The 143,603-nt window shown below is 48.5% G+C and overlaps 1 protein-coding gene across 1 annotated transcript; it reads left to right on the top strand.

The window, feature by feature from the left end:
• Positions 1-50,371: 50,371 nt before the first annotated feature.
• Positions 50,372-130,781, top strand: TPRG1 (tumor protein p63 regulated 1). Its single transcript, XM_030575289.1, has 6 exons — positions 50,372-50,590; positions 65,607-65,816; positions 68,266-68,357; positions 81,928-82,104; positions 126,939-127,092; positions 129,199-130,781. The coding sequence occupies exons 2-6, from the start codon at positions 65,616-65,618 to the stop codon at positions 129,391-129,393; spliced, it is 819 nt and encodes a 272-aa protein (XP_030431149.1). The 5' UTR covers positions 50,372-50,590; positions 65,607-65,615; the 3' UTR covers positions 129,394-130,781.
• The last annotated feature ends 12,822 nt before the right edge of the window (positions 130,782-143,603 follow it).

Genomic DNA, 143,603 nt, shown 5'->3' with positions numbered 1-143,603 from the left:
CTCAGCTCTGCAGGCTGCTGTTCTCTGGAGCAGCCCACATACAAGGGGAGCAGGAGCAGGGACCAGCCAAGGACCAAGGGGGCAGGAGCACAGGCGCCTGAGGCCGAGCTGTGGGGAAGCACTTGCTTACCTTGCCCAGCAGATGAGCATCGGGGTCCTCTTTCTTCCTCCGCTCCACCAGCCCACCGCTGAGGCTCTTTTCTTCTCCTGCCCCTCGCTGGGGCTGATGTGGAGGCTGAGCCAGGGGGCAGCCCCCGCTTTCCTCCAGAAGCCCTGGTGTTGCGCCATCGCAGGGCTCCTACCACATGAGCTAAGCAGAGCTGCGCAGCTCTGCCCAGGCTCCCCCCCCCATGAGAAAAATTGCATAGGCTGGAGCCCCTGCTCTGGGAGGGAGAGGGATTCTGATTTCTGAGCCTCTGCTAGCAGCCCAGGGATTCCCCTGGGTCAGCGCGCCGCCGGCAGCCTGAACCTCTGGGCAGCTGCAGCGGCACCCTGACCCAGGGGACTCCCTGGACTGCCAGCTGCCACGGCAGCACCCTGACCAGGGGGACCCCCTGGACTGCCAGATGCCAAGGCGGCACCCTGACCAGGGGGACCCGCTGGACTGCCAGCTGCCATGGCGGCGCCCTGACCCGGGGGACCCCCTGGGATGCCAGCTGCCGCGGCAGCGCCCTGACCCAGGGATCCCCTGGGCTGCCGGCTGCGCGGCGGTGCGCGCTGACCCGGGGGAGACCCCTTGGCTGTGGGCTGCCACAGCGGTGCGCTGACCCGGGGGACACCCTGGGCTGCTGGCTGCCGCTGGCAGCAGTGGCCAGTCAACCATTTAAAAAAAAATTGGGGGGCGCTTTTTGGCGCCCCCAAATCTCAGCGCCCTAGGCAGCCGCCTAGTTCGCCTAAATGGTTGCACTGGCCCTGGGAGAGGGATGGGCCTGGCTGCTAGGAGCTAAGCAGGGTACTGAGACTGGAGCAGGGCTGGGGGAAGGCCAGAGGAGCTTGGGAGCTCCAGCCTAGAAACCCTGCAGGCTGCAGGCCTTGTTACAAGCCAGAAAAAGTACTGGGGTTGCAGAGGGCAGCCCAAGGGTAGGCAGAGGCGGCAGGTTCAAACCCCCCTTGCTGGTGATGAGTGGCACTTACACTGCAGTCTGCCCTAGGGAATGGGAGGTAAGTGATGACTGGCAGTGGCCATAGTCTGAGGCAAGGTGGGGATAGGAGGTGGGGGTTCCCCGGGGAGGGGAGACCCAGATCTGTAAGGGTACTGCCAGGGGGCAGCACCCCAGCCTGAAAGGGGCACCGGGGTTCAGAAGGGACTCAGGCCCAGCGGCAAGTGGGACACTGACCTGCAGAGGGCACTCTGGAGCTGGAAATGCTAATTTCCTGCATGACCTGCAGGAGGTGCCGTACGTGACAGACCCAAATCCATGTATTTTGTAAACATGGAAGAAAGGAAAGATCCCAATCAATGGGAGAAGACTGTTCCAAACCGAGATGAAAGGAAGAGCAGAACTGAGGAGAGACCTTGGAGTTCAGGACACAGTCTCTCTTGTACCCTGCTTACAAAAGAAGGTTTTGGAGGCATGCACTGGGGCAAAAGTGTGGGTGCTGCTGTCATGTTCATGGCCTACACACAGAGAAGTAAATTAAAACCAAAAATACTCATGCTGGATGGTTGCAATGTAACATGATTTTATTTCTTAGAACTGAGAACGATAACATACAAGAATCCCAAAACAGAGAGAGACCAAACAGGCTGCTCCCTAAAAAAAGAAAGGCATAATTCCCTCCACTTTGCTATAAGCTGGTTCTTCGCAGACTGACTGTGACATCGCACTTCTCTGTTGAGCCCGTTAGCCTGCAAGCAGGCCTAGAAAACCCCTTACAAATTAAAGCGACAGCCTCCGGTTCCAACAGAGATTTCAAATATACCCTAGCTGCCAGCCTGGACTATAGAACAGAAGCTAACCGCTGGATGGCCATCCACAAAGTAAGCAGCAGAAATCATGGGTCTGCTCTGTCAGCCATGATGTGTGGAGCCAAACCTGGGAGGAGCCGTGCTTGTTGCTTACGGAAAAGCATAGGGAGAAATATTCCTGGCATTGCTCTGAGAGACAAGCACCCTTCACCAGAAAGGGAGGCACTTTTTAGCAAATAGAAGGATGCAAAGTAACGCCATGTTAGTTTCACAGCCATAGAAGTGGCCGGCCCTGCCATCTTTGGGTGTCAGCTCAGTCCTTTGCTGAGTGTTACATTTGTTCCAGACATCACTGGACTTCTGGGAAGGGCGGGTGGAGCTGAGAGAAGATCCCATGGAAGTAAGTGTTTGTGGGGTGGTGCGCGCGTGTGCAAGGGCTTCCATTGTACTGCTTGAGGATGTTAGTGTTTGCAAAGGAGCAGAAAATAAACCAGGCACAATGCTTGTCATGGAACATTCCATGTGAGGCAACAGTCAATGAATATGAATAACCTCTTATAATGCAATTAGCGCTGAGCAGCTTTTCTGTTGTCATCCATTGTGGCAAAGACAATGGAACTGCAAGAGGGTTTTCAGAATGCTGCCTGATCATTAATGGGTTAATGGTTTTTGCAGAAGAAACTGAAATATTAGGCTTGAGCACATGACTTACGAGGAGAGGCTGAGGGAACTGGGCTTGTTTAGTCTGCAGAAGAGAAGAGCGAGGGGGGATTTGATAGCAACCTTCAACTATCTGAAGGGGGGTTCCAAAGAGGATGGATCTAGACTGTTCTCAGTGATAGCAGATGACAGAACAAGGAGTAATGGTCTCAAGTTGCAGTGGGGGAGGTTTAGTTGGATATTAGGAAACACTATTTCACTAGGATGGTGGTGAAGCACTGGAATGGGTTACCTAGGGAGGTGGTGGAATCTCCATCCTTAGAGGTTTTTAACGACTGGCTTGACAAAGCCCTGGCTGGGATGATTTAGTTGAGAATTGGTCCTGCTTTGAGCAGGGGGTTGGACTAGATACCTCCTGAGGTCCCGTCCAACCCTGATATTCTACAATTCTATGCTTCCAGGTGAAAAGAGGGGGGAAAAGACCCTGCATAAAATGATTTAGGAAAGAGAACAACTACAACGTTGGGGAAGTGGTTTCATTTTAGTCAGTTATCTCGTGCTGGGAGAGTAAAAGGTATTTTCAGACCTGGATGCCAGTTCAGATTCAGGGATCAGGGCCCTGTTGTGCTGGGTACTGTAGGTGGATGTAATAAAAAGGCAGACTCTGCTACGAAGGGTTAGCTCGCTAAGTACAAGGTGAGAGGAAAAGGTGGGGGCAGGAGGCAGCACACAAATGGACGGAAGCACAAATTAACAGAAAGCCCGTGATAAGTGGCTGCGTATGGTAAAGATGTCTGATGAGGAAGAGTTTGATAAGCAACAGACACAGCACACCAGCTGCCCAGCCGTTGTAAGGTCTGGTACGTGATCAGTTACCTGTGATTGCATCGCCCTGGCCAAAATGAGCCTGGATCCTGCTCGTCTACTTCTGTGTAACTAATTGTTCTCCACCGTGCCAGGTTAGTCAGAAAGAATCATTTTTCTTTGACATCAGCGAGTTGGAAAATCTCCCGGGATGGTGTTTTTGGAAGGAGCGTGTGTGGCAGCCTCCGAGATTTAAACATAGAAACAAGAGGGATTTGATCTCCTTCACAGTGTAGCACATTCCTCAGTGCGCTCGCCTGCCCAGAGACTGTAGCATACTTTTCTCTTACTGTTTACACATCACAGCGCTTTGCAAGGTCAACCTGACATGGAATTGAGGGAAGAAACCACCACCTCTTCCTGTCTAAGTGAGCTGGGGAAACAACCACTCCCTGAGGAGCCAAACCATTCTAAACTAAGGCAAACACCACCTATGTTAATCATCCTGGAAAACAGCTGTCTGCTGGGAAGATTTGGGCAGCTATGTAATGCCCCTAAGCAGCAATCAGAAATAATAGGCAGAGTGGCGTTTCTGGGATGCCATACAGAGACAGGAAGACCCTAGAAAGGGAACGGCCTCTTCTGGATTAGTGGGTAATTTCCCAAATGTGTTTATTTCGTGACTCATTTTTAGGATGAGTGAAAAATGCTGGATTGACAGTCCTGGAGTCTGATATCCTCTATTCAAAGAGGCCGGACAGCAGCACTGCAAATGTCCCCTATCATTCCTTACCAAAGGGCCCTACCTTTCAGCTTGCAGCAGTGGCTTCTGAGGGAGACCAGACTCTATCCATGGTCCGCACTTGCTACCTGCGAAGAATGGCTGGTGATAACTCTGTTACAGGTTTCTTTTAATATGGCACCTTGACAGTAACTGGGTTGGGACAACCTTTCTGTTTCACTGAGCAGTCAATCTGATGGCAATGAGTTCTGTTTGCTACCATACGGAAGCAGATCCTAACCTTGACAAGGAAGTGTTTATATCCCACTGCTGTTCCCCAGAGCCATTCAATCTTGCCGGGCTTACAATTTCACAACCTTTGTAACAGTGTATCCTGTCCTCCTTTAGTGTCTGATCCATGGAATAGATAAGAGCCTTCTGATGCTACTGGTGGATGCAGTTACTCCTTTAGCCTGAAGTGAGAAAGGTCTTAAGGTTTTGGCGCTGGGTTAAATCCCAGCTGGTGACTCCTGCTGAGGGTCGTTACAAGGAAAATGCAGTGCTAGCCAACCATCCATGAATGAGGTCATTCTGTTCTTCTTATGTGCAGGACTTTCTCATGAATGTCAACGGTGGGAGTTTCCAGTATCTAGGGCAAGAAGTTTCTGCCAGCTAATTGCTGCAAGACTGAGAAAAACCCAACAGGTTAGGGATGAAAACAGGTATTCCCCACGTGAGCTGCCTGTTTTCCTCCAATGGGCCTCGCCACCTGCACTGCATTGTTTGGCTCCAAAGGTTGCAAACAGTTTGGAGTACACTTAAGGGGGGAAAACATTGTCTGAGCTGCCCTGTTTATGTTCCTTTTGCTACCTGGAGGCCTGGCTGGCCATGCAGAAGAGGCCAGCTGCATGTTCCTTGTTTGCTACTGCCAACTTGGGCAGCCGGTTTGCATGGCTCACCCATGCTGAGGACATGATGGGCTCCATTTTTCAGATGTACAGCGATCAGGCTGCACCCAATAACACGTGCCCATCTCAACTCCATTTCAGACCATGAGGAGTCTTGACCCGATGTCTAGGGTTGCCACCCATCCGGTTTTCACCCAGAGAGTCTGGATTTCAGCTTTTGTGTCCGGGTGTCATTTGACAAGCCCTGATGTCTGTTTTTTTTATCTGTGGCGATCCTAAACAGAAGGAAGAAGGCAGTGCAGCAACAGCAGCTGCCTCTGGGGCCAGGCTGCTCGTGTGGCTCGTGGTGGGCATAGCATGCAGGGAAAGAGGCAGAGAAGGGGGCAGAGCCTTGGGGGAAGAGGCAGAGCAGGGGAAGAGCTTTGGGGGAATGAGGTGGAGCAGGGCTGGGGTCTTGGGGGAAAAGACCGGGCAGGGAGTGGGGCTTTGAGGGAAGAGGTGGAGCAGGAGCCACCTGGCAGGTAGGGGTGGGGCCTTGGGGAAGAGGTGGAGCAGGGGGTGGGGCCTCGGGGGTCTAGTTACCAGCCATTAGAAAGACGGCAATGCTACGGGAGCTGAGAAATTCATGCCGGAGGATTGGCTGGCCCACTTATAAAGTGAGGTGCAGCGGGTTGTTCTTTCCCATGCAACAAATCCCAGGGGAGAAGGGGTCTGGAGCTGCCCTCTCGGAAGAGGGGTTTGCTGCCTGGTGGAGGGGCTAGGGATCAAATTCTGGACAATGATGGGGAAAGTGCATGCCAGCCCTGCCTATCCTGGGGCAGTGGGGGCGTCTCAGGGCTCGTTCCTCCCTGTTGCTGCACGCCCCTGGAAGCACAAGCTGAGGTTGCCAGTACTGACACCTCTACACTCACATGCCCAGAGGAGCTGGTGAATTGGCAGCATTCCTTCCCAACGGCTTTTCAGCTGTAGCTTGCAGGGAGCATGCTCCATAGAGGGTGTCTTCCCCTAACACCGCCCTCCTACCTTGACATGCCCCCACAACACACACAGCCAGAGCCTTTCTGGAACAGAGAGGCAGCTGCTGCCCTGGGCGTGCCCACCCAGGCAGCCACCTGCACGCTGTTTTTGCTCTGAGGAGGGGCAGGCAGGCAGCCTAGCCAGTGCCATCCTCCTTTCTCTGGGCTCAGGGCTCTTTGCACTTCCTTCCCCTGAGCTCTGTCTGCTGTAGGGATAAACATTTGGCTCGTCACCAAACATCATGATTGGTCAAAGCCTCCACTGAAAATTCCCCTGGTCCTTCTGCTGGGAGCTGATCCAGCTTCGATCTCTCCCCTTGAAGATAAAGACCCAATCAAGGGTGACCTAGTTCTGCTCTCATACCAGTCTCAGACTGGTTATCTGAGGAACTGTGGTACAGGGACCCTAAGGGCCAGAGCTTCAGAACCTTTAGGCACCTAACTCCCTTGGGTGAAGAGTTCTGCCCAGCTTTTCCAAGGTATTTATATGCTGAAGTCACACAGGAAGCCTGTGGTGGCTTAGTTCCATGGTCTCCTGAGTCTCAGACTAGCCTCGTAATCACAGGAGCATCCTGCTTCTCTTGCCAGGGGTCAGATTATCACTGTCCATTATAGAGTTTCTTGCCCTTTCCTCTGCTGCAACTGGTGCTGGACACTGGCAGAGATGCAATACTGGATATGATGGGCCAGCGGTCTGATCTGCTCTATGCTGGTGCACTTCATCCACTCCATTGTGTTTCCACCTTGGAAAAACACAAGGTTCTTTCATGTGTAATCTCCTCCTCCTCCTTCTTTCTCAGATGCGCCACCAGGCAGGTCATACGCCGGCCTCACCTTGCCTGACCCTCGCAAGCAGCTATGAATTTTTTAAAAGGCCCCTATTTCATTCTGCCAGCGTGGCTCCCCCCTTTCCCGGGAGCCATGCTGAAGCTGCGCTTTGCTGTTCTCTGGGAAATAAAGTAGGTCATGGTGTCACATAAGGCAGTATTAACACACAGCCAGGCAAGTGGAACAAAAGAAACCCCCAACCCTGCCAGATTGGAGATGATAAATAAGCAGCTGTGTGGGATAAACATATAAGGAGAGAATTAATTGCGGAGCAAACTGGAAGACATAACAGCCAGGAGCATGGAAGTGTCAGGGGAAAGTGCTCAGTGTTGGCTTGATAGTGGAGTTCTGGTTCTCCATTTATCTGTGTGAGACTAGGTGGAGCATGAGCCAGGCCTGTCCGAAGGAGCTAACCTGGTCAGAACACCCTCTGCTGGCACACGTGGGGGTCGCTCCCTCCAAATTTCCTTTCTGGTCTCTTTTGCAGACAGTATTTTTCTTCCCTCATGGGACCCAAGTAGGCAGTTGCAGAAAGCATCTGGAGTTCATGGAAAATCAAAGGTCTGTGATCCAAGATCTTTGGTTGCAAATCATATATTTTTCCCCTGAATTTTATAGATTTATTAATCTCCAACTTCTGCAAAATTTACATATGGAAAAATCAGCATCTTTCTGTCTCAGCAGCCTCTGTCCATTGTAATTCCTCACCCAGTTTTAGTCACTCAGATTTGAATCAGTCTCCTTTAAGATGGGCTCAGGTTACAAAACTTCTCTCCGAATCAGGATTTCAAACGCTCTGATGGTAAAGGAGGGTATTCAGATCTGGGGATTTTTTGGTTCAGCCAAGTATGAGCATGGAGGCCACTTGCAAAATGTGGTTCTAGAGTAGGGTTTCTAGCACCTGCCAACCTTTAGAGGTGCCTGGGGTTTTATTTAAACCCTATCGCAAAAGGCAAAAGCATTTGACCTCTGTGCCTGTGGAGAGAATTGGGGGTATTGATATTCTTGCTGTACTGCAGTATCTGTAGCGATCACGCATGTCCATTTCACCAGCTGCTTTGCTATGGTGATGCTGCTGACAGGGATTTCCTCTGAATGTGGCCAGGCTCAAATTACAGGGCTCCCAGTCCTGGGGAGCAGTAGGACTAGGACAGGGGTGCAAGTTTGCTTGAGTGCTTTACCAGGTTAACAGAGTCCCCTCTCCAGAAGTTGAGTGGGGTGCTGGATGAAGCTGAAGACCCAATTGCTAGAAATGTGGGGGCTGGAGGATCAAATTCTCCCTGCCTAGAAATTTCAGACCAGAGGCCTAGATCATCCCAGATGCCCCGTTCCCAGAAAACCAAGCTCCTCTCAGGAGAACGGAGTCTGCGTTCTGCTCAAAGCTTCCATTCCCCAACACTTGGAAGCCTCGGAGGGGATTAGCTTCCAGTTCAAACCAGAGGCCCCGCTCCCAGGAGTTTGGGGAACCTCCACCGTTCAGTTATTATTAGGCGCGGCTAGCTAAAAACCTGTCAGTGTTTCCTTCTTTGCATGCTGCAGGTCTGGCCAACGACTCTGAGGGCAGTGCCATCAATGAATAACAATGCCTGGCAGGTTTCACCGAGCCAGGAGGGTATGCGAAGTTGGCAAAGAGTGTGCCATCATCATCAGCCTTCACTCTTGAGCCACATGGGGACGTGCTTGCTAAGTCCTCGGTTGGGGGGCAGCTGTGCCTAAAAAGGCCTTGACACTGATGTCATCGGTGTATCTCCGTGCTTAGCTGCCCTGACTGTCCTGCTCAGTTCTGTTTAGTTTTTCAATATTTTGGGAAGCTGGAGAACAAGGCAGGAAAGAGCAGTCTAACCTGGAGTCCTCCTGCCTAGGCAGGGTTTGTACAGATGGATTTAAAATGGTACCGCCTGGAAAGAGCAGGAGAACAAATGGGGTAAGTCTAAAGTCGGGAGCAGGCTTAGCCCCTGCTAATATTCACAGACATTAAGGCCAGAAGGGACTGTTCCAATCAACGTGTATAACACAGGCCAGAGGGCTTTGCCCAGTGAGTCTGGCAGCAAGAGCTGTGATTGAGCAGGAGAGCATCTTTCAGAATGACGTCCAATATTGAGTTAGCCACCATATGATGGAGACCCTACCACAAGCTGTGCCAGTGGTTAAAAATGAGCTGCTTATTTCCAGTTTGAACCTGCTGCCTTCCCCTTTCAGGGATATGCCGCACTTCTAAAAGGTTTCTTAGCCCAGGCTCCAAAGCACTTTGCAGACCTTGGCAGTTCTTCACGACGCGCCTCAGAGAATAGCCAGTGAGCATGAATATCCTCATTGTACAGCTGAGGAGCCAGAGCGGGTGAGGTGACCAAGGTCACGTAGCAGATCAGCACCAGAGCTGGAATTCCTGGCTCCTAGTCCGGTGCTCTAAGCACTTGCCAACTTTCCCCGCAGTCGGAATGGCACAGTCTGTCCTGGAGACACTGGCCTGATTTATGAGAGGAAACAAAGTGCCGGTACACAGTGCTCACCTAGGGGAACACGAGCACTTGCTACTTCTCTCATCCATTCAGCCTGAGCTCAGAAAACAATTTGTTGCAACACTGAGGAATAGACGCACTTAGCATTGAAATGCACTGGCTTGGTGCTGCTGGAGTCCTTGGGAATGGCACTGAGAGCGCTGAGACTCTGCCACCCTCTCCCTCAAGTTTTAGAGCAGTCAGAATATATTAATCCTCCCGCAGATCTCACTGCTTGGAGGCACAGAACAGCAGCAGCAGAGTTCCTATTTCCCTTGAAAACGGGGCGGGGGAGGAGAGGGAAGGAGGGGAGCGGCAGAGATGCCCTTCAGAATGAGCAGCTGGACTGATATCAAAGCACATTCCATGGTCAGATTGCCAACCAAAAGATTCTTTTCGTCCTAAATTCACACTGTCCCTGATGATTCCAAGGCTATAAATCAGCTCGTGGCGTTTAAAAGGACTCACTCGGGATAATCATATATGTAGAAGAGTTTCTCCCTTGTGTTACTAACACCTTGTCGGGTTATTAAAACCAAAGGATGTTAAAAATCTGGCCAATGGCACCTTTACTATCTAGTGCAGTAGTATGATGATTGGGTTTCCAGTGTCACCCAGGGCTGTAATTCCAACTCAGCTGTCTTCACCAAATGGGTTGTTAAAAAATATCCCCAATTAATATTGTTTGGTGACAACCACCCTACCCATCCGTGGCCTGCATTCAAAATATTTACTCACCTCCGAATTTTGCAGATTTATAATGGGTTGAACTAGCACTCTGGATCCAAATACATCCTCATTTTGGGGCACTCAGATTGTAGATCTGATTGTTGTGAGTTATGCCCCAAACCATGATGGTTACTTACCCTATTCTCTTAAGGGAGGTCTGTACGTCAAACTGGACAGAGTCATTCTCAGCTCAAGGAGACATAGCCGTGCAAGCTCTGAGGGAGCTAGAGCACTACAGAGTGTAGTTAGAATGGCCACCCCGGTTATGTACCTCTGCTTGAAGTGGCAAAGCAAGCTAGCGTTGTCTCAAGAAGAAGGATGGCACATGAGCTCTGTTTTGGGAATGGAGAACCTCTTCAAGATTGGTGCAGCAAGATCCATGAAAGGTGGAGCTAGATATACATCCAGTCCACGTGAGAATTGCAAACAATTGTTATGTTTTGCCCAGTACAGTGGGTGTCATTGATTCTAAGGCCCAAAGGGATCATGATAGTTGACAGATGATAGTTGATGGAGAATTGCATTTGAGCCACAGCACGAGGCGGTCCTGGTATTCCAGGTCCTGACTTACACAAGAATATGTACTAAGAGCTGACATGCATGTAGTGTCCTTCCCTCAAAGATCCCAAGCTATACACAGGCCAACGACTGTTTCAAAGTCATTCGTAGATTTTTTTAAGTCCAAAACCCAAATGGACCCTCTGCCTTCACTTATTGTACAATTCAGTTACCACGAGGTGACAGCCACACAAACCCGTCAGGATAGCAAGTGAGAGTTCTAAAGATACTCGGCGGTAACTATGGAGGGGCTCAGTAATTACCCAGTTGCAATCGACACTGGGGATAACACTCCTACTTGTGCCAAAAAGTGTCTTGGGCTTTTTAATGCCCACAGGTCGTTAGGGCTTCCGTTTTACGTCACACCAAAAAGACGGCTGCCCTCCCACCAACCCCAACTGTTGTATAAAGTTTAAGTCTGCAGTGTGCTTTTAACTTACCAGGGTCTCTCCATGCCCTCCACCTTGAGTTGGCAGCATACATGAACTATGAGGTAGTCAGGGTGTTTCAGGTTATCTGTTGCTGTATTTCAAATCACAGCCTCGTGGTGAGATTGCTGAATGACATGTTTGTATTTAGGAAGGCTTCATGAAAGAACCCAAGAGGAAACAGCCAGGAACACACACAGCGTAATAACCCCTCCAGAGGAAAGCTCATGTTTCTTTTCCTCTTCCTATGGTACCGCTCGTTCTTGGTGTGTTTAAAGACATACCTGGCACAGAAAACACGAATTAATGAAGGGAGACTTTTTTTTTTTGGAAGCAAGGGAAGACGATGCTGAATTCTAATACAAACTTTATCTTTCTGTCTACCTTGGGGTTTTCTTTAGCATCTGTTGCTATAGTGTTTAGGGGTTTAGCTTGCTTAATTAGGCCAGCATTTCAAGTGGAACAGGGATTGATAGCTGGAGTTCTTGCGTAGCCACACGAGTTCTGCGCTGCAGCATACCATCTTCAGCTTAGCATGTGGAAGCCACCAGAGTTTCCAGGGAAGAATACTTTACAGAGTCTCTTTCTTGCCAAGACCCATTGTAAGTTTCAGTTCTGAAGGACAAGTTGGTTAAGTGAAAGCTGAACCCAAATGATCTAGCTCCTTACCTAGTTTCCCAGACCCAGGCTGAGATGGACACTTCCAAGTCACTCACATGGAAGTTGCTTTATTACTTTGTCCAGTTTAATTCTCATGGACTTTCTAGTCTCCATTTGCCTAAGGAAAACATAGGCTGGATTTCCCAACAGTGATGTCTATTACGCCATGAGATAATTTCCGTAAGGGAGCCTGATTGTGAGTCATTTAAAACTGGATTGGACAAGGTGCTGGCAAATATACAGCACTGTACACACTGGAGACAGCACCTTCCAGACAGTGGACTAATAGGAACCCGGGGCTCTAGTCCCAACTCCGCCACTGCTTGGCTGTGATCTTGGGTAAATCATGTGGTTTCTCTGTGACTCAATTTCCCCATCTGTACAATAGGGGTAGCAGTGTTCACCCACTTTTGTAAAGTGCTTTGAGATCTCCTGTTGCACTAGGAGCGCTAAGACCAGTACTTCCAAACCTGGGTGTCCAAAATAAGGCAGGTACATCTTATTGATGCACCAGCCTAAAAATGACCTGACTTCCAGAGATGCTGGGCACATGCTGTTTAGCACCTCTGAATATTAGGCAATTTATTTAGGTGTCTAATTATGGATTTAGGCACCTAACTCTAAGGACTCGAGTTTGAAAATTAACCATTGGAGTTTGGAATTGGGGGCAGGGGTCAGCCATTATTAGCAAGCGCCCACGTCTGAGAGGACTCTCTGTGATTTCATCTTGCTTCTAGGATTTCCATGTTCAGAAGATGTTGGTTGGCATGGCACTTTGGAATGAGCTGTTCAGTTTCATTACACTTCATTGTTGACACTACAATGCAATAGAAATGGTGACTGCTCTGATAGATTCATTTAAAATACTGCTGTCACCTCCACCGCCCCCAGCATAGAAAGATATTTACATCCTGGGTCTTGGGGTTCCTATACCTTTGCAAGAACCTAGCCACATCTCTTCTTGAATGGGCTGAAATCACAATGGCTCCTAACTCAGCAGTGCCAGATGCCAAGTTCTCCTGCAATGTGAGGCCAGCATCATTACTGTCCCCACTAAAAGAGGAGATTTTTTCTAAAAGATCTGCTCCAGAAATTATTTTGGGGAAGTTCTCTGGCCTGTGTTCTACAGGAGATCAGACTAGATGATCACAATGGTCCCATCTGACCTTGGAGTCGTTGAATCTATGAATAGCTGGCACTGCTCAGAATAAGGTACAAGCTTTGTTTTTCATCTCCACTGCATTGTGGAATGCACTGTGCTGATGGTTAGTTTTATGGGCTAACAAAAGAGCACTTCTGCATTCCTGCTATCTACACCTCCTTACCAGGATGCAATCTGGCAGCCGTCCTTTGACCTCTGCATCTGTCATAACCTATTCCCAGATTTGGACCTTAGCGTCCAAAATATGGGGGTTAGCATGAAAACCTCCAAGCTTAGTTACCAGCTTGGACCTGGTAAAGCTGCCACCACCCAAAAATTAGAGTGTTTTGGGGCACTCTGGTCCCCCCAAAAACCTTCCCTGGGGACCCCAAGACCCAAATTCCTTGAGTCTCGCAACAAAGGGGAATAAACCATTTCCCTTCCCTCTCCTCCTTCCCAGGTGTTCCCTCCCTGGGTTCCTGGAGAGATTCACAGAAGCAAGCTCCGTGAATCTAAACAGAGGGACTCCACCCTCTCTATTTCCAGTCCTGGAAAACACAAGCACTGAGAGAGAGCCAAGCTCACCCCCCCACCTCCTCCTTCACCCAGAGGGAATGCAAAGTCAGGCTAGTAAATCTAACACACACAGACCTCCCCCTGACTTCTTCCTCCCACCAATTCCCTGGTGAGCTACGGACTCAATTCCCTGGAGTTCCCCACTAAAGAAAAACTCCAACAGGTCTTAAAAAGAAAGCTTTATGTAAAAAGAAAGAAAAATACATAAAAATGGTCTCTCTGTATTAAGGTGACAAATACAGGGTCAATTGCTTAAAAGAAATATGAATAAACAGCCTTATTCAAAAGAACACAATTCAAAACACTCCAGCAACTACACACATATAAATACAAAATAAAAACAATATAAATCACTATCTGATCTTTTGTACTCACAACTGGAAAACAGATGATTAGAAAAGCAGGAGACAGAAAAATCCTTCTCATAGCCGAGAGGGACAGACACAAGACAAAGAACTCACACACAAACTTCCCTCCACCCAGATTTGAAAAAGTCTTGTTTCCTGATTGGTCCTCTGGTCAGGTGTTTCAGGTTACTCCTTTCCAGGTAAAAGAATATTAACCCTTAGCTATCTGTTTATGACAGCATCAGAATCAAAACAGCCTTCAATGCTGAGAATTGGTTCAAATCCAACCCTAGATCTGGATTTGAATTGTGCGGCTGGCCTTTATAATGGATGGCAGATAAGTGGCCATCTCATGGCACCCCCTGGTGGCCTCAGGGAACAACACATGCAGTGCTGCACCTGAGTTTCCCTTCTTGGCTCCCCAGACAAACACCTCATAGAGTTTTTTCAGTCCTACCACAACAGCCCTCCTTGGGGTCTGATCTATTAACTTAATGTTCAACAAAAGTCTCCCCCGCAGCAGTCAGCCGGGGACAGCCCAAATTCCCCTGGCCTGGTCAGACCCCTCCCTGCCTTAGCTGCCTACTGAGTCCTAGCCCTTCCTAGTGGGAACAATTCCCCTGGTCTCGGGATCTTCCTCGCAGGATCCTCGCTCACTCTTTGCAGTCTCTCTACAACCACCTGAACTTCCCAACCTCTGCTCTTTATAGAGAATGGCTGATTCTCCTCAGGTGGGGTCATTCTGTCCTCAGGGATGCCTTTGTCCCAAACTCTCCAGCCCAAGGGCAAGCCAGCCTGTTCTGTGGACCAAACCTTCTTGAATTGGGGGGTGGGAGGGAAATGAAACCTATGTCGGGATGTAGAGTCAGAGGTTGGAACCCATCTTGGGGCTCTCTGTGCATCCAGATGTGAGAACATGCCTTGAGAGTGATTTATTCTGCTGTCTCCATCTGGGATTGGCAGAGCTGCAGGTCACGTGAGGGAGCCTTGTCTCTTGAGCTTCTCCAGGTTCTAGATGTTCGGATCGTTCAAGGGGCCATGTGTCTGCTTCACTTTACACCAGACTGCACACATTTTTTGCTCAGATGCTGGGTCAGACCCAACCTATTAGCATAATCCTCCCCAACCTCCTGGCGGGGCTTGCAAGATGGGGAGGGTAACTCAATGAAAACGGGTCTGGTTTCAGGAGGGGATGTATCTCGGTATGACACCAAGCTGGGGCCAAGCTGCTACCACACAAACACTAGAACCTCAGTATGTAACACTGACCTCTCCGCATGCTGAATATAGATCTCTTTCCTACCACTCTGCTTGCCTGCCACATCATTTATTGCTACTGAAACAAGTACTGCATTTGGCAACCGGATGAGGATTGTTGGCCTTCCTAGGCAGCAACAGCCGAAAAGGAAGATGGTGGAATCTGACAGAGTCCAGCTAGACTTCTCCTGGTTGGAAGTCACTGTGTGACTCTAACTTATATGTTGTGGGACTTGGAAAAATCTTAACCGAGGTTTAAGGTAACATTTCAATAAAAAATCCTCGGTTGGTGCTAATAGACAAACTCCAGAGGGAAGGAGCTCTCTGTCCCCCTCTGCTGATGAATGCGGGAAATTTGTCTACAAAGAGAGCTTCATTACATGCGCTTTCTATCTGGAATTCCTCCAGTGACACTTTGTGAGTCACTCTAACTTTACACAAACTCAGAATTGGTTGGATAATGGAAGTGCCCTAACTGAAGAAAAGAAAAAGGCTACTGATACGCAATAAGCAGTGCAATAGCTGTTTGTGGAAATGTTTGCTACTATATGCTACTTTTCCACTGACTAAAGTTGAAATCACTTCCTCTAGTTTATGTGGTGGAGCCTCCAGACAGGATCAGGCAGTGCTTCCGGAAGGACTGGAAATCAACCTGTCTGGGTGACCTTAGGACTAGGCTGCCCCTGATATCAAACTGTGAGTGGGGTTTAATGGAAGGGGAAGTGATGTGATAAAGAGATTTTTGTCTGTTGAATATTTGCATTGGTGGGAGGGGAGCTCAGTTAATAGACTCCTGCCAGAGTTCCTGTAGGGGAGTGTTTTATTCATCATTTGTATTGATAGACTGTCGCTGGGTTTTTCCAAGCTGATGCTGTGCTCTTCCCCAGGAACTTCTCCTTGTTCCAGACTCAATGCTCACTGCCTCTTAAATTTTCCAGGGAAGGTATTTAGTGGGGCCTGGCTGGGTTCTCCAACTGGGGCATATGACATTATCGGGGTTCAAATCCAGGCCGGGGAGGGGCTGTGTCACTGCTGCCCTGGGTGCCTTACAGTGCTTTGCTGCTGGAGCTTCCTCCTGAGACGCTCACAACCAGTCTACACAAGCGTGCAGGTCACACCCTGAGTGTCTGTGAGTTAGACAGCCCTGGTTCAGCCGCCTAGACCCCAGCGACCCCTCTATGATTTCCACCAGTCTGGGTTACAACCAGCAGGGTGACCCCAGAATACTTCCAGTCCTGAATTTCCCCAGACTGTGTGCCCTGAAGTATCGAGCCCTCTCTTGGACAACTCAGAGAAATCATAAGGTTCATTGCTCCTGTAAAGAGACAAAACCACATCACCACTCATTAACTGAACTGGGGTAGATACGCTCTTCCCTTAAACACAGCACAGAGTTGGTTTATAGTAAAATAAAATACATTTAATAACAATGAGGCAGAGAGGGAAAGTGATGCCAAGTAAAAGAAATAAGGTTAGGAAGGTTTATGAGTAAATAAAAGTGCCTCTAAAGGTCTAAAACTTAATCTAGCAAGACACAGGCCCTGTTCAAGATGGTTTCTCTCATCAAACTTTCTTCTTCCCAGTCATGGCTAACTTTCCTTCAGTCAGGACCTTCCACAGACACACAAGTGGCTGGTTTCCCTCAACTTCTTAAGTGAAAGATCTTTGCCTAAGCAGGTTTCTTAGCCACATTCAGCTCCAGAGACTTCAAAGCCCCTGCCCCCTTGGCTGAAGGACCCATCTTTCTCAGCTTGCAACAGCTCAGTTCCCTTGTGTCTGTCTAGTGAGGGATGCCAAAGATGGCTTCTGTCTTTGCTTATATGTCCCAAAGGCTCTCTTGTGTGCTTAGGTTGCTGTGTCCACCAGGAAGCTGACCTGATGCTGGTTTTCCTGCCTGTGGGTTTCCTACCCCTCTCTGTGTAAATGGGGCTTCGGTTGTTTTGATTCTACCATGCTTAATTTACAGAAGAGGCCAGTAAATAGCTGCTCCTCTCCTGTCCAGGGCCGCCCAGAGGATTCAGGGAGCCTGGGGCAAAGCAATTTCGGGGTCCCCTTCCATAAAAAAAAAAGTTGCAATACTATAGAATACTATATTCTCGTGGGGGCCCCTGCAGGGCCTGGGGTCTGGAGCAAATTGCCCCACTTGCCCTCCCCCCCGAGCGGCCCTGCTCCTGTCTGGGTGGGAGCTGTTCCTTCCTTTGAGCGGCCACGCACTTTAAAACATAATATCAATGAGTATCCAGAATTCCTCCTAGAGTGTTAGTACAGACATGTCACAGTGCTCTTAATCACCAGCCTGCTACAGGTGTTCATAAAAGACCTTACCTGATGCACTCCTGTTGTATTTAATCAGTTGATTCAACTGCTTATTATTTGAAGTTTAGACCCCACTCTTGTTTTTATGGCCATGGCTACACTAGAGAGTTGCAGCGCTGGTGAGGGGGTTACAGCGCTACAACTTAGGATGTGGCCACACTTGCAAAGCACAGCCAGCGCTGCAACTCCCTGGTTGCAGCGCTGGCTGTACACCCGGTCGAGCCTCGGGTGTAGCGATTCCAGTGCTGGTGATCCAGCGCTGGTCAGCAAGTGTGGACCCCACCAGCACTTTTATTGCCCTCCGGGGTATAAGGAGGTATCCCAGAATTCCTGTCCACAACAAACCGGAAGAAAGGGAGAGCTCGGAGTTCAGCCAAACTGCTTATTTAAAAAACAAACACAGCTCCTGTTTGCTGAGCGAGCGGAGGCAGGCAGGGGAATTACTTTGGAATGTTCACAGCTGTTTGCTTGAAGAGAGAAACAGCACGCTCACACGGCAGAGGGGGAGGGGAAGTCCATGTTGAGCAGTTGCTTATCTGGTCTGACGGGTATTTAGGAGTGCATAATTTGCATTTAGTGAATGAGAGAGGAGTGGGGGAAGGGAGTTAGAACTTTTAAAATGATTGAAGGTAGGCACTGTGTGTCTTCCAGTCCTTAGAACTTGCAAGGCAGGGAGCTGAGAACAGTGTCAACTCCAAAAATCCATTCTCTCTGTCTCCTCCACGCTCCCTGTCACACTCCACCCCACCCTCCTCTTTTGAAAAGCATGTTGCAGCCACTTGAAAGCTGGGATAGCTGCCCACAATGCACCACTCCCAACAGCGCTGCAAATGCTACGAATGTGGCCACACTGCAGCACTGGTAGCTGTCAGTGTGGCCACACTGCAGCGCTGGCCCTACACAGCTGTACGAACACAGCTGTAACTCCCAGCGCTGCAGAACTGTAAGTGTAGCCATGGCCTTAAGCTCTGATTAAGTTTCTGTTCCCTGTTGGGGTGTAGCCAAACTGTCTCTTCCTCTCCCTTATTAGCTTGATCACTTTGATTATCTGATATGTAAATGCATTCTCATTGTCTTTCAAAGCACTTTGGAAGTAAGTGCCTGGTGGAGAAACCCTATTCCTTTGTTTAGGGAGTGGGTAACTTCTGTTTGAATGACAAACACATTGTAAGGATTATAATTTCAGCGTATGTCCATAACTCTGAATCAGTTGCTCGCACCTACATGATACAATGCTATCCATAACCAGTGTGCTGTGGACTTACTATGTGGCACCACTTAGGTAGAGATTTAACACTAAGTTGGGGGCTGCTGGTCTGGTCTGGTCTGTCCAGCAGCTGAAACTTACTGCTAGAAATCAGGATGCCCCTGGTCTTTAGGCTGTTTGTATTGTCACTGGGCATTTGTTAGTTTTAAGAGGGATCCGGAGCTATTTGAACTGAGCTCTTGCTGCTGCTGCTAACACCTGGCAGAAGGGTCACGTAGCAAAGTGCTCATCCTGCGCCGTCTGGTAGCTGTGCGGGTGTCTGCAGGTTTACTTTTGATTAATGTTCTCCCTGATCTGGTGGGCATCTCCCCCGGCACCCCACACCCTCACCTGAGGGCTGATTATGTCTTTCCAGGCTCTAAATTTTGGCTCTGCAAGGTGACCTTGTTTAGTAATGAATTGAAAATGAGCTCCCTGGAAGGTGCCCTGTTCTAACATGGAAGGGTCTGGATCAGCCCTGTTGCTGTGGAGAGGAGGTGGGGACGCTGCCTCCTCCCCTGTGCTCCCACTGGCGGCTCTGGTGTAAGCTGGGTCTGCTCTGAGCAACTGCAGGCTGTCTGGCTGCCTGCTGCATCGCTGTAGCTGTGCCTGCCCCCGTTGCCTGAGGTCCTGCCAGGCATGGGACCGCCAGCAGAGCCTAGGAGAGGCCCTCAAAAAAGTACCTCCACAATCAGCCCCAGGTGAGAGGGAAAATAGCAGAGGATGAGAAGAAACTACTAGTCCTGGCTCCCTGATTCTCCTTCCCAGCTCAGGCTAGGGCAGCCAGAAGGCTGCTCTAATCTGCAACAGCTGGCAACAGTCCCCTAGGGCAGCACCATTCCTACCACTCTTTCTCTCCACCCTTGACTCCCCATCTGTGCAGGGGCTGTGGGGAGGGAGCTGCAGGACCCAGCTGGGGATCTCCAGCAGGGGAATTTGTGATGCTTGAGTTGTACAAAGGGAAGTGACTAGAGCAGAGAATCACCCCAAAACCTGATTGTGGGTTTTTGACCATAGGCTGAAATGGCTGGACTCCACTGTCCTTGCATCCTTCTTTGGGCCAAGAGAAGTGACTACAGCCCCTCAGGAACCTGTCAGCCTCACAGCAAGCAGCAGCCAGGAGGTGGCAGGTCACTTGAGAACAACCTCCCCTTTCCAGAGATCATATGTGTCACTTAGAATTTGAACTTGGATCCGCCAGGTGAGGACGTATCCACTGGCTGCTGCCGTACCAGCCCTTCTCCCGAAGTCATTTTCTTCTGGTTTGGAGGTACAGTGGAATTTGTCTGTCATGTCGAGAAGGGAAACCTCTCTGAGACAGAATTTGCTGGGATGAGAAAAACACAGCGTGATAGTTAGAGGCTGTTTGCCTTGTCGCTGCTGATCAGGGCAACATCTGTCTCTGTGTTTACGAGGGTGCAGTTGTGAGCTCTTCAGAAAGGCTGCATTTCTTTGGCTGCTGCTTGCAATACCCATTCAGATGTATCCCTGCGCCAGCTACAAGAGGCTCATAAAACAGACAGGAAACTTCTAGGCCATAGGGGGGACTGTCTCACGATAGTAAATGAGGTGGGGATGGTTCAGAGCAGTGGGATGAAAAGTGGAAGGCAGCCAGGTGCCATCGAAGGCCTTACATTTGAGCTGACTACAGCCGCCCTCATCTTTTCTATGCAGATGTTTGAATTGCGCAAAGGCTGCAGATCCCAGCATGCAATGCTCCACTATGCCTGGCTGTCTGGATCAAGACAGAGGCTAGGCTATGCAGTTCCCATGGGCTGCACCTCCATATTAAAGATTATGGGGGCAGCACTGCAGTGCTGCCTATAGTTTCTAGCAATACCTTGGCTGCTCCTGGCCTATAGTTTAAGCACATCCTGGTTCAGGAAAGCACTGAAGCACCTGCTTATGGGATGGCCGGAATCTGGGCCTTTCAACCTGTGCGAAGTGGGGATGAGTTGAGAATGGTTTGCAGAGTGGTGGGCTTGTGCTGTGGATAGATGACGAGCTTCATTCTCCAGGGCTGTCACACCAAGCTGGCCATCTGCCCGTCCAGGAGGAGGCGGAGGCTGGAAGGGCACATCTTCTGTGACCATGGGGCCTATCTTCTGGCACTTTCATGTTCATCCATCCAGGCAGAGCCCCTGTGGGCAGCATCCACTGAGTCCCTGGACCCTCTGCAGCGATGGATGCTGTGTGGTCCTGCTTCTCCTTCCCGTTCCCTCCATTGGTTCCTGTGACCGTCACCCTGATTCTGGCTTCCCCTGGGCTATTCTGCACACTCAGCTGACTTCTGAGCTCTGTGGCCCCGCCCTTGTCTGAGGGGGCGGGCCTCTCCTTCTGGTTGGCTTATGCCCACTTTTCCCAGGAATTCAATAAGCCACGGTAGCTGTCCGTCAGGGCAGCTGGGTGGGACAGGGAGTGTTTCTCTGCAGCTGTGGGGTTTTTTTGACAGTCCCTCGTCCATTCACCAATCCGGGCAGTGTTTAACTGGGTGGGGTCCAGTGACTGCACAGATTCCTTCTCGGAGCTGTGGGCACTGTCCAGGATCTTGGCTTGCTTTCTCCCTCTCAATCCCTTGTTTTGATCTGGTGACCTGCACCCTGTCCCTGTTTTTTCCATCCTCCCCCGCCCCCACACACACTATAATCTGTTGGGTTAGAGGCACTGGGGGACTGGAATGAAAAGGGGAGACTTTGTTGAAGCGGGAGAGGGTGTTCCCGGAGCAAGAAGAGGGATGGGGGAGAATGGGAGAAGGAGAGGGGGTGAGATTGGTGAGTTGGGGTGTCTATTGAGCGAGGACACTGGGCCAGATCCTGGTGTAGATCAGAACAGCATTTTTGGCTTCAGTGCAGCCATGCCAATTTGCACCAGTTGAGGATCTGGCTCCGTGATTTCATCAGTGTGGAGTCTGTTCCTCAGACAGCAGGAACAATTGTCACCTGCTCAAAGCCCCAATCCTTTGTGCTCGTGCCTCTACCACTTGAGCTACAGGAGTGGTAGGAGTAGTGGATCACTTACCTTTTCCATTGGCCAACTGCTAGAGCCCCCCCGTACAGTACAGCTAAGGAAAATACATCTCCCTGGAGTCTTCTCTGTCCTACAAGGATGGGGCAGCTACAAAGGGGTTTGTAAGGTGGGTGGCTGTTGCAGCTGCCATTCAGTGGCCGCGCTGGACTGAATAAGCTCACTCTGTGTGTGTGACCTGCTTACTACATCGCAGACCTGAACAGAACCCTCAAGCTCCGTAATCCTATTGCTCTTCTAGATGAGCCAACAGGGATCCTTCTCCTTCTCCCCCTAGCCAACTACAAAAGCAGTTTCTCCTCCCTTGGTGTTCACACCTCAACTGCTAGAAGAGGGCCTCATCCTCCTTGATTGAACTAACCTCGTTATTTCTAGAAACTAACAAATTTATTTGAGCATAAGCTTTCTTGGGCTACAGCCCACTTCATCAGATGCATAGACTGGAACATATAACAAGAGTGTATATATATATATATACACAAAGAAGATGCCACATCAGCTCTAAGAGGCTAATTAATTAAGATGATTGCTGGCACATGCCCCTCTGCCATATACATTGGCCAAACCGGACAGTCTGTACGCAAAAGAAGAAACGGACACAAATCTGACATCAGGAATCATAACACTCAAAAACCAGCAGGAGAACACTTCAACCTCTCTAACCACCCAGTGACAGACTTGAAGGTGGCAATTTTGCAACAGAAAGACTTCAAAAGCAGACTCCAAGGAGAAACTGCTGAGCTTGAATTGATTTGCAAATTAGATACCATTAACTCTGGCTTGAATAGAGACTGGGAATGGCTGAGTCATTACACTGCTTGAATCTATTTCCTTATAATAACTAACCTTACACCTCTCGTCAACTGTCTGTAATTAACCATCTTGATTATCACTACAAAATTTTTTTTCCTGCTGATAACAGGTCATCTTAATTAATTAGCCTCTTAGAGCTGGTATGGCATCTTCTCTGTATGTATATATAGAATCTTCCTATGTTCCATTCTATGCATCCGATGAAGTGGGCTGTAGCCCATGAAAGCTTATACTCAAATAAATTTGTTAGTCGCTAGGGTGCCACAAGTACTCTTGTTCTTTTTCCAGATACAAGCTAACACGGCTGATACTCTGAAACCTGTTATCTCTAGACTGATTCTTGCCTGCATATTTATACCTGCCTCTGGAAATTTCCACTACATGTGTCTGATGAAGTGGGTATTCACCCACGAAAGCTCATGCTCCAATATGTCTGTTAGTCTATAAGGTGCCACAGGACTCTGTCTCTTTTTACAGATCTAGACTAACACAGCCACCCCTCTGATAGCTTTAGCTGTTGTTAGTTGTGAAGCAGCCGGCACATGGGAGCTATTTCCTTTAAACAGATCTTTAAATACTTCTGGTGTCCTGGCCTCATGCTGGAGTGAGGGGCTGAGTGCTGGCCTCTGCCCAGCCAAAAACAGGAGGGGCAACTGTTCCAACCGATAGAGGCGTGTCCTGGAAGGCATGGACTGAAGAGTTGGAGGAGGCGGCAGGAATGTGGAATACTGTATATGTGGGTCGTGGGGAGAAATATTCCTCCCTGGCTCATGCAGTGATCAGTGGCTGTCTCTATCCAGTGGTTTCCTTGATGTCTCTTTGAAATATACTCACTGGTTTGATAGCTGTGAGGCTTATTTCTCAGCGGGCCAAGTGGAATTTGCAGCACCAGCAGGGTCCTGCTGGGTTTTTGACAGAGCCATCAGTAATGCCGAGGCATAGAAAGGTGTGACAAAATAAGGAGACTTCTTCCCCTGTTTTTTTCCGTCTATGAAACTGTTGGAAATCATCATTCCATTGCAATTTAACATTTTTTTATTCCTCCAAACAGTACAGGATGTTCTTCCTGTATTGATTTATTTGTGGGTTACACAGTGTTCTAGGCAAAACATCAATACGGGCCACAAAAAATGTAACACCGGAGTTCAGCAATAGCAAAACCACAGTGACCATCTATCCTGCTAAATAATGATCAAGTGAAATAGGTACAGCTGTGTGGTCTAGTGGTTAGTGCAGAGGCGTGGCAGTCAAGATTCATGTGGTGTATTTCCAGCTCTTCTCTTCCTTGCTGGGTGAGCTTAGCCATGGCTGTTTACTTCTCTGTGCCTTGGTGTGCCCTCTGCACATTGGACATGATGTCTGGCTAGCTGACTTATTGTGAAGCGTAATTAATTGTTGCTAAAGTGCTTTGAGATCTGCAGATAACAAGTGCTAAATAAAGGGGAAATATGATATAGCTTTTAAAGACAACACACTGAGATCCCAGTTTTGTGATACTGCCAGAAAAAAAATCATCTTTTTTCCTTGTGAGCAAAGCATAGTTGATTGGGAGTTGGTGCAAAATGACAGTTTTGCAGAACCCCACTGCATTTTACACCTCGGGGGGGGGAGGGGAGAGGGGAGAGGGTTAAAAAAAAAGAAAGACGGAAAAAGGGGAGACTTGAATTTCATATTCAGTAGCTGATTTTGGATTCAAACACACCCTCATGGTGCTGTGGACTAAAACACTACAGCGCTCTGCTGGGGCAGCAGAACCAGAAAGTGAACTTGAATGTAACCTGGGAATGAAACAGACTAGTCTAGCCTTTCTGTCTAAGCCGAGTGAAATGCCAAAAGGTAACAAGTGGTAAAAGGAGTGGGCAAAGGAAAAGGAGATGGTGGGACATTTCAGTTTTAACAATCGAATCTGTTATAGGTTGGGACAAAGGAGATGGGGTGGAGGGGGAAGAAGGTGCTAGACTGGGGACTGCAAACATGGATTCAGTTCCCTGCTTTGCCACACACCCTGGGCAAAACATGTGGAACTAGATTCACAAACAGACTTTGGTGCCTAACTGCCACTTCAGGTGCCTAAATCCCAGTGGGGTTCACAAAGCCCCCTTGTTACTTTTAGCTCAGTGGTGTGCATGCTCCCCTGGAATGTGGGCAACCCTGGCTTCAAGTCCCGCCTTGGCTTTGTGAATCCCAGTGATTTTCTAGGCCCCTAAAAGTTAGGTGTGGTGATGCTGATCGTCACCACACCTAACCTTCTCTGTGAATCTAGCTCTTAGTCACCTGGTGCCTCAGTTTCCCCTCTGGACAATGGAATAATGGCCTTGCCCTGCCTCCCAGACTGTGAGGTGCTCAGATACTGTGGTGCTGGGGGCCAGATAAGGAGCTTAGATAGAAAAGAAAAATGAAACGTGGCCTTGATTCCAGGCAGGTGGAAAGTCCCCTTGCCAAGTTAACTTGGTGGAGTGAGGAATCCAGCCCTCTGTCTTTAGTGTTTCCCTTTAGCAGGGAGAAATGCTTTATGGACATGGAGCAAGCTGTTCAAAGAGCTCAGGGCCAGGCTTCCAAGTGCTCAGAACCCAAGCTGCTCAACGGGTCTGAAAATCTGGCTACTTATTTTGGAGCCTCGGTGGGAACTGAGGTCTTTTGAAAAATCTGGTCCTTTGAGTCTTGTCCCGCACTATAATTGTCAGTGGGAGTTTTGCCACTTAATTTCAGTGGAGCAGGATCGGACCCTTCCTTTGAACCTACCCACAACCAAGTCACTTGCAAACTGTGTCCCTGGTTAGGACTGGAACAAATCACAATTCTCTCCTCCAACTCCTCTCTCATCCCTCCCCACCCACGTACACACTGGGATAGAATTCCTGTTGGGTAAATGGTGCCCTTGTGTCGGGCCAGCAATTTATCCTGGCTTGTACTATGTGGTGCACAGTGTGTTCTGGCTTCCCATGCCCGGGACATCTGGAGATGATGTTTTGTATTTGCAGCCAATTTGTAAATGTTTGTGACTCGGGGGCACCCTATGGTTTGTGATCTCACCCTATGGTACAGACAAGAGGGCAGAAGCAATAGCTGCTATCTAGGTGCCTGAGCCTGAAGGCGCTAAGATATTTTGGTGCCTAAAGCCTCTAGTGGAAGAATTTGGTGCATTTCTCTACTTTTGGCACCTAAATACTTGTAAAAATCTGACCCTAAATGTTCTCAGGTCTCCTACTGAGCTCAGAACTTCCTGGGATTGGGCCCACAGCGTAGGCCAGATAAGCATATTGGCTGTCCCAGAACGATAAAAGACCCTGGGACATGGAGCACTGGAACACCAGCTAAAGGGAACACCCTAGGGCAACAGGAATCTGTTTATTGCCAGGGTCTCTTCCCTGTAGTATAGCAGCATTTAGCTATATGGGGCCTGATTCTCAATTCTATTGAGGCCACTTCATGCCGCTTGGGCATTGGCACCCACTTCGAGGTCCCTTTGCACTGCTGGACAGGAGTAAAGGAGACTCAGGCCTGTAACAGGGAAACCAGGTGTGTTGGCTTCTGGGAGATGAGGCCCCAGATTCTCAGCCTCTATTCTGGCCGCGTGCCCCTCCACAAGTCATGCAGGGTGGCCATTCTGGGCCCTAGCTGGCCATCTGGCATTGGTGTAGGGGAGCCGTCTCGGTGCATGGCAGAGCGTGCGCTAAGGAGCAGTGTAAATCAACTGGATTGGATTTCTTTTCAGGTAAGCCTGGGCTCTGGGGCTGCAGGCCGCACTTCACAGAGCAAGCCGCAGGGGAGCCTTCCCCGGCTCTGCCTGCTATGTGCTCACCAAGGCCTTGGACTGTCTATTGCAGCTGCCAGCAAGTGCCCACGGTGGTGGAGGTGGCCTTGGGGATGTGACGTCCAAACCAGGAATCGGACAGGTCTCCACTCATCTTCCCCCATCTTATGCAGGCTACAGAGCCATCAGGCCATCCCTTCCCGCTCCCGCGGCCTTCCCTGGCTCACTGAACTGCTAAGTGAAGATATTTCCTTCTGTCCTCTTGGGTTTTGTAACCCATTTGTCCTGATATATAGCAGACAAAGGGCAATTACTCCTGCTGAGGACCTAGCAGGGCCTGCTCCCTCCGCTAACTCCAGATTGTAATAACCCTGCAGAGCACTGATCCTCTCCTTTTCTGTGGCATGGTTCGTAGTCAGCAGGGGAGAGTATTTAGTCTTAAGGGGGAAGCACCTACCTGCACTGCCATGTACATTATCTAAACCAGGCACAGAGCCATGCTTTACCTCTTGAGGTTGCTTTATATGCACCACTCAGCCCTCACAATGCTCCGGCCAGGTGCGGGCAATGTCTTTGGGCATCCTCTCCAAATCAACCTAGGAAAGGACTTCGCCTCCCCCTCCTCTCCCCAAAACTTCATCCCAGGTTGTACAGTGCCCACAGGAGGCAGTTTAGGGTTTGGGCATTAGTCAGCACTTTGTGGACCCTCATGCAGTGCAGACAGGATCAGCCCAGTTCACCATGTTGTATTTCACCGTGAGTCTCAGAGCTTTAAATTTCATCCAGGAGCCTGGGGCTCTGTAGGAGTCCGATCAATGTTTTCCCTCTTTTGCAAATGCAGAAGTGAGTTAGATAACTTCCTCATGTTGTCCAAAGCCATAGCGGGGCTGTCATAGTATCTTTCCCCAATCTGAACCTTAGAGTCCAAATGTTGGGGTACTAGCATGAATTCCTCTAAGCTTAATTACCTGCTTAGATCTGATAAGCTGCCACCAATCAGGAATTTCAGTGCCTGTTACACTCTGGTCCCCCCAAAACCTTCCCTGGGGACCCCAAGACCCAAATTCCTTGAGTCTTACAACACATGGGAATAAACCATTTCCCTCCCCTTCTCCTCCCCTCCAGGTGTTCCCTCCCTGGGCTCCTGGAGAGATATACAGATTCAAGCTCTGTGAATCTAAAACAAAGGGATTCCACCCTTCTCCCTCCCTATTAAATACAGACTCAATTCCCTTGAGCCTCAACAATGGGAAAAATCAGACAGGTCTTAAAAGCAAAATTTTTAATAAAAGAAAAAAGAATAAAGAAAATCACTGTAAATTCAAGATGGAATATTACAGGGTCTGTCAGCTTCTAGAAACTGGAGAAAAAGCCTCCTCCAGCAGAAATACAATTTAAAATACTTCCAGCCAAATACACATTAGACCTCTACCAGCCAGATACACATTTGCAAATAAAGAAAACCAATTAAAAAGACTAAACCGCCTTTCTACTTGCACTTACTACTTGAATAGAAAATTAGAGCCTGTAGTACGTCCAGTCACTCTCAGATCCCAGAGAGAACAAAGCCAAACCCAAAAAACACAAACAAAGGCTTCCCTCCACGGAGATTTGAAAGTATCTTGTCTCCTGATTGGTCCCCTGGTCAGGTGTTTGGTTCCCTGTTTGTTAACCCTTTACAGGTAAAAGAGACATTAACCCTTAACTATCTGTTTATGACAGGGGCAGTGTCAGTGACGGATTTATAACTGTGGAGTTAGGAACTCCCATATCCTGTGCTCTCATAAGATCACTCTGCCTGTCCTCCTCGTGTTCAGCCCAGATGTTACTCGGGATAATTCCTCTTTCCAAACAAACAACAAAGTTCCTGCTAATGCAGAGTCTGGATGTTGGGACGAGTTGTCAGCCACATCATGAGGATGAAGATTATTATGGAAGACAGACACTGTGTGAGTATGAATTTATTTTCGCAACTCACAGACCAGCAGATAAATACACTTGCTTCCTCCCAAAATATGTAACAAAAAAGCCTTCCTTGTACTCTGTGAGTTGTGCATTTTCTTGTGCTCATTCTCCAGGACCCATTTTGAAATTGTTCTAATTTATCAAAGGAGGAGGGGAAATGAAATAATTCTGTTGCAAATGGCATTGATTTGACTGCAAAGTCATGACAGCTGTTCCTGTCTTTGACGAGAATAAAAGACGAATTCCTGATTCCTTTTCCTTTTTTTTTTTTAATGAGGGGTGGGGAAGGGGTGAAGGAATTTGACGCATTGAGAATGCAATGCATTTTGGAAGCAGTTCTGATGGGCACGTTAATGTTACCTGCGTGAGAATGAACAGTAATAATAATAATAATAAAAGTTCAGAACACTTTCTGTCTTTCAGATTTACATTTGGGCCTGTGGCAGTAGTGATGAGTGAACACCGGTGTGGGTAAATGTATGTGAAGCAGTAGGTGGTTGTTGCAGCTTGAGCTTGTCAGTTTCAATCATTTTAAAGGAAGACACTGCAGAATATATAATGCAGCTATTCGAATAGCAATAATAATATTTAAAATACCCTCCTGAACTCTGTTCCATTAAATATGAAAATTTAAAGTCTTAACAAACCACTTTTCTCTGCCTCTCTCTCTCCAACAAACAAAAGCTCCAGCGTGGAGCCAGAAATTGCTCATCGAGGGAAGAGCTCAGGCGAGGATGTTGTCGATGGCTTTTTGTGAATAAAGCATTTAGTTCTAAAGGAAGCGTGTCACCTCCTGCCCAGTGCTCGGGTGGAACAGCCACTGTGCTCGCTGGCACTCCATCAAACTGCTTCTCGGGCACAGTTATTGGAGTAAGTGCATTTACATGCACTGAGATGGCTGATGCTGGGAAGAGTTTTCTTAAATAACAAGACACAGGCTATTACGTGCATTAACGTTATTATTTTTTGAAGTGTCTTAGCCCTTTGGAGACTGCAGATACTTAATAATATGTTGTATTTATATAGTGCCAATCCGTCCTGGTACCTCAGGTGCTTGACAATCAAATACAGATTAACCTTTAGCTGGCCCTCTCATTTTAATCTAGCTGGCTGCCCTTACTGCTAGCTTGTGCAGATTGTGCCCAGCCCTGGTAAGAGGTGGGGTGACTCCACACCAACCTTTGGGTAGTTGCTGGAGAGATGATCCCTCAGGATGGATGGTCTGCTTAGTCTGCATGAATTCTGCACCATTCATTAGGGTGGCACCAACTGGTCCCCATGGTGTGCTGGCCCAGTTCCACGGCCTGGTTTGAAGGCGGAGCATGGACATGGCTCCGCCTCCTCCCCACCGCCTTCCATCTGATTTGCTCCCTGGTGGGCAGTCTCTGTTCACAAGGATGGCTGTTGTGGTTGACACAAAGGGGACGAGCCTTGTTGCATGCTCCTAGCCCCAAGGGCCAATCATAATCCAACCCTTCTGGCAGTCATCACCATGCCCATGGGAACCCTCCAATGGTTCAGGAAGCTGCTATCAGAGAGGAGGGAGGGGTTCTGGCCAATGGGAGATTGGGGAAGTCTGGACCTGTGGCCACAGCGAAGTCTGTTGTATCAGACTGTCTTTGCGCAGTAAGAAGCAGGTTCTCCAGGGGTGTCTCTGGGACCTGAAACTGGCGGTACCAAAGAACAATAGGGTGAGCTGATATTGGCAATAATTCTGGTGTCTCTGCAACACCTCAGAGAGGTGGTTCCCAGCACCACAGTGCTGTTGTCATGCTGCTCCCCATCACTCGGCACCCCATCATAAATCCCAGAACGGGAGACCGTGTGCTGAGGGCCCAAGCGTATAATCCGTCCCTCAGAAACCAACCCGCATGGCGTCAGGGCCAGTGAACTGAATGCAGCTGCAAGGATCACTGCCGTACAGCTCTGGGGCTCCTGGAGAATCCATGGGGTGCTGCTTGGAGTTCCCTTGGCAGCATCTCCTCGTAGGTCTCAGTGCACGCATCCATGGTCAGCATGACAGGAGGCAACCAATCGCTTCCCTCTCACAAGTGTCTGTGAAGAGACTGCTTCTGCTGGGAATTGAATCAAGGACCCTTGGGGCCACAACTGTTCGCTCTTCCACTGGAGAAGAGACTCCCTTGTCAGTGGTAATGGTAGTCACAGTTGTGCGCATGTAGCCACTGGCCAGTGTGTGTCCTGTGTCCCTCCACTCCCCTTTCCATGATCCACGGAGGAGATGAGTTTGCAGCTACAGCACTTGGTTCTACAGAGAATCCCCGTTCAATCCCCGTGATAGTCAAGATGGCAAACTTAGATCATCTTTTCCAGACCTCTGGCCACTACGTGGCAGGCTCATCAGCACCTGCTGCTCATTCACCTGCTGAATCCGAGCCGTAGACGTTATTGGTCCGGTTTATTTTGCTTTCAGGGAATTTAGTGCTAGTGGGGAAAAAAATCATCAGACCGACAGCCGTGGAGCCAGGGACAACTAGGCTGCAGGTGTGCAAACCCCCTCTGCACTCCAGTGAGCCACCGCCTGACATGGAGGAGAGTTCGGTCTCTTCAGTCCATTCAGCCCTGATGTAAGGGGGCTGTTATCCCCTTACTAACATTCAGTGGGGGTGTTTTGGTTGCTAGCTCCCAGCTCTAAAAGAGGAGGGATCGATGGCAAATCAGGACCCTGAGACTGACAGTCCCCAGGAACAATGGCGAGAGGCCAGTGCTCCAGGTCAGCCTGATTGACAGGGTGGCCAGGCTAGTCAAAAAGACAGAAGCCCAGGATGGCTCCCGTCCTCCCTGTGAGCTGGAATTGCCTGGGTCAGACAGAGTAAGGCCCAGCGAAGGAGAGAGCAGGGGCCCAAGCTAAGCTGCTGGGAGCAGAGCTGCAGCCCAAAAAGCCAGAGCACAGCCCAGAGAGAGAGACCTGCCCTGGGAGGGGAGCTGCAGCAACTGGAGCCAGAGGGGCCAGAGAAGCAGCCTGCAGAGCAGACCTGCCCTGGGAGGGGAGCTGCAGCAACCAGAGCCAGGAAGGCCAGAGAAGCAGCCCAGGGAGCAGGTGAGAGCTGAGAGAGAGTCACAGAAGCAGCCTGCAGAGCAGACCTGCCCTGGGAGTGGAGCTGCAGCAACCAGAGCCAGGGAGGCCAGAGAAGCAGCCCAGGGAGCAGGTGAGAGCCAAGAGAGAGTCACAGAAGCAGCCTGCAGAGCAGACCTGCCCTGGGAGTGGAGCTGTAACAACTGGAGCCAGAGAGGCCAGACAAGCAGCCCAGGGAGCTGGAGGCAGAGCAGCAGCAGCAGCCATGCTGAGGCAGTGTGGAGCTAGAGCTGGATCTGGGGCTGGAGCAGTCCGGAGCTGGGTGCAGTGAGCAGCTGGGGAGAGTGAGGGGGACCCTGGGCAGTGGGCCCAGCACAGGGAGACGCCTCAGCCAAGAGGCCCTGCAGGCCAGACTTGGAGGGGGATCGTAACCCTGACGGAGCGGGGGTGACGCTGGGGAGAAGGGTCCTGACACCCAGAGCCTGAGAGTGTGTGGCCACCACCAGAGCAAGTGTCCAACCCGGAGCGTCCCTGCAGCACAGCCAGGGCCTGAGAAGGAGGCCTGGGACCTACAAGGAACAGACTGTGAAGTGCCCTGATGTCCAGAGACACTGTTTGTGATGGTCCCTGCCACAGAGCAGGGCAATGTGTTTTCCTTTAACCTTCCCCACTTTTCCTTATTCTTTTTTAAAATTAATTGTTAATTAAATAACTTGTATTTGCTTTAAATTGTATGATGTGATCAGTGGGTCAGGGAGGTGCACAGGGCAAAGAGAGTACCCCGGAGTGGGGACACCCTAGCCCCTGTCCTGGGTGACCACAGCAGGGTTGGGGGTTGAGCCCCCCAGGAATCCTGGGCCCAGCCTTGTTGGGGGTAGGAGGACTCTGCCAGACCGGAGAGTGGAAGGGGAGTCCTCAAGGGCAGGGAGGCCTTTGGGTAAAGGAAGTGGGAGCGAGGACTCAGATCCTTTCACTAGCCCACTTCACCGGAGTAGTGCAGAAGCCAGGAAAGTTCCCCACAATAGTGGGACCATTCCCTCGCTTACACTGGTCTTGTCATTTCCAGTTCTGATCATGCACACATCACAGGGGTATTTCAATGCCTTGGCTGCCCTGAGTTTGCCAGAGGATTGTCATGTTTGTTGGTGGATTTTGGTGTATGGAAACCTCCTCACTCGGAAGTGGGCTGAGACCTGGACCCCCTTTCACAAAGGCCACCAAACAATAGTCTTAGTGATGACTTTCCCTTGCCAGTGCTCTGGGCTGCATTTGAGCGGCCTAGTCTCTTAGTTATTCTGCAGCATCCCTGTTAGCGAAGAAGAGGCATAGACTGGCTTGCAGGGAACACGGAAACTGGCAGGCACCGTATCATGGGCTTATAAAATGTCTTAGTTGTGAAGCTGCCTCTGCCAAGCAGGTAGGTATTTCTGGCTTTAGTAGGGGTTCATGAGTTCAGGTGGACCTCAGAAATCATGAAGCCAAGGGTGCCAAACCTGAGGGGCATGGTGATTCCATGTGCCCAGTGACAAAGTCCGGAGTGAGAAGCGGACCTGATGGGACAGGAGCCACCACTGCAGGGGTGAGCGTGGAGCAGGCTTGCTTTCTGCCCCCTTCCGGGCCTCCTCTCTGCATTGGGCCAGGGTTAGTCTTGCAGTGCTGGGACAGAGGAGTCTGCTGGAAGTGGTCGGAGTCCTCCTTGGTTACAACTCAAAATCAAGTCCAAGAAGAGTTTAGTATCATGCATACATTGAATTAGGAGGCTACAAAGACCAGCACTATTTCTTTGTCCTTTTCTCTTCACAGTCTGTTTTTTTCTTGTGACCCTTCCATACGTCATGTCCATACGGGGGGGCAGGGACAGAGAGAAAATTACTGCCTGAAATAGATCCTGAATAGCAGAAGATCAAAATAGACAACCTCTGGCTTTGCTGGATGAGTCACTGCCACAGCAAGGGATGTAAAAAAACAAAACAAAAAGCCAAAAAAAACAAGTGCGTGGACCCTAGTTAGCATTAGCACTCAGGCCTGGAGAAGGAAATAACAACTCAGGGAGGAGATACTGACATTTAAGAACTTCAAAGAAACTTTAAAAACGAGACAGAAGGGCTAAGTGAATTCTCAGGAGGATTAGTCGAGAGCTGGCTTCTGCGTACAACTTGGTCAGTAGCAAAGCTAGTGTGAAATTATTTCAACAGCCACAACAGGAGTTTGATTTCTCAACAGATGCTGGCTCATATTGAGAAAGTCCATCTGTCTCCCAGAGGCATCATTCCCAGTATCTTGGCGTGTCGTCTCACCCAGTGACGTAAGCAGGCATTTAGGGCAACATGGTTGTGCAGTGAGTAGGCTAGAATGTATGTGACCTCTCTCCCTCCACCACAGGTGGATTCAGAGTTCCTCCCATGTGTGTTGCAGACTTGTGTTGCCAAACACTGAGCTCTTAGAGGGCCAGGAGGCTTTCCTTTTGGAGTAGGATTTGGTATGTTCTAGCTCTAATGCTGCCACAAACTTTTGAGTGACACATGGCACAGGGACATTATCAGTTCCTAAGTGGCTGCATATATGCTAGATAATACTTCGTCCTGCCATGAGTGCAGGGGATTGGACTAGAGACTTCTCGAGGTCTCTTTCGGTTCTATGATCCTATAGGTGCAGCCGGTAGCACCTCCTATAGCAAAAGTTGCCTAACTTGTTCCATTGTAAGCTTCAGTTTTCAGTTGGCTATAATTTCCCCAAACATTCCCTGTTCGGGCTGGAATTTTCCATGCTGGGGGTCTACCTAATGCTGTATTGTTTTGGAAAGCATCAGATAAAAAGGTTCAGCCATTTCTGAAAACAAGGTTAGTGAAAAGTAGGTTGTTTTCATCACGTTCAAAAACACAACCTGTTAAGGTTCCTTCCCCATTCTGAACTTTAGGGTACAAATGTGGGGATCTGCATGGACACTTCTAAGCTTAATTACTAGCTTAGATCTAGTACACTGCCACCATCCAGAAGTCAGTGTCTGGAGCACTTCCTGTCCCCCCAAAACTCTCCCCTCCCTGGGTGGCCTTGAGGGACTTCACCAATTCCCTGGTGAACACAGATCCAAACCCCTTGGATCTTAAAACTAGGAGAAATTAACCATCCCCCCTCCATTCCCCCACCAATCCCTGGAGAGTCCAGATCCAATCCCCTTGCATCTTAAAACAAGGAAAAATTAATTAGGTTCTTAAAAAGAAAGCTTTTAATTAAAGAAGAAAGGTAAAAATCATCTCTGTAAAATCAGGATGGAAAATACTTTACAGGTAATCAAATTCGTATAGCCCAGAGGAACCCCCTCTAGCCTTAGGTTCAAAGTTACAGCAAACAGACGTAAAATCCTCTCAGCAAAAAAGGACATTTACAAGTTGAGAAAACAAAAATAAAACTAATTCGCCTTGCCTGGCTGTTACTTACAATTTTGAAACATGAGAGACTGGTTTAGAAAGATTTGGAGAGCCTGGACTGACGTCTGGTCCCTCTTAGTCCCAAGAGCGAACAACCCCCAAAACAAAGAGCACAAACAGAGACTTCCCTCCACCAAGATTTGAAAGTATCTTGTCCCTCTATTGGTCCTCTGGTCAGGTGTCAGCCAGGTTTACTGATCTTCTTAACCCTTTACAGGTAAAAGAGACATTAACCCTTAACTATCTGTTTATGACACAACCATTTTGTGGAGAAGTTCTAGCAACCCTTTGTTTTAGAGCAGGGGCTTGAAATTTGGCAGGGGGAGTTGCTCTGGTGTCCTGGATATGCCTTTTCCCATCTCTATAAACATTCACCCAAACTCACCCAAGTTATAAGCCTCTGGAAAAGCACAGTTTGTGCATGCTCGGATGGGTTTGTTAGGGTTTGGGAGCTAAATTCTCTGAAGATTCCTTCTACACTGAACATGCTCCAGCGCCAGGCTGCAGAGGCTGAGCAGGACTTCCCCCGCAATTGCTCCTCCCAGCTGCTGGGAGCCACTGTAGCAATGCATTCTGGCACCGAGAGGAGCGACACACTCTCTCTTGTGCTCTGAGGCTTGTACGTTGGCCAAATTTGGGCAAATTTTCATGGATACAGCTAAAGGCACATCCTTGATGTCACAGCAGTCCCTGCTGCCAAATTCCAAGATTCTGCTCCAAAGCATGGAGTTGCCAGAGTTTCTCAATGAAACAGTTGTAAGAATTTTTAATGTGGGCAAAACTGTATTTTTCCCATTTCAGACTGATGTCCTGTGAAAACAGTAGCATGGGCTCATGTGATTAAAGACTGTATCATAATGTACACGCCCAAGAGGGGCAAATTAAGGTTGCACAGGCAACCTTAATACTGGCATTTCTTGTCTTTTGAGTGCTTGCCTTTTCAACCTTCATATTCTTTTAACATCTTTTTTTGGGGGGAATGTAATTATAATATATAATCAACCTGAGACTTGAACCCAGACCTCAAATCTGTGGAATTTCAGAGGGATAAGAAGCAAGCCCTTTGATCCAAAACACGTTTCTGGGGTTTTGGTTCTGTGATCCACCTACTGCTTGACCTCTCTACTGAACCTGCAGGTGTGGTGCCAGCAATGCTGATTAAATTGTTCTCTGGACACCTGTCCATTAGGAGCAAGGGTGAAACCACGCAGCTCCGTCCAGCTGGCTATGAGCTTTGGTTACTCCAGTTGTATGCGAAAGGTTTCATTTCTTCCATGAACGTTTCCAGTTGCATGTCTGATATGCAGAGGCATTAACCTCTCATGCTGAGATACTCTGTCTTCGCATGGCAAAGACACAGGTAGCATTAAAGTCATCTGGGCTCTTGTAAAGCAAATGTCACCAGCAGAGTTAGGGAAAGACACAAAGAGGCAAGAGGTGAGGGCTGGGTGCTACATGTTTTCCTCTAGTCCCCCTTTAACTGAGTTGGAAGATTATGATGACACCCCCATCCCCCACATGCCCACACACTCCTCCACCCTGTGGGCCCAGGCCCTTCTCCTCCTAATCTTCCTTGTCTCCACTGAATAATTGTTTAGATCTTCTCCACAGCAAAATGACAGAAAATGCAGCAGTTGCCCTGCTCTGGGCCTGACCCAGAGCCTCTGGAAGCCTGTGGGAATCTTTCCATTTGTGTCACTGGGCTTTGGGCCAGACCTGTGTTTCCTTCTCTCACGCGCTCGTTTTGCATTTCCATTTCCCACCACAGCTCCTCTGCCGACAGCCACCTGATCCCCTGGTCTCTTAGTCCCTGAGCCCCCTTGGCCTTCTTCGTTCAGTTCTGAGGGAACAGCCACAGCAGAGCCGGGCCACCTGGCCCTTGGTTGCTAGTCCGCGCTGCGTGGCAGCTACCAGCTGATTGTACTGTGCACATGAATGCTTTACTGACCTCAGATGGGGTCTGTCTTTCATTGAGTTTCTTGCTCTCCATCCATTTTCTCATGTGAATTTGACTAAGGCTCAGTTCGAGGTCAAGTAGCTTGGCCTAGTTTCCAGGAAGAATCTTGGGTGCCCTCTTGATTCCCCACCTAGTCTTTCGTCATTAGACCCTTTGCTTCTAGGTGGTACTGAGTTGTATATGTTGTCACAGCTCACTGCTATGGGCAGATACTCTTCAGCAAATAGCCCTGGGCATAGCCTGCAGTATCCAAGCTGACAGAAGTGTTTAATTTACCAAGTTCTCGTCATTCGGTTACAGGCATTGTCAGAAACACTGATGCCATGTAGTATCGTCTTGCCCTTCTGCCAAGTAGGTGTATGCTACTGTTCCAACTGGGCATTTGGCCACCGCATAGATTATAAGGGCCCACTGTGATCACTTAGTCTGTCCTCCTGTGTAACACAGGTGATAGGACTTCTCTGAAATCATGGGCAGATAAGGCCTTAATTCTCCAGTGTCCTTAACCATGATGCCCATCTACCATAGCTTTGGCTGCTGGAACCAAACCTATCAAACCTTTGGGAGTCCTGTGTGTCCCTAGCTAAAAGAGTTGTAACTAACCAAGGTGAGGCAGGAGAAGTGTCCCTGCACCACATGCCCAAGGCTTCTGCTGGGGATGGGATCGGAGGCACTGGGGCTTCCTCCAGCCAGTGGCTTCTGCCAGGGACAGGGTCAAGGCTCAGGGGGATGGGCTCCCCTCGTCTTGTGGTTTCTGCTGGGAACAGGGACAGAGTTGGGGAGTGCGGGGTCTTCACTCACCCAGCGCTGCTGCCTGGGAGCAGGATTGGGGGGCAGGGGCTTCTCCTGTCCCACTTGCCTGGTGGCTTCAGCCGATTTTTTCTGGGGGCCCTGGGCACAAGCCCTGTTGGCACCATGGCTAATCCGCTGCTGTGTGTGGCCACAGCCACTATCGTTGGGAAATCTGCCTGAAGAGATGAGCCTAGAACTCTGATCCTTTAGTTTCAGTCACACCTGAGCTGAAGAAGTTCTTCACTTAGCAGGCAGCAGTTGTAGGTCTGTGATCTCCTCTGCTCCTAGTCATTAGCGGCCAATATTAAAGATATACACACCGGGCTAATACATTCAAACCTCACACCCCATGGTTGGGTTCAAAAATGTCTAAGTGCCACATGCATCCATTTCCTCTTATTTGAGTCTCTTGGATTCGGGCTGCTGATTTGCCCTGGGAAGATCCGATGTTTGCTATCTACTCAGGGGGCTGATTTTTTTTTTCCATGCCTCACTACAGTCCTAATAAGGACTGACGAAGTGGGTATTCACCCACGAAAGCTTATGTTCCAAAACTTCTGTTAGTTTATAAAGTGCCACAGGACTCTTTGCTGCTTTTACAGATCCAGACTACACGGCTACCCCTCTGATTCTTGAGTCCTAATAAGTACATTCATGCTCGAACTTCCTGAAGTGAATGGCACCAAAAGGGCTATCAGTCTTGGGGAGACCTTGCTTGTGATTGGGTGCTCAATATTGTACCCAAGCGGTAAGGCTATGTTTTAGTCACGGGTATTTTTAGTAAAAGCCATGGACAGGTCACAGGCAATAAACAAAAATTCACGGGCCGGTGACATGTCCGTGACTTTTACTGTATACCCCTGACTGCATCTTGGGTGTTCTAGGGATGCAGCTGGTGCTCGGTGGGGGGGCGCCCCAGGGCTGCTGGGGCTCAGAGGAGTGGGAGGGAGCCACCAGGGCACCTCTTGGTGCCCGGGGCCGGGGACTCCAGTGTGCCTGCTGGTGCTCGGGGAGGGGGATCCTAGAAGTGCCGCTGCTGGCAGGGACCACCGCCACTGTCAGGAGGCAGCCTGGGACTGGTGCCGCTGGTCATTGCCAGCCCCAGGGCCGCCGGAGCCACTGGCAGGCGACACCCCATGATCACCGCTGTTGCTGGGGGGTGGGAAGAGGGGTTGACCCTGGGGTCAAGCACACCTGCAGACTGCAGAAGTCCCAGAATCCGTGACCGACTCGCAGCCTTACCAGTCAGCAATGGTACTGTGCTAGTGGTAAGCTGGTTCATTGGCTAAAGCGCCAGAGTTGATTCCTATCCAGCACCCTGTGGGGGAGAAGAGGAATAAAACGAACTAGCTCAGAATCAACCGCAGAGGCGATTGTCTCCAGTTTGGAGGCCGAGGTCATGTGGGGGAAAACCAGATCAACCAAAAACAAAATGAAGGGCTTGTCTACACTGTCACTTTACAGCACCGCAACTTTCTCACTTGGGGGTGTGAAATAAAGAAAGAAAGAAAACCCAACAGTGACGCCAAAGGAAAAGAAAATTGCGGTTTTTCAGAAGGAAAACATGTGATGTTCTTAACGACCAAACAAAAGGGCTTTGATGTGAACATCCAGTTCCAGCTGTGAACAGAACTTTGCTTTCAGATCTTCCACACAGCTTGTGTTCGGCTGGCTCAGCTGTGCTGAAGCCAGGTCAGGCAGCAGCAGCTCCTCCCCTAGCCAAGGGCAGATGGAGAAGCCGTGGTGTGGGGAGCTCCCGGCCCAGTTCTCCCCCCCCGGCATGCCGATTTTATTCTACTAACTCAGAGCCATGGCCTGCCTCCTTCCTTCTTCAGTATCTCTTTCCTGCCCAGAAAAGGTGCAGCTTTGCAGGAAGGGATGTCTAGGGTGGTGTGTTTCTTTCACTGGTCTGTAATGAGGGACTCTCGGTGAGCAGTTCAACTGGAGGAGGGGTCTAAAATGCATGTGTAGCCTACCACCACAGCTGATGCATGTAAATAGAAAGCCAGCTGCACGGGGGCTGCAAAACAGGGCACTACCTTCCATGGGCATTGCACCCTGCCCTTACCTCCCCTGAAACAGAAACCGCTATAGGTGCATTCATCTTTGAGCAGCCTAGAACATTGTAATCTGTGTTCTGGGTAGAAATATGGGAATTTTATACTGGAGCAGACTGCAGTCTGGTATCCTGGCTCTGCAGTAGCTGGTAACATACTTTGGATGAAAATTATGTCATGTCCCCACCCCTCCCCCCATAATGCACCGGGCTAATTGTGCAATACCAAACATGATGGGGGGGGGTGCTTCCTTCCTGACCCCAGTGGTGATTGGCTGATGCCCTGAAGTATGAGGTTAGATAACACTTCTATTTACTCTTGTAGCTTCAAAGATTATTAATGACTATAAAATGATCCAGCCAAGTATTTGACTTGGTGACATTCAGTGGCGGTGAATCCTGCAGGTTGGCTGTATGCTGGGGGGCGGGGGAAATATTTTTCTTTATTCTTAGGAGGAAGACGTAAATGCCACATAACAATGCTAACTGTGCAACGCTATCCCACCCGGATGGGGAAGGATTTCTTCCTGATCCCACATGGCAATCAGCTTATCCCCCCCCAGCAGCATGAGGATTGTGTTTCGGTCAATCACTTTTGTTCATATGTTTTCACTGGGTTTTGAAATATGTTTGTTCTAATTAATACTGTACTGGTGCCCGTGGAGGGTGCTGGGTTGCTAACCCTGGAGAACGAAGGCCTCCGTACAGCCCCATCAAAGGCAGCAGCTGTGCAAGCTGTCCCTCCACCACCCTGGCATTGTGCCTTGGGGGCAGGGCAGTTTGGTCTCCATGGCCCAGCCAGTCCTTGACTTCCCTGAGCAGACTGCTAAGAAAGAGGCCAGTGGGTACCAATTGAACTGTGACATGGATTTTTGTGACGTGGAACCCTTGGCCGCTTGGACTGAGGCCACCAAACTATATACCGCCAGCTGCTGGAGGAGCTTTTGGTCTCCACCAGCCTAGCTGATTCCAAACCATAAACCTGAGGAGAACATATAAGCTGCATGGCTCAGGGTCTAGATAAGGCAGGAACTGTTCAAGTCCAGAATACACCAAATACACAGTCTATGAAGCTCCAGCAAAATTACAACCACTGACACAAACTCTCCCAGCTGACATCTTTCTCATCTTGCTCTGACATATGATTTTCAAGGAATATAATTTCCAAGGTGTAAACTCCCCTCCTCTGACTGAATTTACCTGCTGCACTGTCAGCTAACAAGAGCGGCATTTGACAGGACTGATATTGCTGTTTGTATCATCAGATGATTACAAGTCTGTCTACGATTCATAATTTGACTAACAACTCAAGACAATTATTATTACTATTATTATTTCTCCCTGGCAAACAAATCCCACAGCTACTTTCTCCTGGCATCCGCTCCAATTTTCTCTGGAAAGCCAAATATCTTTTTTTCAACATTTCAGCCATACTCCCCCACATCTTGCTAACTTCACAGTCCCCCATGGCATCTGTGTGCAGTGAACTGAGCTGTTGAGACTAAATGTAATTTGCAGTCAAGCTTCTGTTAACATACAAATGTACCGGCTGGTCTCCTGCAATATGGATTCTCATTCTGTCTAGCATATGGTAGCATTAAATCCAGTCCATGCAATGTCTCTTCTTACCATGTTGTCAGTCCTGATGTAGTGGAGAATCCTAAAACAAACACATGAGAAACATATTTTGGGATTCGGCTCCCCCGACAGAGCTTGACAGGAGCTGTCCAAAGAGATACCTTGTGCCTTGAAAGTAACTAGCTCTGTCAGCTGTCTAAAGCAGGGTCATGAAACCGATTCAAACACTGATGCAAAAGCCGTGTACTTCCTGAGCCAGGTACCGCATAGGGAGAAGGGGCGAAGAGGGCTAGATGCGAGTCAGTTCATTATTGACAAGTTAAAAAGCTGGAAGCTGCTTCCCTTTCTGCCAGGCTTGATTCAGGAGTTCCTGGCCTAGTCTGGGGCACAAAGCCAATATTTACATAAAGACATTCAATAAATGTAGGTGAAACAGGGAGAAATACATCTGATGAGGCAAAAAAGGCTTTTATCCACTAAGTAGATGATATGAATGTCATTCCAGTTCTGACTCTTTGTAGGATGCTTACAAAAATCCCTTCTTTCCCATTGCCTTGTGAGCTGTTTTATATTTTATTTTGCATCATAGCGTCGTTAATAATGCAGCGTGTTTTCTCACTCTCTGCTCTGACGGGCATTCTCCTCCATTCACTCTCTCTGGAGCTTGGAGGGGTTTTGCCTTAGCCAAAGAGATGTGAGCTGGATCCTGTGAGATGAGCCCAAACTACGTGCTCCCCTTCTGTCCCGTCCCAACCCCGCTCTGAAATGTGGGGAACATTGGCATCTGAAGCTGAACTTTGCAGTTCAGCCCCGGTCCTCAATGCTGCATGAAAAATCTTGGCTCCACTAATCTGTACTCCTGTTACGGAACTACAAGTTCTTCTTTGGCGACCTGAATCTTCCCCTTTGGAAAGCCTTGCAGTTAAAACCTTGGCCCAAGTGACAATGAGATGTTTGTGTCTAGCGGCCCCCAATTCAGGACAGCATCCTTTAGCATCAGCTTCAGTCTCAATGACATCAACAGGTTTTAAACATGAGCGTAAAGTTATGCGTGTGTTTCATGAGTATATTGGCTGAACCATGTGCTTCAGTAATTTCCTCACTCAGAGCCTTAGCACACTTAATTGTGAACCACTGTAACCTGTGGGTGGGTTTCTCCTTGATCCCAGGGGATCACTTTGGGCTGTGTAGCATGAGGCTAGCCCTTGTTGGTCAGACTGAGGCTGGGTGATGTGACTGCAGAATGCAATTCTTAGCTGTACAAATGTCTATGACACACCCTTCTTTTTTGAGAGGTACTAAGTGATTTGCCTCAATAGCATTCAGACAGGCTCTGTCCCAGTTATTTGTTTCTCTGGTAATCATCCACATATTTATGTAAGAAGAAAAATGCATCAGAATAACTGTGGTTTTGCAAAGGAAATAACTGAAGAGAGAGCATCTGAAGAGGGAAGAGAAGGATTTTTTAAAAAGGCCTTTTCTTTGTTATGAATCTCTATCTGCAGGTTGCATCGTCTGAGATCTATATCTTTGCAGGACCCTGGCCCCCTGCCTCAGTTGTGTAGAATGGACAAAAGCAGCACCCCTGAGGTGCTTGCCATGGAAAATATCGGCTGACCTCAGCCCCCACATGTTTGCTTGCTCTGTCTGGCAGAGTCCAGCGTCGATGCCTTGGATTTCTGCCCAGACTACCCTCCCAGCCCTAAAAAGCCAGTAGCCTGTTTTTCAGAGGTGCTGAGTACTCGTAGTTCCCATGGACGTTGACTGCTGTCCTAGCAGTTCAGCCCAGCTGTGGGTGCTTAGCATCTCAGGCTGCTTGTATGCCTGTCCCCTGTGGCACTCATCTGAAAGAGCCCCTGGTTATGTCGTACCCTTGTTATTATAAGTGGGCGCCTCTCAGAGTGGAGGCTCTAGGGCAGAGCTGCCGGTACATGGCCTGGTACTTCAACCTTGTGACGCTGGTTTTGGCTGGCCAGAGTCTGAATGGCCCAACAGAACCACTTTCCATGATGAATTCTGGGTCCTGCCTCTGTTCTGGCCCCAGTGACCCACCATTGCCTGCTTCCAATTCAGCTGAGCATGCTCTGATTGATACTGGAGGATGGGCTGGTCTGAACCCCACCCAGGGAAATCCAAGCCCCCAGCCTTTCCTGGGGCACAATGGGGTGTGTTCACTTGTCATCTGTGCATGTCAGGACCAATCCTGGGCTAATCCCACAAGGTTTGGAGACTGAGATTGGATGAGCAGCCTGAGGTCCCTGATCCCTCTTTAAACGCTGAGCTGATGGCTTTTGAGTGGCCTGGGAAACATTTGCACGCGTCTGCCCAGTCCCTAGTGGACACTGGCAAATTCACCACTGGAGCTGCTATTAATTGGAACCTTTTAGTCTGAAGTTTCAGCAGGGAGGCCGAAAGGTGACTGAGATAGGACGAATAAACTCCAGTCTCACTCCTAGGAGAGGTTGCTGCACGACAGCTACTTTGGTGGAACATTTCCGCTGCTGCATTCCATGCTGTACCAGTCCTCTTGGGCAGAAAAGTCATCGGTTTTTGGACTGCCAGTCCAGCTTCTTTCACTAGCACTAATTGCACTGAAAACCTCATAGAAAGAGAAGCACTGTGTAGACAATATCAGAGAGGTAGCCGTGTTAGTCTGGATCTGTAAAAGCGGCAAGGTCCTGTGGCACCTTGTAGACTAACAGAAGTTTTGGAGCATGAATACCCACTTCGTCGGATACATATTTCTATGTAGACAATAGAAAGGGATTAAAAAGCTGACATTCACCTGCTTGCATTAAAGCATGATGCAATGAAAAATGAAACAGCAGGTATAGAGGAAGTGGATAATGGGCCAGGAATTCCCGGAGTTTAAACTCGGGACTTTCTAAAGAGCCAGTGAATTTGGAAAGGGGAAGTTAGATGCAGACTCCTGGAGAAAGGGGAATCAGATAATAGATAATGACATTGCTAAGGAAGAACAGTATTGTTTATAGCAAAGGGCTGGTTCTTCTTCCCTATGTGATATCATCAAGGAAAACCACTTACGGTCCTGGTCCAAAGCCCACTGGAGTCAGTGGAAAGACCTCACTAACATCAGTGGGCTTTGGTGGAGACGGTAGGATTACATCACCAATTCTCCCAATCCAACATGTTTCAAAGCAATTTATAATAATGCCTCAAAAACATGTTGGAGGGCATGTGGAGGAAGAGAATATGTACTTTCATGTCTGGTAGGACTCCCCTAAGGTGCAGTTATTCTTGGAATAAATATTTAAGATCACAGGAATTAAGCAGCCAGTGGATACATTCATTTTCTTATGGGGATTTACAGGGTAAGTGCCTGTAAATGCCACTTTGACCTCCTATCTTTTGGTGCCCACCAAATGCTCTATGGCTGGATTTTGGAAGAAGAAATCCCTTCACCCAGAAGTTTCTTCCTAGCTCTGTAGACTCCGAGGCACTAGGGGTGGAGAATTATTGGACAGCCAAAGATCAAGATCTTCTGACTTATATACAACCTAGTGTCTGTTTGCAGAAGATGAAGGAAAGAACATCTCCGTAGTAACCTGCAAAGCAGACAAGGCTACATCTTCCATTGTGAGCTGATCTTCAATACACTGATATATCAATTAAAAAAAAAAGTATTGTCTGGGTCTGTAACTTCTATTACAAACCTTAGGAAAGACATACAGACCTATGCTCTTAAGAGCTGGCTTGACTGAGAAAGAGAGGATTCCCTCTTTCTTCCCTTCATTCATTTTTCATGTTTGGAAAAGTGGTGAAAATCAGAAGCTAAAATGAAATCTGAACAGGTCTCAGTTGCCATCACCTCTAACTATCTGCGTACATTTTGGTCTGCTTGTCCATTGTTTAATTAGGGCAGCAGAAAGGTAGAGTAGGTGGAGGTGCTGGCTATGCTATGAGATTGTGTTCACTGCCTCAGTGAGCTTGAGTAACTCTGCCGGAGCTTGGCTGGCTGGAGTGAGAGTGGCCATGCTGGGAAATCATGCTCAAGCTACATGGTGTTTGGATTAGCAGAGAGCTTGAATTAGCATCAGGTGAGTAACGCTAACTTGGGTTTGTAGTCTGCAGCTGCATCCCCCTTGCATTTCTAGTTCTAGCATTAGTAGAACTTTTAGGCTTCAAACCTCCCCCCCCAAACGAGCCAGCTAGCTCAAATGTAGACCCCACTTAATACACTCTAGAGATTTTTGTGTATGGACAGGAATTGGGACAGAGGTGCCACTTGAGTTATACCTCGAGCTACCACCAGCGGTGTAGCCAGGTTTTCACTGTAGGGGGAGCAAACATAAAAAAGGCGCCCTCCCTTGGCTCCTCCTCTGGCCACGCCCCCCATGGCTCCTCCCATCCCCCCCCCAGATTAACCCTGGGACCGGCACAGGACTCCTGCAGGCTTCCCAGGGGTGCAGATCTCCCCTCATCTCTCCGCGGTCCCGGGAGATTCTCTCCTGCCCAGCGCGCTGTGCACGTATCCCCCGCCAGGCTGGTACCGTCCCCCCCGCCCCAGACTCCAGGATCCTGGGCCGCACCAGAGCCCCCTCCCCCATCCAGACAGCACAGTCTGCACCCCTGGCCTGTGGGCCCAGCCTCAGGGAACCCCTCACCTGGACCCTCCCAGTGCAAGGCACTGAACCCCCTCCACTGGCTCACGTTCCGTCCTGCGCCCCGCCTGTCCCGGGCCTGCTCCCAGCGCTCGGCATGCTCCATGTGGGGCTCGCCAGCCAGGCGGCCTTAAAGGCGCAGGGGCCCTTTCGCCTCCCCCAGCCCGCCGCATTAGCAAGGGGTGGGGGAGGGGCAAGGAGTGCTTGGCTGCCAAGCCCTGAGCCGAGGAGCCGGCCCCCTCGCTCCTCCAGCTGCGTCTGCATCTGCCGCCCCCACATGGCTCCTCTGGCTGCGCTGCTGGCAATGCCGGTCCGGCAGGTGCTGCTTCCACGCCTGCTGCCCTGAGGGGAAGCGGCAGCTTCCTCTTAACCTCGCTAGCTACGCTACTGGCTACCACTGCAAGGTATGCTGTTTTATATAGTGATATCCCAGTAGTACATGGCAGATGCATAGAATCATGGAAATGTAGGGCTGGAAGGGATCTCAAGAGGTCATCTAGTCCATCCCGCTGGCTGACACAGGGTTAAGCATCCCTGGGTATAGCTTGGAATCTCACCAATGGGAAGAACTGGACATTAAGTCAGATGATTGAGCTAAGTGACTGGGGTGCCAAGATAGAAGGGGCATTTGCATTCCTTCCATATGAGAATCAAGTTTTGCTTAAAGCATTATGAGCAAACGAAACAGCAGTTTATTTCAAGACACCATGCTCAGTACTTGGAACTTCAAAGGAGTTTGGATTTGTGCTGGGCAAACTTCAGCAGCTCTGGAGATGCAGTTCATACAAATACCCTAAAGTTCAGCTGCTTATTGGGATCTCTGCAAACCTGGGCTTGGAAATCAAGAGAGAGCACGTTTTCCTCACCAGATTTCTGGGGCTCTGCTCCTGGTTGGGTTGGAAACAGCCTAGTGCTTGTCCTTTGGCGCTTGACAGGCTGGCAGATGGAGATGGAAATGAAAAATAACGTGGGAAATAAATTCAACTTTTTTTTTAAACCTCAGAAAAAGTTTAACTCCAGCTTGGGCTGAGTTGAGGGGACAAGATTTGTGGGACATGTTAGCCAAAAAGATTCCTTAATGCCAAGTTTTATTTTCAAGTGTTTAGAAGGAGTGGAGAAGCCAAAGGAGAATTCGGTAATGTCTCTCAATTCATCCTTCTTTATGCATTTCCCACTCTGCGCCTGTTTTGCTGCATTCCCTCTTCCACTTGGAACAGCCGCGTCAGTCTTTGCTCTCCCTTTGCCAGCAGTAATCCTGCAATAATCAATAATCCTCAAACTGCTGTCATTTGTTTTCTGGAGCAGGGCTGATTTTTAAACATCCAAACTCCCGTCAGAAAGGAGCGTGTCAGGATGCATTGTGCACAATGGAATAGTGTGCTGGTGATGAAGCAATCCGACCTAGGTGTCCTGGAGTAGGTAAATGGGAATGTGATTAGGAAACACCTAATAATATCCCTGCCTTTCTGTCTTTAAAATAAAAAAAAAAAGGCACATTTCCTCAGGGGTATCAATCAGCTTTGTCTCTGGAACAAAATGTACTTCCTAGTTTTGACACGCACAGCATGGTGCTATTAGCTGCCATTTGCTGCCTCCGGATGGCCAAATGAGTTATAGCAGCAAGAGGGTGCAGACGTTTACCTTCGCCTTGGATCCCACCTTGTGGAAGGAACAGAGATCATGCATATTTGGCAGCATCCATCTGCTAGGTGGGAGAGCTCCAGATCACTTCCTGGTGGTTGCAGGGAGGGCGGACGGTCTCCTTGGGTCTCCCACCTGCTGTGTATGCAATCCTGGGCTGGTGGTGTGAGCTCTCCTCCAATATTTTCCACAGTGACCTGTGCGCCTTGTTCCCTTCGATGTTGAGTGCTGTTTTCGGCTGCTTCACTGTCCTCACCACTCACCCAGGAGGCACAGAGCAGTGCAAGCAGCCCCATGGAGCCCTGCATTCTTGCTGCAGATGCTGCACTGGTAGCTCTCTCTGTAACTTGCCCCTTGATCTCCACTCCCAGCGCTGGCAGCAGGACTGGAGTGCAGGGCTCCGGGGCTCAAAGTGTAAGAACTACGCACTCCAATGAGCCGTTCCTAGGGCCTGGTGACTGTGCCCTGCCTGGAGGCGATGCCCCTGCTCCCTGTGCTGGCAGAGCAGTGGCATCTCCCGCATGCCACTTGACTGTGTTTTGTTCTTCTATTTCGATCCCAGCATCCCGTTTCAGCTGCCCCCGAGTGGGGGTAAGGAACAATATGTGGGGCCGGTCCCCATCCGGAGCCTGCTGTCATTAGATTCGCACTTGTAACCAGTCTCACTTCCTCCCGTTTGTCCTTCGTTGTCAACTGCAGCTCCCGTGCCATCCCTGCTGGGTAGAAAGTCAAGTTCAATGAAAGGCAAGGGGAGGCTGAGTGCCAGGGAGAGCCTCCTCTACAACAGCATCCAATCTAAAAATACACGAGAGAGGGTGCGTGAACGGGGAGTTAGCAGTGCCTTGCTTTACTGGGCGAGTGATGTTCTAGTCCTCCCCCATCTCTGATGATTTGTTATTTCCACTGGGGCAGAGAATAGGAACCTCATCCCAGGACCAGGTCCTGCTGTCTTGGGTACTGTACAGACATGTAATGAAGAAGTCAGTCCCTGTCCCAAAGAGCTCAGAATCTACATATCAGACAAGACGTGAGAAATGGATGAAACGGACAGAGGGGAGGTGGTTGGGTTAAGAGGAGATAACCATAAAGTGAACGGAGTTAAGCAGAAGTTGATCCTTCTTGCCTCTCCTGAGTCAGCCTTTGTTCCACTGCAGCGATGATCTTTCTTTGCCAGCTGCTCTGATGATCTGATTCCTCTCTCGCTGATGCCATCCTGTCTGCTGTAACTCACTCATACTCCTGTCCTTGTCCCTCAAGGCTCCGCACAACCCTGGACCGGCCTGTCTCTTGTATCTCATTATGCGGTGTCTTCCTCTCCCTTCCCAATACCACCAGCAATTCCAGTCGCAGTTCTCCCTTCGTTTCCTTCTCCATGCTCCACCTTGTTGTCCCCTACACCTGGGATGACCTGTCAGTGCTGATGTGCCAGCATCAGATCCCTCCTAGGGACTCACTTCCTCTTCAGTGCCCACAAAACTGACCCGTTATAATTATTATTGCGTAATTATGGTAGCGCTCCCCAGGTGCTTTCCGAACACATAAAGCAGGAAGGTCTCTGCATCTATACCTCTGCTCTTCGCTGGATGGAATCGTGTGGACCTACTTATATTCATAGACTTTTAAGGCCAGAAGAGACCATTATGATCCTCTAGTCTGACTTCCTGCGTAACACAAACTATGTGACTTCCCTGTATTAATTCCTGCTTTCAGTTCAATTACTCTGTTTAAACTAGAGCAAGCCTTTTAGAAAAACATCAAGGCTTGATTTCAAAATTGCCCATAATGGAAAAACACTACAGCGCTTGGTAAGTTGTTCCTGTAATTAATTACTCTCGCTATTAAAAATGTGCACCTTTTTTTCCAGGCTGAATGTGTCTAGCTTTAGCTTCCAGCCTTCTGATATTGTTAGACCTTGGTATAGGTGGAACTGGATGAAAAACAGGATGAATCTTTCATAAAAATGTTTGTGAAATGTCACTTGTTTTTAACTGAAATGTGCAATTTTGATAAGAAATTTTGAAACTTCAGAGTTTTCAACCAACCACAGAGCTGGTTTTAAAAAAAATGAAATTTTGGTGAAAGTTTTGTGACAATTTTGACCTATTTTTTTCATCAACATTTCTAAATGTTTCAACCAGCTCCACTCATCTGTCCATTCTCTTTCCCAGCGGAGCACCTGGCTGTCCGCAATCCCACCTTGTACCATCCTCCTCCCAGACCTGGGACCAGCTAAGCAGGGCTGGCATTTGAAGGTGGATGTGAAGCACCTAGTGAGGACAGCAAACGGGGCTGCTTTATCGATGCATTTATGACAGTTGACGCAACTGAGCCAGGGAGCAGAATTCTGCTTGGATAAAATTTCAGGAGCTTTCCAGGTGTTTTGCTTTGTATGTTGTCCCCTCCCCATTCTGTATTTCCAAGGAAGAGCTTTGGGGCCTGGTAGGAACACAGCCCTCTGGCTGGATTCCAAATCCCCTTACACTTTGGGGGTGTTTGGATCCAGGGTTTCCTTTCAGTCCTGTGCCTGTTCAAAATGCACCGTAAAATACCGCAGTGGAAAATGCCCGAGGAAGGGTAACGTGTGTAGAAGTGACATAATGAGCCTAGGGCCCATTTTCAGAAGGGACTTAGGCACTTTTTGAAATTGTTACCCCCTGAGCCCCATTGACTTTCAATGAGAGTTAGGTGCCCATGTGCCTAAAGCCACTGTTGGAAATGGCACTTAAGTGCTGTGGCAAATGTTACCTGGGGAGTTTGTGATGGCTGCCGATCCCAGGAAGTGTGCTGTCCCCGTCCTGTCTGCTGTAATGTCAGCCTCTAGAACTAAAACCATGAGTCTCTCTTTGCTGCGGGGACTAAAGAGCCAGGCTGGGTAGCTGGGGCTGTAACAAACTCTTACCTTCTGTGGCCTGAGCAAAGGGCAGGGTGACTAGCATATACTGACTCTGAGCCATGGGACACATGTCCAGTAGTCCCAGTATCTCCTCTGCTACGGGCTGGGTGTGTGCAGCAGTCACAAAGCGGCCACTCCTTCTAAGGCAAACAGAGGGAAATCAGCTGCACCCAAGTCCTACCCTGTCCATTTAGAAAACGTTTTCACTTAGCAGCTGTGCGAGCTGACAAATCCCCAGAGCCCTAAAGGCAGAGTGAGAGAAGGACAAACGCCCTTCACTGGCTTTGGGGTGCCTAATAGCACCAACCCGGTTCCTCTCAGTCAGCAGCAGCTGAACTTCCTGGTCAGTCTACCTGAAATCCGATCTGAATCCTTCCCTGACTGGCTGGCAGAGAGGGAGCAAGATTCCTGCAGCAGCTCACCTGAGACAGGTAAGCCCCCACTGTGGAGTTCTCTGTGCTGGGAGCTTCCAGCAGCAGAGGTCTAGAGGTAGGAGAAGTGGGAGCAGGGTGTATATGACAGCTGGAAACCCAGGAAGTCTTTGCCTTCGATGCCACAGCTACTGTGTGACTGGGAAAGCCATCTTTATTGTTGCAGGGCCTTTCTGGTTAACCTTTCCTCTGCTGCACCTTACAGGGACAGTCACTTTATTCCTGAAAAAACCATGACACCATTCTAGCCTTAGCCTTGTTCTAAACTAGACAAACCACTTTGTCAGACTGGGTGAGATTCACAAGCAAGGCCTGTAGGCAGCATTTCAGTTAAGGAGGAAGAACCCAGTTCCTCAAATGCCAAGGAGACAAGGTATTTGAAGGGACTTAACTAAAGAAATCAGGTGAGGGAAAGAACAGGCGCTAAGGGGCTGGGGGGAGAGAGAGGACTTCTTCCTTCAGAACCTTCTGCACACGTTTTCATCTTTTTTTTCTTTCTGCCACAAATGCTTGTTTGTGCTGCTTGCCTGACCCTTTGCTCTTCCGAGAGTCTGTGCTGCCGTCAAAGCCTTGCTCAGGCTATTCAGCAGAGAGAGGCTGGTAGTGATCTGCGTGGAGTTCTTTCTTTAGACACGAGCTTTTGTCTGAAAAATCTCCTTTTCTTGAGGAGTGCTTGGATTTACAAACACTATACCCCTTCTATCTAGGGACATATCTGCCCTCTCCATCATTGATACGTTTATCCTCCCAACACCTTGTGAGGTAAGGAAACACGGGTGGAGAAATGAGGCACAGAGAGGGGAAATGGTGTACCCAAGGTTACAAGGGAAGTTTGCGGCAGAGCCAGAAGTTGAATTCAGGTCCTCCAGGTTACTGCTTTAATATCAGCCTTCTGAACACCACTGCAGTCCACACTGCCATTCTCAGGCCCAGGAAAGCCTGATTTAAAAGCAGGTCCGTGGCTCATGTGAAATGAGGTGTGGTGGTTTCAGACTAGTTCTTCATCATACTGATCTTTGTGCTGAAGGCCCCTGATTTAGTACAATATGCTGGGACAGTGCCATGAGATTCTTTCACCACAAATCTCATCCAACTGGCAGGTTTCCAGGCTTGTGCTGAGTTTCAGAGATGCCTCAAAAGTCGACTGCCTGATTCCAGGCCTCAGATGGGGGAGCAGAGCTGGATTTGGTAGCTATGTCTAAGTCCTGCTGCCTCTGGAAGACCTTCTGTATTTTAGAGACGTTCCAGGCAAAATGATCCCCCGGGGAACTGAAACTGATGAACCTTGTTCCATGTATTTCTGTAACCCAAAACCTCCTTCATTCACACTCTTATATGGAGAAGGTTGGGTGTGTGAAGTTACTACGTGACGATGATAAAATACTGGGTCATTATTCCCTGCTGGATAAATTGTTTTGACAGGTTATTTTATCCTCTTCATTGTACTGAAATGAACTGGCTGGTGTGTATTTGTATCACCACATTCTACTGGATGGTATTAGAACTCTTTAATTGTGTGTCCTAGGCCCTACACCAGACACTGCCTCTAACGATTCTCTTTTCGCTCAGGTGGTGAGGGCTTTGTGCTTTTAGAGCAGGAGAATTTGAGTTCTATCTCATCTGCTGCCATGAACTTCCAAGCGATCATACTATGCAGCAAAGAGAGAAGCAGGTGGTCCTGTGGGATTGTCACCCTCTGTCGTACTCCCTAGAACCCTGGGGATAAGTTGTTCCTGAGTGAACAGCACTGAGCTATCACATCAATTTAAGCTGACCTGAATCTTCCCTTCTCAGCACACACATTCAGGACTGAGAATGCACCTCATTCCCAAGTGCTCTCTGCCTGACAATTCATGTTCTCATTGAAGTGCCCAGCATTGAGGTCTGGATCTTGATGCGCTTGAATGGGCAATGTCCTCCTCCCCGATGTGTGTGGGCCACTAGTTGAAGCCATGTCAGATGGAGTCTCTGAGCGGCAGGAGGAGGGTTGTCTGTGGGTTTAACTGTAAATTAGTGATGCTGAGCTAATCAGTGGCACATGCAAATGATGCAGTTCCAGCGCATGTTTGCATGCACACATGCTGACTCCCCTACTCCCCCATTTCAAACTTTCTGAATGCAAAATGAATTACAAATCTGCAATGGCCAACAACAGCCACTAGGTGGAAATTTGTGTTGTATGTCCCAGTGCTTCTCCAGTTCTGTCAGTCTGCACCTGGTGTTGCCAATCTTGGTAATTTTTCTCCAGTAGTTCTACTTTTGAAAAGCCTTGGTGACAAAAATTCCTGGTGACTTTTTGGGCTACCAATTACTTTCTTGTGGCCAAATCTGGGAGATTTTTATGTAGCTCTCTGCTGCTCCCTGGTCCCTGTCTATGCGCTGCCACCTGGTGGCTGTTCAAATGAGCAGCCACTGAGATGCAAGTGCCGCTGGACCAACTCCACATCTCCCAGCCAGCAGAAGCCACATGGTAAATGCGCCCTTGGAACAGAGCCCTGCTGGCTGCAGCAAAGTGGAGCTTCCTGTTGGCTGCAGGATGTATCCAGTCAGATGAGGAGGCAGCCAAAGTGGAGCCATCTTCATATCTGGGTTCACTCTGCAGACTTCCAGGCAGGGCTGCACAGATCACTGATAGTCCAAAGAACGTGGCTGGAGAACCACTGAGCTGGTGTATCTACTCGTATGTCAGCCAATAAATGTATGCCTCAGTTGCAAGACCACTTTTGTAGCAGACCTGTGATTCCCCTCCAAGCTGGTCATGCCTTGTCGGGCTCCCAGCATCAAGTACTGTACAACAACTGGACTTCGTTGGCGGGGCTGTAGGTTTTTGGTAGCCCTCTGGGCCTTTTAGTCATAAAAAAAGACAGTTTAGAGATGGGTCACTGGGCTTTAAGGACTTAATTGAAATAAGCAGGGGCTGCTTATGTATGAGGTTGGCTTATAGGCAGTGCCAGCTTCAATATGACTTTATAGGGCACATTGTGGGTGCAGTTTGATACCCATGCTGGATGGGCATTGTCAGGCAGCAGCACCTCTGAGCTCTTAACTGCTTCGGGGAGTTTACATAGAGTTGATTCCCATCTTGCTGGTGAACTAATCGACGAAGAAGCTGGAAGACCTGAATGGTGCATCTGGTCTTTGCAATCGGGCACATTCTGCTCTCCAGAGCACGGTTCTTATTTTAGTGCCTCCTCTTCTTGGGATAAGATAACTGGGGCTATGGAGATGATGGCTGTGCTTATCTGCAGACATTTGCACTAGGACTGACAGAGGTATTTCGGACTGTCTCCATCACCTTGAAGCATTAGAAAATATTGGTGATGACGTGAGCGTCCCTGCTGTGGGTCAGATATAATAACCCATAGCACTGTGCCGGGATGATTAAATCCAATCAGTTCTGCACACAGGTGGAATGTTGTTCTCTTGTATGTACTTTCTTTTCCCATGTAAGGTTTCATGCTAATACTACCATCCTCCCGGGTCAAGCTTTCTTTAGAAAACTTTTGTTGAAAACAAACAAAAGGAAGTATTTTTTTCACATAACACACAGTCAACCCATGGAACTCCATGCTAGAGTATGTTATGAAGGCCAAGACTATAACAGGGTTAAAAAAAGAACTAGGTAAGTTCATGGAGGATAAGTCCATCAATGGCTATTAGCCAGGACAGGCAGGGATGGTGTCCCTAGCCTCTGTTTGCCAGAAGCTGGGCGATGGGATGGATCACTTGGTGATTCCCTCTTCTGTTCATTCCCTCTGGGACACCTGGCATTGGCCACTGTCGGCAGACAGGACACTGGGTTAGATGGACTTTTGGTCTGACCCAGAATGGCTGCTCTTATATAAAGCTCTGTTAGGGCTCCAGCTTTAAGAGCTCCGAGGCTAATGCTCTCTCCTCTTTGCCCCGCTCACTAACTCCACAGCTGAGCAGGACCATCCTGGTGGTGCTACTGGCTCAGAAGGAATTGATGGATAAGTCCAGGAATCACATTCTGTTAGTCCGCTGCTTGGAACTGCCAGCTGCTAAGTGCCCTGTTCTGAGCTGCTGGGGAGCACAGGATTCCTGGTTGTCGAGCACGCATGCTCTCTCCACCCATGGCTCATCAACTGCAGTGATCCTGCTCTCTGTCATGCATCTTCTTGACAGTGGCTCAGCGCCCCAGCAGTCTGTGACCTCACTTGATTGTGTTTGCCCAGCTCCTGCTAATCTGTGTCTCAGGCGGACCTTTTACTCATTGGTTTCTCCAAGTCTTCCCAGGGTATGGAAGATTCATCACTTTTGAAGAACAGAAGAACCATTCCGATCAATCGCGCCTGACTTACTCCTGCATCAGGCCCAACAGCTTGGGACTGAACTGGAGCATGTCTAGACAGAACGCTGAATACCACAGTCCCTTACGAAGTAATAGCATTCTATTTGAAAGTGGCCAAAACCCACTCCTGCTTTATCTGCTGTTCCACTCTGTATCCCCACAGTGATCGCCTCCATGAACCCCGTCTTTCAAGGAGGTGATGCTAGATTGCCACGCTCTGGAACATCCGGTACCTTTTCGCATTAGCTAATGGGGGTGACATTCTTTTCCACTCTCAGGATCCTGAGGTGCCCCTCTTTGGGAGCTGGACTACTTCCCAGCATGCGGAGGCAGCCACAGGCGGAAGAGGTGAGCCTGACATTGCGGCAAACCCTCCTTGCAGTCAGCCACGCCAACGCTGGCTCCCTTTGTGAGGCTTGTTTATTGAAGGTGAACTCCTTGAGCATACAGAGTGGGGTAGGGGGGGGGGAGGGTGCTGCAGGAAGAAACATTGCAGGGCAAAACCAGGGTGTGTGCTGCACGATGCTCCGGGGCCGGAGCTGGAACCTCAGAGCTGTGCTAAGAATAAAACCTGGTCTCTGACATCAGGTTGGGGAAGGGGAGTGAGAGGTCTATGCTAGGACAATCAATATGGTGGCTTTGATCTCATCACATATTGATACTTGCCTGCCGTGCCATTGTGAAGCTGTATATGAGGGCATTGGCCCCTGTAAGGGCCAGGGGCAACAGGGAACAGCCAGCCCCTTTCTGGTCCAGTGAGGATTCCCAGGTAGGGATGGTGAAGAAGAGCCCCAGCTCCATGAGGGAGCCTGGGACCAGGAGAGGACTGGGTGTGCACTGTCCCCTGGCTGCAGCAGAAGCACACCCCGGGCTGAGGAAGCTCGAGCCATTCAGCCAGAGAGGCCCACCATCAAGTCTGGGAACAGGGTTATTTCTTTGCTGTTGTTACACATTCCCCTTTTTTTTTATTTGCACTGAAGAATAAACAGAGCCCTGCGGGCAGGGCTATAGACTGAACTGGGTGTGGCTGATTGTCCCACGGGTGATCAGGTCCACTAACACTTTGAGAAAAGCACAGTAGACCAGCGAGGTGTCATTGTTACTTCTTGTGACACCTTCCATCTGAGGATCCCAAAGCACTATGCACACGTTGTTCTATCAGGCCATGCAGTGAGTTACTGGCAGAACCAATAGAACCCAGGTGTCCAGATCGCAAGTCTCTTTGACCGTTTACTCCAGATCTCTACATTCCTCTGAGCAGGCGGCAGCTTCCCTCCTCTTCAACCAGTGATTTGGCTCAGTAGCCTCTGGGAAGGACTGTTGTCTGGGGTTTAGGGCAAGGGCCTGGGTTTCTCTTCCTGGCTCTGTCACTTGACTTGGGTGAGCCAAAGCTGTGCCCTGCCTCAGTTTCCCCAACTGCAAAATGGGGCATGACAATAACTTGCCTGCCTCACAGGGGCATTTCAGTTCTTTATCAGTCTACAAAAAGGGCTCTGGAGTCACTTGATGAAAAGCATCATGTGAGTGCTAGTGAAGAGGACAAAGTCTCTATATTTGTGTACACTGTCCTTCCACTCACTGCATTGAACTATGGTGCTTTACACCTGAAAGCTGTGAACTAATGCAGGGGTTGGTCTTTTGACCTGTCTCCCTGGAACAAAAGCCATAGGTAGGTTACGGTGTGAATGCATTGCTGCCAGCACACTAGGCCGTTCCCAGTTCCTGGGATTCCAGGCGCCATTGCCCATGTGTTAAATTGTCAAACAAGCATCTTTGTCCTTTCCCCTATGCTGCCCCTCATAACTGGGAGGAGCTCTGTCATGGTACAATTCCCCACTCTGAACCTTAGCGTCCCGAAGATGGAGTACCAGCATGAATTCCTCTAAGCTCAATTACCAGCTTAGAACCTGTAGCGCTGCCACCAACCAGGAATTCCAGTGCCTGGTACACTCTGGTCCCCCCAAAACCTTGCCCGGGGACCCCCAAGACCCAGTCCCTCTGGATCTTAACACAAGGAAAGTAAACCCTTTCCTGCACTGTTGCCTCTCCCAGGCTTCCCCTCCCTGGGTTACCCTGGAAGATCACTGTGATTCAAACTCCTTGAATCTTAAAACAGAGAGGAAAATCCACCTTCCCCCCTCCTTCTCTCTCCCCCTCCCAGACTCTCCCTGAGAGAGAAAGCAATCCTAACACAGAGAGAAAATTAACCTTTCTCTCCCCCTTCCCTCCTTTCTCCCCACCAATTCCCTGGTGGATCCAGACCCAGTCCCCTGGGGTCTCACCAGAATGAAAAAACAATCAGGTTCTTAAACAAGAAAAGCTTTCAATTAAAGAAAGAAAAAACAGTAAAAATTATCTTTGTAAATTTAAAATGGAATAGGTACAGGGTCTTTCAGCTATAGACACTGGGAACACCCTCCCAGCCTAAGTATACAAGTACAAATTAAGATCCTTTCAGCAAAATACCAATTTGAACTCCTTCCAGCCAAATACACATTTGCAAATAAAGAAAACAAACATAAGCCTAACTCACCTTATCATCTAGTACTTACTATTTTGAATCTATAAGAACCTGTATCAGGGAGATTGGAAAGAAACCTGGTTGCACGTCTGGTCACTCTCAGAACCCAGAGAGAACAACAACCAAAAACTAACAGCATGCACAAAAACTTCCCTCCCTCAAGATTTGAAAGTATCCTGTCCCGATTGGTCCTCTGGTCAGGCGACAGCCCGGCTCACTGATCTTGTTAACTCTTTACAGGCAAAAGAGATATGAAGTACTTCTGTTCTATTAACTCTTACTTATCTGTTTATGACAAGCTCCCTGTAAACATCCTTGAAGCTCCCACCTGAAAACACACCTTTGCTGTGATGCCTACAAAAAAACTTGATAGCAGGCTGTTTGTGTGCTTAGATCACTGCTCATCGGTTGATCACTACTGTCTCATTGTTTCCTGGTGCTCCCCCATCGGTCTGGCTGTCTCCATCTGTTGTCTTACACAGCAGTGTTGGAACGAGGGGTGCTGGAGGGGCTGCTGCACCCTCTAGCTTGAAGTGGTTTCCATCATAGACAGGGTTTTCAGTTTGGTTCAGTGACTCTCAGCACCTCCACTGTACAAATTGTTCCAGCACTGCTGGTCTTACACTCCTTGGGTCAAAGACTGTCTCTTTCTTCTGTGTTTATACAACACCAGGCACAATGGACTCTTTGGCACTACAATAATCCAAGTAATAATACTAAATATCAGCACGGCATGCTGCCACTGTAATGTGCACTAGGAGATGGTGGGTCTTTCTTCCCCTCTAGTGGCGGGTCTGCAGAAGTGATCAGTGAGTTTGTGACAGATGACACTGTTACCCCTGGTTCTTTCAACCCAAAGCTCTTGGTAACATTTACTCTATGTGAGGTAATGTCAGGAAATAAATCAGGGGAGACATGGCCGGCCGACCGATAGATGGCTGGCACAAACAGGACAACACAAGAGTGCTTGCACTTAAAGCTAAACTTTACTTAGTCTCAAGTGCTCACACACATCCGCAACAGGTTAGTAAAACACCCCCAACCCTCGATAACACTGCTCTACAGCCAAAATGCTTCTGAAATAAATGTAGTCCAACTTTACTAACTCTTGGTCACTGAGAACGAAAATGATGCTTAAAATTGTTGATTGGCTCTAGTTTTCAAGATATGCTATTGGGTCAGTATATATGACCCTTGACTTGGGAATGGCGGAGGATAAATGAGTTATAAAGGGAAGGGATCTCAATTTAAACCAGAAATGACTAAAATACATCTTTGACTGGATCTATGAATAAATCTATGACTGGGTTTGGACAGTACTTGCTTTTTAGGCAAAACAATGAATGATGCAATCTGAAGCTGGTGTTGCGTCATACATGATATGAATTGCATCATGTTATTCCTAGAAGTCATGGATGATGCAATCATAACGAAGCTTACATCACTCTGCTGAACAAATTGCCCTATATCAGCTCTAGAAATCATACAGTGTCCGCGTGCTCTCTTCTTTTTCAGTGTTTGATTTTGCAAAGGGACACATTTCTGTTTAGCCAAAGTGAGCAGAGATGCCTTGTACTTGTGTGAACAGTGCAGATAACTTCTGCTATGTTTGTGGTTAAGTGACTTTTGCATCCCAAAAGCGCAGTATAACCATTATGGTTCAGTAAATAAAGGCTGCAAAATTGGAGTTCAGGACAAGAGGTGGGCCCCACACATATGCTGCAACACTTGTGCAACAAATCTTCGCCAGTGGTTGAACAGGAAAAGGAAATCTATGCCTTTTGCAGTGCCAATGATTTGGAGACAGCCAACAGATCATACCAGCAATTGTTACTTCTGCATGGTGCCTCCAGTTGGGAAAGGTGTGTCAAAGAAGAAAAAGTGGACTGTGCATTATCCAAACATTCCATCAGCTATACGCCCAGTACCCAACGGAGAAGGCCTGCCGGTTCCTGATGCACCAGAATCATTCTCACTTGAGTCAGACGAGGAAGAGGAAGAGGATGAAACTTCTCGTCCTGAACCATCAATGTCACAGGACCCACATTTTCTCCCATCCTCCTCCTCTGAACCACACCTCATAACACAAGGTGAACTAACTTGTCAGGGATTTGGAACTACCCAAGAGTAAGGCAGAGCTGTTGGGCTCCAGACTACAGCAGTGGAATCTCCTGGCAGGCTATCAGGGCAAATGGAGCCCATCAGTGCTTGCAGACTATTGCTGGACAGTGACAAGAGATGCTCCATTTAATGAATACAAGAGACAAGCCAAGAAGCGCCGAGTAGACGCTGAATAGGACAAAACTATGTACATAATAGTTTTCTGCCTTTTGTTTCATAATAAATTTTATTTATATAACCCTTTTGCTGATTTTTAAAGTGTTACATAAACAGGACAGGTGAACTATTATCATGTAAAGCAACCATAAACACATGAAAAGACCTAGGTTTACAATTTATGATTAAAACTCTACTATCTACACAATATACATATAGATAAAATGTAAAAACTTAAATATCTTAGAAACAGTAGCCATCAGTTGTTTTAATTGTCACATTTGAATTCAGCACATCAAAATACATAATAAATATCACATTTTATCTCTGAAGCAGACGACTTCTCAAAAATTGTAGACCAGTGTAATTACTGAAGCTGAGTTCTCGAATGGCACAGCGGCAGCCCGTCTGCCGGTGGGGAACACAAGATGCATCCAGAGGGAGAACCCCATCCTGAAGAGTCCCACTACCTCAAACTTTTCCCCTTTATTTATACATTAGTATTAGAATGGCATGTCCCTTAAAGAAAACTTGTTAAGCAAGCAGTTCCAATGGTCAAGCAAGAGGCTTCCTTCTGATTATTGATTAACCAGGTGCAGGAGCGGTGCCAGGGTTTTTGGCACCCTAGGTGGGGGTCCTTCCGTGCTCCCGGTCGTTGGCAGCAATTCTGTGGCAGGGGGGATCCTACAGCACTCCCGATCTTTGGGGCACTTCAGCAGCAGGTCCTGGAGCGAGTGAAGGACCCACTGCAGAATTCCGCCGACGACCCAGAGTGCGGAAGGACCCCCGCTACCAAATTGCCGCTGAGGGTGGCAAAATGCTGCCCTCCCAAATCCTGGCGCCCTAGGTGACTGCCTAGGTCGCCTAAATGGAAGCGCCGGCCCTGACCAGGTGTGGGTTTTTCCCAGAGTTTGCAGTCTTGAGACCCTGTTAGATTCATTCCTGAGGGCACATCCTGCTCTTCTAAGATGCATGTATCAGCAACAACACCATTCTTATCAGGAAGGACACGGGGTCAAGTTGCCCTTTCTGTGGCACCCAAAACCCCCTCCCTCCTGCCTTGGTGAAACTGAGTTTGCTATATGGCCACTTTACGGCCTGCTGACTTGGCTGCTTTTAGCAATAATAACTCAGCCACTGGACTTGCTGTTACCAGCCTGATCTCGGTGTAGCTGGCTGTGTTAGCCTGGGGTAGCACCTTCTCTATCTCAGCCCTTGTGTGAATTCCAACCTCCGCCACCGGGGTTAGGCTCCCATTCTGGGCTCAGGCTCATGGCTAACTCCGCATGGATCAGAGCTGACCCACACAGCACTGGGGTGGCTTCTGCGCCCAAGGCCCGTTACAGGTTGTCATGGCAGTGGTCGCTTTACTCGGGATTAATCCCATCATGCGGCTGAGTGAGAGTGGAATGTAGCTGGTGGTTCTCAGAGCAATTTTAGCTCACGCACATTGCACGGAGGTAGCTGTCACATGCTCTGAGAAACCTGTCACGCCATCAGCTCTTTCATGTCTTCATTTGATTCATGCTATGTGGTAGGTCTTCCCTGAGCCTTACGCCTCCTTTACACAATTCAGCAATGCTGGGTGGGAATGACCTTACCAGTAAGGGAGTCCATAATTTAAATGCAAAGAGCTGTCTCGGAAAGATGTTGCTTAGATCTTTCACAATGCAAAAGGCCAGGCAACTGAAATATGCCAAAGAAGTCTATTTGTTCAGATACCCAGAAATGCTGAAAGGAAGTGATTAATGTCAACCTCAGGTTAATTAGCAAACCTTCAAAGGACTTTAACTTAATTTCAAGGTTAGAAGTTCCCTGAAGTTGTGTGTAAAGAGAGGACAATGGCTGAGCCTCCTTTGGTTTGAAATGAACCAAAGCAAACCATGTAGATTGCAAAGGAGTTATTGGAGAAGATGTATCCGCCTCATTGGTCACTATATAGCCAGCAGGAAAGCAGGGGTAATAATATCGTGTCTTTGCCCTAACTTCAGAGGAAGTCTCTTGTGGCTTGAGCTGATGCATATATCCCTAGTGCAGGTTCAAAGCACACAACTTTTACAAATTCTGATACTTTCCTATAGGCTGGGGGCCTAGAGCTGAGGGCTTCCATTGGGCACACGCCATCTTTCTGGGAGGCATCACATCCCAGATGTACTGTGGCTCTGCCGGTCTTTTAGCAAATCCAACAGACTCTACACTTCCTGGTAAACCCTGCGACGTTCTGTAAGGAAAGCCCAGGTTCTCAGATGCACCCATGTGCTGGCTGGGGCTTCCTTTTCCGGATCTTTTGTCTAGCTTGTCTGCTTAAACTGTCAGCTGTTCAAGGCCAGGAGTGTCTTACAGTGTGAGGGGGAGGTGGCGTCGCACCCAGAAGAATAGGGGTCTGATCTCAGCTGGGGCCTCTTGGCCCTACCTCGTACTGGAATAAAAATGAGATATCTGGGAGGGGGAACTCTGCAAATGAGCTTCCCAGTCCTACAGCCAGCAGAGACAGCTCAGCCGCCAGTGGAGTGTAGAACAGTTTGGGGTGGGAATGGCAGCTGGGGATTCGAACGGTGCTCCGGACACGCTCCTTTCCCCCTGGCCATGGCCCCACACCCAGTGCCACTAAGAGAGTGGTGCAGCTGCTGGCTTCATTAGCTTTCCCTCACCGAGGGATTCCACCAAACCAAGATAACCCTAGTTGGGTAGAGCCATTGGCTTTATAGCTTCCTCCCAGCACCAGAGCAGTAGGACTGCATCCCAGTAAAGAATCAGGCTACTTGAGGGAAGTTTTTAGCATCAGTTATGATGCACTGAAAAGGTAGCTTGTTTTCCGCGTTTCCTCTTGATGGCGTAAAAAGCAAGCGAGCTCTTCTTTTGCCTGGGGTCTGCACTGCAGCCTGATCGGTAACTCGGAGATGGCCAGTTGTTGAGAGTGCGCATCATCCCTGGGCGCAGCTGAGCACAAGCTCATTGCAAATGCAATGCCAAGGACCAGCCAAGTTCAGAATCTGGGGTGTAAGCTTAGTGTCTGCACCCAGGCTGCACAGAGAGTTGCAGAGGTTAAGCTCAGAGGCACCATCAGATCTTCTACTCTGACCTCTCACCCGAATTATCCCAGAACTTGGGGTCACGAATCTGTCAATGATAGAGCACCCCCTCTAGGAGCCACACATGGAGCTCATCCATGAGTCCAATTATCCCCCATCTTAGCAGGTGTTATGGGGCGTCTTTCCAGTGGGCTGGCGCTCAACCTTCTGGCTGAGGCCTCTGGAGCCACGTCCCCTCTCAGGGTCCCAGGCAAAACCACAAAGCTGCCCACAGTTAGCAAATGGGGCTCAACCAAAGAAAGGAAAAGAAAAACCTGTCAGCAGCTTCCTCCAGGATATGGGCCCCTCTGATTCCAGAGTGCCCTGGGAGTGTCACTGTCTGTGTTAGAATCCACTGGGAGACTCAACAGTCTGGTCCCTCCCCAGGGTTGCCCAGGTCTCCTATTAATGCTTTCTCCAGATTTGCAAGTGCAGAGAGGCAGGGTCATCCTGGCCCCATGCTGCTCCTTAACCGTTCCATGCTGGTACGGAGGTGATGTATACCGCACACTTGGGTTTGACTAAAGCATCTCTTCCAGCAAGGCCGGCCAGGCTTGAGCTGAAGCCATCAATAGATGGAGAATCCACCACATCTCTTAGACGTTTGTTCCAGTGGCTAACCACCCTCACTCTTACAAATGCCTAGCCTAAATTCTAGATTGCATTTGTCTGGTGTCAGCGTCCAGCCACCGGTTGGTTTTCTGCCTTTCTCTGTTAGATTGAAGAGCCCGTTAGTACTTGCCATTCTCTCCCCAGGATGGCACTTACACACCGTAATGCAGTCACTGCCCCAATCATCTTTTTGCAGTTGAACCCCATTCAGGACCCCTTGCTAACCCCTGTTGTCAGCACTGGGTGACGTTTACCGTGTACTCCAGGAGTAAACTTCACAGGCAGAGATGCCATGAGCCACCACCCATAGTTACCAGCCTTCTATCCAGTAATAAACTAACCACGCACAGAAGTTTTATTTAGGGTCCTACCCCCATCAGCTCTATCACTTTATTTGCTCCTGCCCTCATCCTTTAACTCTTTCTATCTCTGTCCCATTCAGCTGGCAAGCTCCACCAGGGGACCGAGCCGTGTCAACTCTGTGTTTTGCAAAGCACAATACAGTCCTCGATCGAGACTCGGCCAATTTGTTTTGCCTAATTTTGAACAGGCTGAAACATGGCTTTGAACTCAAATGCTGACAGGGAGGGTTGGTGGGAAATAGTTTTTCTGTCTCAGGAAAAATTGTTGAGGTTTTCTGGACATTTTTCCCATTCTGGATGAGGCCGGTCAAAGCTTTTTAACAAACACCAGAGAGAGAAATCACACCCACCCCAAGAAAATCAGACACTGTAGGCACCTGAGCCCAGATGTCCCACCTCTGAGGTGAGTGCTCAGGTGTGGAGGTGTACTCTCACTCTCTCTCTCTCTTTTGTTTTGAAGAATCAGTATTTTCCAACAAAAACTCCATTTTGTTGAAACCTCCCCAACTATCTCTGCTGTTAGATTTGTGTTCCGCTAGGGGAGACAGAAACAGGAGTTGGATGGCTGAGATCAGCATGCAAAGTGGATGAATAAGTGAGCAGAATAAAAAATGATAACAGTGAAATGCAGGGAAAAAAACAGAGAAAAGAGATGATGCTAATGGAAAAAATTAACATACTCTCTAAGCATAGACAGGGCACCCATTCTTGCTCATCTAGCCTTCCTGTGTGGTGTTCTGTCCTTCATACATATCTGAGTCCTCCCTGTAGGAAGAAAGATTTTTCTTCTTAAATTGACTTGCCTTTGGGAGGAGCATTTGGTTTAGAAGCAGGAAAAACAAGTTTGCAAACTTCACTTTGTTTGGCAACCCAACCCTAAAAGGTCCCACAAGGGTCTCCTGTTCCTAGTCACACACCTGCTAAGTGAAATGAACACAGAACAAGTTTGGCATTGCCCAGGGCAGGATGCAGTGACTGCATTCCGATCCTCTGATCAGAGGAAGGTGCAGAGGAGCCCAAGACCCTGGGTTATAGGTCTGACAAGTGCTTGAAACGATGCCCCTTCAGTGAATCATTGGGGTAAACAAGTGTCCATGCTAAGGACTGCAGGAGATACCACAGAAATAAATGGGAACGAAATCTGAGTGCTTGTCCTGTGATTTTCCACATATTGTATGTTAATTGCTACCAACTGGTGCAAATTGCTGCTTGCCTTTTCTATGCCTGAGGTTGGCTTTCATGCAGCTATGCCATTTGCTGGACACTGACTGCTGAATGTAGCCTGCCTTCCTCATTTATTCCCCTGCAAATGCTGCCCCCGGAACATGCTCTCTAGAAAGGAGGATGATTGGGAAGTCCTGTATGTTGTCATCAGAAAAGGACCTAAGTAAATAAATAGATACAACACAACACTGATTTTTGTGTGGTGGGAGAGACCGGTGATTTTGTTTTTGCAGAACTTCTCATATGGGCTTCGGGTTCATCAGGCTAACCGAGCTTCTGTTCTCAGCTTTTCCACAACGTTCCTGGGTGTCCTACGTCATCTTTCTGTGTTTGAAATAGAGATAACTCATACTCTCCTCAAAGGGAGGGTTATGAGATCTACCTCATATTTACAGAGCACTTTGAGATCTTTGGATGAATTCTGCTACAAACAAGTAAGGTGATGTTATCATGTTAAGGCCATTTACTAATGCAACAGAATGATATTTTGAAGGCCATAGATATGGAAAAGCATAGAGGGTTTAAGCATTCATTTTGTTTTGCCCAGTTGGCATGCAAAGTGGATTGAATTTCATTGAGCAGTAATACAAAGGATTTGATCAGACGTTCTGGTTGTTCTGTCTTGCTTGATTTTTAGGCAGCTGAAATGTCTAACAGAGAGCACAACCAAGAGTTCCAGATGGTGGAGCAAATGGAAGAGACGGGCGAAAGAAAAGCTGGCTATAGAAAAGCTCCAGAGTCCAACCCAAGTGGAGGCAAGGAGTCCCCATTTGTGACTTCTGAGTCTACTCCCTCCGCAAATTCTTACACCAACCAGCATGCCATGAGGAAATTCTTTGTTACAAGGGTAAGCAAACCCCATCCCTGTTTGTGTCCCTTAGTTAATGGACTTCCCATGGAATGGCTTGGCTCCTGGGTTCTCCTCCTGGATATTCAGTCCCCGAATTGCCAAGAAGATCTGGAGTGATCTACCTATATGTGGCTAGGTGTCGAGTCAGACCCCCTATGATTTAGGTTCATTGGGAAAAGACCTGCATGTGAGTCTAGTCTCCTCTGGGCATGCGTGATTTCCACCTAGAACTCCCAGACACCATAAGCTGTGCTCAGCATCTTCCCTGCACATGGGCATGGGGTATAGCTCACACCAGAACTTCCTCAATGTTTGGAGAGTATAGTCTGGAACAGGGCCGACGAGAGTCAGGGGGAAGCTGGTATAAATTACCAGGGCCTGGTGGTCCGGAAGGGGGCCTGGGGCCTGGCTTCCCCGGATTTGTCAGCCCTGTTTAGCCAGTCCGCCCTTGCTGGGGGGCCCGAAAAAATTTTTTTCACTGGGGCGCGAACCCGCTCTCGGAAGCCCTGGTCTGGAATGCAATTTGATGTAACCAACCATGTGACATCCCCAGGATAACTGAGAAGTAATAGCTTGTGAGAGGGCTTTATCCAGTCAAAGTCCTTGTCTAACGTGGGACTTTGCCTCAGTTCTATCAGTCAGTGGCTAGAACTCCTTGCAGACAAACCCACAATTTGTACCAAGGTAGGTAGTCCCGTGTCTGAACCCTGAGTAACCTACATCAGTGCAAATTATGGCTTTGCTTTGCTACACTTGAGATTTGCATTGGTGAAGCTAGCCACCGATGGGCTGAAAAGGGAGTAAATTCTCAAAGGAGAGAAGGCCTCCATCGAATTTATTATATTTATGGAGGGCCAATCACCCTTCAGTCTAGGAACCCACTAGGGCTCAGCGGAAACATCGGAAAATAATCATTCACTGATGCAGGTGGCACCAACTAAAGCAACTGACAAGCCCTTTCCTTAATGTTAGTAGACACAAAGTCCGAGTGCGCGTACACTGCGGAATATATTTCCTTGGCCATCTCTGACCCACTGTTTAGCGCATTTGCTCTTAGCCCCTGATCCTAAGCAGCTCCTGGAAGTGCTGAGCGCTTTAAGCTCCCACTGGGCTTAATTGAGCCCTTAATTCTTATACCTATTTAATAGAGAGTCATCCTGGATGGAAGAGTAGCACTCAGGGCTAATAACTTGAGGTATGCTGTGAGCAGAACCGTTGTTTTGGCGGCGGAGACCGCTGATCCAAAGCAGTGTCTTACAAAAGGAACAATACTCCATCTCCACTGACTATGTATTTATAAGCTCCCTTCAGATTGCTATCCACGAGCTATCATACCCGAAAACCTGAAGGGGAGGGGAAAAATCCTCTCTAAATTTAAACTTAAGAATGTAAATTATATGCAGATGAAAGGAGCTAAAACCATTTGATCATTTACTATTTAATTAACGATTCTCTGTTGCCTTTTTATAACTTGCAGTCTATTGTAGGCAGCAGGATTCTAATAAGCAGGCTCTGGGCACCTCATTGTGTTCTGAGACGCAGTTGCCTGTATGACACTGGTTTGGCTCGTATCGACACCAAGCTTCCCTGCATGCTACCTACCCCCTCCGCTCCCCTTATTGGTCTGAAGCAGGCACGGTGCTCCCTGTGGGAACATCTCCCTGGTCAGAAATCAGGGTGGCTCACAGAGCGAGTTGGCTTTTCATGCTGCCATCTTGAGTCGGCCTTTATTTCAGAATAATGCTGATGCTCTAAGCCTCCCTAGAATGCAGATAGTCTAAGCGTCCCTGGTACTAAGGCCAGTGCTTAATATGTGCCAGAGCTTGGCAGGGCTGAGCCCCGGCACCTCTGGGCTTGGCAGTTCAGAGCCCTGGCACCTCTGGGCCTGGCAGTTCAGAGCCCCGGCACCTCTGGGCCTGGCGGTTCAGAGCCCTGGCACCTCTGGGCCTGGCGGTTCAGAGCCCCAGCGCCTCTGGACCTGGCAGTTCAGAGCCCCAGCGCTTCTGGGCCTGGCAGTTCAGAGCCCCAGCGCTTCTGGGCCTGGCAGTTCAGAGCCCCGGCGCCTCTGGGGCTGGTGGTTCAGAGCCCTGGCAAACTCAGTTGCATCAGACCCATAGATGCCGTCTTTATGAGTTGCCAGAGGCATGCTCAACCCCAGTTCCATCCCAGGCCCATCTATCACTCCGCCCCTTCCCGAAGATGAACCCCCAGCTCCTGGAAGGCAGACAGAGGGCAGATGACTGAATCATTTCCAAATAAAAACCATGTTCCAAATAGATCGCATAGTTCTGAGGCTTATGATACTTTTCTTTGAAGGAGACACCTGTATGCATTTAGCGTTGCTCCAGTGACTTGGATTAGAATAAGAGGAGCACATGTGTTTGAGCTGTAATTTCTTTCTGTCACGTTTATCTTACTGTTCTTTTCTGATGTTCTCCCTTTCTAGCCAGGAGCATTTGACCAAGCCATAGAAGATCTAAAAATCCACGTGATCAAGAATTCGGGGGAAACTGCTCAGAGCTTCTGGCTTTTGTCTGAGTGAGTAGTCATGATGTATGGGGCACTGGCTGAGGTGGTGGCTTTGTTATGGGCTGACAGAAATAATGCAACAATGGAAGAGAAGGGGTGTCACGCAGTGACACTTGGTTAAGCTCTCTGGGTTCTGCTTTTAGAAATGATTGCATAGATACATCAGCTAGTAGCATGACTTCCTGTTGAAAGGGAAACTGTAGGGAGAGAAATTCCAGGCACAGAACAAAGTGGACCTATGCCCCCGGTGTAGCGCTATAAAGAGCTGTGTAGAGTTTCTTAATATCGATGATCCCTTTGTTAGTGTTTTGTAAATCATGTTGACGGTAAGTGCTGTGTAAGTATTATTTGTTATATTGGCAAGAGTGTATAGAGCACTGGACTGGGACTCAGGAGACCTGCATTCAGTTCCTGGCACAGTCATGGGCTTGCTGGGTGACGTTGGGCACCTGGGACCTGTTTTGTGCTTCAGTTTGCCCATTTGTGAAGTGGGTCAAGTGCTTTGAGATCTGCTGATGAAAAGTGCTAGGTAAGAGGTAGGTGGTGGTGGTGTCATCGTCATCACCATTAGACCAAAGAAAAGACAATGTAAATGTAACTGTTAATTCTGGGGTCATCTGCACCTCTATTGTCATTTTCTAAAAGCTAGTGCAGGGACTGGGAAACCAAATCATTGCCAATCTTGCTTCGAACGTCTCTGTGAGCAGTTTCTTTTAAGGAAAAGGAAAAGGTTGATGCCAGAGCTCTTCTCTTTGCTGAAACTTGGAAATTGCCTCCTCTGCTGTGTTTATTTCTAGTTAAAAGGATCCCAGCAGTGGACAAATGCCAACTCCTCAGTCTCACAGATGACATGTCATTCAAGCCCGGGAGTGGATATGTTCTGCAATTAAGGGTCTTTGCGGGTGCTACCCTGGGTTTAGCCGAGATGAGAACAGCATTTCATGTGGCTCCTGACATAGTTGAGCCATGTCGAAAGTACAGAGAAAGAGGCTGGTAGGGCCAGGATTACACAAGTGGATTTGACAGTGGGCTCCAGAACAGCACCAGACATCACAGCGTCTCCTGCTGAGACACAAACTATTTCCCAAGACTGGTGGTGTCGCCTCCTGGTGCTTTCTAGAAGTCCGCTATGACTGCCACCGGGAAATGAGCAAAAAAGACATCATATTCAACCCTCAATGGGTGTGAATGGATTCAGCTCCAGGGAACTCAAGGGAGTCACGCCCACAGACACCAGCCAGAGGCCAGCTTGGCATCTCCCTGAGGGACATTGGAGTGGCTCACGCCCTTGACAGGCTGTGGACCGTAGGACAATTTATTCACTGGCTCCCACCTGCTGCACGATGTGTAACATCCTTGAAACACCACTTCAGTGCGGGAGAGGAGGTGGCGTGAGGATTATTGTAACACACCTGCTGTCATGACTGGAAACGAGGCTGAGCTCCGCCGCTCCACCAGGCAGCAGTGAATTTTGCTCCCCGCTGGCGAGGGCTGGATTGGAACCAGCCATCTGGAGCGGTCCCTTTAGAACAGCGTCACGGCAGGCGGATAGGACAATGGGGCGGATGGAGGGAAAGAGCAGCTGTTGGGGCTGCACTGATCTGCCGCTAGATGATGCCAGTCTCCCGGTTGTCAGCACCTTTCACTTGCCCCAAATGCCTGGAGAACTTGACAAAAGCTCTCTCACCCTCCTGCCACCCGTCTCCTTCCCCCCATTAGTTACCAGGTGAATGTGCTGGTCGTCTATTATTTTTAGTACGAGAAAACCTAGGGGCCCCAAACCAGGATCAGAGCCCTGTTGTGCTGAGTGCTCCACAGACACACAGTATGTGTTGGTCTCTCCTCCAAAGAGCTTCCTGACTAAATAGACATGACAAAGAGTGGCTGACAAGGAACAGTATTTATCCCCATTTTACAGACCAGGAACTGAGACACAGTCAGGTTGCATAGGGCGGTTACATGGGAATTCTGGGTCGGAGCCAGGACTTGCATTCCTGAGTCCCTTCAGCACAGGACCATCCTCCCTCTTTTCTCCTGTCCCTCCCTCCCTCCTCACACTCTGGGCAAAAAAAAAAAAAAAGGTTATAGGACAAAATGAACCAGCCCAAGAATCTGCATCTCAGTAGCGGAGACGGACAGGTAGGTAGCAGCCCTGGGGCAACGTTCCATACTCTAAAACCTCTGGTGTATTGGTAACGATGGTGAAATGGCCTTTTAATGACTGGGTAAATATTGCTGTGGCTGAATATGTACATGGCAAATGCAGCAGATTGCTTGGCAATCAGTGGTTAAGGGCACGCTTACTTGCACTCATGATGCCATGCTGTGGTCCTGTGACCTAACTGGCAAGTAGCTAGTCAAGTCTGCCTGTGCTCAGCTGTCAGGAGTTAGGGAACCCATTGAGCAGGGCTGCTGTTTGCTTTGGCCTCTCCAGGAGCTTGTGTATATTTGCTATGTTTTTAAAAGCTCCAGCCCTCCCCGGGAGGGTTCGCACAGACCGGCTGTGATATGAGTTGCTCTTCTCTGTGTGAAGCCGGGCTCGGTCAGGGAGGATGTCAGAAGACAGGCTGACTCATCCTGTATGATGAGGCTGCTGGGAGGGGCAGCTGCTGTAGTCCAGGTACAGTATTTTGTTGTTCATTGTGAAGATGTGTCAGGGAGTTTCTTTTAAGCTACTTCAGCAGTGCTGGGGCTGGTGGGTGTGCGAGATTTAAAGGCACCCTACATCATTCCTTCTAAAGACAGGCCAAAATATCCCAGCCCTCGGTGTCTCAATTTCTGCATGCTGGCGCTGAAAGCTGCCTACTGCAAATGGATTCCCAGCATGCATTAAAGTGAGTGGCAACTGGGTACCACTAGAGCAATTTCCCAAAGGTCGTGGTGGATCCTCCATCACTAGCAATGTTTAAATCAAGAGTGGATGTTTTTCTAAAGTATCTGCAGTAGGAATATTTCGGGGATGTCCTGTATTGTGCACGAGGTCTGACTGGATGGTCCCTTCTGGCCTTTGAATGTATGAATCTTTTAGGTGGCTGTGGAAATTCCATCCCTAGTTTTATGTTTAATCACCTGAATTTCTACAGGGCAGTTTATCCTGATGGGTCAAAGGCACTTTACAAGCATGGGACCTGATCTTGCATAAGGGTTTGCAGGGTTGGGGCCTTAGCACGTTCAAAACCAAGCACGTGTTCTTTCTAGATTTTGTTTCCAGCTGTCCAAGATGAGACTCTGGGTAAAAATTTCAAGAGTCCAAGTCCCATTTTCAAAAGTCACTTGGGCACTTTGGAACCTAAGACCTGCTGCCCTTCAATGAGATATAGGCTCCTAAATGCCCATCACTTTTGAAAATGAGATTTGGGTTCCTAAGTCACTTAGGCTCTTTTGAAAAATGTGCCTTACATTTCAGAAAAAAGCCAACACCAAGAACCGAAAACATTTTTTTTTCTAGCTGAATCTGTTTAAGCCCTAAATCAGACCATTGAAGGATTTGTCCAATGACCCCTGGACTTCGCACTGTTGTCATGCCCCTGTACCTCGCCCAGTGCACTAAATGCCCCACTAATGACGACGTGGGTGAACCAAGACAACCCTATGCTCTTGAATGAACTCACAAAGGATAATTATAAAAGACAAAAACATCATGTCACCCAGAGGGAATACTTTGTTCAACAGATCACTCCATATGTGACATATCGGTCCTCATCCTCAAAGGAAACCCACACAACTCCTTCAAAAGACAAGTCTAGGGGCTTAAATTCATAACATTGCTAGACACTAAAAATCATGGGCTGAACAGAGACACTGGATTTATGGCTCATTTCAACAATCCTAACCTTCCCTCCCCCATTTTTTGTCCTATGATGAAAGTTATAAAGTTTGCAGATGATACCAAGCTGGGAGGGGCTGCAAGTGCTTTTGAAGATAGATTGAGGATAGCTGGCCAGATCGTCGGGCTCAACGGGTAGTAATCAATGGCTCCATGTCTAGCTGGCAGCCGGTTTCAAGTGGAGTGCCCCAAGGGTTGGTCCTGGGGTCTATTTTGTTCAACATCTTCATTAAGGATGTGGATGATGGGATGAATTACACTCTCAGCAAGTTCGCAGATGACAGTAAGCTGGGGGGAGAGGTAGATCTGCTGGAGGGTAGGAGTAGGGTCCAGAGTCACCTAGATCAATTGAAGGATTGGGCCAAAAGAAATCTGATCAGGTTCAACAAGGCCAATGCAGAGTCCAGCACTTAGGACGGAAGAATCCCATGCACTGCTACAGGCTGGGGACTGACTGGCTAAGCAGCAGTTCTGCAGAAAAGGACTTAGGGGTTACAGTGGACGAGACGCTGGATATGAGTCGATAGTGTGCCCTTGTTGCCAAGAAGGCTAACGGCATTTGAGGCTGTATAAGTAGGGGCATTGCCAGCAGATTGAGGTGAGTGATCATTCCCCTCTATTCGACATTGGTGAGGTCTCATCTGGAGTCCTGTGTACAGTTTTGGGCCCCACACTACAAGAAAGATGTGTAAAAATTTGAAAGAGTCCAGCGGAGGGCAACAAAAATGATTAGGGGTTTGGAACACATGACTTATGAGGAGAGGCTGAGGGAACTCAGGTTGTTTAGTCTTCAGAAGAAAAGAATGAGGGGGGATTTGATAGCTGCTTTCAACTACCTGAAGGGGGGTTCTAAAGAGGATGGATCTAGACTGTTCTCAGTGGTGGCAGATGACAGAACAAGGAGTAATGGTCTCAAGTTGCAATGGGGGAGGTTTAGGTTGGATATTAGGAAACACTATTTCACTATGAGGGTGGTGAAGCACTGGAATGGGTTACCTAGGGAAGTGATGGAATCTCCATCCTTAGAGGTTTTTAAGGTCAGGCTTGACAAAGCCTTGGCTGGAGTGATTTAGTTGGGGATTGGACCTGCTTTCAGCAGGGGATTGGACTAGATGACCTCCTGAGGTCCCTTCCAACCCTGATATTCTATGATTAAAATCCAAAATGATCTGGACAAACTGGAGAAATGGTCTGAAGTAAATATGATGAAATTCAATAAGGACAAATGCAAAGTACTCCACTTAGGAAGGAACAATCAGTTGCACACATACACAATGGGAAATGACTGCCTAGGGAAGAGCACTGTGGAAAGGGATCTGGGGTCATAGTGGTCACAGCTAAATATGAGTCAACAGTGCAACACTGTTGCAAAAAAAGCAAACATCATTCTGGGATGTATTAGCAGGTGTGTTGTAAGCAAGACACGAGAAGTAATTCTTCTGCTCTTCTGTTTAGGCCTCAACTGGAATATTGTGTTCAGTTCTGGGTACCACATTTCAGGAAAGATGTGGACAAATTGGAGAAAGTCCAGAGAAGAGCAACAAAAATGATTCAAGGTCTAGAAAATATGACCTGTGAGGGAAGGAGAAGAATTGTTCTTCTTAACCTCTGAAGACAGGACAAGAAGCAATGGGCTTAAATTGAAGCAAGGGCGGTTTAGGTTGGACATTAGGAAAAACTTCCTAACTGTCAGGATTATTAAGCACTGGAATAAATTGCCTAGAGAGGTTGTGGAATCTCCATCATTGGAGATTTTTAAGAGCAGGTTGGACAAACACCTGTCAGGGATGGTCTAGATCATCCAGTGCTTCTCAACCCGGGGTACACATGTACCCCTGGGGTATGGAGAGTCTTCTGTGGGGTACATCAACTCATCTAGAGATTTGCCTAGTTTTACAACAGGCTCCATAAAAATCACTAGCGAAGTCAGAGCAAACTAAAATTTCATACAGACAATGACTTGTTTATACTGCTCTATACACTATACGCTGAAATGTAAGTACGATATTTATATTGCAATTGATTTATTTTATAATTATGTGGTAAAAATAAGGAAGTCCGCAGTTTTTCAGTAACAGTGTGCTGGGACACTTGTATTTTTATGTCAGATTTTGTAATCAAGTCATTTTGAGGTGAGGTGATACCTGGGGGCAGGGGCAGGAGGGGAAGGATACAGAAGACACATCAGGCTCCTGAAAGGGGTTCAGTTATCTGGAAAGGTTGAGAGCCACTGTGCTAAACAATCTCTTTCACCTTTGTTATGACACTCTGGGTACCTTTTCCAGACCAGAAGCTGGATGTAAACTTGAAAGCTTGTCTCTCTCACCAACAGAAACTGGTCCAATACAAGATCTGAGCTCACCTACCTTGCCTTTCTAATGACCTGGGACTTTGTCATGTGAAGTCTGTTGAGCTGCTGTAGTTTGGAGCCCTTTGAGAGCCAGCTTAGCCTTTGGAGTTTGGTTCATGATCACAATTCTGTAGCCTGCAGTATATTTTCGGGGGCTATCCAATATCAGCCACTGGCTTTTTATTTCTGACATGGCACTGGATCTCTTCAGCCCCCACAGAAGATGTGGGGGTGTTATCCCTCTCCTTTCTGCCCACTGCTGCCAGGATTGCAAAAGGGGGTCACACCCTTCCATTTCTGAGGCTGAGTGATACTCCTCTTACACCAATTTCCTCCAAGCACGGAGGTTTGTAGACTAGGCTGAACTGCCGTGCTGTCGCTTTCTCTGTTGCATTGTCTCGCTCTCCCTTTAATTTTGTGACAGCGTTCTGTTACCAGTCTGCCTGAGGCGTCAGGTGAGCAGGCTGAGGCTGCAGGATCCTTTGGGGAGGAGATGACGAAACACACCAACTGTCTAAGTTTTAAAGCTTTATTAATAAAATAACTGAGGAGATTGCTGGGGGGGGGGTTCCCCCCTACGTCACTCAGAGGAAGGAAGAAAGTGTTAGTGCCCCAAGCCCTAACCCATTTTCATACTCACACCCGCACTACCCGAGGCTGGCTGCGTGTAACGTAAGAAGAAGGGGGGGAGAAGGATGGGAGTTCTTGTCCTGAGCCCAGGTCGTCTGGGGTCCGCTGTGATCTTCGAGGTGCTCCAGCTCTCAGGAGAGTTTCAAGTCCTGGGTTCTCTTGGGAGTGTTTCGTTCAGGGAGCTCTGCTCCTGATGCTCTTTGTTCCAGTCAAACTAACTTTCTGTGGTTTCCTCAACTTTCCCAAAACACACTGGCTAGACTTTGTTGTCCTCTTTGTTTTTCTCTGTGTGGCCTTTGCTTGTCTCGCTCGTTATGGGCCGCCTCTGCAGGTCTGTTCAGCTGCATCTTCCTTTCTCACGGCTAGTGGTGGATTCCAGGCCCCTGTCTTTCTTGGCAGGCAATCAAGCGTTGGCTGTGAGCTGCAGCCTTGGGCTGGAGTCAGTGCCTTATCTTCTGACTGAGCAAGATGGAGTGTCTAGTTAACCTGTTCTCTGCTTTCTTCCTCCTTTCTTCCCGCTCTGGCCTCTGCAGCCTGCAAAAGAATCTTCCATTCCATACTCAAACCTTTAAACCTTCCCCAAAATGCCTTGTGATGCTTGCAACAGCCTTAGCAATATACAATGCTAATCTGCCTCTCCAGGGGATCTACGGGAGGGAGGGGGCTGTTGAGATGTGACAATTTAGCTCCAAATGTTTCTTATGCCCAAGCCATGGTGGTGGTGATTAATGGGTCTCTTCTCTTAGCCCTATGACCCCAGATTCAGCTGTGCGCTCCCATCCAGACGCTTTCGCTTTCCTGCATCCCTCTGCGATATTACTGCAGTCTCACCAGCCAGCTGTCTGCATTACCCTCCATGCATCCAACCACTCCTCACCTCTTTCCTGCACCCTACAACTGGTAAGGGGGGGGCTGTTTTGTTGCTTCTTAGTTCCGTACTGCATGGACTGTGTTCTGCATTTTGACTTGTTTCGGTGTATATGTTTAGGCATGCGCCCAGGGGAGGGCAATCAGTATCTCTCAGATACTCTTCATCCCAAAGGAATGTTAGAGGAAGTGACACCTAGAGCTGGTGCTTTTGCCCACCTGATCCACTCTCCAATCCGGCCCATCATTAATTAGAGAAGCACCACAAAGTGGCACTCCTAGGAACACATCCGTGGCAGGTAGTGTGGATAGTGGCTACATAACAAAACAGCGGCCTCAGGCTTGGTCCCAGTCATACCTGGGCCGCAGAGGAATCTCTGTTCACTGTAGTAACGTTCAGGTTCCTGTTCCCTCTGTAGGCTGCAGCTGCTAGAGGATGATATGACCACAATCATGAGCAGGCCTGACGTTCCAGCCAGCAGCAGACAGCAGTGACATTCCCACGCACCTGTGGGCAGACTGTGTCAGTTAGGGGCTGGCCTGTGAAGAGGTAATGGGGAGACACGCTCCCCATAACCAAACACATACGCTGTCCTCCACACAAAAAAGGCAGCAAGTAGCTTGCAACACCGCCCCCTCCCCAGCCCCCGGCTCTTCTTCGTGTTTCAGAGAGACGCTTCTTGCTTTTTTCCATCCATGAAATTGAGCCGTCAGATGCACGTGCTGTGCTTCCCGTCTCCCTCTCCTGTCACTGTAGCGGGCAGGCGGTTTGCCAGGCAGTGGGTCACCTGTGCCCATTGTGCCTAACTAGACAGCTGTGCTGCACCTCCCTTTTCCTCCCCCAGCCCACCACGCTTACTGCTCCTGTGCCAAGAAAGTGCTGTCCAGTGCCTGGGTGAAACGCCCCAAGTTCCCTGCTATCTGGAGCACCGGAGTTAAGCTGTGCCGAGGCTCTGGATTCCCAACCTGCCCACGATGGGCTCACCGCCTATCCCTACCTTACTCCTGCACTGGCTCTCTTTTGCTCAGGCCGCAAAGTGTGCACAGAATAGCTCCCAGGCTGCTGCAGCTGCATCGTGCGCGTTGTCTGCTCTGGGCCTGTCCCTTCTTGCAGCAGCCAGGGGCCGTGTGGCTGCTGGATCTGACACGGGGGGGATGCACCCCAGTGCAGGGAGACACTGCCGCATGGCATAGAGCTGGCATAGCACCTTGCACACACCCTCGCTGCCCCTGGGCTATCCTTATCTGTCTGGGATGTGGCCCAAAGCTGCTGTGCTCCAGCAAACTCTGCCAGCCAACGTGGGCCTGGCAGAATGATGCTACAGTCCCTCCTCACCCCCTTCAGCTCAGCAGGGCCCAGCGCTGGCCTGGCAGAAGTGCTCGCTCAAGCTTGCTAAGTGCAGTCCACGAGATGGCCTTATTATATTGGTCAGCATCCCTCTCCCCCTCCCCTTAACTACTGTGGAAATCGCAAACACTTCTGACCCTTCAGCAGAGACCATCTCAGGGAACCGGGCAGGTGCAAATGGAGCTCTGCCCCGACGCCCGTGTCCCTGCGTTAGAGGCATTCACGGAGGGCAGCGGCCGCCTTTCCTTTGACAGCCATGGACTGACCCTTTCCAGGCCTCTGGAGTGTGCGTTTGGATGACTGAACAACGTCTCTGTAATCGATCTATAGCCATCCCCATCTACAACTCCTCAGAGTCTGCACCCGGGTGTTAGCGCTGTCCTTTCCCCCCAGGGGTCAGTATCTCTTTGTGTGCCTGTAAGAACACTATATCTGAAGGGGGGGCACATGACTCCCCAGGTTTTCTCAGCTCCTAATCCTTGTGGGTGACTGACCTCTCTTGGGGGTTCATGGCACCTCACCCACACACTTGAGTCCCCCACCTCGGTCACCTCCCCTATGGCCATTCCCAGGTCTCCTAGCCCAGGGACCAACACACACTGGCCTGCTAGTGCCCTGATTTCAGACATGATGTTAACGTCTGGTGGCTGGGCCATGACAGCATCCAGGGAATACCTCCTGTGGCCAGAATGAATGTATAGCGGGTGCGTGGCTCTGATAACAATTAAATGCATCATTTTCCTATGAGCTCCCTATGATGGAAACGTGTGTTGAGCTAATGGCTACCTTGGTCTTTATTACATGGTTTCCCAGGGCAGATGAATATGTAGAGAGATTATATACAGTAGTGACCTCGATGTTCACTTTCTAAGCTCAGAAGGGACCATTGTGATTATCTAGTCTGACCTCCTGTGTAATACAGGCCAAAGAACATCACCCCTTGATTTCTTCATTGAGCCCAAGAACTTGTGGTGAAGCTAGAGCAGGGGTCGGCAACCTTCCAGAAGTGCTGCGTCGAGTCTTCATTTATACACTCTAATTTAAGGCTTCGCGTACCAGTAATACATGTTAAAGTTTTTAGAAGGTCTCTTTCTATAAGTCTATAATATATAACTAAACTATTGTTGTATGTAAAGTAAATAGGTTTTTTAAATGTTTAAGAAGCTTCATTTAAAATTAAATTAAAATGCAGAGCCCCCTGGACCGGTGGCCAGGACCCGGGCACTGTGAGTGCCACTGAAAATCAGTTTGCGTGCCACCTCCGGGTTGTCTACTCCTGAGCTAGAGTGTCTATTTTGGACAGACACCTAATTGTGATTTAACAATTCCAACCGGTGGAGAATTCATTACATCCCTAGGTAAATTGTGCCCATAGTTAATGACCCACAGCATTAAAAATCAATCTCTGTCTGTCTATTTTATCTAATCTTAATCTTATCCATCTACATCTCATTTCCCATTTGAATTTGTCTACCTTTAGCTTCTAGCCACTGCAGTTATGCCTTTGACTGCTAGGTCATGGAGCCTTTCAACCTCGGTACCGTCTCCCGCTAGAGGTATTTATAGACTGGGATCAAGTCACCTCATATACTTCTCTTCAGAAAGCTAAAGAGATTGAGATCCTTAAGTGTCGCACTGAAAGGCCTACAGGCAAATGATGTGTTATATTGGACCAGTTGTCCATCAAGTGCAGTATTTGCCAACCATCAGTGGCCTCTGTCTGAAGCTTAAATATACATCTTTAAAAGTGGTTCTGGCCAGGGTAGTTATTTAGTTGATAGACCAAAAGCATCTCTCAATTTATTCTGTCAGTCATAGGTGCTGACTTCCTCTCTGCCCAGTGGGTGCTCGACTCCCTACTGCACGGGGCTCTGCCCATGCCCCACCTCTTCCCACCCCTGCACGGCCCTTACCCCGCCCCCATTCCACCCCTTCCCAAAAGTCCCTGCCCTCTTCCTGCCTTTTCCCACCCAAGTCCTGCCCCTTTCCCACCCCCAAATCCCCACCCCTGCCCTGCCTCTTCTCTGTCTCCTCCCCTGAGCACACCATGTCTCCGCTCCTCCCCCTCCCTCTGGGAAAGTCCTAAGTGCCGCCAAACAGCTGTTAGGTGGCAGGGGTGTGTGTGTGGGAAGCACTGGGGTGGGGGAGGAGCAGGAATGCAATGTGCTGGGGGGGAGAAGGAGATGAGATGGGGGGAGCTTGGCTGCCGGTGGGTGCTGAGCACCTGCTAATTTTTCCTCGTGGGTGCTCCAGCCCTAGTCCTAGTGGGTGCCTATGCTGTCAATTAACCCTGATGAATCACAAATCAGGATTGCCCCACGGGGGGAAGAAGGGTACCTGTCTGCTCCAGAGCTCCTGAGAGCTCAGGGAACAGATACTCTTGTGTATAGTGTATGAATGGGGTTTTCTTGTGTGTGCACATTTCCTCACCCTTAAGCTCTCAGATGCCATGGTGATAATCGATACAGAGTAGAATAGGTTGTATCCGAGTCTGTCTTAGCACCTCGACCCGGAGAGTCGCCAGTGTTACCCAGGATCAAAGCTCACTGGGAAGCAACTAGGTCTGGCTCAGTAATTGCAAGTAGATAAGTGCAGTCAGCTTCTTGCAGCAAACTTCTCTTTGCAAAGTTTTTTGTTGCTTACTGTGGCCAGTTGGTGGCAGCACAATGCAGTTTGGCTCAGCCTCCTTAAATTCTGCTCTGCTAATTTAGACCTGCCTCTGGTTATTATAGTCCTGGGGGATCCACAACCTGGAGTGGATGCACTTCAGTGACATCCCTTAATGGGATTTTTTTTAAAGCTCATTTTTATTCTATGCTAGAAAGAGAATCTGCTACAAAATCATCCAAACTAAAATCAGCATAATCACTAACAAAATCACAGGACTTGGTGGTGATGGGGGACTTCAACTACGCAGACATCTGTTGGGAAGATAACACAACAGGCACAGATTATCCAATATGTTCTTGGAATGTATTGGAGACAAGTTTTAATTCAGAAAGTGGAGACAGCCACCAGGGGAGAGGCTGTTCTAGATTTGATTTTGACAAATAGGAAGGAACTGGTTGAGAATTTGAAAGTGGAAGGCAGCTTGGGTGAAAGTGATCATGAAATGGTCGAGTTCATGATTCTAAGGAATGGTAGGAGGGAGAACAGCACAATAAAGACAATGGATTTCAGGAAGGCAGCCTTAGCAAACTAGGGAGTTGGTAGGTAAGATCCCACAGGAAGCAAGTCTAAGGGGGAAAACAAAAGAAGACTGTTGGCAGATTTTCAAAGAGACTAGTGGGGCAGCTTCCCCACTCTGGCATGGAAGGGGTTAGAGCAAGTCAGAGAGGCTGTGCAGAGCCCCTGCCAATCATGGAAGGTCTTATTGGGAGCCACTCAAGTGGAGGCTTAAAAGCAGCCGATCAGGGCCAGGCTGGGCCCTATAAGAAGGCTGGAGGGGACTGGGCTTGATGACCTCTGGAGGGCCCTTCCAGTTCTGTGATTAGCTCCCCAGCTGACAGAGGTGTTTGAGTGGCAAGGCCTTTTCCCTGCCAGTCTGTAAAGTGGCTGACCTATGAAATTGCAGAGCACGGACGTAAAACAATTCACAGACCGTCCTTTGGGGGTGGAGCTCGGAACGGAATATTCCAAACGCCCAGAACTTCCTTCCCATCAGTCCTTCCTTTTTGTCGGACAAAACGAATGTTTTACTGAGTGATCGTGGCTAACTGGATTCTCAAGACACAGATCATTAAAGCTGGTTTACTAATTACACTTGTGGTTTTCCCCTGGTACAGATCTTAATAAGCGGTGAAATGTTGTAGTCACCTTTCGGAGAGGCTTTAAGGGGGGCAGGGGAGAATCTCTCTGCACTGCCTCCTAGTGGACACAAAATGCATTCCTTCTGCAAAAGTTAGTGAACGGTATGCTCAAGAGATGTAACGGTTGCAAACGTGCCCCCAAGCTGATCCCTGAGGTTTCCAAGCCAGGATGCAGACTGTTCTTTTTATTTTAATTATTATTTCAAATTACAAAAAAAAAACAGCTTTCTATTTTCCCACATAGGAAAGTCCTACACAACTGAATAGGGATTAAACCACCAGGGGCCTATAGGAATTGCTCTGAAAGCCAGGGCCGGCTCCAGGCACCAGCGCAGGAAGCAGGTGCTTAGGGCGGACAATGGTAAGGGGCGGCACATCCAGGTCTTCGGCGGCAATTCAGCGGCGGGTCCCTCAGTCCCTCTTGACGGGAAGGACTGGCTGCCGAATTGCCGTGGAAGAATGAAGCAGTGTGGTAGAGCTGCTGCCGAAATGCTGCCGATCGTGACTTTATCCATTTTATTTTTTACTTCGCTGCTAAAAAAGCTGGAGCCGGCCCTGCTGAAAGCCTAGGGACTTGTCCATCCTTAGGCATTGGTGTAGACATATCTGGGCCATTTCAAATTTCAGTGCTGGTTATTTATGCAAGCCAAGGTTGGATTCCTGCTCTGATCTTCAGTAATCAGCACAACCTGCTCGCCTCCCTCAGTGGCGTGGAGTGTCACTGCCTGAACTCTCTGCTTTGTCCCCAGGGTAGATCACTGGAACAACGAGAGGGAGCGTGTTGTAGTGATCACAGACGCCAACCTCCTGGTCTGCAAATATGACTTCATAATGCTCAGCTGCCTCCAGGTGCAACGGATCCCCCTGAACTACATCGACCGTATCTGCTGTGGCCAGTTCATCTTTCCTGAGAGGTCCCTGGACAAGTGAGTACCAACAGCAGCCAGAGGCAAGGCTTGGGGAGGAATTGAAGCCCCTTTGCTGAGCTGAAATCTGTTGTCTCCCTGTTGTTTCCTGTGTCCCCCTGATGATCTGGGATCTCTCCAAGGCAGTGAGCAATGGAGATCCCTCCCAGCACAGCGTGCGGTGTGTGGGGTGAGAAAACGTTGGAGCAGTATGATTTGATGGAACGTTTGGGATGATGCTGTTACCAAATGAGCGGAGGGGAGGGAGGGGAAGGAGGCAGGCAAGCTGATCCCGTGAAGCCTCATCCTAGAAATATGGGGGGCGAGGTCCCGCTCTCCTGTTGCTCCTCACTTCACACCCCAAAGACAGAAGTTGGGGAGAGGCTGAGAGAGAAGGAACCCCAGGTGATGGATGTTAGTCACATCATTTTGTGCATAATTGGAAGGGACTCAGATACTGCAGCGATAAGGGCAGTATCAGACCCTACACAGAACAGAGTAGCCAGACCCAGAGGCAGTGAACAGCATGCCCAAGATTTTAGCTTATCCTGGTAGCACAGGGAGGCCCCACAACCTAACTACCAGGAGGAGGCATGCCTGGTTCAGAGACACACACAGCTGGGCCTGGCACTGCCCTCCACCAGTACAGAATTGGTGGAGCTGCTCAGATGGACTATGACTTAGAGGCAAGGTGTTCGGGTCCAGTATGCTGAAAGTCAAACCCTTGCGGAGATGGGCCTGAGCTGTGAAATTTGGATCCACATCTGAACTCTGCCGGAGCATCGCCGGGCTCCCCCGCCGTCCAGTGTGAACTCTGCCGGAGCCTCGCCGGGCTCCCCCGCTGTCCAGTGTGAACTCTGCCAGAGCCTCGCCGGGCTCCCCCGCCGTCCAGTGTGAACTCTGCCAGAGCCTCGCCGGGCTCCCTCGCCATCCAGTGTGAACTCTGCCGGAGTGTCGCCGGGCTCCCCCGCCGTCCAGTGTGAACTCTGCCGGAGCGTTGCCGGGCTCCCCTGCCATTCCAGTATGAACTCTGCCAGAGCATCGCCGGGCTCCCCCGCCGTCCAGTGTGAACTCTGCCAGAGCCTCGCCGGGCTCCCCCACCGTTCCAGTGTGAACTCTGCCGCAGCGTCACCGGGCTCCCCCGCTGTTCCAGTGTGAACTCTGCCGGAGTGTCGCCGGGCTCCCCCGCCGTTCCAGTGTGAACTCTGCCAGAGCGTCGCTGGGCTCCCCCGCCGTTCCAGTGTGAACTCTGCCGGAGTGTCGCCGGGCTCCCCCGCCGTTCCAGTGTGAACTCTGCCAGAGCATCGCCGGGCTCCCCCACTGTTCCAGTGTGAACTCTGCTGGAGCCTTGCCGGGCTCCCCCGCCGTTCCAGTGTGAACTCTGCCAGAGAGTCACGGACTCCCCCACCGGTCCAGTGTGAACTGTGCCGGAGCCTCGCCGGACTCCCCCACCATTCCAGTGTGAACTCTGCCAGAGCGTCGCCGGGCTTCCCCGCCGTACTAGTGTGAACTCTGCTGGAGAGTCACTGGTCTCCCCCGCCGTTCCAGTGTGAACTCTGCCGGAGCGTTGCCGGGCTCCCCTGCCGTTCCAGTGTGAACTCTGCTGGAGCATCGCCGGACTCCCCCGCCGTTCCACTTTCAGGTTGATCTCTCGTTTTTATCCCCGAGCTGTCTCTCCAACATGGGTTGGCTGTGCTGAACTCAGGTGGCCTGTAGGATGGTGCCAGCTGGGGGAGAGTTATGCAATGCTCCGAGCTTTTCTCCTTGAGCTCGGGGAAAAGGTCAGAGTCCTGCTGGGAACAATCCTGCCATAATCTCACGTGAAATGTGCATTTGGCTCCCTATAAAACAAGTATAACTAATGATGGGAGAGCTCCCTGCAGCATCCCAGCGGCGCACCCCCTCCAGCACCTTCCCTGAGTTTTGTGAGGGTTATGGCCGGTATCCTCCCCTGTAATGATGTTCTGATGCTAGTGATATCACGCTCTGCTTCAGGAACTCATCACAATACAGCCTCTGCTGAAGGTAATTACTGTGCGTCTTATGAATGGCTGCATGTGAATGTCTGCTCACACTGCTGACAGCAGCAAGTCCCAACACATCGTGCATACCAGGCACTTAACAGCCTCTGTTTTATTTGTTCCAATGGCTCGTTGCCTTGCGCCTCGTTTTGCTTCCCTGGCTCTGTTGGGTGTTTGGTTTTGCAGAGGCCGGAGTTCAGGTCTTTGATGCAGAGTTTGGGCTGGGACGGTGGCTTTGATTCGCTCTGTTTCCATTGCTGTTGGGAGGATTAAAGGGAGCCCTTTCCAGCATTACAGCATGGGACCATCTGTGATGCGGTGACGAGTTCCTGTTCTGAGATGAGAAAATGTGCCCGAGAGCCTCAGGTCACTCTGAGTCCAGTGCAGCCTTGCTGAGTTACACCAGGAGGGGGTTTTCCAGCATTATTGTTTTCCCGGTGTCCCCAGCCCATTGAATAACCTGCGTTTGGGCACTGCGCATCCTAGCCCTGACCAGAAGTGCTCTGATCGCTGGACCATGGAGCTTTTCGGTGCTTCTCTGCAGCCAATCTCCAAACCTTCCATCGTTATCCTATGGCAGCATCCACAACTACCAGTCACTGCCTGTTTCCTGACACTGGGGCCTACCTGTGGCTAACCACAGCATGCCAGCCTGCCCTCTGATGATCCCTTACCGCTCCGTAGACCTGCTCTGCTCCTTTCTTTTGCAGGGGCTGTTGCTGATTAGTTTGATTAGTTTGACACGATTTGTTCTTTACAAATCCAGGGAATAGCCAGCATGGATTTGTAAAGAACAAATCGTGTGAAACTAATCTGATAGCGTTCTTTGATAGGATAACGAGCCTTGTGGATAAGGGAGAAGCGGTGGATGTGATATACCTAGACTTTAGTAAGGCATTTGATACAGTCTCACATGATATTCTTATAGATAAACTAGGAAAGTACAATTTAGATGGGGCTAGTATAAGGTGGGTGCATAACTGGCTGGATAACCGTACTCAGAGAGTAGTTGTTAATGGCTCCCAATCCTGCTGGAAAAGTATAACAAGTGGGGTTCCGCAGGGGTCTGTTTTGGGACCGGTTCTGTTCAATATCTTCATCAACGATTTAGATGTTGGCATAGAAAGTACGCGTATTAAGTTTGCGGACGATACCAAACTGGGAGGGATTGCAACTGCTTTGGAGGACAGGGTCAAAATTCAAAATGATCTGGACAAATTGGAGAAATGGTCTGAGGTAAACAGGATGAAGTTCAATAAAGATAAATGCAAAGTGCTCCACCTAGGAAGGAACAATCAGTTTCACACATACAGAATGGGAAGAGATTGTCTAGGAAGGAGTATGGCAGAAAGAGATCTAGGGGTCATAGTAGACCACAAGCTTAATATGAGTCAACAGTGTGATACTGTTGCAAAAAAAGCAAACGTGATTCTGGGATGCATTAACAGGTGTGTTGTAAACAAGACACAAGAAGTCATTCTTCCGCTTTACTCTGCACTGGTTAGGCCTCAACTGGAGTATTGTGTCCAGTTCTGGGCACCGCATTTCAAGAAAGATGTGGAGAAACTGGAGAGAGTCCAGAGAAGAGCAACAAGAATGATTAAAGGTCTTGAGAACATGACTTATGAAGGAAGGCTGAAGGAATTGGGTTTGTTTAGTTTGGAAAAGAGAAGACAGAGAGGGGACCTGATAGCAGTTTTCAGGTATCTAAAAGGGTGTCATCAGGAGGAGGGAGAAAACTTGTTCACCTTAGCCTCCAATGATAGAACAAGAAGCAATGGGCTTAAACTGCAGCAAGGGAGATTTAGGTTGGACATTAGGAAAAAGTTCCTAACTGTCAGGGTAGTTAAACACTGGAATAAATTGCCTAGGGAGGTTGTGGAATCTCCATCTCTGGAGATATTTAAGAGTAGGTTAGATAAATGTCTGTTAGGGATGGTCTAGACAGTATTTGGTCCTGCCATGAGGGCAGGGGACTGGACTCGATGACCTCTCGAGGTCCCTTCCAGTCCTAGAGTCTATGAATCTATGATCTCCACCCAGCTGAGAGCAGGAAGGCCCTTGGCAGGCAGACACCCTCAAGGGGGTCCATAACTCAGACTATGCTGCCTGTGTCCTGGCAGGGTAGCTAGAGGGGCCGCACTAAGGAGAAAGGGGAACAGCTCCCAATTCACTGCAAAGAGAGGGACTCTGTGTTCAGCACCATTATCCATCCAGGCTGAGCTGGTGCCTGGCTCTGTGTGCAAGAGAGAGGAGGGAATGAAACTGCTTCCCTCACCACACCAATCCCGCTAGCGCTGCAGGCGATTCTGGCTTGTGTCCCTGGAGCATGTGACTCTGGGTTCAGTTCCAGCTGTTGTGGTGAAGTTCTGCATGGCTGTGACGTGCCACCCAGGGGGACAGTGAAGTGGGAGGGGGGCTGGGTTTGTTGAACTACAGTTCCCCCGTGCTGGCTGTTCCTCCTCCCAGAGAAGCCAGTTATATCTGGCCTCTCCTCTCAGAAGACCATGTTCCTCGCTACGTTTCCCCTAGAATGTCGGTGCAGAGCTACAGTGTAATAACGGCCCCCTCCATTGTCTGGGCACTGGTCTTCCATGTTCACGTGGCTGTGCCACACCATGGTCACCCTCTGTGAAGACAGGAGCTTGCTGCTTGCTGACGGTGTTTTCTCCTGAGTCAAGTGGTGGAGGCCTGTAGTTACGGTGCTGAAGTTCACTGCTTGGGTCCTCTTTGTCCACTCATGTCTGCGGCCATGGTGCTGTGCACTGCTGCGGCCCAGAGGTGGCTGCATTTTGGTGTTGTGCAAAGTGCTTTCTATGTGTCTCTATGTATGGTACTGAAGTTTCGAAAGCACTTTGAGATCTGTATGGATGAAAGGTGCTGCAATAAATACAAGCTAATGTTGTTATTAGAAATAACATCACTGAGGCTCAATTAAAATAACCACCAGTCTTCGAATTTGCTCCCTTGGGGCCACAGAGGAAATGAATTTGGCTGACTTCCTCTAGCTCTGTTTCTTTTGGACTACTTTTAAAGCAGGGACTGGGCCAGATCCTGAGCTGGTGCAAATTGGCACTGATGTCAGTGGAACCTGGTTAGTGTGCACCAGCTGAGGATATGGCCAAAAGAGGCTGCTAAATGTTAGTATATGGAGGAAGCTGAGTTAGCTGAGACCTGACTGCAGCAGCTTTTAACAACATCTTCAATCTGAGGTGGGGTCAGAAAGCCTGAGACCTAAGCAGTGTGTGTTCCATCATTGCTCTCAGCTGGCAGCTCTTTACACAAGCATCAGGTCGAAATTGGCTTTCATCTCGGGTGGATTCCACTGGGCTTGTGTCTGTCTGTGTTCTAATCACCACTCCAACTGTGCTGGTCTGAAATGCTTGCAAAACCCTTTTCCCGGCTGCTTCAGCAGCAGCATCTCCCGTCCAGACTCTCTAATTATGAGAAGCAGGGAGCATACAGCAGGGTGCGTGGACAACTCCAAGGAAGACAACGGGCTGGTTCCGTCCCTTCCCTTGTCCCCTGCCAAACTGGCTTTGCCAATATTTTAGCTGCTCTACCACTAAGATTAGCTGCTGTAAGGAGATGTCCAGGTGCCTTCTGAGCATTATTCATTTGAACTTTGTCAGAGTTCAGTCCATTGAAGTCAATGGCAAAACACTCTGGAAACGCAGCAGAAGGATTTATCTAACATAGAGGGGATCCAAATCAGGCCCTGTAGATTTTGCCATGCAGTTTACACAAGTGTTTTTAAAGCTATTAATTTAGCAAGAGTCTCTCAAAGAAAACAATACACCTGAAATGCTGGAAGATATTTACTGTCAGACTGTTGATCTGTGCAAGTCACTGCACCCAGGGGCATAAGGCAAGAGGAGAAATGTTAAAATGCAAAGAAGGAACAGAATAAAGGAGTAAAATATTCTTTCTCTCCCCTTCTTTAATGTGTCATCATTCCTGTTCTTAGCTGTAATTTCTACCCAAGGATTGTCTCTGGAATTTAGCAGGGCATTTGGGAACTGAGATATTCTCTGCCACTATACCACTTCTGGGACTTCCATAGAGTTTATACAGCCCTGTAAAGTTGTGGTGGGTGAGAGAAGTCTGCTCTTTGGCTTTTGATTCCAAATCAACAGGACTTCAAGTAATATGTGTAACCCATTTTCCCCCCTCTGCCGTTTTACAATATGCACCAATCCCCCAGTGCCACTAGGTGGTGGAGCAGAGCAGATATGCTTTGGGTTAGTGAAAAACGTTACCTTTCTGCCATGGCTTCAGGTTTCATTGGTGAGATCACACTTGTATCTGGTGGTTTGCCAGGGTCCTAACCCTTCATCTTTCAGTTGTTTAAAGTTTGGCTGGACCAGAGGACATTTGTGCTGCAAGTTGAGGGCGAAAGAAAAACATCCAGAATAGGAGGATTTGAAAGAAGACTGCACAGCCGCCAGTCAGAATCCCCAATGTAATCTTCTTTTATTTGCAGAAAATGGGCTGTAAATCTGCAGCTGCACATTTCAGAGGTCTGCTTTACATAGGAAAGTTGCACCAGTTTAACTGAAATCCAATTTAAACCACCATTGAAGCCAAAGGCAAAACTCCCTTCAAAGAAGCCAGAACTTCACCCTGAACAATGCTGTGTACTGGTTTGACTTCAGGAAATTATAATCTGGTTCTTAGCTGAGATTCAGGCTGGAACTGTGGATACAATGAATGTCCCAAGAAGAGACCATTTCCCTCCTGAGCCTTCATAGGAGATTAGAGTTGGAAGAGACCTCAAGAAGTTATCTAGCCCAACCCCCTGCTGAAAGCAGGACCAATTCCCAACAAAATCATCCCAGCCAGGGCCTTAGAAACCTCTAAGGATGGCAATTCCACTACCTCTGTGGGTAAGCTATTCCAGTGCTTCACCACCCTCCTAGTGAAATAGTTTTTCCTAATATCCAACCTAGACCTCTCTCTCTGCAACTTGAGACCATTGCTCCTTGTTCTGTCATCTGCCACAACTAAGAATGGCTGAGCTCCATCCTCTTTGGAACCCCCCTTCAGGTAGTTGAAGCCTGCTATCAAATCCCCACTCACTCTTCTTTTCTTCAGACTAAATAAACCCAGTTCCCTCAGCCTCTCCTCATAAGCCATGTGCCCCAACTCTCAACTAATTTTTGTTGTCCTCCACTGGACTCTCTCCAATTTGTCCACATCTTTTCTGTAGTGGGGGGCCCAAAACTGGACATAGTACTCCAGATGAGGCCTCACCAATGTCGAATAGAGGGGAATGATCACGTCCCTCGATCTGCTGGCAGTGCTCCTACTAATGCAGCCCAAGATGTCATTGGCCTTCTTGGCAACAAGGACACACTGTCGATTCATATCCAGTTTCTCATCCACTGTAATCCCCAGGTCCTTTTCTGCAGAACTGCCACTTAGCCAGTCGGTCCCCAGCCTGTAGCAATGCATGGAATTCTTCCGATTCTTCCAGTGCATTTGTCCTTGTTGAACCTTTTTTGCCCAATCCTCCAATTTGTCTAAGTCACTCTGGACCCTACTCCTACCCTCCAGTGTATCTATCTCTCCCCCAAGCTTAGAGTCATCCACAAACTTGCTGAGGGTACAATCCATCCCATCATCCAGATCATTAATAAAGATGTTGAACAAAACAGGCCCCGGGACCGACCCCTGGGGCACTCTGCTTGATACCGTCTGCCAACTAGACATTGAGCCGTTGATCACTACCTACTGAGCCCGACAATCTAGCCAGCTTTCTATCCACCCTATTGTCCATTCATCCAATCCATACTTTTTTAACTTGCTGGTAAGAATACTGTGGGAGACCGTATCAAAAGCTTTGCTAAAGTAGAGCTGTCCTGGCCCAGTTTACGGTTTCAGATTGAAACGTGAGATGCTCTGTCTTGTGGTTTGAGTCTAAAGCAGGGGGCACATTTGATGGTTAGCGGTGAATTCTGCATTGAGTTTCTTTGGGGTTGCTTGAGACCCAGAATTCAAGGCTTGCGACATGAAACTGATTGAGGTAATGAGGGGAAGAGGGCGGTAAGAAGTTCTCTCTGGGAACTGAAAACACCAAGTGTTGCTGAGCTCCAGACCAGGCCTGCTCTGCCGCTGCTCCATTGCATCTCCACGAGTGGGCGCACCGACACCGCATTAGCAGCAAGTTGTGCCCTGCCTGCAGCTTTCCCTCAAACCACGGCCAAGTCACCCACACAACAGGGTGTTCAGGCCATGCATTCCTAGATCACCACATAGCTGGGCAACTGCTACAAGGTTGCACAGTTGTTAAACATGAAGCAGGAACAGGCAGGAAAAAAAGCATCTGCTCAGCTGGCTGGTTTATTAACTCCTGAGGAGAAGGACCAGAGTGACAGACAGCTGGGCGAGGACTAGACCTTAGCTGTGTTTGAGATAAGAATGCAAAGCTCGGAGCCGGAGAGTATTGAAGATGCTGCTAAGGGGTCAGTGCTGGGGGAGCTGCTGCTCAGTGAAATGTGACAAGCAGCAAAGCTACTTCTTATTCTCTTGGCTACAATGAAATTAGGTCATGCTTCTTTCCCTTCCCAATAGCCATGAGGCTGGTTTATTTGGCCACAGGCCCCAGTGTCTTTTGGTAGTGCAAGGAATGTAGCTAACAGCCACTGAGTGTTGTGTTTTGCGTTTGCAAAGGGGCAGTGCTGGGAAGAGGGAGTTGTTTCAGTGGCAAAGGGGAGATGCAGTGAATTGGATGCCTCTGCCCTCCACTTTGCTTTTTTGCAGAGGGACAGGTGGACGGTGGCTAAGAGGAGGCTAGAGATCACATAATGTTCTTGAGCGTGTAGCACTCGTTATGAAGACAAAACGATAATGGTTACCTAGCTCCCACTCTTCATCCAAGTGCTTTACAAAGGTGGGGAACACTAGGTATGGTCAGACTCCAGCTGCTTATGGGGAAACTGAGGCACAACAGGACTCAGTGACTTGCTGCAAGTCACACACAGAACCCAAACCTTCAGAGCATTGTTCTGCTCTTACTCCGAGGCCATGCTCCTTCCGTGGAGACTGGCAGTTGTGCAAATTTAACACCGACAGACCCTGGTCATTGGTGGGGGGATCAAACCAGGGACCTCAGTGCATGACCCTCTACCGCGTGAGGTAAGAGCCACTGGCTGCTAGCTAAGGCTGCAGAGCAGATTCATTAATCTTCTCTCTCCCTCTCCCTCTGTCTTGGTGCCACTAGATGGGACAGAACACCACATCCAGGAGATGTGTGGGTTATAAGAGGAAGCCTATGGCTTCCCTGACTCCACTGGGTTTTGGTCAGTATTGTAGCAGGTGAGTGGGTTACCTAGGCTGTTGGCAGACTGTGGAGTGGCCATTCCTGTACGCTAGCAGGGTATCAAATAAGAAGCTGTCATGTTCACTGTGGGGCTCGCCCTGGCCTTCTCCGCTTTGGGGAACTTTTCTCTGAATCGGAGCTGAGGGGTCCAAAGAGGCAGCAGGTCATTACAGCTGACTGTACTGCTTGAGAGAGACAACTCATTGTTCCTGGGGATTATGCCCCCAGGTTGTGTCATGAAGGCAGGGCCCGAGCAGTTCCATGATGCGGTTCCCCCTTCCTTCAGGCCCACTGGAAGGACGCTGTGCAGCCAGGGCCTGTGTAGGGAGAGGGGCTAGGGATGGGGCAACACGCATCGATGTGTCCCCAACTTCCTGCCACAGTGATTCTCTAAAACCTGGGCTTGTGTTATCTTTCTCACTGGGCCCCCGCCGCAGCGACAATCCCCATTTGTGGGGCTGAGGGAGTCACAGAGCCCAGGTGGAGATGTGGCGTCTTTGTCTCCCCAATAGCTGCATGGTCTGAGGGGATCTGCAAACCCCCGAAGAGAACAGTGGGGGGGGGCGTCATGAGCGAACTGTCCGTTCTGCTCCTGGTAGAGGGGGCAGAGCCATTGCCCTGGTACCAGGACACCTTGTCAGCATTTGTGACCATCTCCTCATGGGTGGGGAAGGGTCACTATCCCCACTTTGCAGAGAAGGAATTGAGGCCTGGAGAGGGGACATGACATGCCTGGCGTCACACAGGGGTGTTTGTGGCTGAACTGGGAACAGACCCCATGTTGCCTCAACCCAGCACCCTGGCCACCGGTCGGCAAAGTGCGCTGGCAGTGGTGAGGGGGTCTCTGTTCCATCATTCCTATGCAGAACGGAGCTGGAGCAAGGCCTCCCAGCAGGCTCTGCAGTGTCTCTTCTATTCTTGGGAGTGCAGGATGTCAGGAGAGGGCTTGCTCCCATAGTTTGCCTGGCTGGAGCCCAGCGGCTCTTCTCATGAGGTTTTGACTGAGTCCCACCTGCGCAGCTTGACTTGTGGCCACCCCGTGACTCCTTCTTGCATCTGGACCCTGCCAAGAAGGGCTTGTGCAATGATCAGCCCTCACCGAGTTCAGCTCCTGCTCCGAAGGGGATCATGTTCCCCTGCATACCACGGCCAATAGGGCAGGAAAAGAATTCTTCATAGTTTCTGATGACCTTGCCTCGAGGGGCGACGTGCCAAGCATGCCCCATGTTTTCTCAGGGTGGGGTGCTGTCCACCACTGATGCCCAGCGAGGCGTGATGACAGGGCTGAATGCATGCCGGGATTGCCAGGGCAGGGGCTGGCGGTCCTGAGGGGGGAGTATCCCAAATGCCACAATCCTGTTATTTCGGGCAAAGGAAGGAGACAGAGCCAAACCTGTCACAGCTTCATCCATTCTATGTCCTCAGCAGGAATATTTTGCTATCACTGGGGGTCTGCCCAGCTTGGGACTTCACTAGTAACTGACCCGAGGGACCGAAATGTACCCAACATGGAGCCAATGGCAGATGCTGTCCTCCATCTTTGAGCCCCGGAGCTCTGGTCCCCAATATGTAAAGCTCCTATATTGAAGTATCACATCCCAGAGCTCCAGGACTGGGTTTTGGCCACCCTTCATCTCATGAAGCCTCCCCCCACGGACATACATAGGTCCCCTTTATACAGTCTCACCCAGCTCTTCCGTTTTCAAAACATAAGGTGAATGCCACCTAAGCCTAGTAACCATGGCGATGGAGGTACAGGTCGACAGGCTGTGTCTGCCTGTTGGTTTTCCACATTGCAGGCCAGCCAGTTCCTGCCTGTACATGGGCAGTCGCTCCCAGAGCAGATGGGAAATTAACAAGCGTATTGATAAGTAGCAGTTATTTAGCTCTTTCCATTTGTACATCTCCAAGGGCTTCAAGAAGGAATGTGATAAATACAGACAGGTAAACTGAGGCACGAGGAACTGGTGCAACTTGCCCCAGATCACACAGCGAGTCGGGGCAGAAATGGGCTTAAAACTGACATTTCTTGATTCTTAGCATATGTCTACACGGGAATTAAACACCTGGGGCTGGCCTGTGCCAGCTGACTCAGGCTCACAGGGCTCGAGCTAAGGGGCTGTTGAATTGCAGTGTAGACGTTTGGGCTCAATCTGCAGGCCGAGCTCTGGGACCCTCCCACCTCACAGTGTAGACACACCCCAAGTCTGTGCCTTAACCACAAGACCATGCTTCTCCCCTTAGGACTAGAGAGGAAGAGAGTGTGTGCTCGTGTGCACAATACTGGGTACAGGGACTGCTCCCTGATTCCTCCCCTGGGGCACAGGGTCCCCCAAGTCGGTAGGGAGTAGGAGGAGGCTGCACCTTGTCATACACTGACCAACTGCATGGAGGGGATGGGTGACAAGTATGTTCAAGGGGTGTAGCTGTTTGTACGCTCTTCCGCTCCTGAGGCAGCTCTGCCCTGCCTCGGACGTGAGTGTCAGATGCCACAACGTGAGGTGCGAGGCAAGGGAACAATCAGCCTCCCTGCCTTGTAGGGTTTTTTTAAAGTACCCAGCACCGAAGGTGAAAATTAAACTCTCAGGCCGTGGGTTTTCCACCTAACTCCAGCTCCTTTCGAGTGAGTCATTTGTCCTCTCCTCCCTTTTCAATCAGCAGCTCAGCCCAGCCCTGTCTTTGCTGTAATTGTCCTTCTGGATCAGACTGCCGCACCAGGTGCAGGGATCGCAGTGGGAGCAGTTTGGCAGCTGGAACTGTAAGAGGGAATGAGATCTGTGTGCAGCATGCATCCAAGTGGCTTCTTGCTTAACAGCTTTCCCTGGAGTCTCCAGCTCTTCCCGACAGCTCTAGGTCTCCTGGCTGAGCTGGGACAGAGCAGAGCACATGGTGTGCCCGCTGAATCGCCAGGCCCAGCCTGTGAAGGATGTAAACTCTCCCACATGGGAAGAAAAGGACGAGAACAAGCTTATCAGCATTTTCATCCCCATTCTCCTGGATCCTCTCCAAGTTGTCAGTGCCCCCTTCTGCAGTTAGCAGAGTACAGTGCCCATTAGTATTCCAGTTACACCTAAGAACCCCGGTCACGGACCAGGGCTCCATTGCACATGTAGCAAAGACAAAAGACCCTGTCCCATACCCAGGGAGCTCACAATCAACCTGCCACACGGGATGCATGAGGCGACCAGAGCAGGCAAATGGGATGGGATGACCTGGGAGGATAAGTGGATAGTAAACCCAATAATTTAGCTGCAAAGCAGGAATCACAGTGTTCGGTTTGTTTAACCAGTGCCAGACAGGAGCGATCCATAGGCGTCCCAGTGGAGGGAGGTTTTGAAGGAGAATTTAAGAGAGGATGATGTGGTAGCTTTACAAATTTTGATGGGAAGTTTTTCCCTGCATGGATGCAAGCCTGGAGGTGTCCTAGGGGAAATGGACAAAAGCCTGAAACTCAAACTTTACCAACCCCATAAATGCAGCTACTTCTGTGGTGGAACACTGTGGCAACCCTATATAATTCTTTGAAGAAGAATGCTGCATCCAACTGAAAGAGCAGGGGGTATAAGAATAGGCAGCATGTGTCCCTGGGTTGAGCTTTGGGCACCATGTTACACAGGGGTGCAGCTAGATGGAAAGCCCAGCACAACCTGAAGGATGCCAGCTCTGGTGCCAGTCCTAACTAATGCTCTAGGTTAAGTATCATTAGCTGTTTTCCAAGTAGCTGGAGCTCAGTTCTGCTCTGCCTCTGGGTCAGTAGTGATCACACTGCTGCGTAGTTATTCAGGTGAAATAATCTGCGTGAAATGAGTTGGTGGTTTCCCTTTGGCCAAATATTCACAGTACTGATCCCCCTCTGTCACCAGCCAGCATCATGTTATAAGTCTCAGCTGAGAGACCACGATCTGAATGAGACGTGGCGCCTGGATATCCTCTCATGCCTAGGTTAGGCCCCTGCACAACAGGGTGGGTCGTATGGGGGCGAAATATCCACTGACGATGCATGTTGCATGGATAAATGGAGAATCTAGAGTCTCCAGAGCTGTTGATCTTGTTTTGATTTCACTTGAAAGATTGTTTCCAACTCTTCGCCCATCTCTGAGAGAGAGAGAGAGAGAGAGAAGGAGGAGGGGCTTTTGTGTAACTATTTCCATGGCCAGTCAATTCAGCACTTCCCTGAGCAAAGTTCGGCTGCTGATTTGATTACACTGGTTGTGCCTTAGCATAGAGAATACCACAAGTAGGTGGTATTCTCCAGGCATCTGAAGAAGTGGGTTTTTTACCCATGAAAGCTTTTGCCCAAATAAATCTGTTAGTCTTTAAGGTGCCACCAGACTCTGTTATGTTTGTGGATACAGACTAACACGGCTACCCTCTGATACACAAGTAGGTTGTTATCCCTTCCTGGGAAGATCAATGGTGAGCAAGGTGAAGGACGCCAACGTCCCAAATGCAGACCACATCAAAATATGGTCCACTATGAACCACATCTGCACATCACATAGCAGCTGCACCTACCTTATCCAGAAATGAGGAATGAGATGCATTGCTATTGGGACTGCAGAATGCACTTCAAACGGTGGAACACGTCGTCAATCAAAGATCCCAGACGAGCATATCTGTGCCATCCACTCTATGTCAACCGAAGCAACCAATTGGGTTGTCAACCTAGACTTGGACATCTGATGTGCTGTTTTGAAGCCATATGAAAGAAGAAAAAGATTTGTATGGAGGAGAGAGCAAGAGAGTGGTGTATAATGTATGTGTGAAGGAGTATGTGTAATTGCTGATTTCATAAAAGACTATTCCCTTGAATTTCTCCTGGGCACCCCAAGGGAAACTCTTTCCAAAGTTTGTATTCGATTTCTCAGGGCAGGTACACACAGCTGGCCCTTTTCTTTCACACAACACAACAATCCTCTCAGCGAAAGGTTCCTTTCCTCTTGGCTCAGGGAGTGGTGGAATGAGGGACAGATCTGAGGATAATTAATATTTTCTGTGTCTGAAGAGTGAAAGTCCTGTCTTGGTCGACCAGCCAAGCTCCAGCCAAAGTACTCGCCCGTTGTAGTTGTGAGTTTTACTACCAACGCCCTACGTGTCTAGGCTGGTTGCGGGGGCTGATGCCGTACGTGTGGAATTTTTGTGGCTGTTTGCTATTGTTCTGATGAAAAGAAAGAATCTGGCCATACAATAAAGAGGAAGCTTTATGTTTCTCATGCCCGCCTGGAGATGAATGCTTTGGGAATGAGTTTAATGAAGACTTTACCTGGTCTTCACAGCCTTATTTGAAAGCATTACAGATGAAACCGTTTTTTCCCTGAAGGATTCAAAGACCTGGAGGATCTGTAAAGGGAGATGGAACATTTTGGGTCTTGATCCAGATCTGATCTGAATTTAGCCCATGGCCCGTGGCAGAGCCAGGAACAAAACCCTGGTGTCCGGTCTAGGGGTCTATCCATTAGACCATGCGGCTGCCTCCATATTCCACCTACGTGACCTGAAAAGTGATGGACTGACAGCCCCTGGGTACAGACGTTCCTGATTAGATACTGGGGGTGGTATAGGGCAGTTTGCCACATTCCATTAACAAGCCCGAGAGATCCTCTCTAGTGAAGAAGCATATGTGTTGTCCATTGGAAATCCACTCTGTGGCCTCTGCTGAGACTCATCTGTCAGTTAAGAGGGGGAGAACTCTGATGGTAACAATTACCCACTGGGAAAGGATCTGAGAAAGCATCACCTTGTTTGACATGAGCTTCCATCAGAACTGGGAACAGCTTTCAGTGCCTACTAACTTGGTCATGGATTTGAACCTAGCTGCGGGGGAAGATGCTCTGAAACTCTCTTGCTTTCGAACACTTGATTTTGCAGACTGTAACCCCTAACACAGCACTTTCGATGTGTGAGGGTGAGACTGCTCAGCATGGGCAGGCACTGAGCCATCCAGCAGCAGAGGGTGAAAGTGGTGCAGGTGAGGAGGAAGGATGGATGCCATCGGCAGAATAAGGCTGCTGCCCTCAATTAGCCCACATGGAAGTCCCATTTGAAATAAAAGCACAGCAAGTCTCTCAAGAATTCCCTCTTGGGCCTTGGTGAATTTATGAAGTGGGACCGCAGTGTAGCTTCATTTCCTGAAGTGTCAAGTGGGTCATAGTGGCTGCCTGCTCAGTTGGTGTTTTTCTTAGGAATTCTTTGCAGCAACTGGAGTACAGTGTGTTCCTATCAGCTCTTGATGGACACTTAATAAGAATGATCTGAAAGGCCAGGGAAACTTCAGTTCCTCAAGATGAACAGTGTCTGATCACGTTCTCCTGGGTGGCTTGGTTTGTTTTAAACCCACAGCAAAAGAGAACATTGATCTAGGACCAGACCCTACAAGGTACCAGGAGTTCCCGTGGGATGCTCAAAGCCCTTGACGTCTGTCCACTTTGGGCAGGGGGGAGGGTTTGAGGACGCGGACCATCCGGCAGGATTGAGCCCCCAGCGGATCCTGGAAAATGGGAATCATGGAGAAGTTGTTCACTGACTGCAGCATCGCCATCTCTCACAATTGGATGACCAGTCGCACAATATGGGCTGTTTTCCCTTGAAGCCCTAGCTCCTGGGGGCAATGGATTATGGGAGAATCGCAGCTTCCAGAAACAAAAGGAAGTTTTAGCCATTGTGGTTGAGGAGGAAACCCTGAAAATGTGGCCCAAGGGCAATCTAAAGGCTCAGTGCAAATATTAACTAACTGTACAGCTCAGGACAGGGAGGTGGGCAAGTCAGAACCCTCTAGGTTATTGACTCCACATGAAAGTTAAAGGTTTCCTTTCCTTTTTGCCATTTGTGATGTGTGTTTACCTTCTGAATTTCACTCAGCTTCCACTCTGAAATTGGGCTGCTCAGTTCTGCATTCTGCTTATCGCCTGTTTCCTTTCCGGCTCTCATTCACTTGCACAAGACTGTTGTATTTGGGTTTCTAGCACTGCAGGTGGGGGAAAAGACCCAAAGTAATGTAGTTGAAATATGTCCTTTTCATGACAAAACTGTTTCTAGGTATGTTAGCTAATATAATTATCACCCTCTAAATTTTGAATCCTAAACTGCTTCCCAACACCCCTTAAAGGGTGTGTTCCTATCTGTGGCACAGATGATGCTGGGGCATAGCAATGCAGACAGATATGTTTTAAATTGAAAAAAAAAAAAGGCCTGGTTTGAACTGGATCTGCAAGATGCTGCAGCAGCCTTCTCCTTAGGGAGACAAGTAACTGCCCTGATCACAGGTACAAGCGTCACAGAAAATACATGAGCAGATACTGCACATCAGCTCAGCGCCCCTCTATCTTGGTGCATTATGGCAGTGTGGAAATCCATGGGAAATCATCTGATCATACTTTGGAGCCCTAAATACTATACACTGCAGTGAGATGCTGGAGTAAATTAAACTTTACAAGGGCAGTCTGACGCAGTGAAGAAATTAATTACTTAACTTTTACTCTTCAGTCATCTATTTGTGTGTGTGTGTTGGAGGGTAGTAAGTTGTATTTCTAATCACATTTAATTTATGTAGCATGTCATTCTAAAGAGTCATATTTGTTTTCTTAAAAAAAAAACCACCAAAAATCCTCCCATCAAACAATTAGCAGCAAGGGCATTGCTTCTGCATTGCCTGGCACCTTGTGCAGTCACATACACAAGTCAAAGTGAGTGCCAAGCAGGTGTAAGATAAAAGAATCAAGTCCTTGTTTTTCACAGTGCAATAAATGCATGGCTGTCTAGTCCTTCACAATTTTCACTAGGGCCATTCAGAACATTTTTTAATTAAAGGGAAATCATTCATTAGCTGTTAGCAGTATAGGGCATATGACATGCAGGTCGGTAGTTTTGATTTTTACTTCGTACAGGGCAGAGGTGTGTAAGCTTGCACATGGATACACAATGCAGACTGGTCATTTCAACATTTTATTTTGCAAGTAATGCCTTCACCACCCCTTGTTCCTATACTTACCATTTTAAAGAGGATTCTTGGAACTGAGGAAAGTGAGGATTTCTGAGCTTCACTAATATTTATATTTCTTTCTGGACTGGCACCCCAGATAGTCTTTGTCCATGAACAACTTAGAAATGACTCCCTGTGGCACTAGTCAATGCTGTTTTGGGCTTTAGCCAACTGGGGCCCTTGAGAGCATCTCAAAGAACTCACTTGTCCTCTCCTAGCTGAAACAGCTGAGAGGTTTAGATAGTCCTACTCATATGGAGGCACCTATCTGACACAGTATGAAGCAAAAGTTTAAAATTAATTTTAGCTGTTTAAACACTGTGCAAACCATATGGCTATCTAGCAACTAAAGGGCTAATTATCTTAGATTTGATGTATACGGTCGAAATGTGAATTGCTATTTCTGTTGTTTAGAAGGATCTGATAACAGGAAAATGTGACATATTGTTGCATCTAATGTTCTTGCCTTCACCTGTGTTTAGTTGGATGATAGAGCTGAGTCTGTAGAGAAACTGGAGATCTGCTTTAGGAGACCACTAAAAAGATTGATTAGATATCGTACTGTTTGGACTTTCTTCTTCTGTTTATAGAAGTTCTGCATTTTGTTAAGAAAGTGTGAGTATGGAATAATATCACAAAATGAGATTCATCTGAGAGAAAGCCAAGCTAATACTGCTAGGGAAATGTCAGCTGGAATGCTTATATGATAGCCACCAAGAAGATGGTGAGTGTGTGTGACGCTCACACTTAATGGGAAAGGGAAGGGAAATCTGGGAAACAATAATGGTGAAACACCTAGGGGTGACAGTGGATAACAAATCAGATGGAAATTTGCAGAACTGTACATAGCAATAAAGACCAATGTAGTTTTGAGCTGCATGAGTCATGCAAAGAGGTAACAGATGTTCTGCAGAGCTATGCAATGTGCCTGCACCTGGACCATTACACTAAAACCTGGACATCCTGCTGCCACTAGAGATATTGACAATTGGAGGGAGTTTAACTTGTGGAAGGCATCTGATGGGTACATTTCAAAACCCTATTGGGAACGAACTCCATATTGCCAACCTCATGTGTTCAAAAATCCATGAGTCAGGCCCCCCAAAATCATGAGATTAGATTAAATGTCATTGGATTAACCCCCACATCCTCAAAATAATACATTTTATGAATGTAAGAACAGCCACACTGGGTCAGACCAAAGGTTCATGTACCCAGCATCCTGTCTTCTGACAATGGCCAATGCCAGGTGATTCAGAGGGACTGAACAGAACAGATCATCATCAAATGATTCATCCCCTGTTGCTCATTCTGAGCTTCTGACAATCAGACGCTAGGGACACCATCCCTGCCCATCCTGGCTAATAGCCATTCATGGACCTATCCTCCATGAACTTATCTCGTTCTTTTTTTAACCCTGTTATAGTCTTGGCCTTTATAACGTCCTCTGGCAAGGAGTTCCACAGATTGACTGTGAAGAAATACTGCGTTATGTGAAGAAATACTTCCTTTTGTTTTCTTTTAAGCCTGCTGCCTATTAATTTCATTTGGTGACTCCTAGATCTTGTGTTATGAGGAGGTGTAAATAACATTTCCTTATTTACTTTCTCCACACCAGTCATGATTTTATAGACTTCTATCATATCCCCCCTTAGTTGTCTCTTTTCCAAGCTGAAAAGACCCAGTATTATTAATCTTTCATATGGAAGCAGTTCCATACCCTAATCAATTTTGTTGTCCTTTTCTGAACCTTTTCCAATTCCAATATATCTTTTTTTGAGATGGGGTGACCAGATCTGCACACAATATTCAAAATGTGGGTGCACCATGCATTTATATAGCGACAATATGATATTTTCTGTTATTATCTATCCCTTTCCTAATGATTCCCAACATTCTGTTCACCTTTTTGACTGCCGCTGCACACTGAGTGGTTGTTTTCAGAGAACTATACAGAATGACTTCAAGATCTCCTTCTTGAGTGCTGCCACTCAAGAGGTTTTTCTCTTTAGTTTCAAGTTTCTGAATCTTTAGGTTACAATCAGGTCACATTTTAACACCTTTCTCCAACCATGAGGGCTAGAAACTTACTTCCTTAAAATGAAAGCCGAGATTATTGTGATATAACATGACTCCCAGAGCAGGGGCTTTAAACAAAACACCCAATATCATGAGACTCATGATAAAATCGCACTGCATACTGTAGGAAATCATCCTGCCCAGGCCAAGAGGTAGACTAGCTAGGCTAACTACCACTTTCCTTCTCTGATTTCTGTGCTTTGTGATTCTCATTGCATTATAGCATCTAAGGAGGCAGCATTAGCTAGTAGTTAGAGCAGGGACTTGGCTTCAGGTGTCCTGACTGCTTTTCTGTGCTTTGCAACTGAGCCATGGCCTGACTGAGGGCAAATCATGTCACTTCCATGTGCCTAAGTTGAATCATATCTGTGAAATGGGGCCAGTTACCTAATGGGTCTCCAAAGGTGGCTGTGAAAACCTTGGGGTCTTCGGAGGGGTGATGCTATGTCACAGCCTTTCCTTGGGATCAAGCCTTCAGTTCCGAGCAGGAAAATATGGGAGAACATGTTTTGTTTTGAGAAAGTCTAGAGGGTATGAAATATACCTTAACAAACCTCAAATGTAACACAATCTAGATAAACTAACTCCTGTGGCTTTAATGTCTGATATGAAGAAAAAACTATTTTCCTTAACCGATTTAGTGATGCTAATAGGTTCTGAAGTGAGGCTAGTAATTAACATGCTACACCGCATGCAGCAAGGCCAAAGTGCAGCATTGTTTAGGAAAGATGCCCTCTGTCTTGACAGCAAGAGCTGCCTATGCAGGAGTTATTCAGTGGGTTAGGGCCAGGATAGGGTAGGGCTTTGTGCAGTGTCTGGTCTCCTTTCCATTGCTCTGCTTGGTAGGATGTTGCCCAATACCTTGGAGCGGTGAGTTCACTGCTGGCAGATTGCTGATTGACTGAGGCCATTCATCAATGAATTTTGCATATTTAAAATCTGAAAGGATTTTAAGCCAGCTTGTGTGAGGAGAGCCGTATCACCCATCGTCTTCTGTTATTTAGAGTTTATGGAGGAGGCAGTAATGTCCCAGAACAGTCATAGTGCCTGGGGCTGTGATCTCATAAGCTAAGCAGGGTTGGGCCTGGTTAGCTTTTGGTCTGGAAACCTGCAAGGAAAATTCAGTTGCTACCGCAGATTTGACTGGCTGATTCAATAGGTGGTGCTGTTCCCTTGGAATAAAGTTTTGAGTGTGGTCCCAGGTGGGTGTTAGGAGGTGCTGTGCTGCTGGGATCATTGCCTTTTGGAAGAGAGGCAAAACCAATGTCCTGACCACTTGACATTAATGCTCATGTGACTCAGGCCATGTCTACATCTAAAATTTTGCAGCGCTGGTTGTTACAGCTGTATTAGTACAGCTGTATAGGGCCAGCGCTGCAGAGTGGCCACACTTACAGCAACCAGCGCTGCAAGTGGTGTTAGATGTGGCCACACTGCAGCGCTGTTGGGCGGCTTCAAGGGGGATTCCGGGACCGAGAGAGCAAACCGGGAAAGGAAACCAGCTTCGCCGCGGTTTGCTCTCTCGGTCCCGGAGCCAGCCAGCAAACCGCAGGGAAGGAGACCTGCTTGCTCGGGGTTCCGGGACCGAGAGAGCAAACCGGGAACGCCGCGGTTTGCTCTCTCGGTCCCGGAGCCAGCCAGCAAACCGCGGGGAAGGAGACCTGCTTGCTCGGGGTTCCGGGACCGAGAGAGCAAACCGGGAACGCCGCGGTTTGCTCTCTCGGTCCCGGAGGCAGCCAGCAAACCGCGGGGAAGGAGACCTGCTTGCTCGGGGTTCCGGGACCGAGAGAGCAAACCGGGAAAGGAAACCAGCTTCACCGCGGTTTGCTCTCTCGGTCCCGGAACCCCGAGCAAGCAGGTCTCCTTCCCCGCGGTTTGCTGGCTGGCTCCGGGACCGAGAGAGCAAACCGCGGCGTTCCCGGTTTGCTCTCTCGGTCCCGGAACCCCGAGCAAGCAGGTCTCCTTCCCTGCGGTTTGCTGGCTGGCTCCGGGACCGAGAGAGCAAACCGGGAAAGGAAACCAGCTTGATTACCAGAGGCTTCCTCCTTCCACGGAGGTCAAGAAAAGCGCTGGTGAGTGTCTACATTGCATTACCAGCGCTGGATCACCAGCGCTGGATCCTCTACACCCGAGACAAAACGGGAGTACGGCCAGCGCTGCAAACAGGGAGTTGCAGCGCTGGTGATGCCCTGCAGATGTGTACACCTTCAAAGTTGCAGCGCTGTAACTCCCTCACCAGCGCTGCAACTTTCTGATGTAGACAAGCCCTCAGGGTGTTAGCTCTGGCGAAATTCCATCAGCGATAATTGCGTTCCATAGATTCAGTCCCCACTGTTGTTTCAAATGGACACACAGCATACATTGCGTCTTGTTTTCTAGTATTCTGTGCTTGCAGGAAAGCTGCTCTGCTCCACTCCAGAGGGGACAGCACTTCATTGACAGGTGATCTGGGTATGCATATGTGAAAGGTGTTATAGAAATGTAAGATATTTTGCTGCACATAGGACATTTCTGACAACATTTGTAGGGCAAAGCCTGAGGAATAATCACTTTATAAAGAATCCTGTGTATATGAATGGAAGCCCCATGCCAGTCAGCACGTTACATGCAGGCCCTGTTTCATCAGCGTATCGTGGTGCTCTCAAGCCAATACAACTGCCCCATCTCCGCGAGGCATAAAGGGTTTGCTTAACTATTTTTCTACATTTCTAAATGCACCTGTGGGGAAACCTGGCCCAAATTTATTGGTGCAATGTGGGATTTACCAGTGAATGGGTTCAAAGTGCCATCATTTATGTACTGAGTGGTTGGAAGCAGGGCTGGCTCCAGGCACCAGTGCAGCAAGCAAGTGCCTGGGGCGGCCAATGTGAAGGGGCGGCACGTCCTGGTCTTTGGTGGCAATTTGGAAGCAGGTTCCTCAGTCCCTCTCAGAGGGAAGGACTCGCCGCCGAAGAATGAAGTGGCAGCGCTAGAGCCGATTGTGGCTTTTTTTGTTGTTGTTGCTTGGGGCGGCAAAAACGCTGGAGCCAGCCCTAATTGGAATGCAGAATAGAAGCAGGAAGTGCAACCAACAGGAGGGCATCGGGTGAAACATGGGGATGGGTCACTGGAAGGAGACTAATCACTTTGGCCTTGTCTATACACACATTTGCTCCAGTGTATCTAAGTACTCTTGTGTGTGGATGCCCTTATTTCAGTTTAGCTTAAACCTGTTCCTAATCGACTTAGCCCATGTTGGAGGGTCCTTTCGGGAAGGAGCAGGACCAGGGCACCTCTGCCGCATCAGCTGACCTGCATGAGCTTTCAAAGAGGGCCCCGGGGCCTACAGACGAAGAGAGACACGGTGAGGGGGAGCCTGGGTGGGTCAGGCTGAGGGCCAGCCAGGAAAGGGGCAGAGAGAGCAGACGTGGGGCTCTCACTGCCGGCTCTTTGGGAATAGGGAGACCTGGAGACCTAGGGCTGCCAAAGTCACCTGGGAGGGAGGCAGCTGAAAGGACAAGGGGAAAATTCCCCAGGAACTGTAGCCCAGGATGGGCTGTTGCAGGGGGCGATGGCAGGAACTGCAGGAGTTCCTGCTCCACTGCTCACAGGCAGCCAGATGACAGAAGCAGCAGGAGGTGCAGCTGTAGCTGTGACTGACCATGCTGGGGAGCAGCAGCGGTAGCTCCTGGAGATCCCACACTGGGAAAGGACTGGTGGGTGCAGGTATAAAGCAAGAAAGAGGGGCTTGAGGACCATGAATTGTGGTTGACTAGGGCATATAAAAAGCATTTGCCCCTGTGTGAATTGTGCTTTAAAGACTGTACAGCGAATGCAGAAGAAAAGGAGTCATCTCTGGTACTGTGGCCCAAAAAGGGGCAAGGACAGGGGGGTTCTCTGGGGTTGTATGCTTTTGCTGTGGGGAGATGGGGCACATTAGAAGGTATTGCTCCACTAAGAACTCAGATGGTGGGAAACCTGGATGCTGAAGATTTGGGTGCCAAGGTGGTGGTGTGATTACTGGGAGGTTTGGACCGGACAGAGAGGAGTATTTATGAGCCTGAGTGTTTATGGGATGCATCAGGCAGTTCTGCCCGTCGAAGAGGGAACTTGGGAAAAATGACATCTGTGAGTAGGGGAGAGTGCAGAGCGAAGGAAATATCTCCTCAGATAGAGGCATCAAGGCAGAAAAGGGTACCGGGGAGTGGAATCTCATGACAAACACAGTACAAAGGGGACACACACAGGACCTCATCAGCACACCGAGACTCCGATTAGAGCCCAGGGCAAAAGCAGGGTCTTTGTGGGACTCCAGTTTTATGGGTTCCGTCATAAGGACTGGGGACCTGCCACAGCAACAGGTGGCCTCAGAATGCTCGCTACAGCTGACGTGGAAAGAAAAATAGCATCTGGCCGGCAGACCTTCTGGCCAGTAAGCTTGAGGGAGACGCTGCGGGCAGAGACCTCGAAGCCCTGGAGAGGGAGCTGAAGGTTTATGGTCGGTGCCCTGGTAAGGGTATGGACAGTGAAGGTTTTGCCTAGGGGTGGGCATGGCTGTACAGAGGTTGGACTCACAAGGTGCCACTGGCCCCTTGATGGGGAGCAGGACCACTGCCTCTACTGTGCATCAGCTGATCCAAATGAGCTTTCAAAGAGAGCATCTGGGCCTACAGGCGAAGAGAGCCCTGGTTCGGGAAATCCTGGGTGGGTCAGGCTGAGAGCCAGTCAGGAAAGGGGCAGAGAGAGTGGATGTGGGGCTCTCACTGAATAGGGAGACCTGGAGAGCTAGAACTGCCAGAGACTCCTGGGAGGGGAGGCAGTGGGCACCTGTGAGGACCGGGGAAAGTGCCCCAGGAACCATAGCCCAGAGTGGGCTGAGGAACTGTGTTGTGTTTGTTAAGTTTGGATAATAAAATTGTCTAAAAGAGCTGTGGGTGTTGCAATGGGTCCTTTGGGAGCTGGGTGGAGGAGCCTTGTGACAGCCTGATTGAAATAGCAAAGGCCATATGGACACTTACTGCCACAGCACTGCTATTCTGCCTTGCACCCGTTCCCTGATGTGTAACATCTTTGTGAATCATGGATGTGAATTAACAAACCTCACCCAAAACAAGCAAACACAGTCCCTGACACGCCATCCCCTTGGGGAAAAGCACAGGGTGAACAGAGCCTATGCCCTGAATGGAAGCTGTGTCAGACCAGGAGAAGGCACGAATCCTTGAGCTGAAGGCCTTCCACCAATGATGCGAGATGCAGATCTAGAGTCTGTTCTCAGAAGCCCCCCTGCAGATCTCTGCTTTCCTGGCAGTCCAGGCAGGGAGAGGGTGTCTCCAAGACTTAGCTCTGCCTTTTGTATATTCCTCCCCTTGCATGTTGGGTCACAACATGCGTACTATGCAAATCTCTGAGTGTGGGGGGAAAAGAGCTGTCATGTAACACCAAAAATGCATCTGAAGGCTAAATAGGTAGGATGGTTGGTGGGGATTTTTTTTTCAATTGAAAATAAAGCAACATATAAAATGATGATCTAGTTAAATATCCTCATTACATGTTCCAGGCAGCGTCTGAGTCATGGCATTTGCGCTGTGCCTTTTAGACCTGCAGGGCATGTAAACGTTCCCTCTCTGAAATATCTTCTGGCCCACCCCAGTCAGATGTGCCAGGCACCAGTACTGGTGCAGTCCAGGACTGTGTTATGGGCAGCATGTGTGTTAATTGTGTCTGTGGGTAAAACTCCCTCCTGTGCAATGGGGACCAGCTGAAGGTCTATGTACCACTTGTGTCATATCTTGAGGAGTTAAGCTGTTTATTGCTCTTATAACTTGGGCCTGTTCTCCATCTTGGCAGACACCAGTCTGTTGTAAATGGACCCAAGTCCTGGGCCCTGCATTTTCCTAATGCCCCTGGATCTGTTCCTAGCCCTCCATCTCTCATGTGCATTTCCAGATGCATGCCCCATGTCCGACAACCTTCTTGGGCAGCGGCAGCCTGCAGTCGAGCTGTGCCTCAGCTCTCTGGAGTTCCCCATGCTAATTTTTCCCCGTACTGTTACTCACACCTTCTTGTCAACTGTTGGAAATGGGCCATCCTGATTATCACTACGAATGTTTTTTCTCCTGCTGATAACAGCCCGCCTTCATTGATTGCTCTTTTTATAGTGTGTGTGGCAACACCCATTTTTTCATGTTCTCTGTGTATATATATCTTCCTACCGTATTTTCCACTGCATGCAGCCGATGAACATTGGTGTAGCCACGTGGAGGGGACAGGGGGAGCAATAAAAAAGAAGGCGCCACCCACTACGGCACTTTTACTCACCTGGCAGCGCTCCGGGTCTTCGGCGGCAGCCCCTTCACTCACTCCAGATATCTTCGGTGGCACTGAAGGTCCCTCCGCCGAAGTGCCACTAAAGACCCGGAGCACCACCGGGTGAGTAAAATTAAAGCACCGCAGCAGGGGGCACCTTTTTTTTTCACGCTTCCCTGGGTGAGTACAAAGATACCAGGAAATTGTCAAGGCACCTCTTGTGCTCAGTGGGGGAGCAGCTGCTCACCCTGATCTTCCCCCAGCTGCGCTACCACCGATAAAGTGGGTTTTAGCCCACGAAAACTTATGCCCAAATAAATGTGTTAGTCTCTAAGGTGCCACAAATACTCCTGTTCTTTTTGCTAATACAGACTAACATGGCTACCACTCTGAAACTGGAGTTCCTAGTTGCTTAGATAGGTTCCCCCAGTGTCCACCTGGCTGTGGGAACTTGGTGTCTAGTGAAACCCTTCAGGGACAATGTGTCAGGAAAGTAAAGAGGTACCAGCTTAGCAAAGGAATTTCTGAACCACATACACTGTTACTCTTACAGCACTAGAAGGTTACAGCTCTTTCACCAACAACAAAATCCTGAATGCGCTCCCTCTGAGTCTGATCTCCCCCTCCTGTGTGCCTGAGGTCTGCTCAGATCCTTAGGGTATGCAGCTCTTCCTGCCTTTTCTTAACTTGGTCTCATTTTCTGGCCTGTGGCGGTGGTCTGGCTGCTTTGCTCAGAGCAGCACCCACCTTTTAAGACAGTCTCTGTCCTGCTTTTTGCTCATGTGCTTCAGCTGGGGGAATTCCAGGCTCCAGCCCCCTTGTCAGCTTCCATGTAGAGTCATTCAGAGACAATAGCCTGGCCAGGAGAAAAGCCATTGTTCCAGCTGAGACGATTATTCTCTCATTCATTGCCTTCTCTGAGGTTTTTAGAATAGACTGGCATTGTCAAGAATAGACACTTTGACCGCAGCACATCCCTAATCTGTGACCAATACTTTGTCTCCACACAGAGGTGAATTTAACCCTACGTGATGACCCAGCAGTGCCTTTCTGGGTGAGTGGTGAAGGCAGAGGGCCCAGCATCCAGTGTGATGGTTTGGGGGATATGTCCACATTGACGTAAGAATTCCATTTTGGTTTGGTGAATGCCATCTCGTATTTCAGCCTCCATTTTGAATGTCACCTTGAGCGTGTCTCTAAGCATTCATATTGTAGCAGGCACTGGACACCTACTGGACTGACTATATCTGGGAAGAGGTGATAGAGCAACCAAAGATTGGCTCTGCCTTAGTGAAGCAATGGGTTTGAGACCAGCAGGGCCATTGACTTGGAATGATTTTCTACCTAGACATTGGCAGGGGGTTGGAGCCTGGAAATTCCTCAGTAGAAGCACAGGGACGCAGGCTTTTTAAGAGGAACAGCTTCCTAGGACTTGTCTACCCTAGAAAAGGTTTGCCAGTATAGCTATATCGGCAAAGCTTCCTAGTGAAGACACGGCTTATACTGACTAAAGAGTGCATTTGCCAGCCTAGCTTATACTAGTTCCTTGAATAAGCTATACCAGCAAAATTACTGTTTTGCCGATAGAACTGTCTTCCCTAGGGCTTTCACTGGCATGGGGCAGGTTTTTTTTTTTTCATATTCTAACTGATGTAGCTATCCTAGTAAAACCTTTAAGTGTAGCCCGAATCAAAGGAATTCGACCACCAGAAGCAAGATGGCCAGCCAAGAGGGCCAGAAGGGTTGGCTGGCCTAAAGGAGTTGGACTGACCTCAGAATTCACATGCTGAGGATGTTGAGAGGGTTTAACTTCAGGCTCTTGTCATTTTGAATAGGTCTGTAACTGCCTTGTGCTTTTTAAAAGTTTGTGGGTAAGAAATTCCTTTGGTGAGGTTGTGTTTCCTTGCTTTACAGCCACACTGTCCTTTACAGCCACATTGTCCTGTAACTAGAAAATCAGACACCCCCTGTCATATAACCTGGTCCCATATTTGGACCTTAGCGTCCAAAATATGGGGGTTAGCATGAAAACCTCCAAGCTTAGTTACCAGCTTGGACCTGGTACTGCTGCCACCACCCAAAAAATTAGAGTGTTTTGGGGCACTCTGGTCCCCCCGAAACCCTTCCCTGGGGACCCCAAGACCCAACCCTTGAGTCTCACAACCAAGGGAAATAAATCTTTTCCCTTCCCCCCTCCAGGTGCTCCTGGAGAGATACACAGAAGCAACCTCCGTGAATCTAAGCAGAGGGAGTCCACCCTCTATAATTCCAGTCCTGGAAACAAAAGCACTTTCCTCTTCACCCAGAGGGAATGCAAAGTCAGACTAGTAAATCTAACACACACAGACCTCCCCCTGATTTCTTCCTCCCACCAATTCCCTGGTGAGCTGCAGACCCAATTCCCTGAAGTTCCCCACTAAAGGAAAACTCCAACAGGTCTTAAAAAGAAAGCTTTATATAAAAAGAAAGAAAAATACATACAAATGGTCTCTCTGTATTAAGGTGACAAATACAGGGTCAATTGCTTAAAAGAATATTGAATAAACAGCCTTATTCAAAAAGAATACAATTCAAAGCACTCCAGCAACTATAAACATGTAAATACAAAAGAAAAACCTACTTTGTACTCACAACTTGGAAACAGAAGATTAGAAAGCAGGAAATAGAAAAAATCCTTCTCTAGCTGAGAGAGATTCAGGCAGAAGACCCAGAACAAAACACTCACACACAAAAAACCCTCCACCCCGAGTTGAAAAAATCCTGTTTCCTGATTGGTCCTCTGGTCAGGTGCTTCAAGTGAAAGAGACATTAACCCTTAGCTATCTGTTTATGACACCCCCCCCCCACACACACAGCCAGGTGGATGCTGAAGAGCCTGGGGGCTCAGGAGGGCTGCGACACTGGTTCTGGGTTCTAGGTGGCTGGACTTCAGGGTACTGCTGCCCAAGATGAGTGTCAGACCCAGGGTATGCACCTAAGAGTGTGCATGAAACCCCAGAGCTAGGAACAATAATTAGTCACTCCCCAGATCCAAGGGGCCTAGAAGCATGTGGTTGGATCCACTTGCAATGGATTGGTAACCATCCAGAGTTGGACTGGGCCATTTGTAACATCCAGTATCTAGGAATGAGCCGGAACAAAAATCCCTGGATCTGCACTTTGGAGATGATTGGATCTGAGTTCAGATTCAAACTTGGCATCTGGTCCTTACAACTCTCTCCCTTACAATCCCTCTACTGGCTCCACCATTCCTGCCTCCAGTCAGTCCATGGTCCCAGCCTTCATTGCCGTCTTGTTACAGTTCCAGACAGGCGCTTCCATGCATTCTCTCATGCTGCTTGTCTCACATAGAGGAGCTCCCCGTAGCCCTCAAGAAAACTACCTCATTGTCCTTCACATCCCTCCTTACAACTCCTTCGCTGTTGTATCTATAAAAAACTTGACAATGCTGGTGTGCTGAGACTACAGCCTACCTTGTTGACCAATACTGTCATGGTTTCCTTGTGCTCCCCCAACTGTCACTCTCCATTTGTTGTCTCTTGTCTTATATTTATATTATAAGCTCTTTGCGGCAAGAACTATCTTTTTGTTCTGTGTGTGGACTGTGCCTAGTACAGTGAGCTCCTGATGCATGACTCAGACACCGAGTAATACAAATGATGAATGATCATCATAATACAGTGGGTCAAACCAAAAGTTCAAAGTTCTTTTGCTAAACTTTAAGACACAAAAAACCAGAAAATACACTCAACATTTGGAAGTCGGGATATTTTGCTAAAGCATATAATAAAACAGAGGATGTGAAGTACCCTACTAAGACCTCCAGGAAACGTACAATTATCGGGGTGAAAATACCTTCTGTAGTGACTGTGCTTCTGACGCAGTGAGAGCAATTAATGTACTATAAAAGACAGAGCAGCAAATCCTTGCAGGATTATGGCAGCAAGGCAGCAGCGAGGCATTGTCTAAAAAGATGTCCTTGGATTGCACAGCAACAGCATTCTGTTGTGCAGGCATTACCCAGGGCATTCCTGTCCTGCCAGGAGTGAGCAGATTTCAGACACCAGGTACAGTACCTGATAACTTGAATGTTTCCTTCTGGCTTCATTCCCATGGCTCCAACTGATAGGAGCTCTTCATATCTGCAACCCCTTCCAAGAGGGGGCATCCTGGTGCTGCAGCTAGACCTTGGGCTCTTTTTAAAATCACTCACTTGTAGGCTGGCCAGGTGCCTGGTTTCGATTGAAAAGCTGACCTGGCAGTGTCTGGACACCCGAAGTCCGGTTATTACAGGTGAGGGAAGCAGGGAGACGCTGGGTCATCACCCACGCTAGCTCCTACTCAGCTGGGGCCATTTCCTACCTGCGTCGGGCAGTTGTAGCTCCCAGCCCTGGCAACGCAGGTGAGTCTCTCCTGACCTAGGGTGAGGGGTGGGCTGGGAAAAGCAGTGAATGTCAGGGGAAGGGGGGAAGAGGAATGGACAGGATGGAGCCTTGGGGGGAAGAGGCAGGGTAGGGGAGGTTCCAGCACCCCTGCTGGAGTGTCCGGTTTTTCAGTTGGCAACCCTACAAGTCAGTTATCACAGGTCAGGGCAATGGCACCTGTATTTCCCCTGAGTGGTCAGCGAGGGCACCCACTCTCAGGATCCTGGCTCCCCAGTGGTTGCCTTTCTTGGGTGTAGACTCATGTGTCTGTTCCTTCTGACCGGGGTGGAGTGGGGGGTGTATGTGTTTCCAGGTTGCAGTTCCCTGCCTTAACTGTGTTATTGCCAGCCGAAGAGGCCTCCTTGCTTTCTCTTCAGTTCAGAGAGTAACGAAGCGATGGCCAACAGTTATATGTTACCACATAACGCTTCCTGGGCAAGTCTATTTTATTCCTAAAGTAAAAGCACTGCAGAGGAAACATTAAAACAATAAAAGGACCTACATGCCTGCTATAAGATTACCGGACATCCCCTCTACCCCAAACTATCTCCAACAGACGTTCTGGCAGGTATGTCCTTCAAACCCCTAAAGGGGTTTCTTTTGTGGTCACAAGTGCATAATAGCCTCAGCTCACAATCTTATGGGGTAGGCCCTGTCCTTTCAATCCTTCCCTGAGGATTGGGGCCCTCTATGAAGCAGGGGTCCTTTGCATTTGCTGGATCGGGAAGAAGGGCCTGAGGCTGTGTAAAACCAGGCTATTGATCCAAAAATCCTTTCTTTGTCTGTGGGTCCCTGGAGAAGCCAGTTTGAACTAGTATATGGACTGATAACCAGGGGAATTACATTAGCATCCCCCTCCTCCTAAATTGCATACAATCTCACAATAAAATATAAACAGTTGCATTTTCGATACAATGAATTCCACACGTATTAAACTCAATTCAATAAGGTTTGTCCAGGATATTGCAGTATGTTATATCTGTCACAGAAAGTGTACGGGAGGGAGAGAGAGACTTCACTGAGAAAACTGAAGGAGTTTCTTGCTATAGTTGTATTGTGGTCACATCTACCACAGGAGCTGGACCAGGCTCCCAGGAGAAGCTCAGTGAGGAATCCAGCTAGAAACTAAACAAGCCCCTATCCTCCAACAACAACCGATTCTCACTGAATTCAGTGAGATTAAGGCACCTAACTTGCTGAAGACCTTATGAACATCCCACTAGGCACCTCTCTGTACCTTTAGGAGCCTAAATGCCTTTGAAAACCTGGTCCATGGTGCATTATGGGATGGACTTTTCCTTCCTAAACTGCCTGGGGCAGGATATCATACTGTGCTCTGTGACTGGGCTCTGTTTCCATATGTCTATTCTTTTCGAAATGCTGGGCTATTACAGCGTACAGCGGAAATGAGTCACCAGACTAACCAGAGATGTAATGAACCAAGATCAATGTGAATTTTTATATCTGATGAGACAAGATGGAAGCTCAATATAAAACTATGGGAAGGAGCTGTGGCTGAATTGCTCTAGGAAGAAGGTTAAAGTCCTCCATTGTCTTTGGTCCAGACAACAAAGCAGCTTTACTTTACTTATTCTTTTTTTTAATCTAGAGAGAAAAAAAACAAATGAAACATTCATTTTTGCTTCCTTATGGAAAGGGTGAAAGGCAAAAAGTTCAGATCGGGTCCTTTGGCTTAAGTGGGGTGAGGAAACCTTGACATACGAGAGGCTGGAATCTATGGTGTTGAGAGCAAGGGCTAATCTAGCTGCAGAATTGCATTGGTTCAATTTAAGGTGTGATTTTAAACCAGTTTAGTTAAAACTGTTAGTGCAAAAGGCTGGATGGTCGCTTTTATCACCAACCTCACCCACCTGGTTCCTGAAATATCTTTTATTGGAGCAACTTCTTTGCTGAGAGAGACGAGCTTTTGAGTTTACACAGAGCTCTCCTTCAGCTCTGTGTAAACTTGTCTCTTCAAGAGCTGGAAGTTTCTGTATAGACGGAGTTTTGGTGTGTAGAGAACTAACTGCATACTAAACGGTGAAAACTCCCTTAAGGATTGGCCTGGCCATGAATATAACAGACTTTAGACTCCCGGGCAGCCGTGGGGAAGTCCGCCAATGATGTGATATTCCCAAGCATGCTGGGAGGCCTGTTATAGACATCTAGAGGAACTTGTGCCTGCTCTTTCATTATATGTGCACTGACATTGCGCTTGGTATAATATGAGATTCATCCCAAGGAGCTTACAATTCTAAATGCCAGGGAGACAGAGCTAAATGCACTGAGAGACCCAGGAGAAGCTTCTGGCTTAGTTCCTTCTCATTCAATACAATGAGCAGGGGATTGTATTTTAAATGACCTGGGGGTATTTGCAGTCTTAACAGCAGGAGTGAATATGGAGGAGGGACGTGAAGGAAGAGAGGACTGGCACTCAGGGCAGAGGGAATTCCAGGCATCAGGGGCAGCAGGGAGAAGGCCATGGGGACAAGATAGGGAGAAGGAGATGAAGGGGGAGAGGAGATGGGATTCCGTGCTAGGAAATGAGACTGGATGGTGTGCAGGCCGGGACAGAGTCACAGGCGACGCTCTGTTTCACTCAGGATTTAATGCGCTCTGTCAGGCTGGGCAGAGGGGGCAGAGCAAAGAGGGAATTGGGAAGAGGGAGACGGAGGCGGAGTCGAGGCGGAGTCCAGAACTGGTGAGTGAGCTCCAGGATGATAGGCAGGGACGCCGTTGCCAAGCGCAGTTGCTTTTGAGTCCTCTTAAATCAATCTTTACCTTCCTCCGCAACCAAGCCTTCCGAAAGCATGACAAACCCCTCACTAGGTTGTTGGTAAAGCTCCTTCTTTATACCCTGCTGTTAATTCATGCTTCCTAGGCTGTGGTAGTAGCCTTGTAAATAGCACTGTTAAGTGTGTAATTATCATTCTTCCAGGTTGTGCGGTTGTCATAACATTTCTTCCCAGATCTAGACCTTAGCGTCCAAAATATGGGTGTTAGCATGAAAACCTCCAAGCTTAGTTACCAGCTTGGACCTGGTATTTGCTGCCACCAGCTAGGAATTATACAGTGCCTAGCTCACTGTGGTCTCCCCAAAACCTTCCCTGGGGGACCCCCAGACTCAGATGCCTTGAGTCTTACAACAAAGGGAAATAACCCCCTCCCCTTGTTTCCTTGTTACTTCCTTCCAGGCTCCCCTCCCTGGACGACCCTAGGAGATTCCCTGCTTCCAGTCCTGGAAACACAAGTGCCGAGAGATCTAATCTCTCTTCCCCCTCACCCAGAGGGTATGCAAAGTCATAGTTAGTAAATCTAACACAAAGAGATTTTCCCCCTGACTTCTTCCTCCCACCAATTCGCTGGTGAGCTGCAGACTCAATTCCCTGGAGTCCCCACTAAAGAAAAACTCCAACAGGTCTTAAAAAGAAAGCTTTATATAAAAAGAAAGAAAAAGGATATTAAAAATAGTCTCTGTATAATGGTGACAATATACAGGGTCAATTGCTTAAGAAAAAAAGTGAATAAACAGCCTTATTCCAGAAGAATACAATTTAACACATTCCAGCAACTACACACATGTAAATACAAAAGAAAACAATATAAACCTATTGTCTTACTATTCTTGTACTTACAACTTGGAAACAGAAGATTAGAAAGCCAGGAGATAGAAAGATCACTCTCAGAGACGAGAAAAGGAACAGACCAAGAACAAAGGACACACACCCAAAACTTCCCTCCACCCAGATTTGAAAAAGTCTTGTTCCCTGATTGGTCCTCTGGTCAGGTGTTTCAGGTTACTGTTTGTTAACCCTTTTATAGGTGAAAGAGACATTAACCCTTAGCTATCTGTTTACGACACGCCCCCCCAAATTGCAGACAGTGGGGAACCTCACTGGCGGCGATTTCTTCCTAGAACTTTAAAATAAACAGATTAATACAACACATGCACCTTTACATATACCACTAAGTATATAACTAACAGGCTTTTACATTTTAAGAACACTTTTTAACTACTGGATTCTGGGAAACTGTCACGAGAGAGTGCATCAGCTACTTTGTTAGAAGCTCCTGAGATGTGCTGAATTTCAAAATCAAAATCTTGGAGAGCTAAACTCCAACAAAGAAGTTTCTTGTTCCCCTTGGCAGTATGAAGCCACTTCAGCGCAGCATGGTCAGTTTGTAGCTGGAACCGCCGTCCCCAAACATATGGGCGTAGCTTTTGCAGCGCGTACACAATGGCATAGCATTCCTTTTGACTGACTGACCAGTGACTTTCCCTCTCAGACAGTTTCTTGCTGAGAAACACGACAGGATGGAAGTTGTGATCCGGTCCTTCCTGCATGAGAACTGCTCCTATACTGCTCCTATACCATGCTCAGATGCATCTGTAGTTACAAGGAATGGCTTGTCAAAGTGCAGGGCCCTTAGCACAGGGTCAGACATGAGTGTTGCCTTAAGTTGGGTAAAGGCCTTTTGACACTCATCAGTCCACTAAACTGCATTCGGCTGGGTCTTTTTGGTCAGGTCGGTCAGTGGGGCAGCGATTTGGCTGTAGTGTGGTACAAATCGCCTGTAATACCCGGCCAAGCCTAAGAAGGATTGGACCTGTTTGTTTGACCTTGGGACAGGCCACTTTTGGATAGCATCCACCTTGGCCTGTAGGGGGTTTATGGTTCCTCGACCCACCTGGTGTCCCAGGTAAGTCACTCTGTTTTGGCCTATTTGACACTTTTTGGCCTTAACAGTTAGTCCGGTCTGCCTGATGCGCTCAAAGACCTTTTCCAGGTGTTGTAGACATTCGGGCCAGGAGTCTGAAAAAATGGCCACATCATCGAGGTAGGCAACTGCATATTCTCCCAGTCCTGCTAGTAGACCATCTACCAGCCTCTGGAAGGTGGCGGGTGCATTTCGCAGCCCGAAAGGAAGGACATTAAATTCATACACCCCCGCATGGGTGACGAATGCTGACCTCTCCTTGGCAGTTTAGTCTAGCGGTACTTGCCAGTACCCCTTGTTTAAGACTATTGTTGAGATGAACTGGGCACGTCTCAACTTCTGCAATAGCTCATAGGTGCGTGGCATTGGATAGTTGTCCGGACGAGTTACCACATTTAGCTTACGGTAGTCCATGCAAAAGCGTCTGGTTTGGGTACCCATCTGGTTTGGGTACCAGAACCACTGGAGATACCCATGCACTGGTAGATGAGCGTATTATACCCATCTATAGCATGTTTTGGATTTCCCGTTCTATAGCAGCTTGGGCGTGAGGAGACACCCGGTAGGGTGGGGTTCTAATTGGGTGAGCATTACCTGTGTCAATGGAGTGGTATGCCCGTTGAGTCTGTCCTGGGGTGGCTGAGAACAATGGGGCAAAGCTAGTGCACAGCTCCTTGATTTGTTGCCGCTGCATATGTTCCAGGGTTGTGGAGAGGTTCACCTCTTCCACGCCACCGTTTTTTTTCCCGTCGTAGTAGATGCCTTCAGACCACTCAGCATCATCTCCCTGGACTGTAAACTGACAAACCTGTAAGTCTCTGGAATAGAAAGGCTTGAGAGAATTAACATGGTACACTCTAGGCTTTAGTGAGAAATTGGGAAATGCTATGAGGTAGTTCACAGTTCCCAGGCGCTCTTGGACCATGAATGGCCCTTCCCATGATGCTTCCATCTTATGGGCCTGTTGCACCTTCAAGACCATAACCTGGTCTCCTACCTTGAAGGAACGTTCTCAGGTATGTTTGTCATACCAGGCCTTTTGCTCTACCTGAGCATCCTTTAGGTTTTCTTTAGCAAGGGCTAATGAGTGTCGGAGGGTGTTTTGTAGGTTGCTTACAAAGTCCAGAATGTTAGTCCCTGGAGAAGGGGTAAACCCCTCCCATTGCTGCTTCACCAACTGTAATGGCCCCTTAACCTCGTGGCCATACACAAGTTCAAATGGTGAAAACCCTAAACTGGGATGTGGTACAGCCCTGTAGGCAAAAAGCAACAGCTGCAACACTAGGTCCCAATTATTGGAGTGTTCGTTGACGAATTTACGTATCATGGCCCCCAAAGTTCCATTAAACCTTTTGACCAGGCCATTGGTTTGATGGTGGTACGGGGTGGCAACCAAGTGGTTCACCCTATGAGTTTCCCACAGTTTTTTCATGGTCCCTGCCAGGAAATTAGATCCTGAATCTGTAAGGATGTCGGAGGGCCAACCTACCCTGGCAAAAATGTCTGTTAGGGCCTGACACACAGCATTAGCCCTGGTGTTGCCTAGAGCTACTGCTTCCGGACATCAGGTAGCAAAGTCCACGAAAGTCAGTACATACTGCTTTCCTCTGGGCGTCTTTTTTGGGAAAGGACCCAGAATATCCACAGCTACTCGCTGAAATGGGACCTCAATTATGGGGAGTGGCTGGAGAAGGGCCTTGACCAGGTCTTGGGGTTTTCCCACTGTTTGGCATACCTCACAAGACCGGACATACTTGGCAACGTCCTTGTCCATCCCCTCCCAATGGAAGGACTTCCCCAATCTGTCTTTGGTTCTGTTCACCCCAGCATGGCCACTGGGATGATCATGGGCTAAGCTTAAGAGCTTCCCCTGGTACTTAGTTGGAACCACCAACTGTTTTTGTGGCTGCCATTCTTCCCGGTGTCCACCAGAAAGAATCTCCTTGTATAAAAGTCCTTGGTCTATAACAAACCGGGATTGATTAGAAGAACTGAGAGGCGGTGGGGTGCTCCGTGCCACCTCCCAAGCTTTCTGCAGGCTGTCATCTGCTTCCTGCTCAGTTTGGAACTGTTCCCTTGAGGCTGGGGACACCAATTCTTGCTCAGACTGTGGACTTGGGCTTGGTCCCTCTGGAAGCGATGTAGGTGATGGGGTCGTTTCCATTGCTGGTGAACCGCTCTCCGCTGGTGCACCTGAGGGTATTTCAGGCTCTGGCTGAGCCATTGGGTGTGGTGGTCTGCTGCTTCTGCCAGTTCTAGCTCGCTGGTGCCCTCTGGCGTTGAGTTTGAAGATGTGGTTGCACTTGCTGGTGCTGGTTGCTGTTCCAGTTCCGGGCCTGGGACTGGAGATGCTGTGGCTGTTTCAGTGGTTGGCATGGAATCCGGGTCCACTACTTCTGTCTGGGTCTCTGGTAACACAGATGGAGTGTCTGTGGCAGGCTCAGGAACAGGAATGGGTCTGGAAGCTTGCCTGGTTTGGCTGTGTGTAACCATTCCCACTCTCTTGGCCCGCTTTACCTGGTTGGCCAAGTCTTCCCCCAGTAGCATGGGGATGGAATAATTGTCATAGACTGCAAAAGTCCACATTCCTGACCAGCCTTTGTACTGGACAGGCAGTTTAGCTGTAGGCAAGTCTACAGCTTGTGACATGAAGGGGTAAATTGTCACTTGGTTCTTTGGGTTGATGAATTTGGGGTCGACGAAGGATTGGTGGATAGCTGACACTTGTGCCCTCGTGTCTCTCCATGCGGTAACCTTCTTTCCGCCCACTCTCAAAGTTTCCCTTCACTCCAAGGGTATTTGAGAGGCGTCTGGGCCTGGGGATCTTTTGGGTGATGGTGGTGTAATGAACTGCACTCGGTTGGGGTTCTTTGGGCAGTTGGCCTTTAACTGTCCCGGTTCATTACACTTAAAGCATCTTCCAGCTGACTGGTCACTGGGTCGAGGTGAGTTACTGGAGACTGGTGAGGTGGAAGAATAGGGTGTCTGTGGCTTTCCTTGGGTTGTAGGTGGGGTCTTTGGTTGCCCTCGGTTGTAGGGTTTATTGTCTGTGTGCCCTCTGAGGTATTCATTCCCCTTGACAGTAGCTTTCTTGCTTTCTGCCACTTTCATCCATCTGGCTCCAATCTCCCCCGCCTCGGTGAGATTTTTGGGTTTTCCATCTTGTATGTACTGTGTTATGTCCTCAGGAACACCATTCAAGAACTGTTCCATTTGTATGAGGAGGCGCAGTTCGTCTATGGATTTAACATTGGTTCCTGATATCCAGGCCTCATAATTCTGTCCAACGTAGTAGGCGTGTTTGGGAAATGACACATCTGGTTTCCACTTTTGGGTTCTGAAATGCCGACGGGCATGATCCGCGGTTATCCCCATTCTGTATCTGGCCTTGTTTTGAAAAAGTTTATAGTCGTTCATTTTCTCCTTAGGCATTTCAGCTGCCACCTCTGCTAAAGGTCCACTGAGCTGTGGCCTCAATTTTACCATGTACTGGTCTTCAGGGATGCTGTACCCAAGACAGGCTCTTTCAAAATTTTGTAAGAAGGCCTCAGTGTCATCACCTGCCTTGTAGGTGGGAAATTTCCTGTGCTGTGGAACAATCATTGGCGCAGGGTTGTTAGGATTGGCTGTGTTTTGTTGCTTAGCCTTTTCTAATTCCATGGCCTGTCGGTGGGTCTTCCTCTGGAGTTCTATCTGTCTTCTGTAGGCTGCCTCTTCTTCTTCTTGTTTCCCCCTCACTGGGTTGTTGGTAAAGCCCCTTCTTTATACCCTGCTGTTAATTCACGCTTCCTAGGCTGTGGTAGTAGCCTTGTAAATAGCACTGTTAAGTGTGTAATTATCATTCTTCCAGGTTGTGTGGTATAAAGGGCGTAACCTCTCAGAGCATCTCTTGGAGGCATATTACCCAAGAGAGAGGAGCCAGCGCATTATAGGCCCAATTAAACTGAGCAAAGAAAAGAGTGTTTGAACCACAGATATTTCGGCTCCTAAAGAAACTATTTTCTCAAAGCTGGGCCATGGAGACTCCACTGCAGTCCCTAAGAGGATCAGGATGAGGCATAGGGGGAATACTAAATGGATGTGGGGTAAGGAACCTGTTAAATGTACTCACCTCTGCTTATGATACACGATTTTGTTACTGTCAGCTGTTTTCTCTAGTGCATCTGTTTGGCCACTGATCTCATCATCTGACCTGGTGATTGTCCCCAAGTTTAGCTTTGGGTGGAGTTTGACAGATCTTCCAGGGGACAGCCCAGAGAATGTCACACAGTGATTCCTGCCAACAGCCCAATAATGTGTGGCTGAGTGTATCTTTTAGACACACATGCAGTCTCGATCCTAGGACTCCAAGTGGTAAAGAATCCACCACATCCCTTGGTGAGCTGTGCCAATGGTTAATTACCCACTGTTGAACATGTGCACCTTATCTCCAGTTTGAATTTGTCTCCCTTCAGCTCCCAACCACTGGCTCTTAGGCTGCTAATTTAAAGAGTTCTCTGCTAGTCAATGTATTCATGGTGTATGCTGCTGGACACATGACAGACTGGTGTTGCCATCTCTCCCCCTGGGGTTATAAATGTCCCTGATGTTCCTTGCCCCTCTGACTGCCAGAGTCAGCAAATAGTTAACCTGTCTGAGCCCGAAGCCTCCGAATGGTCTGGTTAGGAGCCAGGTGAGCAAAGAGCAGATAAAGGCAGCACCTGCCTATGGGTTTGGAACAGCCTGGGGCCATAGATAGAATGTAAACACACTCTGAAAATCTTACTGTCTGAGTCGGTGCCAGCGTCTTCTGGGCTCGTGTAATGGAAAATATTGTGTCTGAGGTCATTCAGTGAGTAGAAAACCAGCATTGAATACCCATAATATTAGGTGCCAACTTGCTTCTTCCTTTGTGTCGATAAATAAACAAAGTGGGGTAGCATTTTGCATTGCCAGTATCTTTGTTTTAATGGGAAGGGTTTAAGTTTTCCTTCTTCCCCTCCCTTTTAAATGCATGGACTGTGAATTTCTGCTCTGCTCCTTTTGGCCACATGCACACACCCAACCTTCTGAGCAAGAACAAATGTCTGTGCTTCCTTGTAAATCTGTGCATGCTACCCCAGGCTATGTTAGTAATTCCCTTGCTGAGCTTTGAGATGAGTAGGGGAGAGGTGCGGCTAGCTGCGATGATGGAAGCTGCCATTTCCCTCCCTTAGTCAATTAGGCTGCTTCAGTTGGCTTCAACTAATTATTAAAAATTTCCATGGGAGGTGAATTTGCCCTTGCATGGCAGATCGAGGGGTGTGGGACTGAGAGATCTGAGGAGGGGAGTAAGGTGGGCTAATCACTACTTGTACCCCAGGGATAGAGAAACAGCACAGCTTTAGAACAGAATTCAAAGCGATTGACCCTCTGATCAGTGCGCTTTGTTCCTTTTGGTATATTGCTGCTGCTTTTGTCCAGTCTCAAGCCTGATAATTCTAGCAGTTGGCCTTCCACCAGTTCCCCTGGGGAAACTTGTCCACTCTCTCCAGAACTACAGCTAAGGTGTGGCAGATGTAGAGCGCTTTGAGTTAAATCAGCCTTCAGAGAGCGCAGCAGGGAAAGCGCTGCCATCTGTCCACACTGACAGCTGCAAGACCACTGGCATGGCCACATTTGTGGCCCTTGCAGTGGCATTGGGAGTGGTGCATTATGGGCAGCTATCCTAACATGCAAGTGACTGCAACTTGCTTTTCAAATGGAAGGTGCGGAGTGTGACAGGGAGTGTGTTGTGTGCATAGGGGCGGGGAGAGAGTGGGTTTTTGGGGGCTGAGAGCATGTCAGCATGCTGTCTTGTAAATTTAGACAGCAGCAGACCTCTCCCTCCCCCCTGCCTCTCTCTCACACACAGCCTTCCACAGTAATGGCTTGCATGCCCGGCTGTCAGAAACGGAGCTTTGAAAGGGCATTTCCGCATTCCTACAGCGAGTTCAAAACAATGACAAGAGTGGACACTTGACTTAAGGGGATTATGGGACGTTTCTGGATGCTGATCAGAGTGCAGTAATGCAACACCCCATTCTCACTGACGCTCGGGCGTTGTAGCCAAGGCATAGCAAATGTTATTCCTCTTGTGGAGGTGGAGTACCAGCAGCGCTGTAGCCGCGGAGTCAGAGCGCTCTACGTGCCTTGCCAGTGTGGACAGGTAGTAAGCTAGTGTGCCCGGGGCGGCTTCATTGCTCTGTAACTCACAAGTGTAGCCAAGCCCTCAGTGAGGGGGAAGAGGCGCTTGCAGGCAGAAGAACTCTAGGAGTAGATGAGAGCATCATCAGCGATAGAATTAATAGCATGTAAGGGTCTCTCCAGGTCCTTCTTCCACAGACATCTGCATAGTGTCTGAGTACCTTATGCACATGGCCAGTGTTCATTTGTTTTAAAGCACAGTTCCTCTGTAAATCATCACATACATTTGCAGTGCAGTGAACAATAATGTGAAACCATTGACAGAATTTGATGTTTAAAACCAAGTTCTACATTTGGAGCCAGAAAGTGGCAAATTCTGTGCCACACCTACCATTGTTGTGACAATTTGTTAGCCAGGACTCTGCCATCAGGAGCAGTTTACTCCTCCACTGCTAGCATGTGGACTTTAAGGCTCATGTTTTCAAAGCTGCCTACAGGATCTGGATGCCCGATTCCCATTAAAATTAACTTTAAAAGTCTCGGCCTAACTGTTTCATTTTTCCTCCTGCTTTCGTTTCTGATGTGGCTGCTTATCCCATGTACATCTCAGCTAGGGTTACCAGATGTCCCGATTTTATAGGGACAGTCCCAATATTTGGGGCTTTGTCTTATATGGGTGCCTATTACCCTCCACCTCCGTCCTGATTTTTCACACTTGCTGTGTGGTCACCCTAACCTCTGCAGCAGAAAAGATTGACACTGCTCCCCATCAGGGCTGAGACATACATGCAGACCTCAACATTTAGAAGAAACAGAGGTTTAGCTCAGCTCCATGATCTGTATGTTACCATAATTATGAAACTGACAGTGTGCTGTAGGTGAGGGTCCTTGGGACCCTGCTTATGAACCTAACTCTGGAGCTGACCTGGGAAGAGGAATTGGCAAATGTGCATCCCTTTTGGATGGAATGAAATCTGCACACAAATTGACATGTGAAGCTGCTAATATTCCATTGTGCAAGACCTCTGAATGGACTGAAGCCTGAATGCTCCATTAACTGCAGACGTATAAAATATTCACTGAGCTTGGGTTTTGTTGCCAGGCTGGGGAGCGGGGAAAAGTGCTGTATATAGAGAGAAAAATGTCAGTGTTGAAGGTACATACTGAAATCTTTTCCCTTAAAAAAAAATTTTTTTTAGAGAAAGATCTCTAATCTTCAGAAACAAAAAAGGATTAGATGCAAAAATTATTGAGTTTCAAATTTCCAATATAATTGTCCAAAGTCTGAAAGTACCTCTGCTAATTGTGCCAAGATCCTTACTATGTTTTGCAGTGTGTACTCTCTATAAATAAACCCTGGATCAGTCTTTTTTTTTTTTCCATAGTAGTAAGTGCCGAAACCACAATAATATCCCCAAAGGGGTTATACTCCTAAGCAGAGGGCTAGGGTTCCTAAACACAGGAAACTCTGTAGCACTGCGGTGGCAGAGCAGGTAGGTACTAGCTTTTCTTTCCTGAAAGCCCAGGTTTTAATTTATAGCTGAATAGAAATACCTTCTCCTGTTCTGGGCTGGTTTCAGAGGTTTAGAACAATAAACCTTCCGGTTCCATTACCTACATATTGTATAGCTAGTGAACACTTAGAAGGGATTTGGTTAAAAAGGGTTGGCTGAATTGCTGGCCACCATTTGAATTAAGAACCACGAATGAAACCATAAACTCACATTTCAGAACGGTCTGGCCTGGTGAACTTCTCATTGTATTTCCCACCTTGGTGTCTGCTCACAGTCACTCTCCATCCAGGGGATTGTAATATTGTCCTGGGAACACGCGATTACCTGGGCACATTATTGTTCCTGTGCCATGGTACCTACAAACCAAGGACCTGATTGTGTGAGGTCATGCCTGCCCTCAGCTTCCACCGGCGTACTTGTAAGGGGGGCAGACCAAAACTTGAGCCTGCAAAGCTGCTACTCACCACTATATGTTTCCTTTTATATATGGCCATAACAGGCCGGCTCGCCCCTTAAGGGCTGCAGGGTTTGGGGCTAGCCAATTCTGATTACCACCGAGGCACAGCTGGACTGGATCTGGTAATTCCCTTTGAAGGGCAGCAGGTAGCTGCAGTGAAGGAGGAAGCTCAGATCACTGCAGGAAGTAAGAAAGACCCTGATACCTGGGGGCAGGAAACATGAGGCTCTAGCCGGCAAGGCCCAGGCGGGAAGGTCTGGGAGTAGGGTGAATTGGAGAGTGTTGTGAGTGAGCAGACTCCAGCCGAAGGACCTGGGATGATTATTTTCCCTAGTGAGATTACAGGCCTGGGACCCAACATGAGAGTAAAACCAGTGGACGGTGTCTAGGGACTTAAGATTTAATCTTGGAGCTTTATTTATGTGAATAAACTTGGACCCCGGAGAAGGGCTCGGGAATGGGGAAGAAAAGCCTGTGTGGAGTTTGTCACGGAAGCCTATTGAGGGAGAAATCATTAGCAGGGCATGGCAGAGGCACTGCTAGCCATGAGGGGGCACATTGCAGGCTAAAATGTACATAACACTGTATCCCTAGAAACCCTGATTCAGCAACGCATTTAAGCACATTATTAACTGTAAGTACATGCTTTAACCTCAGGCAAGTGCTTAAGTGCTTTGACATTTAAAAATAGATCTGTAATTAATAATAGGCCTGATTCTCCACTGGACTGATCTAGTTTTATGCTGGTGGAACTCCAATGACTTCAGCTTGGATGTAGGATTTGGTTTTAGGATGTTTTGGTTTTGCAAAACAAGGTATTTCATATCCTGGAATTGGAGGGAGTTTGGGTGACTGCTTCTGTTTTGGGGCTTAGACTGCTTAGTTTTTAAGGGAAGTTCTTTTTTGACTCCCCTGATCAAGTGACCAATTTGCCCAAGACGAGGTCTATAACTATCAACACTCATGTTCTGAAAGCTAATCACTGACCCTATCCAGTGGTTTATAGCTGGGGTGCCCTTATGCCGTGAACAGAGACAATATGGGAGAAGAAAAGGGGGAGACAACTTTTAACTGCACTGAAATGTAGTGACGTTGGAGAGCTTTTTGGAGGAATGCAGCAGAAACCACTAAGTTTCTTGTTTGAAAGATGGGACTGTCCATCCCAGCTATGGTCATGATTGCCTCTCAGCAGGGATTAGAACCCAGGGTTCTCTGACTCCCAGTCCTGGTCCCTACAAAAATTTAGCATCTAACTTTGCATTTAGGGCTCTGTAACTCTATCAAGTTTGAAAGTAAAGGCACACCAGAGGCATCAGTACTTGGTGATTTTTAAAACTCCTTGGAGAATCAGGTTGTTCACACATGAACTTTCTACTCAAATTACACTTGTAGTCTGCTGCCCGAGAATACGATTCACAGATTCAGAGATTCCAAGGCCAGAAGGGACCACTGTGCTCATCTAGTCTGATCTCCTGTAGAGCACAGGCCAGAGACCTTCCCCATAATAATTCCTAAAGCAGAGCTTTTAGGAAAGCATCCTGTTTTAATTTAAAAATTGTCAATGATGGAGAATCCTCTTGAGGTCCCTTCCAGCCCTAGAACTTATGAAGCTATGAATAACCCTTGGCAAATTGTTCCACTGGTTAATTGCTCTTGCTGTCAAAAGAGTATGCTTTGTTTTCAGTCTAAATTTGTCTAGCTTCAACTTCCAGCCATAAGGTCATGTTAGAGCTTTCTCAGGCTAGAGTGAAGAGCCCATTCTAAAATGTTTATTCCTCATGTAGATACCTATAGACTGTGATCAAATCGCCCCTTTTCCAAAAAAGCTACCTGTTCAGGATGATTGTTAACCTTTCTGTTACGAGTTGCCTGATGTAATACACCTTTCTTTGTCTGAATTGCTCATTCTCCAGGAGGGAGGGAGAAGGCCTGAGAATCTACTGGGATAATCTGAAAGAGCCATCTGCCCTGTCCCGTTGGAATCCATGGGCCACGGATATCCCTTACGCAACTTTCACAGAACATCCCGTGAAGAACAGTAGTGAAAGGTTCAGTGCCATCTGCCAGGTATGGAGCACGGGTTCTCTGGATAGCAGGTGAAATGCATAGTTGTGGAATGCCTAGAAGGTGAAAAGCATGTTTGTTTGGGGCCCAAATTTCTTAATTGTCCCCACAGTACTCTGAGATAACTGGTGCTGGGCAGAACTGTATTTAGCAGCACCCCAGGATTGGTGCGGCTTGCTGCTAGTGGGGAGGGATCTCTGCCCACTGCCAGGGGGCGCCAGGGGCTCATCCGGAGATTGGTGCTGCTGATGGATCACTCGGTGCCGAGGGGAGCCCGTGGAGGTGTTGGAGTGCGGCGTAGTCCCCAGCAAGTGGTGCAAAAGTGCTCAGGGCAAGCGTGGCAGCTACAGTCACTGGGTGCATGGGGCTCCCCGCAGGCAGGAGAAGCTGTCCTGGTTTGCGTTACCTTCGTTCAGGAGTGACAGTACCGGAAGGGCGTTCCGACACATCTTGCTTTCGGACTCCAGCACTGGGTGGGGTGCACGTGTTTGGATGCTAGGTATTGGTTCAGCTGATGATGGGGATAGGGCACATCTGTCAATTTTCCTGCCCCCATATACACAAACGCGGTGGGGGGTGGGGGGGAAGGGGGAAGGCAGGGTTCAGATCCAGGGCTTGGGTCAGGCTGACCTCTGCAGCAGCTGGAATTTGCTGTCTGTGTGAGAAGGGTTCAGTCAGGGGGCTGTCTGAGTCCCGTTGCTCCCTGAGAGGTGTCCATTTAAGAAAATCCACTGCTCCGATTGTCGCTAACTGGGAGTCTGAACAGAGCAAGCAATGGCCTTGGGGCCTGACCTCCCCTCCCTTCCCAGTCAGTGATGAAGCACAGGGGTGATGGTGCGTTGTTCTGACACATCCCAGGATGTACCAGTCCTGTGGAGAAACAGCACATGGGTCTCCAGCGCCATCAGCCCAGAACATCTCACCAGCTTAAAAAGAGAAATGGGGCTGAAACAGGAGCCCAGATCAGAACCTGGGTCGGGATCCGAGCTTGTTGCTTGAACCTATTGCTGTGGGTCTAATCTGAACATGGAATCGAAACGCTCTTCCAGTTTTGGGATCCGGAGCCCAAGCCCCAAATCTGGGGATGTTCGGATCCTGGGTTTTGGTTCTGCCCATTCTAGAGAGACAAGCTCCCAGCCTGCAGTTCTAGTCCTGGGTCCCCTTTGAAATCTTTCCCCCCTTCTTTGTAGTTTCTCCCCACTTTACTATTTGCCCTCTTCATTCCTAAATCATAGTCTCTCCAATCGAGACAATGCTGTGCCTCACTCAGCTCACTGGCGTTCTTGTCGCTCTGGCTATGAGGCAAGGAGCCTTCTCTCTCTTTCTGTTATACCACAGATGTTTCGCTTGGAGGATTCTCAGCTCACTTTTACACAAATCTACTTTCTTCACAAGTTCCTTCCTGGCAGCTCTGACTGTGATTAATGAGCCCTTACTCCCGGTGTTCAGTTCCATTCGCACTGGACAAACTTTCTCCCTCTTCCTTTTTCTCCGTTGTCACCATTTTCTCACCTGTTTTGGCTTCCCGTGTCAGCTTTCCACACAGTCTGTCTGTCTGTCTTGTGTTTTTATGCACCTTTCTTGGCTTCTTCACATTCTCTGGATGGCTTTAAGGGCTGGAGGTCACTTCCTGATCTCTCTGGTCCTTGATCCTCTACAAAAAGTCCCTGCCTTGCATGCGTAGGAGGTGGCTCCCTACAGTTTAGAGAGACAAGGTGGGTGGGGGAGGTATTATCTGTTATGGGACCGACTTCTATTGGTGAGAGAGACAAGCTTCCGAACTTCCACAGAGCTCTTCTGCAGAGACCCAGACATTGGTATTAAAATCTTTAACCCTTGGGCCTCTGCCATTTTTCCACTGGGGTGGACAGAGGAATGTTATTTGGGGGCGGAGGAGGGAGAGGGGTGCTTGTATATATGCATCCATAGCAAACTGAGGAGGATTCAGTTACACGGGTTATTTACTGCAGACAGTTGAGTGCTCACTGCATGGATGAGACAGGTTGCTTTCCTTTCAGCTTAGAGAAAGGAAGCCAAACACAACATGCAGCTCATTCCTTAGAACGTCACATAATTCTCACTCCTGTCATCTCCTCCTTCCTTCCATAGCTATCTGAGTTCACTGCTCAGTTGATCCGGGCCATTCAGACTGCCCAGAGCAAGAACCCGGCACCAGGCAAAACCAGCGGAGTTGTGGTCCTGAATCAACCCCTCCTGATCGACACCTACATGGGTTTTATGTCTTTCATCGGGAACCGAAACAAACTTGGTTATTCCCTTGCCCGTGGGAGTGTTGGCTTTTGAAGTTCTGCATGGTGGAGTGTGCTTTTGTTTGTTGATGTCACTGTCCTTTAAATTCTGCATATAGCCCCATTTCTTTTAGAGGTTAAAAAGATGCAAAGGTTAAGTGATGCATAGGTCTTGTGCTGGCCCTCTGCCCAGGGGCAAATTTCCTGCTCTTTGCAAAGTTTTCCCCAGGGCCTTTCAGCCCCTGCTGTGTATGAATATGGATGTGTTATAAACTCTTTACAGTGTGTGCATTAGAAATGAATCAAAACCAGGACTCCGGACCTGAACCCTGACAAACTTTGGGGGAAGTTCCGATCTGAAGTTGGCCCATCTCTTTCATAAAAACTCTACCCCAAACTAACCTGTCTAGTCCAATCTCCCCATTGCTAATGTCAATGCAGTGGCTGCACTGCTTGTGTCTACAAAAACACTCCCCGAGCGACAAAAGTTTTAGCACTGAAAAGTACCAGTACAGACAGTCCTCCCGGTGATAAAGCTACCACCGCTTGTTTGGGGTGGTTATTTTTTGTCACCGGGAGAGCTCTCCCCCGGCGATAAAGCGTGACTACACTGCCCATGTCATAGTGCAGCTGCAGTCGCTTTGTAAGGTGGGCTGTGTGGACATGTCCTAAGTGCTCCTGGAAATCTGCAGTGCAAGACCTGCAGCTACCCATTGCCTCTTCAATGACCATGTTGTTCTGAAGTCTGTTTCCCATCTCAGGGTTCTAGGAACTTTGCAGCAAAGTTCAATGTCAGGGCTAACATTCACACGACAGAGAAATAGTTCCTTAACTGATCTCCAGAGGTTTACTAACATGGCCCGGAATTGATACGAGCATTTAGCTATCTGCACTCTCTCCCATGCCAGATATATTATTTGGTGCTTGCATCTATATCTGCCGATCCGTGCCTGGAAATTACATCCTACACTATGCTCAGTTTTGCCTTTTAAGATCTCTTGTTTTTTTAAAGAGCTGCCATGTTTGAAATTCTGTTTGGCTCACTTGGAGAATCTCTGGAGCAACCCAGTGACACGTTTGGAAGGAATTTTCTGTTTCTCTGGTTACATGACATCTGTCCAAAGCCCTTCAGAGTCATTGGAAAGACTCACATTGCTCTGAACTCTCTTCAGATCAAACCCATGGCAAAAGACAGCAGTGATTTCTTGAAACAAATCTTAAAGGAAAAAAATGTTTACTCATAAACTTTTCATATTCTGCATAAGATGTTGGAATGGGGGGAAATCCAACAAAACCAGACACGTTATTTTCTGGACTTTTCAGACTATTTTAGCTAAATAGATAAGTGGATAGCATAATTGGATCTCAGAATTTGTTTGTTTTTAAGGATCATAATCACAGTATATTGTCATTTGAGATGTTAATAAAATAATCTCCACCGAGGCTGTGTTTCGTTTAGGTTCCAGGTGGAAGATGAGTGAGTGGACAATGTTATTTTGTTGGGGAGTGGGGGGAAGGATGTCTCCGAGGCTCTCCCATTTTCCTCATCTACAGGCCTTGCAACATGTTGCTTTTCTTCTCTACGCCTTGGCTCTGTATTCCAGTGAAATCTTCCAGTGCCAAACAGTTCCGTCATCTAGAGAGGGTCATTCGAGACTGAAGGGATGTTCTCCATCTTACTCAGTATCTGATGTCTCTGCAGCATCAGAGAGTTAAAGGCCAGAAAGAACCATCAGGCTGCTGGGGTGGTGAAGAAGGACATAAAAACCAGATATAAAATCTGATTTCCTGTAGTGTTCACTGATAGCCTACACCATGGGCATGTCCTCAGTGGCTGCATTTAATACCTTTAAGGGCTGTTCATCAAAAGCCCATGGAATACCTAATGCAAACCACAAATATACCCTATAAGTTGCTTGCAGCATCCTGTTTGCTTGGCATGCCACCAAAACTAGAAAGTGGGCGAGACCACTGGTCACACCAGAAGGGTTGCCAGCACACAGGACTCTACCGATTCTTGAATTCTTTTATTCTATGTTACCCTTAATGGATCCATTTCAACCCAAAATATAACCAATTTTTTTCAAATCTAACCACCTTCTCTGACTCCAGCCTAGGCAGCAGTTGAAGTTCCAAGCCAGGAATGAAGCAAATGGGTTTTATTTTTCTTCTTGGCATCCGTTACAGATTCCTCTCCCCCTTTAATTTGTTATGTCAGTTAGCATTGCCCTCCTCAAGGCAAGAACTTTCTATTCAGCCTGCAAGAGGAAATGTTGCAATGTTGGAAGAGGTGGGATGAGAAATCTTTGGCAGTTGTTCTTTGGAAGGCATCATTGGCAACTTAGCACAATAATTTTTCACAAGAAAAAAACCAGAACACCTTGCCTAGGAAACTGGGATCTTGCTGAGACGGTGTTAGGAAAATAAAGATCTGCTTTTATTTCATGCTGTTCCCTATTGGGATTTAACATTCTGCTTGTGTAGCTCTTTCATACCAAGCTAACTTTCAAAGTAACCCCCTACCATTCCATTGCCAAGGTGCTTTTAAAGACAGAAGCCCAGCTTTATTTGCTAAACTCCCATCTCGTCTAGAATATTTTGAACTTGTTTTTGATTCTGATTCAGACAGAGTTATTGGGCTTCAGAGCCTCCAAAATGTAGGTGGCTTGCTTGAATCCTCCCCAGGATTATTATTATTAACACTGGGTTTCTTCAGGACCTGTGTGAGGCAGGGCCTATGGTTACCTGAGACAGGTGTTCGCATAGCAAAAGTATACCCACCACAGTTGCTACTGACTTTCACCCATTTGCAGCCTAAAGACTTAACAGTGCCTGGAGACTCCCCGGAGGGGGTCCCACCAGATCAGGGTGCAGAGACTTTTTGAAGGGGCATTCTTGGGAAGTTTGTACTGCAGCTACACTTGCTTATTATATGTAGATTTTGGCTCACTGACGTCCATCTTCGGAGCACGTTACACTAAAATGCCAAGGGGTAGGGCTGAAAGATTAAGGAGAGTGTTTTATAATCTAGTGGAATGGGAAAACACAGAGCTATCACCAGTGGGACTATTTTGGCCACGGTTGAAGTTGATGGTAAATGTCCATTCACTTCAATGGGGCCTACACTATTCCAAGCTGTGACATTCAGATCCTGTTCTGATTTTACCCACACCTGAGGGAGTTCAGATCTGGGATGTTGGCTCGACTTTTTACCGGGTCCGAGGGGAGAGAGGGGATGGGGGGACAGTTACAAAGTCTGGACTTTGGTTTCATCCTGTTTGTCCTTTGGATATTGTAACACCACTTGGGAAGCCATCCATGGCTCTGTACATTTCACTGTCAGGAAGCTTTTTCCTGATGTTCATCTCCTTTCTTATTGACGTCAGAGTGCTGCTAGAGATGCCTCATGCAATGACCTAAATGCTGTACTTCATGATTTCAGCGCAAGAACTGGATTAGTCTCAACCCGTTTCTGGAAACATGTGCCTTTTATGTGGTTTGTGTATTACACACTAACCTTAGATCTCTTTCATGAGTTCAACAATTCAACTTTAATGAGCTCAAGGGAATTGCAAAAAAAATTATTTTTGTCAAGCTTTTTGTTTTCAAGCCCACTTTGGTTTCTAATGTCTGATTAGAATATTAATAACCACCTTAGGGGGAAAAGGGTAAGTAGCTTGCATACTGGGGGAGGGGAAGCAGATTAATTACACCACCTCAGCACGCAGCGTCATTAGGAATGAGCCGTAACAGCACAGTTGCAAACTGGTGCGTCCTAGTGAAAATGGCCACAGGAGTTTCCTTCAGGACTCCTTTGTTTCTGATGCAGATTTGATCCTGGAATTTTAGCTGCTGCTTCAGGCACCTATTAAATAAATGCGCACAAGTGCCTAGCACGATCTGGGTATAAAGTAATGAGAGAGCGATGTTTAGCTATTAGAGATGGGGCTGTTGGGTTTTCTTCCTGTCTTGCTGTGTGAACCTGGGCAAAATGCTTAGGGCCAGATTTTCAGAAGGGGCTTATAAATACTGAGGTCTCTATGCTCTGACGGGAGACAGTGGGAACTGCAGGGGCTCAGTATAGCTGCAAACCAGGCCTTGGGAATCTACAGATGAACACCCAAAAACAGAGGCACCACTTCCTGCCTCACTGTCGCCAGCTCTAAAAGAGGGGTCACAGTGAGTACTTCCTGCACCTCACAGGGTGTCGTATGGGTTTACCAAACAAAGTCCCTCTTTTCTGGTGAGATGCGCTTCTATTCTGCAGCCCTTGATGCCTGCATGTCCTTCAGCCATTGACTGGTCAGGCTTGATTTGGCATTTTCAGAATGATGTGTAGATCATGTGACTCTCTAACACCACTAGGTTTCCCTTCCTAGGCCCTGATATTTATGCCAGACTCCCAGAGCCCAACCTCTCCTTTGCTGTGGCCGTGCAGCACCTCAAGGAGTATTCAACACTGGAGATTCGGTTCTGCTAAAGAGGAAAACATTTTTTGAATCTCACTAGCAGTCCAACGAAACCCTATCTGAGTTTGCAGGTTGTTTGTGACATTTGGCTCAGGACTCTGAATTGGGGGATGTTATGGCTTCTGCCATCTGACGGGTTAGCTGCTCCCAGTTGTGAAGCTTCAAAGGCAGGATCTGTATCCAAAGCAGTGAGGGGCTCTAGAACGGAGAATTGGTGCAGCTTGATATGCCAGATACATGAGATAAAATGTTCCTCTTTTGCTGCCATATTGCCTTGGTGTGTTCCCAGCAAAGCATTGTCATTCTGATGCCATCGCGCAGAGGCCGATCGGCGTCCTCATGTGTGAGATTGCTTTTGCTTTGGTTTCCAGGCAGCAGAATGTGTGCATCAGGGAACAGAACGTCCTTGCCACATTCCCAGCCTGCTAGCCTCAGGAAATGGAAGAGCCAGGGATAAAAGCTGCAGGGATGGTTCCCATTCAAATCAATGGGTGTAGCCCAAAGAGCTGCTTTACCTCCCCACTGTGCAGTCAGCTGATCCTTCCCTGAGGAAGAGGTGGAGGACCCACTCCTTCCCTCTTTCTCTTACAGGAATGATCTCTGTGTGAGTCATTCCCAGCACCCTGAGGACCTTGCTTCCCTGGAAACGGGGCCTTGCCCCAGCAGCTGCAGGGCTCAGCTCAGCTCTGACACAGCTTCCGGAGTAGGGCAGGGCACCTACGGATGAATGTATTCCGGGGCAAGGCTTGATGGCATTGCAGTTGCACATGTGGCTGTTGACTTACTGCAGGAAGCGCTAAACACAGAAGCAGAGGGAAGGTGGGACTGCACTGGTGCCATTTCCCTCATTCTAGATCTCTGCCCACCACCCTGCCTGGGTACCGCCTAGGTCCGATGTGTCACGCATGAGGGAGTGATCAACTTGCTGCTTGGGGATGCTCACAGTTTACTTTAGCACAAGGGCAGCTGTTGGTCCAAGATCTTGGATTATTGACCAATGTGCTGATGGTTAGGATGGCTGGGGATTACTCTTGAAATCTCCACTCAAGTGGCAGCCTTTGTGCTGTGAAAAAGTGCCCCATTCTTGATTGCTCCTGTCTGATTTTTGATCTCACGTATAGCCCGACATTCCCAAAGACCTTACACACTGACACCTCCTTTCCCTCACTCCCTTCTGCCTGGGCCTGCTCATGCCACCCGTCCCTCTCCGACCTCTGGAACACAGTCCCCCAAAGCCCTTCGCTTCAGCTGAGTGACACGTTGGGCGGTTAATGAACGGACACAGCTGTGTCAAAGCATCCAAACAATGAACACATTCCAAAATAGAATGTGCTCGTGGGGAACAGACAAACCCTTAATGTGCCAGAGACAAAATCCAGAGAATGCTGGGCTGGATCGCTGGCTTTTCACACCTCCCGCTAATTAAACCCCATGTCTGTAGTAGCTCGCTTGCCCATTCCAGCCAGAGTTGGTGGCTTCCTACCAGCTTAATGGAGGCATTTCCACTGGGACCTCTTCCAGTAATGACTGAAGTTCTCCCACATCACCTTTAATACAGACATACATAATTAAGTCCTTTCATTTGGGCAGGTTGATTTGCTAAAGGCCTATGGTCCACCATCGAGTTAAAGGGGCAGTTTGTCCAGCTTTTAACCTCGGCTGAGATTCTGTTACACTTAATCCTCCCTTGATGGCCTTTGCACCATGTTCTGAGTAATTTAAATGGTGTGACTTAAATCTATTTAAAAAAGAAGGGGTGGAGTGCTCATCCTAGTCATTCCAGCTGAGAAACAAACCCAGGCCAGCCAAAATGCTTCGTTTAAGGATGGGTGAGACTCAGAGCACACCGAGATTTGGTTTACTTACGAATCCAATTTTGGAGACTGGAATCCTGTTGTGGATTTGTCATTCTGCTAGCCATCTGCTGTCTATGAGTGAAGGGGGAAGAGTCACTTTTGCAATGTTGCCAGTGCTCATCATTATATCATGAATCTGACCATGTTTGGTATTTTTCAGAGATCTCCGTTGTCACAGGTGACTGGGCCCTTTAAGAGAGAGCGGGCTCCCATGCACCTGTGTCTGATTACCTGCTGCACAACTGGGCTTAAGGAAAGGCTCTTCGGCCCTATAAAGGGACAGCAGCAGGGGGAAGGCTGCGACCTAGGGATCTTTCTCTAGGGAAAGAGCTGCAAGGATCTTGAAAGAAGTGCCTGGGGAAGCTGCTGAGAGCCCAGAAACACAGGCCCAAGAAAGAGAGTTGTGCTGCCCCCAGGGCCCAAGCAGAGAGACTGCAAGGCCTGGGAGACTTTATTCTGAGTGAAGGTGGAAGGGTGGAATTTATTTCAAATTTTTCTGGACTTAATAAAGTAGAAAGGCTGGGGAAATTTAATCTCATATCTTATGCCCTGAGAGAAGAGGAAACTGAGGCAGGGCACTGCAGCGGGTGTGACAGAGCAGCCATACACTTTTACACCCTACTCCTGGACACTGTGAGTATGTGAGCCTTTCACCTCTCATATATGTAAAAGGAGCAAGTTTCTGGTCCTCACTGTTACAAACAAAAGCTTGAAAATGAGACTCATGTTCCCCCCAAGAGGCTCCAAAACCAAAAGACAAGTAAAAAGGATCCTGAGTTAATTACTGCTTAAAAATCTCAGAGTTGTCAAGCCAATCTCATGATTGTCGAGGGCCTGACTCATGACTTTGGAATAAGAAGTTCTGCTCTGAATGATCCGTAGATGACCTGAAGCAAAAGATCTCATGACTCTAGACTAAGCTTGCATGACTCCAGATTTTGTCAATAATACAATGATCCCAGGTGGCAGGGCTGTAACTAAGGCTTGATCCAAAGACCACTAAAAGAAAATACTGGACTCGGTCTCGAGAGATCTGGGTTCAATGCATATTTGGAAAGAACTGCTTGTCTAGAAACTCCATGATTATCTGAGCTTAACACTGGGTGGAAATCACCTCTGGGCACAGAGCCAGCACAGCATGTAGGGGCTGATGCAGGACTTCAGTGGTGTCTAGGGCCTTGTCTACACTGGCAAGTTTCTGCAGAGTAAAGCAGCTTTCTGCATTGTAACTCCCAAAGTTACACACTGCCAAGCCACGTAGTGCGCTGAAATTGCACAGTTGCATTGCTGTAAAAAAACCACCCTGACAAGAGGTGTAGAGCTTTCTGCGCCGGGCGTACACCACCGCAGTGCCAGTGTAGACACTGTGGCGATTACAGTGCCGTGATTGGTCTCCGGGAGGTGTCCCACAATGCCTGTTCTCGCCTCTCTGGTCATCGGTTTGAACTCTACTGCCCTGCCGTCAGATGACCAATCATCATCCCCACCCCTCAAATTCCTTGAGAATGTTGAAAGTCCCCTTTCTGTTTGCTCGGTGACACGTGCAGTGGTCTCGGTGCATCTTTCCAGGTGACCACGCCTGCTCCACACAGCAGGCGATCCCCCGTTTGGAGCAACACTGAGCTGCTGGATCTCGTCAGCATTTGGGGAGAGGAGGCTGTCCAGTACCAGCTGTGCTCCAGCTGTTACGATACCTATGGACAGAGTTCATGATGCATGACAGAAAGGGGCCATGACCGGGGGACACAGCAGTGCAAGGTCAAAGTGAAGGAGCTGCAGAATGCCTACCACAAGGTGTGGGTGGCAAACCACCGCTCCGGTGCTGTGGCCACAAGCTGCCGGTTCTACAAAAAGCTGGACACAATACTCGGCAGTTACCCCACCTCCAGTGCAACAGCCACTGTGGATACTTTGGTGGCTCATGTGCCAGACGAGAGTGGACAAGCCAGGAGGAGGAAATCTTGGATGAAGAGGGGGAGGGGGACCCAGAGGCAGAAGACGACTCGAAGGTCAGAGATGCATGCAGCTGGGAGCTCTTCTCTACCCCAGAGGAGGCTAGCCAGTCACAGCCCTCGGATCTTGGCTAAGCATAAACGAGAGGAGGCCCCTGGTAAGTGGCTTTGATTTTGAGAATCGCTGGATGGAGCTATTAGGGGCAGGCGGGTTGCAGAAAGCAGGCTTGTGTCTGTATGATGCGCGTATCACCCCAGGCCTAGTCTGAGCTGTGGAACAGGCTGTTGATTGACTCCCTCATTTCACAGGAATCTGCCTCAGAGATCCCCAGGAAACTCTATTGGAGATACTGGGCAATCCGCTGCCACAGGTTCTTTAGCAGAGCTGCTTTGTTTCTTGCCCCATTAAGGGTAACTTCCCCACGACACTCTGCCATCACTGTGGGGGAGAGAGGGGGAGACCATTGCTGCACACAGGCGAGCTCATAAGGGCCAGGGCGGAAGCCGCAATCTTGGAGAAGACCCTCCCTTGATTCCCTGCTCACTCTCAGTGGTGAGGTATCTTCCACAATGAACACAGCCTGTGGAAAATGTGGGGACAGTAATGATGATAAGGCCCCACCCCACACACAGTGCTGGCTCTCCCCAAGAGAGCCCAGTGTACAGTACGGTCCTGGAACACTGATTTCCTCTGTCCCTATGGTTACTCGCCATTTTGGGGGTCTTGTAGCTCGTGTGTGCTTGCCTGGGGACAGCCAGTTAGCGACGTGTGTGAGTACTGGCTGTGTTTTAAATCACTGAATGAGTGGTCTGTGTGTTGCAAACAATACTGCTTCTGCAAAACCTAGCCTTACAAGCCCTGCACTCTTGAGCATAGCAACAAATATTAGTGGCTTTCAGCTTCAGATTGCTGCCTCAAGACATCCCTGGTCCTTATGGCCCTGTGCTGTGCCCCTCTAATAGCCCTGGTCTCTGGTTGCTCAAACTCAGCCTCTAGGTGCTGAGCTCAGCGGTCCAACCCTGAGTGAAGCTTTCACCCTACCCTTCACAAATATTAAGGCACATACAGCACGCGGCTATAAGCATAGGAATATTGTCATCGGCCAGGTCCAGCCTCCCATATAGGCAGCACCAGCGAGCCTTTAAATGACCAAAAGCACACTCAACAGTCATTCTGCACTTGCTCAGCCTGTTGTTGAACTGCTCCTTGCTGCTGTCAAGGTGCCCCATGTATGGTACCATAAGGCATGGCATTAAGGGGTAGGCAGTGTCTCCCGGGATCACAATGAGCATTTTGACTTCCCCTACACTGATCTTCTGGTCTGGGAAGAAAGTCCCTGCTTGCAGCTTCCTGAACAGGCCAGTGTTCCAAAATATGTGTGTGTCATGCACCTTTCTGGAGCAGGCTACACTAATGTCTGTGAAATGCCCATGGTGATCCACAAGCACCTGGGGAACCATAGAGAAATACCCCTTCCGATTAATGTACTCGGTGGCTAAGTGGTCTTGTGCCAGAATTGGAATATGCATGCCATCCATCGCCCCTCCACAGTTAGGGAAGCCCATTTGTGCAAAGCTATCCACAACGTCACGCACATTGCCCAGGGTCATGGTCTTTCGGAGCAGGATGCGATTAATGGCCCTGCACACTTCTGTCAACACAAGTCCAACTTTCCCACTCCAAACTGGTTAGCATCCGATCTGTAGCAGTCTGGAGTCGCCAGCTTCCACAGTGCAATCACCATGTGCTTCTCCAATGGCAGGGCAGCTCTCAATCTCACCTGCCTGCACCAGAGGGCTGGGGCGAGCTCATCACACAGTCCCATGAACGTGACTTTTCTCATCCGGAAGTTCTGCAGCCCCTGCTTGTCATCCCGGACGTGCATGACGATGTGATCCCACCACTCAAGTGCTTGTTTCCTGAGCCCAAAAGCAGCGTTCCCCTGTGGTCAGCACCTTCATGAATGCCACAGGCAATCTCGCGTCGTAGTTACTACACGTGCCAAGATCAATCTCGCACTCCCCTTGCCTTTGTAGTTTAAGGAATAACTCCACTGCCAGTGATGATGTCTTGGTCAGTGCAAGCAGCGTACTGGTCAGCAGCTCGGGATCCATTCCTGCAGCCCAAAGAGGCAGAGCGTGCAGTACACAAACCGTTGAAAGATGGCGCCAAATGCAGGTGGAAGCCCAGGGGTTGCTGGGATGCAAAGCAATGCATCCTGGGACATCAGGACAGGACCCAGGATGCCCTGCGACCCCATCCGCCTTCCCACAGTACTTAGCAGCAGAAGAGGCAGAGAGGCTCTGTGGGATAGCTGCCCAGAATGCACCATTCCGAATACCGCTGCAAGTGCCACAAGTGTGAACACGCTATTGCACAGGCAGCTGAGAGTGTGAACACACAACAGCGGTTTCCCTTCAGCGCTCTCTGAGCGGTGCTGTAACTGCCGGCGCTGTAACTCTGCCAGTGTAGACACACCTTAGGTATTGTAGTGCATAAGAGATGCATAAGCCTTAGGCTGGCTTTCTTCACAAAAGTAAATTTCACCCTTAAAATTGTTTGGCTTGTAAACTGAATCTGGGCCTAGTTTCTGTTTAGCTGCCATGTGCAACATTCATTAACATCCCAGGAGTTATACTTTGCATTTTTTAAAAAACACAGGTGGTAAAAGATGGAAGGGGATCGGACTACATTGGATAATCTATATTTTTAACTGGCTAAGGGCTGTACATTTTAGGCTTCATCATAAAATATAATAATAGATTTCTGAGTAATTACACCAGGGGAGGGAAAGAGGGGCGGAAATATCTCATTCAAGTTTCATAAGATGTTCTGCATCCAAATCTGTGGTTTTAGAAAAATTTAATTGTCCAGGATTTAAAAAATACCACAAGCTTTTGCTTGGTGTCAGATAGGTTTGAGGTATCTCGATGAACTTCTCTCTGGTGTTTCTTTTCTCACACCGCAGGATACTAGTGATTACCCCTGCAATCAGTGTCCGTTGCTCATATCTCGTGTAGGAAAATAGGTCCTTGGGGAGAGCAGAAGGCTGACTGAGTCTTTGACTTAAGCAATGGAAGACAAGGAGTGTGATTTTCATAGTCTGTCCATAATCCACCCTTACATTTTCTGGTTCTGTGCAATAAGATTTCTGTTAGTGCATGCTGGATTTACAGTAGGAACACTCCAGCTATAATTACCTCTATTATCCAAAATAGAGACGCGTGCCAGTCTGAAGAAGTAAAGACATTGCCTCAGGGAAAGAAATGAATGCATCTCGCTCACATACCACTACCTACCTACTTACCTATTGTCATGAGAATCTGTATTGCATCCCCACAGCATATGAATACCAAGACTCCTGCTGCTAAGAAACAGAAAAAGAAAACTTCTTTAATTGTAGCAATTCTAGTGATTATTCATGATAGGCTCTCAGCAAAGGGAGTGCAGCAACTTAAAGCCTTTCACCAGCAATGAGAATAAAATAAGACTCTCAGAGAGGCTTCACAGGGCCTGGAGAAAGTGCTATGCTAAAAGAAGGGGGTATGTGACCAACTGTTGAGCATTAGCACAGGGTTCTTTGAAGTGTCCATACTGTAGAGTGCCTTGTAAGACATCAACTCCATCCTGCATTCAGTTCCCCTCCAATACTACAATCCCCTATTTCATTCTGGAGGCCACCGTCAAGAGCTCCCTGGGCCACAGAGGGTCTGTCAACCATAGTTTGGGAACCAGTGGATTAGCTAACGCAGGAATGCTGCGAAATTGATGAGACGAGGTCAGACTGAAGGGAGATTTCAGTGTGAACTTCCCACAGTGTGACAGGACAACCCTTCGTATGAAATCCTTTGCCCTGTAGGTGCTGATGCATGTGGGGCGTGTCGACAGTTTGCTCTGGGCCCCAATCCTTCTCCCACTGAAGCCACCAAGAGTTTTATCATTGCTGCAACGGGAGCAGGATAGGACGCCTCATCTCCCTTCCGATTAGGAAACATTAAGCAATATTAACGGAACTGTTCACTTGCCAGTGCTCGGCTCAAACCCAAGGACTCTGCCCCCTAAAAGAGGGACATAAGAAATTCCTGGTCCTGTTCGGTAAGAAGGCGTCTTTTGGACTGGAAATTGGGTAGCTGACAAAACAGGTAAGAAGCAGGATGGTTTCTAGGGCTGCACTTTGGATTTAAAGTTCATATTTTCTTTACCCACCTACCCCCTTTTTTTTTTAGAGCAAATACAGTCACGCCAACAATGTGCATATAATAGAGTGGTCTTGTACAAGGGGATAATGAACTATATCTACATATATGATGTGTGTGTGCGCATGTGTGCATTTGTGTGCCATCTGTGCATGTGTATGGTTGTTCTTAAAAGTTGCCGTGAAGGGTTATGCATGTTATACCAGCATGGTGTCGATTTTCACACTGGTCCCATCTATCTCACTGAGCCAGACACCAAGGGAAATAAATATTACTGTTTTCAACTAAGGGCAAGCAGTTACCTGATTGTTTCATACAAACATACGGGAATTTCCCTGGAGACCACAGCAGTCGTGATGATGACTCTTGCCTGTTGGGATGGAGGTGCTGGTGTTACTTGAAGATTCCTTTGTCGTGCTGGTTAATTCTCAGGTGCAGGAGAAATGGCTGCAGTCCCTTCCAAAGCTACTTTCTCTCTCCAGATACCCAGAAGGGAGCAGCAGATTGGCCAGGAAAAGCGAGGCGGGGGCCCCATTGGTTAGCATGAGATCTTGAAGACACAGATTCAATTTCCTGCACCTGTGTGACCTTGGGCAATTCACTTTGCCTCTCAGTGCCTCGGTTCTCCATCTGTACAATGGTCCTGCAGTCTGCCCTGCTGCACAGGGGCACTGCAAGGATAAATGCATTAAGAGAGTGGAAGGTACTCAGATACCACTGTGATGGAGGCCACATAAATACTTACTGCAGATTAAAAAGCACCTGCGTTCAGCACTCTTTTCTTCACTCCCTGGTTTCGCTAGTCTCTGGGGGCGAGGTGGGAGCTGCATGTATTTAATAAGTGTTTGTGGTGGATCTTCATAAGTTTTCTGTTTTTACAGATGCTCTGGTTGAGCCACACAGATACCAGCCAGTCTGTAGAAGAACCTACATGCTCCAGGTGGGAAGAACCTACATGCTCCTGCAAGGTGTCCTCGAGGAGTAAATGTAGCCAGCCAGATGCAGACGTGAGCAATATGCCCATCTTTAAACCCAAAGTCCATGATGGTAGTTTTATCACTGTGCAGTTACACACATATACTCCATGCATGACAACACTCACAGTACTAAACTTTACTCTGCATTCCCCTGGCTTTGCGGTGCACTTCTTTGCTCAATCTCTGTTGTTTAGACTGTAAGCTTTTCAGGACATCTACCACACATTTGGTTCTCTATAAATAGACTCAGAAGAATATTGTGGGTGGTAATCTGCAGGAATAATTTATATAGAACTCCTTTTCTCCACGGATCTCAGAGTTTGGGAACATGAATGCATCACACCTCCTAAGGCAGCTTGGATATCAGTGCAGGAACAAGGGGTAAGCTGTGGACCAGACAAGATAAGGCACCTATTCAGCAAGGCACTGAAGCAGGTGGATTCTTGGTTTGCTGAATCAGGCTCACAGGTATTTAGGGGAGTAACTCCATTGAAATCAATGGGCATTGAGTGCCTGAATATCTTTGTGGATCTGGTCCGAAGCGACTTTTCAGTAGCAGAGCTGGGGTCCTGAGTTCTCACGGCTCCTTGCCCAGAACCTACAAAAAAAAGGAGGCTAGCAGTAAATACATGTTACCACTAGAAAATGGCCAGAAGAAATGGGGCTATGTTTGTATCCCCTTATAATTTAGCCACTCTCATTTCAGGTTGTACTTTAACAGGCTTCTTGATTGCAGCTAGCAAAACTCTCTCTCTCTCTCTCTCTCTCTCTCTCTCTCTCTCTCTCCCCATCCACCTTATCTATCTATCTATCT

Source organism: Gopherus evgoodei, chromosome 9, assembly GCF_007399415.2.
Source record: "Gopherus evgoodei ecotype Sinaloan lineage chromosome 9, rGopEvg1_v1.p, whole genome shotgun sequence".
In the NCBI taxonomy this organism is placed as follows: Eukaryota; Metazoa; Chordata; order Testudines; family Testudinidae; genus Gopherus; species Gopherus evgoodei.
This window is presented reverse-complemented; position numbering and strand designations above follow the sequence as displayed.

Excerpts from the sequence above, each read along its gene's own strand:
- TPRG1 (XM_030575289.1), top strand. The coding sequence starts at position 65,616 with ATGTCTAACAGAGAGCACAACCAAGAGTTCCAGATGGTGGAGCAAATG. Across the intron at positions 65,817-68,265 it reads GGAAATTCTTTGTTACAAGG|CCAGGAGCATTTGACCAAGC; the intron begins GTAAGCAAACCC and ends CTCCCTTTCTAG. Across the intron at positions 127,093-129,198 it reads GGTTCAGTGCCATCTGCCAG|CTATCTGAGTTCACTGCTCA; the intron begins GTATGGAGCACG and ends TTCCTTCCATAG.